Source organism: Hydra vulgaris, chromosome 02 (genome assembly GCF_038396675.1).
Source record: "Hydra vulgaris chromosome 02, alternate assembly HydraT2T_AEP".
Taxonomy (NCBI): Eukaryota; Metazoa; Cnidaria; class Hydrozoa; order Anthoathecata; family Hydridae; genus Hydra; species Hydra vulgaris.
Genome location: NC_088921.1, coordinates 28,530,036 through 28,674,214, shown reverse-complemented (window position 1 = coordinate 28,674,214; position 144,179 = coordinate 28,530,036). Strand labels below are relative to the sequence as shown.

At 27.5% G+C, this 144,179-nt stretch overlaps 2 protein-coding genes and 2 long non-coding RNA genes across 7 annotated transcripts in view; 2 read left to right on the top strand and 2 right to left on the bottom strand.

Moving 5' to 3' along the window:
• Nucleotides 1-17,042: 17,042 nt before the first annotated feature.
• On the bottom strand, nucleotides 17,043-17,513 carry LOC136076467 (uncharacterized). Its single transcript, XR_010636294.1, has 2 exons — nucleotides 17,482-17,513; nucleotides 17,043-17,249 (listed from the first exon to the last, which is right to left on the bottom strand). It is a non-coding gene; the product is annotated as an uncharacterized LOC136076467 (long non-coding RNA).
• A 22,826-nt stretch (nucleotides 17,514-40,339) lies between these two features.
• Nucleotides 40,340-115,465, top strand: LOC100214706 (NFX1-type zinc finger-containing protein 1). 4 transcript variants are annotated; one of them, XM_065790493.1, is made up of 11 exons: nucleotides 40,345-40,643; nucleotides 59,571-59,663; nucleotides 60,311-60,382; nucleotides 60,600-60,746; nucleotides 67,494-68,057; nucleotides 73,594-73,662; nucleotides 75,246-75,682; nucleotides 102,054-103,882; nucleotides 109,550-112,883; nucleotides 114,057-114,123; nucleotides 115,224-115,465. In XM_065790493.1, the coding sequence occupies exons 1-10, from the start codon at nucleotides 40,622-40,624 to the stop codon at nucleotides 114,072-114,074; spliced, it is 6,585 nt and encodes a 2,194-aa protein (XP_065646565.1). In that variant the 5' UTR covers nucleotides 40,345-40,621; the 3' UTR covers nucleotides 114,075-114,123; nucleotides 115,224-115,465. The 4 variants fall into 4 exon arrangements, with proteins under 4 accessions (XP_065646567.1, XP_065646565.1, XP_065646566.1 ...); XM_065790494.1 differs by having other exon boundaries at nucleotides 114,057-114,113; nucleotides 115,224-115,425; XM_065790496.1 differs by lacking the exon at nucleotides 40,345-40,643 and adding an exon at nucleotides 56,090-56,199.
• An 11,754-nt stretch (nucleotides 115,466-127,219) lies between these two features.
• The window catches only part of LOC136076863 (NFX1-type zinc finger-containing protein 1-like), a 58,417-nt gene continuing 41,457 nt past the window's right edge, over nucleotides 127,220-144,179 (top strand). Inside the window, exon 1 of the mRNA XM_065790490.1 lies at nucleotides 127,220-127,591. Within this exon, the coding sequence (XP_065646562.1) occupies nucleotides 127,570-127,591 (22 nt within the window). The 5' untranslated portion in view covers nucleotides 127,220-127,569. The remainder of the gene's footprint in view (nucleotides 127,592-144,179) is intronic.
• On the bottom strand, nucleotides 128,643-130,871 carry LOC136076862 (uncharacterized). The gene is made up of 3 exons (XR_010636634.1): nucleotides 130,115-130,871; nucleotides 129,505-129,644; nucleotides 128,643-129,283 (listed from the first exon to the last, which is right to left on the bottom strand). It is a non-coding gene; the product is annotated as an uncharacterized LOC136076862 (long non-coding RNA).

The following is a 144,179-nucleotide window of genomic DNA, read 5'->3' as shown; positions in this document are numbered from 1 at the left end:
TTAATCTCCGATGCTGGCAGTGAAGTCTTGACGATTAGGATAACCAAAAAAAATCAAAAAATATTGTAGTTTTGACCTTTTATAGATCTCCCGACAGAAAAATTAGCAAATTTTCAAATAATCTAAAATAAATTTTCTTAATAAAAAATAATGAGAGAAAAAAGATTTTCTGTATTGGGGACCAAAACATAAACTATCTAAATTATGATAAATACGCGAAATTATTTTTTGACAATAAGTTCCAGATATGTATTCTTCAAATCATCAATAAAAATATATTGACAAATTCTTTTCTAGAAACCTCCTTAAAAGCAGTAATCATGAAAACGGATACATTAGGTCATTTTCCTATATAATTTTTACTTAAATCTCAAGATACAAGTACAATAAGAAATTCTGAAACTGAAATTTATAAAAGAAAAATCAACTAATTTTCCATTCTAAATCTGAAAAGACTCACTGTCGGCAGTAGATTGGGGTAAAGTATACCAAGAATGCAACCTTGGAAACACGAACTCCATATATACTACTTTTATAGATATTTTTCTAAAACACTAACGTGAACATTTCCCTATTAAAGAAAAAAAAATAAAACTTAAATATTTGAATTGCCCTTGGATCACTAATGGAATCAGGATATCATCAAAAACAAAGCAAAAACTTTACATCAAGTATTTAAAAAATCGAAACGAAACAAACTTATCTATATACAAGGAATAAAAATTTTATTTGAAAAAATTAGAAAGAATTCAAAAAAAATCTACTACTCAAAACAATTTCAAAAAAATATTGAAAATATTACAGATTTGAAAAAGTAGATAAAAACTTAGATGGAAATGCAAATAATATAAATAAATTAATAAAAGAAATAGAATATATAAACGTAAGCCTTAATTTTAATAAAGGACTTATCGACGAAAAAATAATTACCAACAACAAATATCTAGATGAAAAAGTTGAACATACAAAAATTGATAATGTATTAAAAGAAAAACAAAGAAACCTAGAAGATCGACCACTCCGAAATAATCTTAGGATTGATGGAATTTACGAAAATGATAGAGAATCATGAGGGATACCGAAAAAAAAGTCCAAACATTTTTCTCCGAAAAAATTTGGACTAAAAGATGTCAAAATTGAGAGCCGCACCGCACTGGACAAAAAACCAATGGACGACTAAGGATTATAATACTAAATCTTTAAAATATAAATACAAAGTAAGAATATTGAAGCAATTGTATTGATTCAATATTCTTACTTTGTATTATACTTATTAGAACAAACAAAACACGTTTTTAATATAATTTGTTTAACGCCAACAGATAATAACCATTCAATCTTTTTCTACGCAGGCAAACATTAGGCACTAATTTAAAAAGTCATTTTTTGTCATTTTTAATTTCTTACGAATTGTTTTAACGTTACGCTTAAATGTACATCTTTTAGTCGTTTATTTTAAAAAGATAAACTCGTTCCAACCCATTCACTTGAACTTTTTTTTTCGGAGGCTTTTCTAATTGTTCATTTCATAGGGGTCTCCAGACCTTATTCACAAGTCGTGCACAACAGTGGCATATTCAGGGGAAGTAGGTTCCTGCATCCCCATCACCCCCTAAAAAAAAAATTAGTATTCGATTTAGGGATATGATTCCCAAATTTCTTAATAAGCTTTAGCAATACTATCTAATAATGATTGAATCAAATTTACTTTTTTTATTAGGAATAAAAAACAATACTCCTTTTATTAGATAAATAATTAACTCGGTAATATGAAATTGTGTTTAGTACTCTTAATTAAAAGGTGTTAAATAACACGGTGTTAAACTACACCGTTTTGGAGTATTTCGTGCTGCATACCTTTTTAGTGTAAATTTACACCATTTTGGTATTAATTTACACCGTTTTGGAATTAAATAACGCAGTTTTAGTGTATTTCACGATGCACAGCTTTTCAGTGTTAATTCTCACCGTCTTAGTGTTTATTTAGACTGTTTTGATTATTTCAGGCTAGTTTCAAACAAACAAAAAAAGAACATCTAAAAATTAATATATACACATATTTAATTATAAACTACAGAAAAATATGTTCTTGTTTATGTTCTACTCATTAAAAAAGTTCTTAAAAAATGTCTTTATAGTTCTTTTAAAGTTAATGATTTCAATAGTTGACTTGGCTTTATTGATAAAAGAAGATTTTTTTTCATATAAACTGCCAACAATAACCAAAATGATTTTGATCTAGAAAGATACTCTAGGTTAAATGTATTAAAAAAATCATAGTTTAGCATGTATAATATCAACAAGCTTTTTTATTTTATTTTTGGGGGTGGAGAAGGGGGTAGGGGTGGGGGGAACCAAAACAACAACAAGATACTCGTCTCCTCCATAGTAGTCTGCAAGCTGCATGTCAGTGACTTCTGGGTATTGCTTAATAACAGTTGAGCGAGGATTTAAATAATACCCAATAGCCATTAAAAGGGTGTCGCTATAGTAAATCCTAAAATAAACAAACAAAAGTTAAACATTATTTTTTTAACCTTATTATTGATATAGGAAAGTCTAACTAAAGAAGTTAAACTTTTAACTGAGCAGGAAAAAAATTATTATAATAGTCTATCATGACATACTTGTGGTTTCTTCATATATATGCATATATGTATATATATATATATATATATATATATATATATATATATATATATATATATATATATATATATATATATATATATATATATATATATATATATATATATATATATATATATATATATATATATATATATATATATATATATATATATATATATATATATATATATATATATATATATATATATATATATATATATATATATATATATATATATATATATATATATATATATAGGCTTGGTCGGGAAGAGGGAGCAATCGATCTCGATAACTCACAACGGGAATAATATTTAGTAGCGAAAAACTGGCCAGATATTTTAGTCGTTTTGAAAACATTTCACAAAACAAAATAAAAAGCTCAAAAAAGATTATTTGGACCGATGAGAGACAATTACAAAAAAAAAATTAAACTAGAAAAAGAAAATAACTTTTAGCGTGAAAAAACTTAAAGCATAATGAATTACGTTTAGAACAGATATGTTCAAAACATCGCTCCTTAAAATTTTTTTATAAAATTAAGCGACATTTTTTATATAAAGTAACATTTTTGGATTGCTTAATAAGGAAACAAATGTTCTTTTATTTATTAAAGAGTTTAATATAATTTTTATTTATATACTCGTGTCTTATTTCCAGTGCTAGATTAAGAAGGGTTAGGGTTAAAGGGGGCTATAGTCCCGGGCCCCGAAATAATCAAGAAGACTTTTTAACGTTTTTAAGAAGGGTTGGGGTTAATGGGGGCTATAGTCCCGGGCCCCGAAATAGTCAAGAAGACTTTTTAACGTATTTAGAAACTTAAAAAGGCCTCCAATATTTAAAAAGCCCTCGGCCTTAAAAAGTCTAACAAGATTCTAATAAAACTAACGCTAGCTTTAGTTTTATTTAAGCTAAATTATTTTATAAATAAAAAAGTTAATTTTTTTTAGATAGCAATTTTATGTTTTATGTGAAAATTTTAGCATATTTGAAACAATTCTTCCTAGTAAGATGAACAAATAAATAATTAAATCATCACTAATTAACACAAGGTAGAAATCAACTAAGAAGGTTAAAAATACTTTATGAAGAGGAAGCGGAGCTGATTCGCAATATCGCTGATGATGTTTAGTAAGTGAATTTTTTAATTTTAAATAGTATTTAAAACAGAAAAAAGTAACTTTAAGTTAAAGCAACTATATATATTACCGTGGTCAGTAATCAAGAGCGATCGCTCCCACTTCCCGACCAAGCCTATATATATATATATATATATATATATATATATATATATATATATATATATATATATATATATATATATATATATATATATATATTATATATATTTATGTATATATATATAAGTTTATTATGTAATATTGGATAATCTTTTGTAGGAATTACAGTTCTTTTTAGCGCCATAAAACAGATTTCTTCAGAAACCTTCAGCTTTTTTTGGAACTACCAAAAAATGACAGAGGAGGAAGTAATACACGAAGCAGCTAGTTTTGTAAAGAAATTTCACTGTTGGCTCGGTTAACTTATATATATATATATATATATATATATATATATATATATATATATATATATATATATATATATATATATATATATATATATATATATATATATATATATATATATATATATATATATATATATATATATATATATATACATATATACATATATATATAAAAATTAACTTTAGTTAATTTATTCTCACCCTATCTATTTCTATAATTTTATTTAACATAACCGCATTTATTAATGGACAAAAGAATATGATTTTTAAATTCACATATTTTTATTAATTTCTTATTTTGATTGGGAAAAAAAAAATTTTTAATCAATATTTTACCACTTACCACTATTATTGTATAAATTTTTAAGCTCTGATTTTAAAGCCCTAAAGCATTATGTTTAATTAACATATTAATCAGGCTTTCTTACGGATTTATATTTTTGAATTATTAAACTAATGTGGAGGGAAGAAAATACTTTGGCTGTATAAAATAGACTCTGTTTTTCCCATGAATCTCCAATATTATTTACATTTTGTAATCGTCTATTTGAGAAGTTATTGTGTTCAGAAGACATGATCTACTGAACGCAATACCTGTTCTGTTCTGTTATTATACAATAAATTCCATTAAAAATGTAAAGACTGTTATTTAAAAATTTAATTTGATTCATTTTTAACAAAAATATATATTTTTCAAAACCAAAAAAAAAATTTCAAAGCCAAAAAAAATAGTGAGATATTTTATTGAATTTTTGCCCTAAAGTTCGTAAACACAAATATAAAAATATACTGAGTATAATTTAAAGTAATATAAAATAAAATAAAAGAAAAAGTGAAATTATTTTACTAAAGTTAAAATGATTTCGCTACAATAAAAAGTAGTTAAAAATGTTATTGAAACTTTGAAAAAGAGACTTAATAGATTTTTACTAAAAGCATTAAATAGATGGCTTTCAATATATATATATACACACACACACACACACACACACACACACACACACACACACACACACACACACACACACACACACACACACTTATGTATACAGGGAGATATATAAATCAATACATATCTGCTTATATTGGATCCATAAGTGTTTAGTAGGAAATCACCTTCTTTAAGTTTATGCTCACTTTGCTTAACCAGCATAAAGTGATAACATATTAAAACTCACTGTATAACCAGCACAAAGTAATAAACATAGGCGGAAAAAATAAAGCACTTGCAAATACATTTTTGCTTGTGAAAACATGCCTTTTGAAAATATGCCTTGGAATGAGAAAATATACCTTGGAGAAAAACATGCCTTGGAGAAAATATGCATTGGAGGAAAATTATCAAGCAGAAGTTTGCAGAGATTAAAAATAACTATTTTATAACATTAAACCACGCTTAACTTAGAACTTATAACTTAAAGAGTTGGAACAAATGTACCGCTCTGCATCTAGTGTTGTTTTTTATACTTATTAACTAACCGGTTTTTAATAAAACCCACTACAATGAATTGATAATATACTATGTTACTACAGAGGTAGCCAGAATATTATTTCACTTCTAAAAAGTCTATTTATCGTAGAAATTTATAAGAAATAAAAAACTGGCTACCTCTGTATTAACATGGCCTAATCAATCAATCTTTACAGACACACAAAAACAATGATGAAAACATTTTTTTTTCTTTTCTTGGTTTTTAATTTACAAAATGTATCATTTATTTGATAATATGCAAAAAAATAGAGGAAATGCGGAAATTATTGTATGTTATATAAAGATTTAGTGAAAACCGTAGTTTTTTACGCCTGAAAATCCTGCACTTAAAAAGACAAATTAAAATAATTTGAAATAAATATTTTTCTATTAATTAATGTTAACTTGTTTTGGTTAAAAGATATTTAAAATATTAAAATTGAAACTTTTATTCAGAAAAGTAAAATTCTATTTTCGCTTCGCGATGCATTATGTAGTGTTTAGATGTTTTTAGAAATTTTAGCTTTTTTAAAATCTTTTCGTTTGTTAAAGTGTATAATGTGTTTGTTAAAGTGTATAATGTGTATAAAGTGTATAAAGTGTTACATATGTTTGTATGTAATCTCTATAAAACTTCAAAAGTATTTTGCATTCTAAAATAATCGAAAGAAATTAAAAAAAAAAGTTTTGGTGTAAACGGTGTATAATGGAATAAAGCTGTTATACACCTTTTTACAAAATTACAATTTCAGCTTTACACAGTTTTACAAAACGGTGCTTTTCATAAAACAGTGTAATCTCTGCTTATACTGTAACGCTGCTTTCAAAACGGTGTTTCACAAAACAGTGCAAAAGCAGTTTCAAACCTTTTTATTGAACTGCTTTATATAAAAGTGTGTCAACATTAGATGGTGTAGAATTGTTTTAAATATTTTTTCAAAAGTGGCCAACAGTTTTACACTAAAAACATGAGCTTATTAATAAAGTTTGTTATACGCATTTTAGTGTTTAACGTTTAACTTTTGCTTAAATAACTTTTAAAAAGCACGGTTTGAAGATATTTGAACGCCATAACGGGGTACTTTTACACTTCTTAACTAAGACTGTACACTCTGAAGATTGATTTTTAACAAAACTGTGTAAAAATAACACCTTTTATTATTTACTATACCGTTTCAAAAAGGTGTAAAAATCGAGTATTGTAAAGTTTTTCACCTTATAATTAAACGTTTTGAAACGGTGTAAAACAGCTTTACACCGTTTTACACCGTTTTTTAAAAAAGTGTAAAAAAAAACATCACAATATTCGACTTTTACACCTTTTTAAAACGGTGTAGTGATTAAAAAAAGGTGTTATTTTACACCGTTTTATTAAAGATTAACCTTAAGAGTGTATAATTACTCCAAAACGGTGCAAATTTACACTTTTTGCTTAAATAAGTTTCAAAAAACACCGTTTAAGGTAATATTAACACCAAAACTGTATAATTTTACACCTTTTAATTAAGAGTGTATTTTAAAATATAATTTTTAATTTTTTATTTGTAAATTGTTACAAATTTAATATTTTTCTAATTACAAATGGTCTAAATATATATTATAATTCAAAACGTCGTTTTGTTGGTATCATCACTTTAAATTCCTCGATGACTTCGTCATAATTAATTTTTGTTGTCATCTTTTGTTCTTTAAATAGAAACATTAAAGCGCCAAGTCTTTTTTGAGTCATAGTGCAACGGAGTTTTGTTTTTACAATTGTTAGCTTAGAAAATGCAGATTCGCATGAACAAGTTGTTACCGGAACAAGTTGTTATCGGAACAAGTTGTTACCGAAACAAGTTGTCACCGGAACAAGTTGTTACCGGAATAGTGGTAAAAAGTACTATGACTTGATAGAAGTGAAGAAAATTACAAGTTCTAAGATTTGAATTTAGAAAATCAATCCATTAAGTGTTTTAGAAGTGGTTCGAGATGGTATATTAGGTATATTTATAAGTAAAATAATTTCAATTTAGATTTGCTCACTTGAAATTCCAAATACATTATTCAAATACAAAAAATCTTTTTGAGATGGCCAAAGATTTAATATATTCGTAACAGCAAGTATAAGTTTTAATGTTTCCTGATAGAAACGATTATTCAAATCATTTAACATGTCATCTAAAACAACATTAAAACTCTTAACTTTATCTCTTCTTTCGTATATGAAAAATATTGATTTTCCGATGCTTGATCATTTTTTGAAAAACTTTCTTTTTTTTTTAATAGCGTATTATTATAAAGAGATCGTTACAGCAATTTATGATGTAAGTTAGATCAAATTTCTCAAGTCATGCCTGTGCATGACAGGCAAGACCCGTAGACATGCCTATGGTTCATTTTTTTCTTGTTTGTTTTCAACATTTTTGTTTGTTTCTAATACTAACGAAGAATTAAGAATAATAGAAGAGTAAGAATAACTTCCACTTTTTAAGAAAACTTTTTAAGCCTATCAGAAAAAAATGAACTTTTTTAGAAGACCTAAATAATTTTTGACTACCTCATTTAAAAAAAATTTCAATGAAGAGGAAAACAAATAAGCGCGGTGGTGGAGTTTTAATTTATATCAAAAAGTTTGAGCATTGTTTTAGGAATGAGTTGAGCGTTTTTGACGGCAATAAAGAAATTGTAACTATTGAAATTACTAAGAATCAAAAAAAAAGAAGATTTTTTAAGCTGTTTTTATCGGCCATCTAACGGCGTGAATGAAAACCTTAGCATGTTTTTACAACAACTGATTAAAAAAGGTACCGTTGAAAAAAAGCAAAACTTTATAATTGGAGATTTAAACATGAATTGTTTCCTTTATAATGATAACCTTAAAGTTAAAAATTTTTATGATGCAATTTTTGAAATGGGTTCAATGTTTTTAATAAACAAACCTACAAGAGTAACAATAAATGTCTTTAATAAACAAACCTACAAGAGTAACAATAAATGTCTTTAATAAACAAACCTACAAGAATAACAATAAATGTCTTTAATAAACAAACCTACAAGAGTAACAATAAATATCTTTAATAAACAAACCTACAAGAATAACAATAAATGTCTTTAATAAACAAACCTACAAGAATAACAATAAATGTCTTTAATAAACAAACCTACAAGAATAACAATAAATGTCTTTAATAAACAAACCTACAAGAATAACAATAAATGTCTTTAATAAACAAACCTGCAAGAGTAACAATAAATGTCTTTAATAAACAAACCTACAAGAATAACAATAAATGTCTTTAATAAACAAACCTACAAGAGTAACAATAAATGTCTTTAATAAACAAACCTACAAGAGTAACAATAAATGTCTTTAATAAACAAACCTACAAGAATAACAATAAATGTCTTTAATAAACAAACCTACAAGAGTAACAATAAATGTCTTTAATAAACAAACCTACAAGAATAACAATAAATGTCTTTAATAAACAAACCTACAAGAATAACAATAAATGTCTTTAATAAACAAACCTGCAAGAGTAACAATAAATGTCTTTAATAAACAAACCTACAAGAATAACAATAAATGTCTTTAATAAACAAACCTACAAGAATAACAATAAATGTCTTTAATAAACAAACCTACAAGAGTAACAATAAATGTCTTTAATAAACAAACCTACAAGAATAAAAATAAATGTCTTTAATAAACAAACCTACAAGAGTAACAATAAATGTCTTTAATAAACAAACCTACAAGAATAACAATAAATGTCTTTAATAAACAAACCTACAAGAGTAACAATAAATGTCTTTAATAAACAAACCTACAAGAATAACAATAAATGTCTTTAATAAACAAACCTGCAAGAGTAACAATAAATGTCTTTAATAAACAAACCTACAAGAGTAACAATAAATGTCTTTAATAAACAAACCTACAAGAGTAACAATAAATGTCTTTAATAAACAAACTTACAAGAGTAACAATAAACTCAACAACTCTAATAGATAATATAGTAGCTTCAGATATTTTCAACAATGATTTAAAAGCAGGTATTTTGCGAACCGATATATCAGATCATTTCCTTATATTCCTAAAATTAGATAAAAAAAAATCTGAAAAAACTATTACCACACAAAAAGTAATTTAAAAACACATTTATAATGAGGTCAATCTTAAATTATTCAAAACTCAACTATCATTACTGCACTCGAATAACATAAATTTTAATTTTAAGGTAGACCGGGGCTAGTTGGCTCGGTTTTTACTCTATGAGCTCTGTAGCCTTAACAGTATATTTTTTAAAATATTAAAGTGTAGTCTTAAAGAGAATGAATTTGGGTAACTTATAAAATTTGCATTCATTTACAAAAAAAAAGTTCTTGGGGCTTTTCCGGGCCCTCAAAAAAAACAAAAATTGCACTAACTTACCCCACTAAGTTTGCGCAAACTGTATAAATGATTATTTATGAACTATTAAGTGCAAAATTAATAGAAATTTTTTTACTATTAATTTTGGCAACAATTTTGTCCCAAAATTTAATATTACTTTTAGCTGGTACCAAATATTAGTCCGTTTAACAGCCAAAACAGTAGCCCACTTTTTATCTGTGAAAAAAAAACCTAAAAAAAATTTTTTTTAAATTTTTTTGTAAGAATAATGTTTTTCAACATGGTTAAAAATTAAAAAAAAAAAAAAATTGATTTTATAAAATATATATTTTGTTCATAGTAAATGCTATGAGCCAACTTACCCCGTGAAAATTTTGCCACTTACTCCGAAAAAAAAACGGCAACTTTGAAAAAAATGTCTGACTGGATATAGTAAACCAATTGTGACTGAAACTTTTGCAATAATTTTTTTTTTTTCATACGACTAACTATTTTTTTTGCAAAGTAAAAAGGAAGCGAAGTTCTAAAAGTTATGTTTTTGTCCAAAAAACGCATAAATCTTGATATCTCCCATGCGCATGCACGAATCCTGACAATGCTATAGTGAATGATGAAATGGTCAATTAGGAAGATTCTGTGTAATTTTTGTCACTTTCTGATGAAATGCTCTGAAGATAAACGCAGTTCGTCAACTTACCCCTGCGGCTAACTAGCCCCTTTTTTAAAATTTTAAAAATTTTTCACAGAATTTTTTTTTTCAATTTACTTATTTAATATTTTAGCTTAAAATAATAACAATATATATTCTAAAAAAGGTTGTCATTACATCAAAAACTAAAGAATATTAAGTGAACAAAAAAGTTCATAAAACCGGCTCCGACATATAAATAGCTTTAAACTTGAGTTTTTATATTATAAATCAAATCCGAATATTTGAAAATGGCATCAAAGCATACATATAAAAGCCAATGATATATAGATATTCCCTAGATATCGAACTTCGCCGTTTTTAGTGAAGCCAACTTATGTTACATAATCCGCTAGAAGCCATTATTATATCGAGCAAAAAACTTTCAGTGATTCTTGTCAAGTAAAAGAAGATTAACAACTTTAAAGTCTAAATCAAGGTTAAAATTGAAGATGATAAGTTCAGAGATAATAATTTGGTGGCCTTCAAGTAATATAAATTTGTTTCGGTCAAAGAAAAACTAAATCAAACGGCTGTTTTTATAGCCACAAATTTTGAAAAATTTTTTTTAAACATATTTGCATTTAGGACTTTAAACAAAAATATTGTAATATATTTTAATATTTTAAATAAAAAAAGTTACATTTATAAATGAATAATAGCAACTGATTCTTTTATTGTCTTGAACCTTTCTTAGCAATTTACTAAAGTCTTTAGTAGTATATTTCTGAGCATAATTAATCAGAATTCTGAAATAATATTCATTTATCTTTTTATCTTAATAACTTCATTTATTTTCAAATTGTATATTAATTTTGTGGCCAAAAAAATTTGATATGTTTCCTTGAAAGTTTGTTTGCAACTTCAAACCTTTAAACTTAAACAACGGTTTAAAATAACTCCATTAAATATAATGCTCATAAATTAACACAAGCCGTTTAAAGAATTTCTATCTAATTTAAGCATATAACATATAATTGAATGTCATAATGTTTGCAGATGATGCTAATTTATTTTATACGTCCAAATCTTTTACAAAACTAAAAAGTAGAAAATAATGAAATTAAGAGAGCCTAAGGAACAAATTTTCTTGGTATACTTATTAATGAGAACATTTCACGGAAAGTGCACATAAATAACAATATGTTAAAAAGCATCGGTATACTATAGAAAACTGGTCCCTTGCTTTTCCAAATAAATTTGAGATTCTTTATTTCTCTATATTTATACAAAGCTATTATATAGTCACGGTAAGGAAGGCTTAGGAAGGAGGCGTGAACTTCCTGGTTATATACACTTCCGCGGTGTTCTGTGACAAGACCGTAAGGACTTCTTGGGGCACCTAAAAAAAAATATATATATATATATATACGGTAACGTTGCATGGGTGAGTACTCATAAATCCAAATTAGTTACACTTTATCGATATAAAAAGGATACTGCAAAAATAATTTATAATAAGGATAAGTTCTCGCATGCTGAGCCACTTTTAAAACACATAAAATCAATAAATGTCAATAAAATTAACATATTTCAAAATTTGATGTTTATGATAAAATACAAACTTGGACTTCTTTCACGTAATTTCTTAAAAAATTTCTTTCATAATAGCAAAGTAGATATAATACAAGATGAGGAAACTTTAAATTATCATTTAAAAAAAAAGCCCTCTTGCTTCTATATTTTATATCGTGATTCTTTTCTGTGCAACAAAGTAATATCCAAAAATATTAAATTTACAAACTGAATGACTTGAATTCTCTTAAAAAATTATTAAAGTATCTCATCTTAAACTAGGGTTGTTCGTCATAAACAAAAACTTACGAAAATTTCGCATTTTTATCTTCCGTATTTCAAGTTGCTATTGCGGAAGTTGTACTTGCGCGTATTCACTTTCCGCAATGCATTATACGAAAAAAATAAATAATAATAGTTCCGTAAAAACCATTTGCGAAAAGAAACTTACGAAACAAATCATTTCGAAAGAATACTTGAGAAACAGTTCCTTACGGAAAGAGCGTTTCGAAATGTGCGCTTACGGAATAGACTTGAAAGCATTCATTAAACTGTTATACATAAAAGTGTTATTACTTATTATTTAAATAAAATAAAGTTGTTAAACGATTCTTCAATAGTTTATACATATATATCTGATTTATATATATATATATATATATATATATATATATATATATATATATATATATATATATATATATATATATATATATATATATATATATATATATATATATATAGATATATAATTAATTAGTAAAAAACACTTATCTAACTTTTATCTTCGACTTGAAGTTTCACCATTGCTGGATCATCAGTAAGACTCTTCCTTTTTTACTAATTAATTATTGCTCTGTTCTTTAAGAACATTGAGCACTCTATTTGTAAAATACACTAACATAATTTACATATATATATATATATATATATATATATATATATATATATATATATATATATATATATATATATATATCTGATATATATATATATATATATATATATATATATATATATATATATCTGATATATATACATATATATCTGATATATATATATATATATATATATATATATATATCTGATATATATACATATATATCTGATATATATATATATATATATATATATATATATATATATATCTGTATATATCTGATATATATATATATATATCTGATATATATATATATATATATATATATATATATATATATATCTGATATATATATATATATATATATATATATATATATATGATATATATATATATATATATATATATATATATCTGATATATATATATATATATATATATATCTGATATATATCTGATATATATATATATATATATATATATATATATATATATATATATATATATATATATATATATATATTATATATATATATATATATATATATTTAAGGCTGTTTTGTATTATAATAATAAAACAAAACTCATAGTCGTAAAAGAGTGCTCAATATTAAAAAGATACTTCAAATAGAGCGATATACATATATATTAACGAAGAAAAAACATTTTTTTCTATGCTACTTTAAGTTTCATGCCTATACGGCAATCATCAGCCATTGAATCCAAATTCAAAAACAAAAACCACCGCTAAAAATTACAAATTACTGTGTAGTGAAATCTTAACGTCGCTAAGACATACTTGATGGCAACGAAAAAACAAAATATTAGCTAATCACTGGTGTCAAAAAAAGATAAGAGGAATTTATTCTTGCGTCAGCATTTTGAAATCAACTCATTTCGTTTATTTAACAAGTTATCACCTTTATATGTCAAAATAAGGAATTTTTCGTATAAACAAAGATTGCAAATTTTTGACAAAGTGTTGTAAGGATTGCAACGTTTTTTGTCTTTTATGTCCCAAATTTCTTTAGACAATTCGGTATCATTTTTATATTTATTAATGTTAAAAGATTTTAGATGGTTAGCATACCGAAATTTAAATGGAGTTTCACATAAGCCAAAATATACTTTTTCTTTGTAGTCAGGTTCATTTGACGACACGGTCGCTTGATAAACGATGTTCTTCGACAAGCACTGATTGTCATGGGACAAATGGATTTATTGACACAGTTGCATGTTTTTCCCTCATCTTTACCTTGGCTATATAATATCCTGTGATTGTGCAAATTAATGATGGACTTGATGTTTGGCATACATGAGTAGCTTATTTTAATGGTATTTCGATTAGATATCTTACGAAGTTTGTGACCAACCGGAAAGTACAGGTCTACCATTGATTTTAAAATGCAGGCACAAGAATAAATTCCTCTTATCTTTTTTTGACACCAGTGATTAGCTAGTACTTTGTTTTTTCGTTGCCATCAAGTATGTCTTAGCGACGTTAAGATCCCACTATTCAGTATTTTGTAATTTTTTAGCGGTTTTTTTTGTTTTTGAATTTACATTTAATGGCTGATGATTGCCGTATAGGCATGAAACTTAAAGTACCATAGAAAAAGTTGTTTTTTCTTCGTTAATACATATGTATATATATATATATATATATATATATATATATATATATATATATATATATATATATATATATATATATATATATATATATATATATATATATACATATATATATATATATGTATATATATATATATATATATATATATATATATATATATAAATATATATATATATATATATATATATATATATATATATATATATATATATATATATATATATATATATATATATATATATATATATATATATATATATATATATATATATATATATATATATATATATTAGGCCGGCGTCTGTGGCATGAAATTCAATCACTATCGTTAGACACATTGAGTAACTAAGTTCTGAAAAGACCAACTTGCGCTTTAAGTATCATAGAATCTAAAATAAAAAGATCCCACTCTAAAAGTGTCCCAAGCGGCCAATATAGACCCCCAAAGTGGCCTATTATCGTGTCTATCGTGTGCTATCGATTTTATTCGGTTTCTTATAAAATATTTTGCAGTACGTTTTTTACAAAAGATTTTTCGATTTTTTGGTGTAGAAAATAGTTCTGTAAAATAAAAACCTCATAAATATTAGTGTACAAATTTTTTTCTAGTTGAACAAAATGAATGCATGTTCTATTCACTTTGATGGTTTTTCTGACGATTTGATTTTAATTATTGAAAAATGACTATTATCGATTAAACGTGCCAAAAAGTTATGGTTACTTTATCCTGGATATAAACAACACTTGCTTAGGTTATTTGGTAATGTTCAGCTTCTTCGTATGCCACATAATGTATGCCACATATATATACATTTTCTGTTTAAAGAGGAAGGTTATATGTATATGTATATGTATATATATATATATATATATATATATATATATATATATATATATATATATATATATATGTATATATATATATATATATATATATATATATATATATATATATTATTGCAGCGAAAAAACCACGTGATCATTGCGTAATTAAAAAATAAAAGTATCTACCACTATGATATGGGGGCAAACAAACGTGTTGATTTCAGTACAACACTACTTAAACGCTTTGATGAACACTACTTAAACGCTTAATGTCTTATAATTATCAAGAAAAACTATCAAGAGAAACTGCTGAACGTTATCAAAATAAGTTAGATTTAATAGATAAGCTTTTTATACAACTAATAAAGTTTATTACAGGAAATTTTATATTAGGTTACATATTAAACACGCGAATACTATTAGTGTGTTTACTTAATTAAGTAAACACACTAATGTAGTAAAAGTGTGTTTACTTAAACAAATTAATAGTTTTTTAAACACGTGTTTAATAACGTGTTTAATATGTAGCCTTTTTTTACCCTTTAAGTAGTCTGTTTTATTTCTAGTAGTTTCTAACCTTTAAGTCGTCTGTTTTATTTCTAGTAGTTTCTAACCTTTAAGTCGTCTGTTTTATTTCTAGTAGTTTCTAACCTTTAAGTCGTCTGTTTTATTTCTAGTAGTTTCTAACCTTTAAGTCGTCTGTTTTATTTCTAGTAGTTTCTAACCTATAAGTAGTCTGTTTTATTTCTAGTAGTTTCTAACCTTTAAGTAGTCTGTTTTATTTCTAGTAGTTTCTAACCTTTAAGTAGTCTGTTTAACTGCTATCCCTTTGAAAGATGTTAATTACTTTCATAGTAAATAAAAGAAAGAAAATTTTTTTTTGCGTAGTCATTAATGTGTACTTCAAGTGCTTGCTGAAATTGCCCCAGTGTCCACGCAACTGGTCTGAAGGAATAGATTAAATTACTTGTCTTACGTACTTTTGATCAAGTTACTATAATACGGGGATTGCACTTGAAAGTCCGAAAAAAGAACCTCAAGGAACAGGCGATGACTGTTTATTTGCTTAATGACAACAACTTCAAACGCAACAATTACTTTACATTTTAATACTGATTATAATATGTAACTAAATATGTAAAAAAGAAATTATAATATAAAATTTCTTTTTTAAATCTGTCGGGATTAGACAGAACAATCTATTTTACAGGCTGAAGAGATTTTACTTGACTTTTTAGAACGAATTTTAGCGTTAAATTACAATTAATCTGTGCAAATATGCATAAAGGAATCATGGAGTTCAATTAATTCATCATTATGAAATTATTGCACATTTTTCAGACTAGTCAATAAATAAAACAAAAATACTACATATTGATTTCTAATAATTTTTAAAAACTAAACATTTTGCTTTAAATTTTCCACAGTGTAATATCTATTCTGCATATTTTTAATATATGTGGAATAAATTTTATAAATAAAAAATATTTTTCACAGTATAATAATGAAATGATCAAAATTACTAATTATAACAATTTGAATAATAACATTGTAACAATATTTATAAAGTTTATAGTAAATGGTATGAGGATTAACGATATTCCGTCTTGGCTTTTAGAAAATGCTTAACATTAAGGACTTTTTAACTTTGTTCATGAAGGTACTCTCTAAAACCAGTGACAACAGCAGAAACTCTATTAAAGAAAATGAAACCAATTAATGTTGAAAACATTATTTACACATCAATGTCTTATGTATTATGTTAACGTGAAAAATAAAAAAGTGATTTAAAATGTGACCGAATATATAACAAAGAAAAAACCCAGTGGGCACAAGATGTAAAAAAGACGTCTTTTGAACGTTTTGGACGTCTTTTGAACGTTCAAAAGACATCTTATTTAGGTCCTGTGCCCACTGGGAACTTACTTTGTGAGATTGTTTTTGTGACCTAAGAACAAACCTAAAGATAAAAAATGCAACAATAAATATATGTTTTAGTTTAAAACATAATTCTTGCTTTTAGTGAATGATTAGAAGTAGTGATAATCAAATCTAATAATCATCGATGTTAATCTTGGGAACGTTACTTTCAAAACTGCAGTAATAGTGCTAAACAAGTGATTTCGTTTTTGCATTTTGATTAAGCAAATTAACTTTAAATACATAATATCTATCCACTTCCAAAAATAATTTATGGCTGTTTGTTTTGCAATGTTGCATATGAAAGCAATATTTTCAAAGGTGTAATTATGGTATGTATAATTTAATTATACATACCATGATTTGATTATACATTTCTCCCATCGCTAACTTTTGCAATCAAATATAGTAAAAGTTTTTCCAAAACATCAAACTCTAAACCTGTTAATGTTACACACTTTTCTTTATACATGTTAATGTTTGCATAACTAAATGGAGAATTTGTGTTTAATTTCAAATCTGATACTTCTAAACGAAGATTATATGTTTCTTTACATAAATTATTCATTTCTACGTATATTGCATCTCTTTCTGGATTCTCAATTGTTGTTTCTCAATTGTTGTTGTTGAATTTATTTGTGCACTGTTTTGGTGAATCTGTTATCAAATTAAAACCACTGTCTTTGCTAATCAAATTAAAAACAATGTCTTCACTAAATTCAGTTGTTGTTTCTTGTTTGTTCAAGACACTATCATCCTCCACTCCAGTCAATGCATTGTCAATATTTATTTGTTCACTGACTTCATCAACTTGTGATTCTTTTGAACATGATATTCTAAAAAAATATTTGTATGTTTCAGGTATATAATAAATACAAACACAGGCATTTAAAAAAAATATGGTCTGATTCAACTATTTTATTAGCAAGCAAAAGTTGTACAAATAAGTTTGATATTTCATATTAATAAAATTTGTGCTCTACAAGCTATTTAACATTATTTTATCTAAAAAAAAGCAACAAACGCATAATTTATAAATGCTTAGTTTTAATGCATAACAAAAATAAATTGCAACTATTACATAAACAGTTTTTACAAAAACATTTTAAACGACAAAATAAACTATATACCAAGAGAATTGTTCAATCTATTTATTCTCCTTTCATTTCGTGACAACAATCGGTTATGTCGTTGTGACAACAATCGGTTGTGTCACGACGACATGTCGTTATCGTTCACTATGTTCCATCAGTGAATATGTTAGGTGCTAAAAAAAATGTCGTTCCACTATATTTTTTTTAGCACCTAACATATTCACTGATGGAACATAGTCAATATACTTTTCAAAATTCTTTTTTTTTTCTGAAAGAAAAACATACTTACTATGAATAAATTTGTGTTCAAATATTTAGATGATTTAAGTACAAAACTTACCAGATACAAAATGTTTTGAGCATACATATATACGTTTAGCAAGGATATATAGATATATATATATATATATATATATATATATATATATATATATATATATATATATATATATATATATATATATATATGTATGTATATATATATATATATATATATATATATATATACATATATATATATATATATATATATATATATATATATATATATATATATTTGGTAATATATATATATATATATATTCTTGCAAGGATATACATATATATTTGGTAATGTTCAGCTTCTTCGTATACCATATAATGTATGGCATATGTCATACATTTTCTGTTTAAAGAGGAAGGTTATATGTATATATATATATATATATATATATATATATATATATATATATATATATATATATATATATATATATATATATATATATATATATATATAAATATATATATATATATATATATATATATATACATATATATATATACATATATATATATATATATATATATATATATATATATATATATATATATATATATATATATATATATATATATATATATATATATATATATATATATATATATATACCTGTGTGTGTTTATGTAAACTTTCTTTTTAAATAAAACAGAAAATGAATTTTTTTTTTAATTGTTTTGAATGAATTCTATCAAAAAAATTTTCATCACCTTTACTAAAGTCTCTTAAATCATTTTCAGTATGCTCATTTTTTATCAACAGGAAGCTTTATCTTTGGCATTACTCTTGACTATGAAGCAAATAAACATGAAATGGTGTTTTGCCACATTGCTGGCTATAAATTATTAACTAATAAAACAAAAATTGAGAGAGCTCATAAATTAGCAGAGAAAGCCAAGGTAAGTCACTTAAAAATCAAAAACAACCTTTAAATGTTTCAGTTTCTTCACCAAAGAAAATGCGATTGTCACAAGTTATAAAACAAAATAGCAGCAGACCAGCCGTTCTCCCAGATATATGTATCATTTGCAAGAAAAATTAAAAATTTGTATGTATTTATACATATTATAGTCTAGCAGTATTATTATTTTATAGTTTATTTTTTATATTTTTCAAAGGAGGTTTGCTGAAGTTAAATCAGTTACCAAGTTTATTTTATTAATATTACATTTATTGATTAGCCAGGCAGATAATTTATTGGTAACACACCCTCAGGTTTAATTCTCAATAATACTTTGAGTTGCTGTATAGTAGTAGTAGTAGTAGTAGTAGTAGTAGTAGTAGTAGTAGTAGTAGTAGTAGTAGTAGTAGTAGTAGTAGTAGTAGTAGTAGTAGTAGTAGTAGTAGTGGCAGTAGTAGGATATTCTTATTGAATCTGGTGTCGTAGCATCTGGCTCTTTAAATGGAGTGTTACGAGAAAAGCACTTTAATTGTTCAGTATATGCCGATAAAATCTTATACGAAGCCTTACAACGATTAAGGCTGCATTCATTCACTGAAACATTGAATTTAAATGAACTGGATTGCCTCAATACTCATATTGCAATGCTGAGAGAGAAATTTCCCAATCATTTTACTGATCATCTAGTAGAGGACGAATATTTGTCAATCTTTGCTAGGTATTTTTGTTTCCTTTCTTTTTTCTGAAGTACTTTTGAAACTGTGCTTTCTATTAACTGTCATTTTAAAACAGCGTGGATCCGCTAATTTTTTTTTCTGAAATTATTAAAAAACCCTGCAGTTTCCAATCATTTTGCTAAATTTTAATATTTTTTGACTATTATTTTGTTATAGGTATGATGATTTTATTCTCGAATTAAATCAACAGTCACCAACGTTTGCATTCTGGTCATCTTTTATTGAAATGATAGAATTGTTGTTATTATTTCATTAGCGCTACACGCTGTGGTGATAGGAACCTTCATTTGTCAACTACCAGATCAATTTTACCTTGGTGTTTTAGCTATGATCGAGTTAACTATTCAAGGTACCTCTCATCATACCGATTAGAAATGACATTGCTCAACGAAACACATCCTGATAAGTTTACTAACAGGGCTTTATGATTGTTTGTAATAGAAAAGTTAATTATAAAATCTAAACACAATTAAAATAAGTGGTTTCTCATAGGGGTCAAGCATGAGCTATCAAACCAATGAACAGTCCAACGGCAGACTGAATATGGCTTTTAATCAGTTGCATATGACCAAACCATTGAACAAACAGCTAACCGTGATTGCAAAACTATTGCTGGTACTGTTGGCTCTACCTTACACCAAGGAGTAGTTCATCGGTGGATTTTAGCTCAGAGTGATAGAGCTGCAATATCGAGTGAATGCGAAATGATGGCAGGCATCAAATTAAAAAAAAGGTTAGTAGCGTCATGTCTTCCTCCCTACCTGGAGCCAGCCCCTATCGTGATTTTTTTTAAATAAGGAAATTTAAATGTTTTTTTTCATTAATTTTTTTTGTATTGTTTTATGCAAAACTAATTTATTCCAGTAATTATATATTTTTGAAATGATTTGTTTTTAAAGTTTTTAGATTTTTTTTATTTACGAATGATTTTTATTGCTTTCTTGTAAAAAATGTATTTACTTTTTTTTATGGCAAAAAATTAATATATTTTTTTCGATAAAAGTAATTGTTGAAGCATATCAATTATAAAATAATTGTTCAAGCAAATCTTCTAAATTTTATCGCAAAAATTGTAGTTTTTTTTTTATGTAACGTTGTATAATTCTTGATATAATAGGTGATTACGAACATTATACGATCAGCACAGAAATATTATTGGATCGGTTTTATTTTATTTATTTTTTCTCTAAGAAACCAAATAGGTTACCCCAATAAACAATTAAAAGTTATTTAGCCCTATGGAATATTTATTTTATATGATTTTTATACTTTATTTAAGATGTGAAACGAATGCTTATAATAAGATTCAAGATTCGAAAAAGAAAAAAAATACTCAATTAACTATTCTTGATCTTACGAAAAATTAAAAATAGCATTAAAAAAAAAATTTAATTAATAATTTAGTATCATTATTCCGCGCTAAACCCAAAATTTATATCTGTTACCGTTTTGGAGTTTTTAAAGTTAAAAGTTTTCTTAAAATCACGGTATGGGAAGATAAATAATTAATTATTTATCTTCCCATACCCTAATCATATTTTCTGTATTCGCCAACGTTACAAAAGTAAATAGTAATAATTTAAGATAAGTAGTTGTCAATTTAATCAATTCTTAAGGTACAGAAAGCCTTGATCAGTCTAGAATACTAAAAGATAAGAATAATGTCCAAAATGTGATGAATACCATTGATGCAATAATAAATCCATTTACTATTTAAAGCAAAGAACTACTCAATATCTCAACAAGTTCTATTGCTCCCACTGATATTGAATCTGATCTTCGTAATGCCTATGTTATAGGTGATAAACAGCTTACCTCATTCGTAAAAGAGAAACTGTTGTATGAAGATCCTGATATATTTTCAACAATAAAGCGAAATAGTTTGAAAACATTTGCTAGCCTAAAGCAGGTAACAAAATCTTTAAATGGTAAACTAGTTACATTAAAGAATAACAGAGACTTATTTGTTAGGTTAGTGCTAATTGGTAAAGATAGAGAAGTCGATGTAAAGACAATTTAGCATATTCATTGAGAGTGTATCCAGCCTTTATCGACAATCACAGGGTCACTTGTAAAAACATGTAAAGCCAAGTTACTTAATGTTATTGAATTAAAATGTAATGATATTATTGTGACCACTATTCCTACAGACAACGCGCTACTCATTGATGCTATGGCAATTTTACAAAGCTTAAAAGCAATAGCGGACACATTTCCATTAGTTAGCACAAATAATGCTGAAAGAGAAAAACGTGCACAATCCGGTGTACAAGCATTTACCATCTATAGTGCTACTCAACAGGACCAAAGCAGTGGAAAAAATTTATGTCTCTCGGACGAAATAAAGAGGAGCTAATAAATTTTCTATACATGTCATGGTGTGAGTGTGATCCACAAATTCTTGGCAACATAACTATCTACGTAACACACACGAACTTGTGTAACAAAATTCAGTCAACCTTATTGTTGTAAGTGAAGTTTATGAGCTTGCCAGTGACCATGAAGAAGCTGATATAAGGTTGATTTTATATGCATCACATGCGTTACTGCACTATCAAACTGTTGTTATTAATAGTCCTGATACTAATGTATTTGTGTTTGCTCTGTCAACTTGCCTTCCGTCAACTATATACTTCGATTCTAGTGTTGGTAACAAACGCTGTATCATCAATATAAAAAAATATGAACCTGATCTTGGTAAAGATTTTTCAATTGCTTGGCTTTTCAATTTGACTGGCTTTCATTTGTTTACAGGTGACGATTTTTGTTTCTTTAGAAAATATTGTAATGCTTAGACGGGGTAAAACTGTGAATTCAGATTTAAAAATTTATTCAAGTTTATATTTATAGTTGTTATTTAGGATGCGGTTCAACAAGTGCATTTTATGGAAAAGAAAAAGCAATAGCTTTCAAAGTCCTACGGAAGAAAGCAAAATATTTAGAAGCTTTTAAAACTCTAGGTGATTCAGTACCACCATCTGATGAACTAATAAATATGCTGTAAAAATATGTCTATAATTTATACGGGGCTGAACAAGAAGAATCAGTTAATGTAGCTCATTACACATTATTTAAATCTGGTAAATTTAGCGAAAAAATGTTGCCACCGAATAAAGATTCGCTTGTGCAACACATAAAAATAGTTAATTATGAAGCTTTTATAAGAAAAAGATCACATGTAGCATTAATTAATACACCAAGTTTTTTGGAAAATGGTTGGTTTAATGATCAAGGTTCCATTGCCATATCTTGGATGGAATTGCCTGCTGCACCAGATTCGGTGATTGATTTTGGCCGTGGTGATCGTTCCACAAAAAGATGTTCATGCAATAAAGCTTATAATTTGCACAGATCTTTTCAAATGTAATGTCTGCAACAATAACCATCCCAAGGAGGAGGATGACGAATAGTCAGACAAACTATCCGAGTCTGAGTCCGATTGCGATAGTAATACGGAATAAATGTTTAATTTTTTTTATTATATTATTGCTATTTTTATATTTCCGGACATTTAACTGTGAGCATTAACAGTAGTAATGAAAATAAAAAATTCGGTTATAATAATATTTATATTTTAAATACAATACTCTTTTGAAGCGGAGCATAAATATGATAACTGATAATTATCCTAAGAAAACAGCGCACAAAAATACGAAGATGTAGAAGTCAGGTTACCCATATCATAAATTGTCCAAAATTTTATACAATATTGGCAATTTATTGAGGAATACACTAACAAAATTTGAAATCACAAATAGTATTTATTTGGGGGTAATTAAACAAAAAGTTAATTAAACAAACTTGAGTTTTTTTTTAGTAAGTAGAAACCGTCTATGTTAAAATCAAAGATGATTTTTATATACGGCAAATGTTTGACCTCAGTTATTCGGGTATTGTGAGTCTAAAAATCTGGGATCTTTTGGGAATTATATCATGTCATTTAGATCTTCAAAATAACGCTTTCAAAAATTAGTTACTAAATGATTTAATTTAGTTACTAACTTTTGAGAATTTAGAGAAATAACTATGTAACTGTTTAGAGACAAAGTTCTTCAAGTTTTATTCATCACAAAGTTCATTATTTGTACACGAAAATTAATAAATTAATCAAAAGTATTATAAAAAGTTGATTTCCTTCTGGACAAAACAAGTGCAACTCGACAAAATGTTGACCAAGCTGTATTTCGCTATCAATATTTCGTGGCGAATCCTTTGTTGTCGATCACAGCCTTGCATCTTCGAAGCATAGATTCGATCAGGTGATCAATGAAACTTTGTGGAATCGCAGCCCAGGCCTTTTGGATTTGTTCAAACAGTTGCTCCTTATTACGAACACCTTCACAATTAATTCTGCGGTTGACGATCTCCCACAGGTTCTCGATAGGGTTGAGATTCGGAGATTGAGGCGGCCAATCGATCACCGATAGGTGGTTGTCTTGAAACCACTGCTTCACTACTTTTGCAGTGTGTTTCGGATCGTTGTCTTGCTGAAAAACCCATTTTATTGGCATATTCCATTCAGCATGAGGTAACATAACATCTTTCAGGATATTTTTATACTTGAAACGGTCCATTATTTCATTGTTTCGATGTATCGGACCTAGACCGTTAGCAGAAAAACACCCCCAGACCATTACATTGCCTCCACCATGCTTCACAGTCTTATGGCAGTAACGTAAATTGAGGCGTTTTCCGGCCGGTCGACGTACACAGCAAATGCCATCGCTCCCAATGATGTTGAACTTTGATTCATCACTGAACAGGACAGTTGGCCATTTCTGCACATTCCAGTCAATATGAGATGTTGCAAACAGGAGTCTTTTCTTCTGGTTTTTTAGTGAAATCAGCGGTTTCTTTGCAGAGCGTCGAGAAAACAATCCGGCTTCATCAGCACGTCGTCTGATTGTTTGGTCCAATACAGGCAGCTCTAATTGCTTTTGTATCATGACTGATGATATCCAGGGATCCTTCTTGACGGATCTGACGATCATAGAATCCTCTCTAAAAGTGGTGAAACGCGGTCTTCCACCTTTGTTATCTGCTGCCAACTTCCCCGTAGAACAATATTTGGAACATAATCCATTTTTTCACGCGATATTTATCAAAAATACTTTTTTGTGACATTCCACTTACGTAATCGCTAATAATTTTCTTCCTTAGTTCCAATCCAAGACTGTCGGGAGCCATTTTTGCACTTGAAGTCATAAAAATAGTAAAAATAAATAATCACGTATCTCAAGGCTTACCGTGTTACATTTACCTTGTGATGATACAATAATGCTCTGTGGAACACAACATCTTGGTTGGATGTGGACTGTATTGATGTAATGAAGCACTTGTTGTATTTCACTTCTTGTATTGATGTTCTTCGACAAAATACTTTGATAAAACTCACTTTGATAAACTGTCTTGATAATACTGACTTATTGACTTCTATATACTGACTGAATTACATGTTGATTTACATGTCTCTATATAGTAAAATGAACCTGTGCGAACCTGTTCTGGAAGATTCTAGATGCTTCTTTTCGATGCTTCTGGAAGCTTCTGGATGCGTCTGGATTCTTTTGAATGTTTCTGGTTATTTCTGGATGCTACTGGATGCTTTCAGATGCTTCTTCTGGAAACTTCTGGAAGCTTCTGCATGCTTCTGGAAACTTCTGGAAGCTTCTGGATACTTTCTTTAATTATTAAAAACTTCCGTTACTTTGACACGGACCAGACTTAAGAAAATGAAACAAACCAAAAAAGTTGCACTTGTTTTGTCCGCTGCAAAATGGCATTGTCAATGAAATTCTGCCTGTGTGCTGTCACCTGTCAGCTGATTGCTCATGTCATGGCATGCTATGACTCCAGACTTCTGAACTGTTTGCTGTGGTAGTATAGTTCGTTTCGCTTTTAAGACATGTAAAATTAGGAACACTTTTTAGCATTTGTTCGATATTGGTTGCAAAAGTTTAGTCCAATACCGTATATATATATATATATATATATATATATATATATATATATATATATATATATATATATATATATATATATGTATATATATATACATATATATGTATATATAATATATAGATAATATATTTATATATATATATACATATATATATATATAATATATATACATATATATAATATATATATAAATATATATATATATATATATATATATATATATATATATATATATATATATATATATATATACAGTGACCTAGAAAGGTTAAGAAAGTTAGGATGCAAGGGAGGGGGGGCTAAAACAGAAATTAAGGGGGCCTAACGCAGCTAAAATTTAAACAGAAAAACTGAAGCTTTGAGTAGATTTTTAGGGAAAGGGCAACGCTCCCTCCACAACTCTATGCAAGTGTTTGTATATTTTTATATTTATCAAGTACGGACTTTGATTAACTATCTACTCAGTTGTTTATTGCCTTCGGCTTAGCAGAATTGGAGATTTATTATTTATATTCTCATATATAAATACCTAGTAAAATATTTGGTTCCATTACAAATTTTAATTGAACTTTAAGTGTTGTTTGACCGTTGTCAGTTCTTACTGAATCTTGCAATTAAATCATCACTACCTCTCAGACTAGCTACAGCTCTGAATCTTTTAGCACTTGTATAGTCCTGGTGAGCTTCTATATTAAAATTTTTTCCAGACGCAAAGACCCGGGGAAGAGTCGTATTGTACGTACCCGTTTTTTTGCTACAAAATCTCGCAACTAATTTTTTACTTCTCTCCGAAACAGCTAAAGCTTTAAAATTTCAGCAGTTGTATAGTCCCAATAACGTTGGGATGTTGAAAATTAAAGCATTTTTCAGGGCCAATGGTACAAGGGACAACAAATGCCCTTAATACCCTCCCACCCTTACTTTTTTATTTATTAAGGAAAACATTTAAGAAAAAATCATTGAAAAGGATGCGTTTAAATTTTTTTTTAAATTTACTTGTTGTTATTGAGGTAATAAAAGCAAAGGAGCATTTAACAGAGCATCTCAAAAATAAAAAAATTGAAACTGACAAAACATAAAGTTATATTATTTGAAAACAAGTAAGAATATTTTTAGGCATTTTATTATAAAATTAAGTTTTAGCATTCATCACTTAAATTAGGTCTTTTTTTGATTTCAACAAAGGAATTGTTTTCCGATTTTGCAATTGCATTCGTATGTTAACGTTGTTTAAGTTATCTTCATTATTTAATTCTTATTCATTAAATGACTTTCTAAAAAGTATATTTTATGAAAGTCTTGATTCCTTTATAGAAGTTTCAAACTGAAACTTATCAATATCACATAAAAATTAGTATTTTAATTACTTAGTTAATTATACGTATTTGATTCATAAAATGTAATGAAATTTATTTATTATGCCGCGTTTCGTAAGTTTTTTTCCGATAAGAAATGTTTCGCTAGTTGCGGTGTGAAAGAGTATCGTTTCGAAAGAAATTTGGTTTTTTATCATTATTTTAAAAAATAAAACCTTAAAATGTTCATGTGTTGCAATACTAAAAATAAATTTTATTATAAACATTTTGGTATATAAAAATTTTATTTTTCACAATTACATCCGTTTAACCAACAAAATTTTTTTATAGACTTTGAAACGTCGTTTAACGAAAGAGCTTGTTTCGCAAGTGCGACTTCCGTAAGCACTACTTTCGTATGTAGAAAAATAGTTTTACTTTGTATTTCAACATGCGAAAGGCTACATTTCGTAAGTAGCATTTGCGAAATGAACTTCGACGAGTTTTTCCGGAATTGTACGAAATATTCCAGTTAACAACTCTGACTTAAACTCAGATAATTTTAAACGTAAAACCAATAAAAACTATTAAGATTTTCAATAATATATACACATACAAAAAAGGAAGCACAGATAGAAAAATTCTGCCTACAATTATCAAGTTTATTTATACGCATTTGAACTTTATATCCAATATAGTAAATCATGTACCAAAATATTTATGTGTGTCCAAGTAAAATGTTTGTTTAAGATTAGCAATTTATTTTGCATTCTTTTTATTTTTCTTGAATTCTTTTAATTCTTATGCTATCCGAACTGAAAATTAACTAAGGACGTTATTTAGTTTATAAACATGATTTATAAACATGTCGGCAATAAAGTCGATGGTGATCAAAATGATAACAAAAAAAGTTTTTTATTTATTTAAAACTTTGTCGTCTTTACTGTTATGCTTATTTTTAAATATTTATACCACGTTATAACTTTTGTTTATTTACTCAGTTCAGTGTATTTTTATACTAAATAGTTAAACATTTGTTGTAATTTAATGACTTAGATATATTAGTTTTTAAAGGAAAAAACAAACTAAATAAAGAACGCATGAAAAAAATGCGAAAAGATTGGTCGCAAAGAAGGCAAAAAAAAGTACTAAGAAGGCAATTGCGACAAAGAAGAACAACCTGAAAAAGTAAAACCTTAAAAAAAAAGAAAATTAAATCCTATAAATACTTAAGTTACAATTTTGATGAGCGATTATGAACAAAATTGGAGGAAGACTATTACCTTATTAACATTATTTCTATATTGCGTAAAAACATTTGTTGTCAATGTTTGTTGAATATAAGTAAATATAAACTCCGTTTAGCTATTTTATTGTCTATTTTATTGTTTTATTTTAAGTCGCATGAAGTAAATGAAAACTAATTTTGGCATACTTTTATTTTTAGTTTCAGTTTTAAACGTAAATAATTTTACAATATTTGTAAAAATGATTAAATCACTGAATGAAACTTTGATTTAATAAATAGAAAACGGTTTTTCAAAGCCGTTGTAATGTACAAAATTGTCTTATAAAATCCCCGTGACAGGAAGCCCAAAGGTTCGTGTCATATTTAGATTTCTAGCTGTCAAGCGATTTTTAAATATTAAATTTAAAATCACAATTTTATATATAGCCCTTACCCAAACATTTTGAAGTATGACGTAATATTAAAGATAAGTTTTGTTGCAGAACTCTAAATACGCTATTAAGTTACTGTTAAAATACTAAAGAAACATTAGTGTTTTAAATATCCTGTACTAAAAAAAAATATCTTAAAATTATTTCAACAGAAAATTTAACATTAAATAAATCGATAACATTAAATACAAATAAAAATCTATTGTTGTTTGCTGTCTTTGTTTGACATCTGAAAATGGCATAGGTCCTGGATATCGCTAACTATCGAATGTTGAAATAAAGGGTGTTTCAGCTGTGAAAAGATAATGATTGCAGTTGTTTTATTATTAAGAAGACGAAGGAAAAAGTTTAATTTATTTTTTTGAATACTTTTTAAAATTTCCTGGATTTTAAATAGCGAATTTGTATAGTTCTTACTGTGTTTCAAAACATATAAAAGCGATTTTAGCGCACTCCTTCCAATACATCTGGTTTTTTCATCAAAACAGAATTATTTTCACATAACTCCATACCATAAGTTAAGATAGGGACTGCCAATAATTTATATATATAAGAAATAGAACTTGGGTGAACAAACCGGATTCCAGATTGAATAAGAGTTTGAACAACAGCTCTAAAGTTTGAGATTTTTTCATCAACATTTGTCTAACTGAGTGAAGCAAAAATTGAATGTTTAGTATGTGAATCCCAGAGGACTTATTCTGAAGATTTTTTTTATAACTGGAAATCGTTATCGTATTGGTTTGTAATTGTGCTTTACCTGAAATCAAGAACTCAGTTTTTTCGGCATTTATTTTAATACAATTTAAATTATTGTAAATATTGCATGTTTTTATCAGCTTTTTGAGACCAGAGAGGGTAGAGCTTAAAATTATGAAATCATCCGCATATGCTACCACACCAGTAAAGTTACCGTATATAGATGTAAAATTAATATCACATAAAGCCAAATTCTCGATGGAGCAACAGCAATTATAAGTGAAAGCCGCTGATAAAGCTTTAAAAAGTACTTATGCCACCACTGCATGGTAATGTAGGTCTAATCAAACATTTTGCTACTGCTCTTATCAATTAATTAAGGCTGAGATTATAGCTGCTATCTTCATTGGACCAGGGACAAAGATGATCATAAAATGTGATAATTTTGTCAAACCTTTGAACAGGACGAAGAGCCTTTAACTCTCGCTAAATGCAATGAATTAGTAAAGACTCACCAGAAGGGTTTTTCTGAGGAGTCTTCATTGATAAAACCCTCAGTAAAATGAAAAAAGTTTGATAAGTGATTTTCTACTAACTTAAATAATGCCCAAAAAGAAAAATAGAAGTAAAAAGAACATGGCTAAGACTTTGTATTGGTAAAGCTCATTATAATGGGCAGCATAATCTTTCCCTCATTGACTGTGGACCTACATGGTGAGCAATATGACTTCTTCTTAAAAATCAAACCAGTGTATGTGTAGTTCAAGGAAAAAATGCAATATTTTTTTAAACAAGGAGATCCAAACAAAAAACTGACGGACAATGATACAGCACTCCGAAGCATTTTGTTTTCACAATTTATAAATAACTGGAACGTTAAACTTTGATTGAGGTGTGTCATGATACCATCAGGAAACGGTATTGCGGTGCGTATGTAATAAATATTGTTCTGTAATACCGTTTTCTGATTATTTATTGGTTCCACACAAGTTTAAAAATCTCTTATTTATTCCATATATGGGATGCATAAGAGCTTTGTAAACTTGAAGATATATGGGGGCATACAGGATTTATTGGATTATATTGTATACAATATAACCAATTAAATCCTGTATGCCCCCATTTATCCCCCTGCAAAAATTTAAAATCTTTTTTCAAGTCTGCTTTTAAACCAAATAATAGTGCTTTTGTTTTCTTGCTTTTCCATACGGTTTTTTTTTGGTGGTCCCAGACCTATCCCACCAAAAAAGCCTTTATGTTTCGATTACCAGTTAATCGGACAAATCCCATGCAAAACCTATGTGTATTTGTTAATTTGGAGGCATTCACGCCTACAAACCACCCAATACACATAAATTCCTGGTTAAATGCCCCACCGAGATCACCTGTAATAAGAACAATAGGTCTTCTTGGAGCACCTTAATAGCTATAAAAAAAGTTTCATTCATGAGTATCCAATAGTATTAAAAAAAAAAGTATCCAATACCAAAAAACCGGTATTGAGCTTGAATTTTAAATCATGTGAATTGAAATTTAGAGTTGATTTGTGGCTTTGTGTATAGCACAAAGGCACAAATCAACTTTTTTTAGGAAAATATTACTTAGCACAAAAAGTGTGTAAAGGATGATTAAAATACTTCTAATGGATGATTTATCTAACTTTAATGCGGTATGTGATATATGTATCAGATGTTTGACTAGATGCGGACTGGCTCGGCAAGAAACTGGGAAATTTTCCGGTTGGTCCTAGGCTCAACTGAACATCGGGCTCGAAGAGTTAATTTTTTGTTATTACATTAAATTTTACGCGCGTAACATAGGTCAGAAATTGACCTTTTAGGTTTGATTTTCGAACACCCCAAATATTTTTATAGATTCTATTTAAGAAACCTTTAGGTTACACAAAACTGTAAAAATAAAACATTTGCAGAGTGGCACATTTTCAGAAAAGGTATTTAAAAGGGGTGGACCTATGAAATTTTTATTTTCAAGTAAAGAAACTTCCAGAAACGCTGCACTCCTTAAATTTTTACAAACCAATTCTAATATCAAATAATGATAAAAAAAAAGAAACGCTGCAAAAAAAAAAATTATAATTTTGGGACCATAGAAAATACAACGCTTTGTAAAACGTGGTCTAATAAAGCTGTTGTTTAAATTTGGAACAAAAACAAACTTGCCAGGTAAAGTTTCAAAACGTTATAGATCAACCAAAATTTTATCTCATACTGTTTTACAATAAAATAAAAATAAAATAAAAGCGGCTTCATAGTTTAGTCTTCAGATTAATAAGTTTTATCGCAAAAAATAGTTTTATTGTAAGAAGTCGTATATTTAGATCGCTATTAAACAGGGGATTTTTTTAACATATATTTTACTTGACGTGAAAATCTTCAAAATCAAAATCAACTCATGAAAATATATTTTCATTTTTGTCATATGTTAAATAAAATCAACAGAGTCATCAATAGAGTCAACAAACGTAAATCAATTTAAGAACCACATTGATAAATACTTTAATATTTAATCTCAAATCTCAGATCTTGTATATTGTTTTTACTACTTGTTAAACTTTTTGACTGTTATAGACTGAAATTCTACGTAATTTCTATTTCAACTTCTATAAGTAACAGTGTCATTTCTATAACTTCTAATACTATAAATAATCAATATAGGCAAATTAATTAAAATTTTTGAATTATTAGACTCAAAAATTTTTAAATTATATAACTTCAAGTAGATTACCACGAGATATAGTAATGGCTATTGAGATTGTGAATATAAAAGCATTGTCTGGCCCTCATAGGCTACAATCCATTAGACACCAAACGGTATTAGCCGTTGATGTTGTTAATATAGAAGCGTAGTCTACTTATCAAATCCTTCAATCCGTTAAATCTCAAGGAGGCAGACTGGAAATAGTATCACTTTATTACATTTGTCAGACTTCCTAACAGTGCTTCACTAATGTAATACAGCCCAATTTGAGCAGGTAAAGAATTAACGATTTGATCCCAATCGCGTTTATCGTCTTCCTGATAATAAATATATTAAACGGCAAGGGAAATTGCAATAATAGAAACTGGCGAGTTAAAAAGTTTTTATTGCAATATTTATTTGGCATTTGCAATAAATGATTCACTCTTTGAAACTGGCTTGGTAAAGTTTTCACATTAGTATTAAAGAATTGAAGGACATGATGTATCAAGTACTCATAGTACTGCAGTATTAGCACGTAAAACCAGAGTTTTAATTAATATTGGGTTGCTAATGAAAGGGAATGAAATGCTAAAACAAATACTGGCTGTTATAAAATTTTGTGGAAAAAAATCTTTGCCGTACAGAGGACATTGGAATGAGTGAAATTTAAGTTTAGAAGATAGGAAATATAGAAGACTACGGGCCATGGAAACTCTCTTGAAACTGTTTTATTTCTGTCTCAGTTTGATACATCGTTGGCTGTGCATAAAGATAACGTCGTAAAGGTAAAAAAAAAGATTATTGAAAAATCCTAAGCGCAAGGAAACCTGACAAGTATGTTGTCAAAAACAACAGGAAATACCATTCTTTTTGCAATTTAATCTGTTATGAAAAAAAAGTTGTCAGTAAGGTTGCAGCCAAGAAGCTTTTTTATTAAATGGATAGCACACGAGATACACCTGTTGGTGATAAAGAAAGTTGGTGATAAATTTTTTTGCGCTATGTTGAAGAGAATGTAAAAGAGCATCTTTTTGCGCTTGAATAAGTTCAGAATTCTCCAGGATTTGCACTGTGCAAACTATTGAAATCTGTTCTCGAAAGATATAGTTTGAAAATAGAAAATATTGTAGGAGAATCTTTTGATTTTTGGTAAAAAAACAAGCAGCTCTAGAAAGTATTTTTGGAACTTATGAAAATTCTCAACCTGAATTCCCTTCCCTTTTATGGTAATGCGCTCTTTGATAAATCGTGTAAATTCGACTCTCGTCGAATCAGCTTTCTGCTGCTTCGAAAATTCAGTACTCTACGATCTGTCTCAGAGTACTTGGAGACTAAAAACATTGATTACTTGAGTGCTTGGAAAATGGTACAGACAGCCAAAGAAATTATTGATAATACAAGACCTTCAAATTCATAAACACTTTTTTGAAATTAAAAATGTTTAGCAAAAACACTAGATAAACAGTTTGCTGAAAAAAACTATGAAGGTTATGTTGACAATAAAGGTTACAAAGTTATTTCAGTCTTCTCGATTGATACAGAAATTGAATGCACAAAGAAAGGAGCCTGTAAAAGTTGTTTGCTATGCTGTTTCAAAATTATTCACAGATATTTATTGCAGGCTTCAACATATTCTAAATTCTACCTTACTTACTATTACTTACTGATTTATTCGTTTACGCAAGTAACCTGTGAAAGGTCTTTTTGTAAACTCAAAACTAAAACAACTAGATCAACATTATTTAATGATCATCTTTAAACATTCATACTGATGAGTGTTGAAAAAGATATATTTGCTGATATCACGGTGAAAGACGTTACCCATTCCTTGTAAAATACTCTTCACTAAAATGAATGTCACTAAAATGCTATTGGTGTAACACATCTTACGGTCGTTTGTTTGCAGTTTTATTTACATTTTATTTATTTATTTGAGATGCAGTAACTACAGATTTTTGCATAAATATTTTATAGGCATGGAAATATATAGAGCAAAACCTCACTTTAAAATCATTTTCTGTATATAAATTTAATGTATTAAGAGCCCAAGAGCCCCTCTTTAAATATTTTCCCTATAGATTTTAAGGACCCAGTCCGCTAATGTGTTTGACATATCACACTTTTTGTGCTAAATAATACTTTCTACATAACAAACGGCATTTAGGTATGCTCCCCAGTGTTTACGGAATGTTCTCCTCAAACTAATTTTTTAATCTATTTGTTGCTCGTGTTACATATATAGTTGGAATGATTAATTTTAAAAGACTCAATAACAATAAGTTCTTTTTTAATTCTATGATACATTGGAAAGTGATCACTCCATAAAAGATTTCCGATTACTTATATATGGTAATTGAGTAGTTATAACTGAGTAACATAAAAAGTTGTTTAATAACCTAATAAATAAATTTTAATTTATACTACTTTTCTTTTATAAAGAGCTTTATAAATGTATAAATCCTATATAAATTTTAGCTAAGTTTTCGTTAAATTTCTTAACAACACACAATGCACAGTGGTGGACAAAATGGTGGACAAAATGGGAAAAATTTTAGTTGTCTAATCTTGAAAACTTATTTAATTTTAGTATCTACATATATTAGGAGAAATCTATTGATAATTTATTTATATTAAATACCTTAGTTACCAGGACTCTAAGCATTTGAATATTGAGATAAAATTAAAAAAAATAAAAATTATAAATAAGTAATTAACGGTGACATCAACGTTGTGTTATATTTCAATTACATCTACGTTTTTGAAACAAAAAATTAGTACATGTTATTCTAGAGTATTTAGAGATAAGAAAAACCAATGTGTGAAATAAATTTGTCATAGCATGTTATCTCAGTTATACTTTGAAAATCACAGATTAAAAAAAAAATTTCTTAAGAAACTTATTTTTTGCCGCACAATAACTAATAATTACCACAATTTGCCATGTGTTGTCTTACATTTATTTGAGCTATACGATGCTTCAATCGAGTTTTAATTGATTGCTCGTCCCCTTAAATCCCCGTTCAGATTTTATGTATGTTTTAACTTGGTTGCTATGGTACTAAATTTTGCATAGCAACAACTCATTTTTACATTAACGTTGTTTTAACAGTATTTTACTTGCGCTAAATACACAATATTGGGGGTATGTATTAAAATGAGATTCAGAATTCTTATGAGGTTAACTTTTTTTGGTTACTATGGATACCTTACTTTGCATAACATAGCAACAACATATTTTCGGTAGTTGTTAGTAATTTAATTACTAACGCTGACAGTAATTTAATTACTTTTAATTTTAATTACTAACACTTGTAGTAACTTAATTACTAACAAGTATTAGTAGTCCAGGCGGCATATATATTGTAACATTTTACTTTTAAATACAAAATACTTGTTACAATAATTATTTAGATATGGTTTTGTTAAACTTAGACATTCATAATTTTCTCCAAAAAAACAATCTTAGTATTTCAAAACAAAATATTACTGAAGATATATTAAAATTTATTCAGCCAAAATTTGCTGATTTTAAAGACGTTGATTTTAGACATGCTGTTCAACGATTTGTTTACTTGTATAAAAAAAAGTGGAAATCTGCAAACTATACTGTGAAAAATTTTGAAAAGAAGTTTGTGAACTGGCTTAATGAATATTTAATTGTCAGAAAAAAAGACAATGAACCAACTGCAAGTAGACGTGGTCGAAAACCAGTTGCATTTGATAATAGTTCCAATAAAACTAAAAAACGGCGTGTATCTTGTTTAATTGAATCTCATTCATCCAATGAATTATTTTTTGCTGCTAATAAAAAATTTAGAGATGAATCTGTTGTTATTGCTGCCAAGAATGTTTTAAATATATCAAATACAGATAAAGCAACTAAATATTCAGCAGACGAAGCACTGGCTTTAATAATTGATGCAAGTCTGACAAAAGCTTCCTATCAATTGATTAGAAGCGGAGCCTTGGAGAAAGAATATAACATCTACCCCGCTTACAATGATGTCAGAGATGCAAAATTGAAATGTTATCCTGCAAACATAACAGTGGAGGACTATTCAGTTCCTTTAAAAGATTTAATGACTCATACTTTGCAAAGAATCTGTGCAGTTCAGGAACCTGTGCTAAGGCACTTGATATTGAACGACAAAGCAATAAAAACAATGACACTAACGTGTAAGGCTGGTTTTGATGGTGCTACTGGCCAAAGCATTTATAAACAAGTTTTATCAGAACCCGACATTAACAGAGATTTAAAGCGTGAAGAATCATTATTTATTACTTGTCTTGTCCCATTGGATTTGACTGGATTTAACAACAGCAACGAAAAGGTGCCTATTTGGAGAAATCAAAAGTCGTCCTCCACAGCCTATTGTAGACCCATAAGATTTGCATACAAAATGGAATCCAAGGAATCTGTGATTGAAGAAGATCAGTACATTAAAAGTGAGATAGAAAGCTTGGGTATGATTTTATTAGAGGTTTGCGGATCTTCTATTGAAGTGAATTGTATTATTGAACTTACAATGATTGATGGGAAGGTTCAAACAATATTATCTGAAAAAAATATCTCATACCAATGCTGTTCAGTGTGTGGTGTCTCTCCAAAAAATATGAATAGTCTTGATATCCTTAATATAGATTATACTAACAGAGAGTTCAAATATGGTCTTTTCAGTCTTCATGCATGGATTCAATTTTTTGAGATGTTATTGCACATTGCATATAAAAAAGAAACAAGAAAGTGGCAAGCAAGATCTAAAGAACACAAAGAAAAGGCATCTGTAGCTAAACAAAAGATTCAGACTGATTTTATGAACAAAATGGGACTTGTTGTTGATTTCCCTAAAAGTGGTGGTTCTGGAACAAGTAATGATGGCAATACCTCAAGGCGTGCTTTTGCAGCATATGAACAAACAGCTGAAATTCTGGGTATTGACCAAAACCTTATATTCAGATTCTACATTATCTTGGTAACGCTCTCTTCAGGATATGAAATAGACTGCTTAAAGTTCAAGGATTATTGTTTTGACACTTTTAGACTATATGTGTCCCTTTATCCATGGTATTACATGGCTCAATCAGTTCACAAAGTATTGATACATGGACATGACATAATTAAAAGCCTTACATTACCCATCGGACTTATTTCAGAGGAAGCTCAAGAGGCTAGAAATAAAGACTTTAAATCTTATCGCGAAAATTTCAGCCGAAAAACATCCAGAAAAGCAACAAATACTGATCTTACCAATAGACTCCTAGTTTCCAGTGATCCTGTTATTTCATCATTGCGTAAATCAACATCACACCAAACAAATCATAAAGCATTTCCTTCAGATGTTTTACAATTACTTAAACAATCTTCAAACGATATTATTGTTTTATAATTTTTTGATGTAATTTAAAATTGATAACGTTTTCTTGCACTATTTTTTGCTTTTATTATTCCTAAAACATTATTTACCTAAATACTCAATTTTTATTCAATATAGGTGGGTCAAAAATCCGATAAGATATTCAAATATCAATTTACCACTTTGTAACTAAGGAAAGTATCCGGTAACTAAGCAATATAAGTATCCATAACAACTAAATTTAAAAAATTATCACTTTTGTAAGAAGTGTGATCTCATATTGGTACTCATGCCAAATTTAGTGAATATAGCACTTATAAAATATCTGCAGATAACAAAAGTAGGTTGTTGCTAAGCAAAATAAAGGTATCCATAGCAAAGAAATAAAAAAATATTACCTTCATAAAAAGCGCAGACATCATATTAGTACTCATACTAATTTTAGTAAATATAGCTCTAATATTAAATTAGTTATGAATTTTGTCCAGTAAAAGTGCATTCTGGCCCACTGTGCAATGGTCTGAAAAAACTTGATTTTTAGCCATAATTAAAATTTTGATGGTTTTATACTAAACCGATAATGCTGAATCCAAATCTGAAAACAGTTTTTGATTCAAAAGTTTTGTTGTTCAGTTATTGCATCAGCAGCCTAGTCAAGAATTTCAAAAAAAGTTTTCATTTTTTTGCTTGCGGTTTCATAACATATTGCATTTATTTATTTATTTATATATATATATATATATATATATATATATATATATATATATATATATATATATATATATATATATATATATATATATATATATATATATATATGTGCTATATATTTTAGTTAAAAATTGTAGGTGATGATTTCCGTTTATTTTTCAAAAGTTTTTCATCCATATTATTGAATAATAAATAATAAAAAATCAAAAACGAAAGTTCCTAAAATTAGTCATAAATTGGGTATTTATTTTTTCATGAAAAGCTACTATTCTAATTTTCTACTATTTTAATTTAATAATTAATCTAAAGATATACAAGTCAATACATTAAATTAAAAACAATAATATAAAAAGTATACATACGGAATAAAAAAGATATGATTAAAAATGTGGTTAAAAACAACACAAATATAGTGTCAATACGGTATAATTTGCAATAAATATTAGTTCCTTTATTTTGATTATCTGCTGCTGATTTTTTAGGAATTATTAGGTGATAATATATGTTCAAAATATACTATAAATATAATATTTTAATAGCGGAATTTGCATTTTACATAGATTTTAAATTTACCAAAATATGCATTTTTTTGAAGTATTTTTATCTAGTTAAATATAGGGAATATTTTATGAAAATAAAATAAATATTTAAACTATTTTTAATAATTTCGGTAGCAAGTACGATTGTATAAAGAGAAAAAAATGTTTTTGAACATGTGTTTATATAAATAAAACAAAAATACACAAGTATTTTTGATAACATAAAATAGGCATATTTTGGGAGCTTTAAAGTTGGTTTGAATAATTGTAGCTGCAGCTGATTTTTTTTTAAACAGTATATATATATATATTATATATATATATATATATATATATATATATATATATATATATATATATATATATATATATATATATATATATTAGGATTTAATAAAATCATATCGATTAAGTCCATGTATGCAGACTTTAGTTTAAGGAAAAAGCTGAAATTGAAGAACAAACTTTTATTTTATGCTAATTTCAAACATAAATAACTTATGCAAAAATACAATAAGAAAAATTATCATTATTTCAAATTAAATTCTATAATAAAATATTTTTCAAAAAAAAAAAAAAAATCTATACATATGTGCAAATAGTTACACATTTTTAGATAAATGAAAAAATGTTGTATTTTTGCTCGAAATTATTCATCGATTTTTAATCGCTCTTGGATACGGTTATTGACTTTTCTTTCAAGAAAAAATATGAAACCTATATATTTTTGAAAAGCCTGGATGATGTTTATAAATAATAATAATAATTAAAAATTACGGATTTTTTTTTTCTAAATTTTTGCCAAAAATCAAGTTTTTCAGACCACTGTGCAACAGCGCGTTTTGGTTTCTTTTAAAATCAGCGAATATAGCGCGTCTTATCTACTTCTCGGTTTCCAAATTTACCGCGTTTACATAAAGCGAAATTTTTATCATATTTATAGCCAAAATTCTGAGAATTTCTCAAGAGTTCTCTATAACAAATTAGAGAAGCAAACGTCCTCCGTCATCATTAATTCAATGTTGCCGCTTGAGAAATAAACTCAAAATTAAGTGTTTAATTTTAATTATTGATAAACCCTATAGTATCAAATCTTTTGCAAACCATAGTCTTTAAAGCTGTTACTTTGATTGTAGTTGTTTTTGAAGTGAATGTCATGGACAATAAAAAAGTTGCAAGTAAGAGTTAGAAAGTTATAGTGTTATATAATTAAAATCAGTTTGCTGTATATCTCAAACACTGTTTGAAACTTTGAAACAGTACTAAATTATTTCTCTGTCTCTTTTTAAATTTGAAAAATATTTCAAATTATAAGAACAAATGTTAATCCATTTCTTTAATTTCGTTAATCCAGTGTTTTTATTCTTTCATTTTTTTTTAAATTACATCATTTTTCTTTATTTTTCAAATTTCTACATTTTAATTTCTACTTATGTTTATTTCTACTTATGTTTATTTATCAGTTAGTTAATAAGTTTCTAAATAGTTAAATTATTTCCACCTAATATTCAAAATTGAGTAAAAAAATTGAAACAATTAAAAGTGTATATATACTTTTCACACACACACACAGACACACACACAGACACACACACAGACACACACACAGACACACACACAGACACACACACAGACACACACACAGACACACACACAGACACACACACAGACACACACACACATATATATATAATACATATATATATATATATATATATATATATATATATATATATATATATATATATATATATATATATATATATGTATATTATATATATATATTATACATATATTATATATATATATATATATATATATATATATATATATATATATATATATATATATATATATATATATATTATACATATATATATATATATATATATATATATATATATATATATATATATATATATATATATATATATATATATATATATATATATAACTTTGTTTCTCACTTGTCTTATATTTATTATTTAATACTGATATTACTTAAATTATGTTTTACTTTGCTTATTGTTCATGTTTAAGCTTTTCATGATTTTATAGTTATAGTTATAAGTTGGTAAAAAGCTTAAACCACAAACAAAGGTTACCACAGTCCTGGAATAAATTAGAATATATTTTTAATACTAAGGTGACTAACGTCCTTCCTTTTACGTAGAAGAGCGCCGTAAAAATCCAAGTTTTAATTACCTTTGGCGCTGCGCTCTCTTACATAAAAAGGAGGACGTTGGTCAGCTTATTAATACTATATAAAAAATTTTTAATGATAATTTTAATTTTATTTTTAAAAACAAGAGAAAATTTTCTATGATTTATTATTTATTAAAAAAAACTTTTATTTTTGTTATATTGTTGTATTTACTAATTTTTTAAATACTTTAATCTTTATAAGTAAACTTTATCATCTCTAGTAGTCTATTTTATAAAAATCAACTTCTAGAGATGTTAAAGTTAAATATAAAAATAGTTGTTTGGTTTGTTCGAAACATAAATTTGATAGACATTTAAGTGTTTCTTTTATGAAGTATACAGATATTTTTTTGCTGTTCACCTTGCATGAAAATTCATTGACAAGTTGTTACTGAAATAGCCATCATTGGGGGATTCAGTATTTACATTGACTGATATTTGTATTTTCCAGGTTCTATCTTAATATGTCAGACTTTTAATATAAAAAAACAAAAATCATTAATCTTTGTTTTTTTTAACCATTTTATAGATTAAAAATTTCAGCATTACAATGTTTTACCTGTGTACTATTTATAACATTTTTTTTAATTCATAATATAACTGTAATTCTTATACCAAAATAAACTTTTGGTCATGTATATTGGTTAATTTTGTTAATTTATTTATTTACTTGTAATTTAGAAATACTTTTATGTTGTTTTATTTTATTCAAAAGATACGATTTAAAAAAAATATAAAAAGTTTTTATGTTAATTAAAAATTTTATTTAATTGATTTTTACTTTTCTGTAAAAGTAGATTTAAAGATTTCAAAAATGTATTAGTTGATTTTGGTCAATTTAGTTAACAGTCAATTATTTCAATGTTTTAACAACACTAATATTAACATAATATTTTGTTATAAACAAGGAAAAAAAAAATTAAGTTTCCATAATGTTAATTGTTAGGATTTAAATGTCCTAGAAAAATTGACAAAAAATGTGATCACTGATTTCTTACAAAATTAATGCAACAATTCATTTGCTGCCTGCTGAAAAGTTTATGCTGAATTATGATGAAGTCATTGTATGTATTACTACTGATGGAGTTTCCGTAATGCAGAAAGTGGGTCATTTAAGTAATTATGATCAACAGTTGTGCATTGTGCATAGCATTCAACTTGGTGTTCAAGACGTTTTGTACAAAAAACTCTCAATTTCTGCACACAAAAAAATTGAAAGTAATCTGCAATCACAAAAAAAAGCAGTTTTCAATTTATAAAATCTATATAATAACCTTAGCAATTCTGTTGACAATGCTGTAAAATTTGTCATTGAAAGAAAAGCTTGACTTTGCATATTTGAAAAATAAGAAATGTAACAACAAGGGATGAATGAATGTTTCAAATAATTTATTAACAATTATGTGTAATGATATGGCAGTTTTTAAACATAAAAGGAAATTGTGGCTTATATTTGAAAAATTCGTAGGATGATACTCTGAACACCCTATGTTTCTTAAGGGCTCATGCAGACCGTTTTCTAAAAATTTTGTAAAATAATTTGAACTTTATATGGGGCAATCGGACTGAGTGCATAAAATATTTTTTAAATGAATTTTTCTGGCCCAGACTTTGATAATTTGACTGAATTCAATGCTGTTTTAACTACTATTAAGTTGCCATTTGTTGGAAACAGACCTCAATTTTATTTAGCTTTAATTTTACAAAATGTTTGAGCATGTATTAGTGGAAGGCCTTTACCATCATCATTAGCTTTGTTTATGTCATCTCCAGTATTTCTATCCTGGTCACTTTCACTACTTTTGTTGTAAATGGTTAAATGTTTAGAATATTGACTAACTAAAGTCATTAATGTAAATGTTAAGTAAATGTTTAATAAATGTTTAAAATAACCATAGTCATAGTATTTAAGTAGTCTGAAAATGCGGGCCGTTTTCTATAGATTTTGTAAAATAACTTGAACAGGGTGACCGGACTGAGAGTGCATAAAATTTTTTAAATAAACTTTTCTAGTGCAGACTTTGATAGTTTGAATGAATTTAATGCAAAAATTCACTCAAATTAATGAAACAGACTTCAATTTTAGTTCAAATATTAGGTTACCTAATTTAATTTATCCTAACCAAAGTGAAGAAAGTATATTTATATGTTTGTAAAGGAGCGATGTATGTTTCAATAGGCCTTGTATATTTCAATGCCAAACATAAGGACAAGATTAATGATAAATAGTTTAGTAAAGAATAGAAGAAAACAAATGTTATACTTCATTCTATTAGGTTTTAAGATTATTTAGTTCAGGTTGCAGAAAAGTTAGATACAGATAAATGGTACGCTGTTATAATCTGAATTTAAAAGTTTAAAATGAAGTATGAATATTTCAAGTATTTAAAGAAGTCATTATTACAACTTAATCTCTAGTAAAAATGCAACTAATTTATTTGATAGAAATGCTGGCATTTTTTACAGCAGATTCTATATTTTCTAGATTAAAATATTTTCTGAAACAACAAATTATATTGAAACCAAAAATGTACTTTTCTTTAAAGTTTTAAAGTTGCAAATCTTGTCTTTGTTTATCTGACTGGTACCCCTAAATTACTGGCACCTGACTGGTAACATGTCTAAATTTATCATGAGCAGTGGTTATCATATTTGCTTGTCGCTAAATGTGCATGACTGCTAAACCTGTATATACAAGTTTTTTGATTTTATTTTGGAAAAGATAAGCTTAGTAAAATGATAATTCAGGTAATAATTAAAGTATAATTTTCTACCTTAAAAGGTAGAAAATTAAACCTTACTAATGGTATATCACATATCCTACCCTAAGGTAGTAATAAATTTTTAATGTTTTTTTATAGAGTGCAATCTAGGAAAAAGCTTTTCAACCATTTAAAAATATAATAATGTACCTGAATTTTATTTTTTCCAGCAAGGATACCAATATAAGTAAAGAGTGGTATATGAATTATTAACTAATCAAGCTAAGTAAACTTTATATAAAATATAGAGTTTATTAAGCTCTATTAGCTAACATTTCAAATATATAAACTCTAAATTTTTAAAATACTTAAATGTACTCTAAATATATAATGCTAAGCATTTATACCCATAGATATCCATATAGTTATAAAGTTGATAAAATTTATGCATCTGTAACATATTTTTATAAAGCATATACAAACCATTACAAACTCTGTCACGTAACTACATTTATTAACTGTTGATACTATATTTAATGCTAAATTCATTATTTTTTATTCAGAATACAGAATGTAGGTGATCCATAAAAAAACTTCTTAAAACTGAATAACCAAAACTAACACAATTTGCTCCTGGCAGCAATTTGCTCCTGGCACAATTTGCTCCTGGCACAATTTGCTCTTGGCAAAATATTATGTTTACAATTTAATGCACTCTAAAGTAGGCTGAGCACCAGCATAGAGAGGAACTTAATTGTTTTTAGAAAATTGTCCACGTTTCCAGGCTAGTTAAATGCTATGACTATGAAATAGCGTGTTAAAATATTTATACATTACAAACTTAATAATATATATGTTTATTAAACATTGATTAAATGTTTAAAAAATTTACGTCAAAAAAAAGGCCCATAGCTAGAAATGCTTTAAAACTTTCTTTTGACAATTAAAAGTTTTTTTTGCTACATTTTTTTTTACTATAAATATATGCTGCAGCCGTTTTTTAAAACGCCTTAATATGCTTGTTAGGTATTTCAAGAAAAACGCAATTAAAAAAAATTATTAGGAGAAGCTCTTTGTAAAACGTTTTTTGAACTAATAACTTTTATGAACTTTTTCAGAACTCTTTGAAAATATGTATTCAATAACATTTGTAGACATCTAAACTAGCTTATTTTGTAAAAAAGTCAAAATTGATTTTTTTTACTTTAAGGCGTTTGGAAAAACGGCTGCAGTATGGATGGTACAAGGAATATGATGAAATGAGATATTTGACACAAAATTTAAAAGCTCTCAACAAAAGCTACTAAACCAAAAAAGTTAAAAGTAATTGCAGTTCAGTACACTTCAAAATTTTAAGTATAGTATATTGGTGTTTGCAAAGAAGCACTATATAAATCATTTTTTAATATAAAATATTTTTTTTAAAAAATTTGTTGTGCTTAACCATCCTTTATAAATAATATATATATAAACAAATATGTTATTTGTTTATATATATTGTTTATAAAATGTAAAACTGCGCCATGGCTGCTCAAATCTGCTTCTTAGACCATTAAAAATGATAGTAAGGCTTTTTCTTAAATTATTGAAGCCACAATGTCTTTGCGTATGTGATGTCACTTTGTAGCAAAAAACTAGAAAAACAAACTAAGAATAAGATTTTATTTAAATTTTAAAAAAAAACTCTTTCTATTAAAGATATATAGAATATATTTTTATGGGATATATTCTAATAAAGACAAAAACTATTTATTTATTACTATTGTATTAAATACAACCTCTCATCCTTGAAATGATATATCTGTACCATTTCTATATACTTTTATGCGATAGTATGCAACATAATTAAAATTAATCAAAAAATGTAAGATAAATGGAAAGGGAAAATTGACGCATAAAAGTTTATTTTGCCACAAATTGCCGTCAATACACAAAATTTGCTTAACCTTTAGATTAGCATTTAATAGTTGAGGCTATTATTCTTTAGTTTTTCATTATGATCATAAGAATGAACTTTTTTTTTATGGCTATGCTTTAGTGGTCTAAAATCTTCTTAGTTCTAAAATCTTCTTAGGTCTAAAATCTTCTTAGTAGTATAGAGTTACGTATGTGTAAACGTCCTTAGCATATTTTGAGTTTGGAGGCATTATATAGAGATAATTGTGTATAATATATCTGTAAAATGAGAAAACTTTAAAATTTTATTTTAAATTTTAGAAATTTTTTTTGCTATATTATTATTTTTTTGCTACAAATATATAAGCAAGATTGAAAAAATTTCAAAATTTATTACGCTGAGGGGAGGTCTTAAACCCCCCAAAACAGAACTAATTACAGCGCACTTAATCACTGAACTATTAATGAAACACATTTAGCAGAAAAACAAACCAAATTATAAGTCTCTTATAAGCTCTACATATGCGGAAAAGGTGCACAAGTTAAGTTTTTTGCTTGTGAATGTTTTTTTCAAAATAAGTTATTTTATTAAAAAATATTGAAGTAAATAAGGGATAGGTATATAAATAATCGGTGTGGAATAGATATGTATAGAAATGGTAGGTTTGGTAAAGACCCGTATTTTACGGATCTGGAAAGCTAGGATATATGAGGAGAAAGTACAGAAAAATTTGGTTTGGAATAGACTTACAAAGACCCGTATTTTTATGGGTTCGATCTCAGCTAGTATAGATTAATGATTAGCTAAAAAAAAGTTCTGTGGCAGAAGTGAGATTTTTTTCTATTTATTTAACCATAAAATATATGAAAATTTACAATAACATTTTATAAACTCACATAAATAAGGTTAGATGTCACTCATATAGTTAAAAACTAGTCAATGGAGTGACACCTGAAAAAAAACAAAAAAAAAAACAAACAAATAAAACACAGAAAGAATTATAAATAAGAAAAAAAACTTAAAAAGAAAAAAAACAACAACTTTTTTTTCAAGCTCAAATGCCTCCTCCAAGCAATCAGAGAGTGTTGGTTTTTTATTAAGACAATAATAAATGGTAAAATCATCAACAAATAATGCCACTTTAGATATGAAAACTTCTGGGAGATCGTTAATGTAAATTTAAAATCTATAGGGCCAAGGATAGAACCTTGAGTAGCCCCAGAAATTAATGGAAATGGAGAAGAGTGCTGTCGATAAAGGACAACTTTTATACTATGATTGGTAACAAAGAATTCAATAATCCTAAAGATGTTACCTGATACACTGTAAGAAGGGAGTGTATGAAGAAGACCAGCATGCAAAACTTTATCAAAGGTTTTTGAAATGTCAAAAGCAATAGCCTTCATCTCACCATATCAATCTAATGCACCATAAAACCTATTTGTAATTATTGTTAACAAAATCAGCAGTAGAACAAGAAGACCAAAATCCATATTGATGATCAGAAAGTAAGTTATTAGATTCAAAATGAGAGTTATTAGGTTCAAGATGAGAGAATGTTTGTTAATTATAAGCTGACCAACGTCCTCCGTTTTATGTAAGAGAGTGCAGCGCCAAAGCTAATTAAAACTAAGATTTTTACGGCGCTCTTCTAAGGAAAAAGGAGGACGTTGGTCACATTAATTAAAGACTCAAAAGCCTTGCTTATGATAGAAAGAAGACTAATCAGGTTTGGCAAACAAACCCAACCCAAAAAAATCACCATAAAAAAAAGTCCAAAAAGAACTAGAGATGTTTGTTTTGTTTTTTATATGTCTTTTTTTACAACAAATATATATTTTTTTAGCTTTTATAAATCCTACAATATTAATAATATAGGATTTATTATTCGTTTTTTATGAAATATATATGTATATTAAATTTTCTAGTTTAAACTCCTTCAAGAATAATCCATAATCTGATTATTCATATGTATAGCTGGTTGGGTTATAATTAGTTTAATGTTGTAGGGGAAATTAGTTTAATGTTTACAGAGAAAATAAAAATCAATAAAGATTACAAACTTAATTAAATTTAAAAAGGTTTACAAAATATCGGTTATTGTTGTTTACCAAACAAATTCTTCACCTCTCAAGTGTCTGTATATCCAAACAAGCTTTTATCTTTATGAGCTCTATCGTTTCCTAACCTAATCCTTAGTTTGCTCTGCCCAATATCAAAAGCAGAAAACACTCTTTTTATGGAGCCAGTGGTTGCAGGATAATTATGAGGAGATTGTAAAAATTTTGCATTCCCTTCTGGTAGTGGTAAAGATTTTTGATGCAGCCTTTGCTTCATATCTATTACTTCATATCTTATATCTATATACCCCACCATCTTTCACTTGAAATTGTAGAAATAAAGTTATTGTTAAACATGTGCTGTGGAAAAGTAGTTCTGACTATTAGCCTGAAATCATAGTACCCAGCCAAGTATTCATTATACCTATCACTTAGCCAAATTTCTGCAGTAGCTTCTTGTTCGATGCTTAGAGATTTTCCTAAAATTAAAAAAAATCGTATTCCTGTTTTATATTTCATAAATGAGAAATGTAAATCCCAAATGGATATTATTTGTTAGCCATATATCGTGTCAGTAGTCTAGAATCGAATAATGCATTAAGTAAGTTATGTAAGTTATATAAGTTAAAATAATGCAATTTTTGCTCTGTTCTTTCAATTTTTGTGTTAGATTTGAATATCTTAGGTTGCCACACCTTTTGATATTGGGCAGAGGTTGCCACACCTTAGGTTGCCACACCTTGATATTTAATATCAAAAATAAAAGGATTCTATTTTCTTCATCAAATTTGAACTTAATTTTCAATATAATTTTGCTTCAGGTCTTTATCCTTCAGGAGAGACAACCAAATTTCTTATGCATGTGACAATAATGTTGAACCACTTTGTAGCTATAAATAAAAATATTTTTAAAAATATTTATGCCATGTTTTAACAGTTTATTGAAGCCATAGTTTACAATATTTTAATGACTAACAATTTTACTTATATACTTTATCTAAAGCTTGCATCTCTTCAGTTGATTTTGAAGATTTTTAGCTTCTTGGAAAATTGCAGCATTATCTATAATTTTCTTAATGTTATGTTTAATATCACTTTCATGCTTTTCTATAATATCACAGTAGTGGTTATAATTTTTTAGTCTTTAAAAAGTCTACTTGAGTGTATCATTAGGAAGTTGCGGCGTAACACCATTCCTATCTACTAAAAGCCATCCCTGAAATTAAGAACTAGTTTAATTTGTTAATATATTTAACATAAGTTCAATGAATAGAAGGGTAATTAAAACTGTAAAATTGATATAATATATTATAAACAATATTTAATCACATGTGATTGGTGATGATTTCAAAAGTATTTGTTAACTACAATTAAATGTGCTAGAAATTTGGTATCACATGCCTCTCAACTAAATTTAAGTAATGAGCTGAGCATTCTTAGGTAAGTAACAGCGGATATTCCTTTTCAAGAACTTTCATATTCTTTATTTTATTCTTATTATCTGTACAAATAGCAACCTGTTAAACTAGTGTAGGGGAGACCGGGGCTAGTTGGCAGCAGGGGTAAGTTGACGAATTGCGTTTATCTGCAAAGCCTTTTATCAGAAAGTGCCAATAATCTCAGGAAACCTTCCTAGTTGACCATTTCATCTTTCACTGTAGTATTGTAAGGATTTGCGCATGTGCATAAAAGGTATTGTGATTTATGTGTTTTTTCCACATTTTTGTAACTTTTACAACTTCTTTATTTTTTTGATTTTTAAAAGCAATTGTATCAAGTGCATGTAAACTTGATTAAAGTTATATCTTGCATGGTTTAGTGAAATATGTCCAACCATCCATTTTTTACTATTTACCTTTTTCATTGATCGGTAGGGGAGTTTGTGACCAAATAGCTGTCGGGGTTAGTTGGCAAAATATTGGCTGGGCAAGTTGGCTGTATATTTCAACTAAATCCGATTGCAATCAGAGGTAAATTTTAAGAGTTTTCCATTTTTTAATTTTTTGAAATAATATATTAAAATTGATTAGATAGATAGATCGCATAGTTCACATGCGAAACTATAAACAAAAAATAGTGAGGGCTATAACTCCTCAAAACATTATAAAAAATGCTGTTGATGCTGTTTTATTTGAAGGAAAATCTATATGAAAAACAGCCAAAGACTTTAATATCTCTGAAAAAAGTTTGTCCTGATACTGCAAAAAGCAACAACACCATGATCAGCAAATATCAGGTTACATAAAATCTAGACAGGTCAGTCTATATATATATATATATATATATATATATATATATATATATATATATATATATATATATATATATATATATATATATATATATATATATATATACATACATACATATATATATATATATATATATATATATATATATATATATATATATATATATATATATATATATATATATATATATATATATATTAGGGCTTGCATGCAATTAAAATTTTTAATCGCAATTAATCGCATGATTAAATTTTTTGATCATAATTAATCGCGCGATTAATCGAACACTATAATTTAAATAAATAAAAGAAACAAACAGGAAAAGTTTTAAAAATCATTTGATCTATTTACATGCAAATGATAAAATATCATAAAAAGTTCTAATTTTAGTTTATACTGTTTCTAATACAACAAATAAAAATAAAATATTTGAAAAACTTGAAAGCCAGTCTTTTAAACATAATAACATGTTCAATGAATCTGGCAGCAGAGATGATCTGTGCTTGTCTGCAATGAATCCAGCGGTTGAAAACAGTCTTTCGCATGGAACTTTAGTTGCTGGAACTGACAAATATTTCTTCGCAATTATTGCTAATCGAGGATATGAACCTTGATGTAGCTTCCACCACTGAAGAGGATCTGAATCCATTTTGGCACAGGGTTCTTTTCGATATCGACTCACTTCATCTTCACTTGGGGAATCAACTTCATCCAGATCTGGTAGATTGAGTGCCATTTTAAGATTTTTTGCTGATGCCTGTTGCAAAATAATTATTCAAATATTACCATAAATAAAGCATATAGATATTATTTAACTATTTCAATTAATATTATAGCACTCATAGAATTTATCTATAAAAAAAGGTTATTTTAATAAATGCAATTTTGAATCCATTATTATGCCATTAGATTTATTCAATAAAAAAACAACATCAAATTTATTACTACAAAATGCTCGCCTCTTTTGGTTCTTGTTCTATTGATACTGGTCTGAGGTCTGGAACAGATTCAAGAAACTTCGATAATCTCTGCCAGACATTTGATCTTTCATTTGAAGCTATAAACGATAAATTTTTATATCTTGAATCTAATGCTGGCGAGATTTGCAACTGACTATCATTCGAAAAATCATTAAATCTGCGCTCCATTTCATTTACAAATTTTTCTTTAAATAGCGCGATGTAATAAGGATCATCATCTTGAATAACCATTTCACGTGATAAGTGGCATATAATTGGTAAAACCACTGAACAAGATACGTATTTATAACCACCTAACTACTCTGAAGCCACTTTGCATGGTTGCAAAACATCAGCAATTTTTTCCATTTTTTCCCACTCTCTTTCTGTCAAAGTCTGTAAGTGATGGTTTTGCTCATCAAGTGTTACTGTGATGGCTTTTTTATGTTTCAACATACGTCTCAGCATATCATACATGCTATTCCACCTTGTAACAACATGCTGAATTAGATTTTCTTGTGGCAGGTTGAGGTAAATCTGATTTTCATGTAATTCCATATTATTTGCTAGACTATGTTTAAAATGTCCAACAATTCTGTGACATTTAGCTAGTGTTATGTTAAATGCAGTCTCCTCAATGGCAGATTTTATAATTAGCTGAACGGTATGTGCGAAACATGGAAGATGTTTGAAGGGAAAACTTGATACAGCCTTTACAATGTTTCTACCATTATCAGTACCAATAGAAAATATTTTTTCAAATAATCCCCATTCATCTGCAATATTTCTGATGTGGGTTGAAACATTGTCACTGGTGTGTCGGTCCAATGTTTGATGAACACCTAAGACAAATGAGTTCAACATCCAGTTGTTATTTATTAAATGACATGTTAAACCAAGATAACTGACATTATCCATTGAAGACCAATGATCACAGGTAATTGCTATACTAGTAGCCATGTTTATGAGGTCTATTTTTTTCTTCTCATCTTCATAGAGTGTTTGCATTTTTATTTTAATTGTGTTTTGACAGGGAAGATTGTAACTGTAGTCGGATGTTGCTGTTCGAATGACATTCGTCAAACCTGGATCTGTAACAATGTTGAGTGGTCGACAGCTACTGGCAACCCAGCAAACAATGGCTTCCGTAATTTCCTTTGATTTATCTGCAGAAATTTGTTTATTTACGCCCTTTTGTGATTTAATACTGTTCTCAATTGTAAGTTGTTTTGACAAACTTGCGATATTGCTTTGATTTTTACAAGTAGTTGCGAAGAACACGTGTTTACTGTTCAAATGATACTGAAGCGTTGTAAGACTTTAATGATATGCGAATTCTTTGGAACAATATTTACAGAGAAACCAATTTTTTTGACTCGTCTTTAAAAATAAAGGCTCCATTGAGAATAGATTGATTGCTGTTTGAACCCATAATTTAAATTATTAACAAATAAAGTTCATCAGGATAAGATATTAAAAATTTGGAAATTTAATAAATTTATTGACAAAACAACAACGCGATCAAAACAATTTCAAAAACAAAAAGTATAAGGTAAGAGAGACAATTGAGACAAATAAAACAAAATGGCGCCATCACAGGAGTAAACATTGATTAGAAATAAAAAAATGGTATAGAAATTTCTTTATTGCTTAAAAATTATTTTTTGATGCTAACCAAAATTAGCATTGCCAAAAAAATTTATGAGTTAGAAAATTTGATCTGCGTTAATTTTTTTAACTTGCGTTAAATTTTTAAATTGTTGACTTTGCAAGCCCTAATATATATATATATATATATATATATATATATATATATATATATATATATATTATATATAAAAATTATGTTAGTATTTTTATTTACAAATAGAGTGCTCAATGGTCTTGAAGAACATATCAGTTATATTTTATAACTGTGTGTTAGTGTGTGTTAACCTATGTGTGTGTTAAAGAACATAGCAGTTATATTTTATAACTGTGTTTTGTGTGTGTGTGTATGTGTGTGCATATATATAGTGTTATTTATTTTAATATTGGTGTTGTTCATTTAGGTCTTTACTGATTTACAAGAAGATTTGTTGGAACAATATGTGACTAAAGCTTCTGATATTTATTATGGACTTTCTCTTAAGGAAGTGAGGAAACTAGCATATCAGTATGGCAAAGCAAATAGCATAAAAATGCCTCAAAATTGGAGTGCAAATGAAGCAGCTGGAGAGGACTGGTTCAGTGCTTACCTCAAAAGATACAAAAAATTGTCAGTAAGAAAACCTGAGGCAACAAGTCAAGCACATCTTTCCAGTTTTAATCCAACAAATGTTCTAAAGTTTTACAACAATTTACAAATTGTTCTTAATCGTTTAAAGTTAGAAAGTGGAGGTATTTAGAATATGGATGAAACTAGTATTACCACAGTTCTAATTCTAAATCTTATTGTAGCAAAAAAATGTTTTAAACAAATTAGACAGATTACTTCCGCTGAGAGAGACAATTTAGTAAAATTTGTGGCAGTTGCTGTTTCTGCAAGTGGAAATTCAATTCCTCCATTTTTCATATTTTTTCGTGTGAAATTTAAAAGCTATTTTTTAAATGGTGCTCCTAATGGAAGTGCAGGCCCTGCAAACCCATCTGGTTGGATGACCAAAGTTCAATTTTTGCAGTTTTCCCATCATTTTGTCAAATATGCCAGAAGTATGAAAGAACGACCTGTTTTGTTGCTATTAGACAATTATGACTCATCTTTCAGTAGAGGTTTAAGATTACTTTAAAGAAAATGGGGTATCGGTTTGTTTATTTCCTCCTCATAGCAGCCACAAACTTCAACCTCGAGATCGAAGTGTATTTGGACCTTTTAAAAAATACATTAGCACAGCTTGCAATGCATGGATGACAATGCACTCTGGTTCCACAATGTCTATTTAGATTATACCAGGTATTGTGGGTAACTCTTTTCCATTAGCATGTACTTCTAATAATATCAAGGCTGGTTTTGCAAAAACAGGAATTTTCCCACTAAGTTAACATTTTTAGTGAACACGATTTTTATGCCAGCCTATACCACAGATAGACCATCTCCAAAACAAGACTGTGCTGTGGAAAGTACAGCGCTAAATATAAGTAATGTAACTGATGTTGACTTTACAATATCAGAGAATGACATGTTAGAAGCTGGTTGCTTAAAAGATACAGAACCACATCATGATATTCAAAGAATAATGATGTACAATGCATCAACAGAGTCAATTGTAGTTCTATCGCCTGAAGATTTGAGACCATTTAAAAAAGCAAAACCAAGAAAAAGAGTTATGGTTAACAAAAGAAATAGAACCACATCAATTCTTACAGATTCACCAAATGTTAATGTTTTAAAAATAAAAATAGAATCAGCTAAAAAGAAAAAAGTTAGCAATTGAAGAGAGAAAACAAACAAAAAAGTTAAATAAAGATAATGATAAGATGAGTAAAAGATCAACTACATGAAGTATACACTTAATGGAAAAAAAGTTTGAATTGTCCAAATAGCTCTGTAGAAAAGGAGTGTTTTTGTTTGATTTGTGCTGGAATGTTCTAAAAGTAAACCAGAAGAAGTCTGGGTTCAATGCACCCAATGTCACCCATGGGCTCACGAGTCATGCATAATCAGAAACTCTTTGTTTTTCATTTGCAATAATTGCTGCTAGCCAATTTGAAACTCAATTAGTTGAAAATATTCATATTATAAAACGATATATGTTTTAATTCTTATTGTATTACCATAAATTGGGAACACTGTTTTGATTTCACTTTTTTTCACTTTTTAATTATAATTACTCTTGCTTATGATTACTTTAAAAAAAAAGGGGTGGGGGGTTAAAATATTATCAACATACATATAAATAGGACCTTAAACTTTAATTTTTATTATTGTGAGTCAACTTACCCCTTGAGCATAAGCAACTTACCCCATGGTGGGGTAAGTTAACTCAATTTTTTTTTCTGAGGGCCCAGGAAGGCCCCAAGAATTTTTAATTTTTGTAAATAAATGCAACCTTTAAAAGTTACCCAAATTCATACTCTTTGGGACTACACTTAAATATTTTTAAAAAAAATGTAAAAGAGTAAAAACAGAGTCAACTTGCCCCGGTCTCCCCTACAATCTTTTAAAACTCAGAAGTATGGTAAACATTCTTATGAGTAGTATGGTAAACAGTCTCCCCTACCATCTTTTAAAAATCAGAAGTATGGTAAACATTCTGTTGTCTATCAGTGCATTTGTGAATGGAACAAGAGTCTTGTATGCATAGTGAATGAGTTCAAGAAACTACAAATTCCTTTATTGTCTTTTCTTAGTCTTGAACAAAATCAATTTAAAAAAGTTCTGAGAACAATTTTGTTCTAACTTATTGACATGATTTTCACTTAATATTTAAAATATACTCTTTTTTTTATTTTATTATGATTACAACAACTATTATCATTTACTTCTTGTTTGTTTATTTTTTATTATTATCATCAATTTATGATTTAAAAATTTTTTTTTTTTCAATTCACCTCCCTGAGGCCCAGAAGGCCACTACAGACGAGGAGGCTACTTAATTGTGGTTATAACCCTCTCTCAACTCTATAACTCCGAAACACAAATCTTGACGAACAAGGCCGCTGTGCAGCAAAACAAGTTGAGTGCGTTATTTTTATTATTATTATATTTATTATTATTATTATATTATTGTGTGATTTAAAAAGGAGAATAAATATCTTGTTGTAGTTGTTGTTTCTTATTGTTAGAAGTAAAGAAATATTCTTATATTTCAGTTAACTTGAGTTAAAGTAAATACTGTGATACAGTATCATTATATTTAAATCTTGCTCATAAACCTTCTTGATGTATTTTATTGCTTGAATGGCTAATTGAGCACAATATTTCAAAGTTTTTTTTTTCACTTCCTGCATCTATAGCAGAGATTAAATATGGGGTCTTTTCATTAAGTACACTGTGAATAATAATTCGATCATTTCTGACACTGCTCCAGCCATCTTGTACCAATGTAATATTACTCCTATTGTTTGCAAATTCACTTTTCATAGATACAATTACTTCATTGTTTACTTTATCTAGTAACTCAGTTGAAAGTTTCTTCCAGTTCGGAGGATCAAACCAGGACTCAAAAAATTAACCAATTTTTTTAAATTCTTTTTTTTCTACGGCATTAAATGGCATATTGTACGCAAAAAATTATTTTTGGAACTTGCAAGTCAAAGACATCTTTTTTATCTTTTAGTTCTTGATATATAGTTTTATGTTAACTTTTGTTTTTTATATGGTGTCAATGTTGAATCAGAGTAACAACTCCCTAAGACACCCAAAATGCTAGATGCTTCAAAAGACTGGGCTAACAAAATCACACAATAAGTTTACAAATGCCTGAGATGATCCTTGGACATTTTTAAAAATAATACTTTTGTTTCTTTCCGCAACATCAGTAGATGGTGTTTTTTTTTACATTTATTTAAATGAATTCTAATTCTTTCTATTCTTTCCTTTTTTTTTTATAATTTCATTGTAATAATTGCACTGGCACTGAAGTACTACTTTTCCAGAAACAGTTTTTGAAAACTTAGTCACATCATTCCATTCACCTGCTAGCTTTCTTCCTGATCTAGAACCATAATATAATAATATTTTATTAAATTTTTTTTTTTAAATAATTTCTATAATGATTAAACTATTTTTTTACAATTTGAATAATGTTAACTAATTTTAATCAGGAAATCCAAAAAACACTGCAGTTTTAAAAGTCATAACATTACTACATATTCCTAGACTTGAGTATCCAGCAGCTCCAGAAATGGTCAGGGTGCTTTTGTCTAAAAATGGTTAGGATACTTTAGCAATAAAAATAGTTACATTTAAAGTAAAGGAACTATAAATTTTGAATTTGAACTTTCCATCCTTGTTTATAACACTTTTAAATTTAAATTTTTTTTTTTTTTAAATTTTCTTGTTTAAATTTTTAATTAAAAAATTTTAATTTTATAACACATAGTATTTTTAATAAAAAAAACTTTGCAAGAGATAAGATTCAACAGAAGAAGAGTTACTCCAAAGACCACAAATATTAGTGAATGATAGTATTAGAGAGCTTGGTGATGATTATGTTTTTTTGCGTTTTATAGTTTTTGGTACTTGAGTCAATTTTAGATCTTTTAAAGAACTTGACTCAAAGCACAGATAGTACTTAGTACACTATTTAATAGTCTAAGCAATTGCCTCATTACTATTAATAAATCCAAAGGTGTAACAAAGGGCTCCAAATGCGATCTTGACAATGCACACCAAAAGTATGAACAGGGATACCATCCATGCACAACATGGCACTGTTAGTACTCTACTAGATACTTTACAGCTATTGATGGTATCAGCCTCTCTGAGAGCTACCACAGAGTTCAGGAAACCGGACTACCAGTGCCTAATAACCATAAAACTGAGTTTTAGAGCTGTACTGCCATTAGGTAATAATAGGATGAGTTGCCTATTCATAAAACCAGAGACACAAGCAAAACCCATGCAATAAGTCAAGAAGTTTCAGCATCCAACATCCTAAAATATATGAAGTTATTTTACAGTGTCCTAGCTAGTATTTCCTTCTTTACCTTTTAAAAAAATAAAATTTGCTATTAGGTGCCTAAAGTTTATTTCCTTTCTAAAAAGGTGCATAGGGCTTAATGCAATACAATTAAGGCTTGAGATTTTTACAATTGAGGTTTAAATTTTTTATGAAGATTTTTTCATTGAAATTTTTTTAGAAAAATCACTTTCTCCTTGGACATTGTTGATACATTGGTTAAAAATAGAATCTTTTTTAAACTCCTAATTTTCTTATTAAATTTAAACATTTAATTCAAGTTATGGTATTCTTTTAAATTTGTAAATCTTTTGATTTATTACTAAACAATTATTAAAAATAATTGATAATAATCAATATATTATTGTTAATAATTTATTTATTAACAATAATATATTGAATAATTAATAAGAGATTTTCTTTAAATACTGTGTGCATTATGCATTTACAGTAATAGAAGAAATGGTTTGTGATGTGTTTTCATGCTTGCAAACTTGCTGGCTATGTCTTAATAACTTAATTTCCTTTGTAAATTAGGATAAAAGCTCATCAAAGATTTGTTGACCTATTTAAAAATACAAAGAAATTTAGGAAAACCATCTTTTTTTTTTTTCTTTTTTTGTTTTTTTTTTTCTTTTTCTTTAATTTTACAACAGTTGTCTATTATCTGCTTGAATCAGTAATGTATCAATTTATAATGTACATAGACTTATGAAAAAATTTAATCTGAATATTAATAATCATATCACAACAAATATTAATTCATGTATACACCTGAAACCTTTACCTTGCATTATCTAGGACTTTATCCTACATAATGTGGCGTCCTATGATTCAACCGAATTGTAAACTTCAATTTAGAACCGAATATGAGAAATTTATTACACAACCGAAAATATTCACGAAAAAAATTAGAACCAAAATAATTTCAATCGAATTTTCAATCGAAAGTAGTAATTGTATTTAGAACCAAAAAAATTTCGATCAAATTATCAATCGAAATGTCGTAAATAATTTTAGAACCGTAAAAATTTCGATCGAATTTTCGATCGAAAAACGTGAAATAAAGTTTTTAAATTAAATTAAAATTAAAAAAAAAAGGATTTTGTAATTCGATCCAAATTTTTTCGGTTGTTAAATTCGGTTCTAAAACTTTCGGCGCAAGAAAGGATTTTGTAATTCGATCCTGCAATGAAAGTATACTTTTCGGTTCAAAATTTTTTGGTTATATTTTTGAGGATAAATATTTTCGGCTCAATCATGTGACACGCATTATGTAAGTTTTATGTTTATTTATTTTCTTCTGATTGTTAAAGTTTTTTTGCAGTAGATTTATATAGGAAATTTTAATTAAAAGTTATATTATTAAATTTAAAACATTATTGCAAGTTTTTGTGCAACAGTTAAATTAAAGCAATTTATTTTTAGATTCAACTGAGGCATCTAGACGTAGAACAAAAAAAAGAAAGGAACAGAAAATGCGACAAAAAGAAAGAGAAGAGAAAATGCGATTGTTAAATGGTGAGAAAAAAAAAACGAATCACCTACAAAGTGATGACACTTGTTATCACTATTCTAAATATAATATTACTAATTAAATAATGCAAAAGCTTTTTAAAAACCTTTTATAAATAATTTTTGTAGATATTTTTGTATATAAATGTTGTAAATAAATTTTGTAGATTTTTTGTAGATAAATAATTTTTGTAGATAACTTTTGCTTATAACTGCAACTTAATCTATAAAATCATATTGATAATATAGGTTGTGGAACTAATAAATGCACAAATACAACAGGAATGATGATATAAGTTTCATAATATTGAAACACTTGTACTAAGAATGACAACAATTATTATTCTTATAAGTATTTCTAATCTAAATCAACAAAAAATAATCAAATCAAAACAAATATTAATTCATGCATACACTTAAAACCTTTACATTACATTTTGTAAGAGAAAAGTTTTAGATTTTAGGTCAAATTTATTTTTCTAATTTTAAATAATGCTAGAGTTTTTTGCATTCTTGCCAATCATCTTGAAAAATTTTAAATTCTTTTAACTTTTAAAAAAACTTAAATCTTAAAACTTAAAACTTCTTTTATAAAATTAAAAATATTAATGAGTTTCTTGTGCAATTGGTAAACTAAAGCAATTTGTTTTTAGAGTCACCTGAGGCATCTAGAGCTAGAACAAAAAGAAGAAAAGAAAGAGGAGAGAAAATCCAATTGCTAAATGGTAAGAAAAAAAACAAATCTTCTACAAAGTGATAACACATGTTATTAGCATTCTAAAAGTAATATTGTTAATTAAATTATGCAAATTTTTTTTAATAACTTTTTATAAATAATTTTTGTAGATAAATTTTGCTTATAACTACAACTTAATCTATAAGTAGTTTTAAAATAACATACTACGCCATTATTACAATTTATTACATTATTACACATTTTAGAAAGTCAAAAGACAAAAGAACAAAATCAACAAGGAAAGTTAAATAACTCTTTTGAGAAGCGAAAATTCTTAGATAAAATTGTAGTGAAACAAGGTGTCAGTGAGGCTTCTGGAAAGCGAGTTACAATCAACCCTTCTAAGAAGCAAGGTGAGATTAATACTTTTGTAAAAAAATCTGTAAATAACACTTCTGTTAAGCAAGCTTTGAATAACAGTTCTGAAACTTAATCTATAATTAGCTTCAAAATAATATATTGCATTCATATAGAAAAAGCGTAAATACTATCTTCATATATAGCCATGGAGCTCAAGGATTGACACAAAAAAGTCTAGAGTGATCATGAATTTATTACATCGTCAAAAAGAATTAAATCTTTTACTTCTAGCTGTCAGGAGTCTTCAACACATTGAAGACTGCCAAAAAAATTAGATTTTTAAGTTATTTATAACAGTAACCAACAAATAAAAAAAAGTGATCTTAATACACAAACAAGATCATTTTTTAATGATCTTGTTTATGGAAGTCATTGTCTGACACAAATCAAACGACAATATCAAAATCTTGATAATTTAAGTCAGTATTTTAAAATACTGACTTAAATCATCAAGGTTTTGATAGCTTAAATTCACTAAAGAAATATATATATATATATATATATATATATATATATATATATATATATATATATACATATATATATTATATTATATATATATATATATATATATATATATATATATATATATATATATATATATATATATATATATATATATATACAGGGTGCGGAAAAAGTTCCCGTACAAAAATATGAACAGCAAAAACAGCAAAAGTTCCTGTGCAATAATTTTTTTAAATTATACTTTTGTAATGGAACTTTTTCCGCACCCTATATATATATATATATATATATATATATATATATATATATATATATATATATATATATATATATATATATATATATATATATATATATATATATATATATATATATGTATGTATGTATATATATATATATAAGGGTGTTCCAAAAAAATGACTTTTTAATACTTCAATTAACATTGCTAACTAAAAAAAATTCACATTTGGACCATGCAATGGACCCAAAGTTCATTTTTAGGTCATTTTTGACCCTTTTTGCAGGGACCCATCCCATGAATCAATTTTGAAAAGTTAAATTCTTTTAGGCAATTTTATGCATAAGAATTAAATTAAAGTCCAATTTTAAGCTTCATTTGTTTAAATAATGGGTCAATGAAACAACTACATTTTCTGAAAATGTTGATTTTTGGCCTTTTTTTTGTTCTTTGATAAGATCTTTTTCTGAGTCTTCAGTGTTTACAGCCGAACTTTAATGTTTAAAGCAGCTACAGAATAGTCTAAAAAAAATGAGTTAGGATTATCACTTTTAATGTGACCATATTAGGTTGTCTATCTCAATATTTGACATTTAGTAGTATTTGTTATCTTTCAATAATGCCAGAACATAAAATATAAACTTTCAGCACAAATTTTCAAAGAGAAGCATTTTCGAAATCAGTTTTCTTCTTTCTCTTTCTTCCACTCTTAAACTTGTTAGCTACAAGGCTGTCCTGTCTCTTCTTCTCCTTGTGGGATGTGTTGATCAGCTCTTAGTTAAAAGTAAGTTATGCTTGTTGAAATTATCTTTATAATTTCTACAATAAGTTTAAATTTGATAATTTTTTTTAAATTGTACCTGAACAAGTTACACAGTTCTCTCAATGTAATCATTAACTACTTCTAGATTTCCAGAAAAATGTTTAAACTCCAGAGAATAATCATTCAGGTTCAATGTCTCTACTGGGGTCTTTAACCACTGTAAATCTGTCTTCCCATGGTTTAAGAGATAAAATCAAGCTAGGAGGATTATCCTGACAAAAATCCAGATTGTTCAGCAATTTAAAATCTTGCTGCTTGTGTACAACATAATTCTCAGGCCTTGGCATAGAATACAGTTTCTTGGCAATATCGTCACAGTATGGACCTCTTCATCAGCTAAAGCCATAACAACAGCAGTAGGATAATGTACCAGGTGTGTCTCTTCAGTAAATCAATAACAGGTTTTGTCTGCTCAGGTTTGACATCAGAGTACCTTATCATCTGCCACAGAGCTTTCATATCCTATAAAATAGTCTTTAGATAGCAAAATACTAAAAAAAATAATTTTTATTTAAACTTTATTACGTTTTGAATAATGAGGAAATAAAAATTACAATAAAAAACCCTGAGAGGTAGCAATTGCTGGAATTTCTGCGACTTACAGGTCCAGTTTTTTGGAGTATATACTGCATATCTCCAGATAGCACCATTACTGTGAGTTTGGCTAACTCAAGATAATCACACATGCATCCATTCTAAATATAAATACATAGTTTTATAATAAGCAATTAATCAAATTGAATTTTTACATTGCATTTTCATTTTTTGCAACATTTGAAAATACCATAAAAAATTAAAATTCATTCTTTACATTTTCAGTTTGATATCTGATACTAATCATTTGTTTATTATGCAAAGCGTCAGGAGCTATGCATATTGAATAAGTTATTATTATTCTAAGCTGTGATTTACCAGGTAATGGACTTTTATTTATTTAACGGCTGTTTAAACTACTTTAAATGACATTGAAATTAATTTATAATTTAAAGTATTGATCTGCTTCATCTTTTCCATCTTTATAATGTCTTCAGAGAACTCCAAAGCTTTCTTGAATTGATCCTGCAACCAGTTGTCAGTAATATCCTCAATCTTGATTCTGTTTAGTACAGTAAAAAAAGGTCCCCGATGTCCATCAACAATAAGTGACCGTTATAGGAAAAGGTTGTTGAGAAAAGCTTCAAATTCTTCATTAACTGCATGTCAAATTAATGCAGAAGCAGGTGTGATTGCTTATTTATGTACAGTTCAGCAAGTTATTCATAATGCTTTTCACCTTTTGCGCAAAATACTTCAGCCTAAACCACCTTTGACAACAAATCACATAAACAATTGAATAACTTTTGCAAAGGACCACGTAACATGGAAAGAAGAGTGGCAACAAGTAGTATTTTTTGACAAAAAACGATTTTGTCTTGATTGGCTGGATAGATGGAATTATTATTTTCATGATTTGTGTAAAGAACCAGTAACACAGTAAAGTAAAGGACAATTTCAACAGCAGTAAAATTGAAACATTGAAGTGGCCAGCTAGATCTCCAGACATGGACATTATTGAAAATGCTTGGGCACAGCTGTCACATATAGTGTTCAAAGGTGGTAAACACTATAGTTCACTAGCTGACTTGAAATCATCCATTGCATCTGAATGGGATGCTATTGACATTTTGTACATAAAAAGTTGTATGATTCTTTACCTTCTAGAATGATTTAACTGATTCAAAAAAATGATTAAAGTACCCACTATTGGTTGTTTAAAATTGAAATGTCTTTTTATGTAAATGACAATTTATATAAATTTTTACCAAAAGTGTTTTACAATTTTGTCGCACTAAAAAAACAGTTTTTTTTTAATAAAATGCGATTTAGGTTTAAAATAAATTTTTTTAAATGTTGTTTAGACTTGTAATCCTTTTGCTCTCAATTATTATAAAAATTAGTTTTTAAATATAAATGTATAGTAATGTTTTATAAATATTTTTGGGGTGTCTTATCATTATGTCGCGCAGTGTATGAATTCTTCTTTTGTAAAAAAAGTTGTAAATTATATATATATATATATATATATATATATATATATATATATATATATATATATATATATATATATATATATATATATATATATATATATATATATATATTAGTGCGAAATTCAAAACTTTGATTGCGAATTCGAAACTGACTTTTAGTTTTGTTTCGAATCGAACTTTTTTTTTAGTTTCAAACAATTCGAATTTTTGAAGTATAGTATCTTTGTTTCGAAGCGAACCCAAAATTAATCGAATTTTATCGTTTAAAAGTGAAAGAAAAAAGTTATACAGTTCCACAATGGCGGATAGTAATGATGGTAATTGTCGAAGTATTGTCTGGGAATTTTTTAGTAGACAAAAAACGAATGGCAATAGAATTATAGGCATTTGCAAAATAGGAACATGCATGTTACCTGTTCAGTGTCCAACTGGAGCAACAACAGGTCTTTATGCGCACTTACGTGCTGCTCATCCGAAAGCGCATAAAGAGTGTGTAGCAAGAAATGAAAAGAATCGTAAAAGAAAACTTGCAGAACAAGAACTAAAAAATGAAAATAAGAAGCAAAGTAAAGTTGATGACCTTTTTAATAAGAAAGCACATTGGTTGTCAAGTCATCCAAATGCCATCGCTATAACGAATTCGGTTGGTCGCATGCTTGCTCTAGATATGTTGCCATACGACTTTGTAGAAGGCAGAGGATTCAAAGAACTGATGAAATTAATGGAACCACAATATCTGGTGCCAAGCAGAACTACGTTTTCAAGATCAGTTGTACCTGAGTTATATTGTAGTGTAAAACAGAAAACCGCTAATAAAATATATCGAGATTTTGAAGATATTCCTTCATATTCATTCACGACTGACCTGTGGACTTTGAGGGCGCAAGATCCATTTATTTATTTCTGTCTGTCATATGTAAGCCCTGAATTTGAGCTAAAGACATTAGAAAACAAGCCGTTTCCAGGAGAACATACCGGCGAAAGCATTCTTGAATCTTTAGACAAGACTATTGATAATTGGGAGCTTCCTCGGACTGTTCCAATTTACGCGTTGCATGATAATGGCAGTAATATGAAAAGCGCCGTAAATCTCTCACAATCATTTTATGATCTTTCTTGTTTTGATCACACTTTACAATTAACCATCAATGATGCCGTGAGTGAAATTGATGGAATGCAGACTGTCTTTTCCAAAAGCCGTCGTATTGTGTCACATTATCACCATAGCTGCCAGGCTACACAGAATTTGCACAGAGAGCAGAAGCGATTAAAGGTAGAACGAGAACTGATAATCAATGTTGCTACTAGGTGGAACTCGGATTACTTTATGCTGAAGAGATTATGCGAAGAAAAAGATGCTATATCTGCAGAGCTAGCAATAAGTGAAAAAATTGATAACTTGACTAATGCAGACTGGAAGCTTGCTGAAGGCTATCACACAATTCTTGCTCCATTTTAACAAGCAAGTAGAGAATTATGTGGCAAGAACTACCCAACGTTGTCTATGAAAATTCCGGCTTTGCATGGCTTAAATCAGCAATTGCAGCGATTCATCAATGATCCTTCACATAAGGGTTGTGGTGTACTAATTGCTCGAAAATTAAAGTTAAAACTAGACCGACGATTTCCGCAATTCATATCAGCTTTGCCTGATGCAGCATGTACATTTCTTGATCCACGCTACAAATCCATCTTCTTCTCTGTACAACAGCAAGCTACTGTTGTAGACAATCTTCATCAGTACTCTAAGGAATTCCGATCTTGTGGCGGTACTGGTGTTGGTGGAGGTGGACATTGTGCCTTGAGCAATCATGACACAAACTTAATTCAAGGTACAATTCCAAAACTATTACGTTTTATGTTACGTGATTAACACAGATTAAGACTTGATGGTAATGGTAATGGTCTGCAGTTCAGATTTAACTTTCAGATTTACTGCATTGTGGTTTAATTTAATTACAGATGAATAATAAAACAATAATGCATAGTTTTCATTTCTGTTTGCTATTTTAGTTTTACATCTATTTATATTATATAATACTTTGTAGGAACATCTGCTAGTGCTGGTGCTCCCGCTCCTGCTTTTGGAAGTGCTGGTCTTGGTTCAGGTCCTGGTTGGACATTAGCTGCAGCCTCCAAGCCAAGTAGTTTATGGGATGACTTCAACAGCATGCTTACAACAGCAACTGCGAATAGGATGCTGCCAGTTGATGATGCAGCTTCTGTGCAAGAGGAAGTCAGAATGTATATGATTGAACCTCCTATTGGAAGGAACGCCAATGTACTTGATTGGTGGAAAGTTAATCATCACCATCTACCGAAACTCTCAAGAATAGCGAGGGCACTATTGGCTATTCCAGCAACTTCTGTAAATTTGGAGAGATTGAACTCGACGTCTGGTAACATTGTTACAAGAAGGCGATGTAATCTACTCTCTGAGCATGTGGCTGAACTAACTTTTATTCACGAAAATTTGTAGTATAGCACATAGCAGTAGCGTACCGAAGCCAGACTGCCCTGCCAGCCGCAGTCAGTACAGTACACTGTAGATTAAGGTCTCGGACTTTCTGGAACAATTGCCTATGCATGTACTACTACTTTACATAACTGTGTAGCATTTGCATTCATTATAGCATTGTACTTTTACTTGTATTGTATTATCTGTTAAACTATAACTGTAAATATAATACTAGTCCTAGTCTTTATTCTATGCACTGCATTGCAAGTACTTGACTTGATTTTTTTTTACTTGAATTATTACACATTGTAATTGTATTGTATGATACTAGTCTCATTTGATTTCATTCACTTTTATTTGACTCTAGAGTCTAGTCTGTGTTGCTTAGTATTTTGTTTACATTATAAAACTGCAATATGATTGGTTATTAAATATAAAATGTATAATGTTTCATTTCTGTTCTGTGTTCTGTCACACACTATAAATTATTACTATTTAAGTATCAAATTTCAATATCAGTGCAGCGTACTTTCGAATTGAATCGAATTCGAACGAAAGTGGCTTAGTTTTGTTTCAAATTGTAGCACATCATTAATATATATATATATATATATATATATATATATATATATATATATATATATATATATATATATATATATATATATATATATATATATTAAGTTGACTGTTGTTGTTTTTTAAAGTTTGATAACTTTTTAGGTAGTCAAAAGACAAAAGAACAAAATCAACAAGGACATCTAAATAACTATTTTGAGAAGCAAGAAGTTTTAAATAAAACTGTAGTGAAACAAGGTGCCATTGACTCTTCTGGAAAGCAAGTTACAATCAAACCTTCTGAGAAGGGTGTAATCAAACCTTCTGAGAAGGGTGTAATTAATACTTCTGCAAAGAACTCTGTAAATAACACTTCTGTGAAGCAATGTTTAAAAAAAAGTTCTGAAACAAAAAGTTTAAATAAAAATTCTGTGAAACTAGGCACAGCTAATGTACCTATTAAACAAGGTGCAAACAACACTTCTGTCAAGCAAGATGTAAAAAACTCTTCTTTGAAAAAAACTGTAAATAGCACTTCTCTGAAGCAAAGAGTAAGTGCCACTACTGTTAAGCAAAATGGAGTTGACACTTCGAAGAACAGCATAAGCAAGCTTTCTATGAAAACAAATGTGATGAGTAACTCATCAAGTCAAAATGATAAAGATAGCAGTCAGAATAAAAATGATGTCAAAGTAAAACTAGATGGGTACAAAGATAAAACTGTTCAAGGTAAAACTGGTTATTTAGATTATTAAAAGATTAAAATGTAAATTAAAATAATTTAAGATTTTTCACACACACACATATATATAAACACATGAAAACATATTTACTAATTTATAACTATACAGTTACTTCTATAGAAATAAAGTTTTATTTTTGTTTTATATTAATTACTAATATGACAGTATATAAACAGTTTGAAATAATTAATTTAGTCGAAAATGTAAGATAACCTTTTAAAACTTTTAGATTTTTTAAATTCTAAAAATTTCAAATATTAAACTTTTTAGTTAAAAAGTTTAATATTTGAACTTATTAGAATTTTTTCTGATCCGAAAATCAATTTACAATTTGATATGGTATGATTTTAAATATATTAGGAAATCAATGTATAATTTTATGATTTTTAATAGAGTTAAATTAGTTTTTTTCTTTTTTCAATACTTGTGTCAAGCACATCACTGCATTGCTTATTTACTTTTACTTTCTAACTCTATTAATTAAAATGAAGATATTTGAGTTTAAAATGAACTTTCCCAATTAAAGATTTTCTGATTTTTTAAAAAACATTTCAAATATTTTTATACTTTATTTTAATACTTTCATAAATTTTTTTAAAGTCTTCTTAATAAGAAGTCATTATGCAAAGCGTTTAAATTCACACTGAAGAAATTCCTTAAGTATAAAATTTGTTGAACCCATTTAAGTAAGTAAAAATAATTGAAAATGAAAGAATTTCTTTTTTAAAAATTATTTTAAATGCTCAAGAACTTAGTTTTTTAAAATGAGACTGGTTTGAACAATCATAACATTGATCATGGTAAATGTATCTCAGATCAAAATCAAAATTTACTTATGAATCAGAAAGATATTGAAAATAGTAATCAAACAAAGAAAAATCTTATTGCCACTGAACAATCTAAAAATCCAGCAGTTATTGTTTATCTTCATTGTTTGAAAATTTGAGTGCTTGTTTTTATAGTTTAAGAGTTCTGTTTTTTATTATTTTTCAAGTTTTTTTTCATTTTTTTTTTTCACACATAACAATATTAATCTGGTTTTAAGATGATTTTTGATAACTATTTTAGGGATTGCCCATAAATTATGTAACACAAACTTTCACAATAAACAAAACAAAAAAGTTTTCCCTCCCAGAATTCTAATTTAAATAATAAAGAATTAAGTTTAATGAAAATTGTCGCGTAAAAGAGCTTATTATCTCCTACTTCTTCTTTTTAAATATATTTTGTGTTGCGTAATTTAAGGACGATCTGCTAGCTTATCTTTAATTCTATGGTGCTTTTTTTTATTTTTTATATTGTTATTATTTTGTTTTATTTATAGTTTCTATTAATTTCAAATAGGTTTGGTCTTAAGTTCTTTTCTTTAGTTGTATTATTGCTTATGTTATGTCAGTTTTATTTAAAGCTGGTTGTTTGTTTTAGGTTAAGTTTTCCAGTTAATTTTTAAGTTAATATGTATTGGTATTTTTCATATATAAACCAAACAGACTTCAAAAAAATTTCGAAGTTTTTTTCGGCAAAAGATCCCTTACCCTTAAAAGATCCCTATAGGCTTTAAATCATTTGTTGTCTATAAATTTAAATGTGAAGACTGTAAATCCTGTTATATTGGTGAAACTACTTGCCATAATAATTGAACCATGTAAAAATGACACTTTTAATCTAGTTCCTTTTAACATTACTGGTTCTTTTATCGTTTTTTTAACATTTGTTACATTTTTTAATTGCGTTTTTATTGTATTATTTATCATAAGGTCAATTGTATAACAAAAATTAAAAAAATGACAAAAATTAAAAAAGTTGTCTTACATACAATAAAAAAATAAGAGCATGCAGGGATAGATACAATAAAAGAATAAGACTTTTCTGAATGACGAGTCAATCGAGAATAAGTTTTAGTTGATGTCCATGATGACAAAAGGCCCAAGCTTAGCAAATAGAGTGGATCCAACTATGTTTACAATGTGTTATTGGACCTTGTCTAGAAGAAAAAGAGCATCTTTAGAAGAATCAGCCCAAATATGACAACAGTATCCCATACAAGAACAAATAAGAAATTTGTAGAGTTAGAGAATGAAATCAAGAGTAAGAAAATGGCTAGCACGATTAAGAGAAGCAATCTTAGAAGTTGCTGATTTAGCAATCCATTGTATTTATAGTTTCCATGAAAGGTTAGTAATAAGCAATAATTCAAGAAAACATAAAGTAGAGGACCCAGTGAGATGTTGTGTCAGTTGGAGGTGTATCAGTTACTGTATTAGCTTACCTATAATTTACTATATATGTATGTTTGTATTTTGTCTAAACCACTGTTGTGGTGTTCACTCACCCATAAATTGGTATTTATTTCTGTTATGTCTGATACTCTGGCGCGTAGTTCACTCACTTGTAAGTAACTATATTTATGTTTGTGTTCTGATACAGTGTAAGTCCAATTACCAACTACCAACTCCAACCTTAAAACTTATGCTGACCTTAATTTCTAGTGTTCTGTTATATGTATTTTTCTTGATGCATTTCTAAAATATCATGTATATCAAAGTTTTGTATTGGTGCTTACAGGAAGTAACTTCTCTTAACAACTTATAAATCCCCTGCCTTTGGGGCTCTTGGTTGAGTAAAGGCTATAGATGGTGTCTCAATAAAAATACTTATCTTGGGCAGATGTTAACTGCATCCAGCTACTCTCTAGTAGAAGGCCTCATAGTCAAAGACTTTAGGGGTAGGCAGAATAATTCTGTTGACCAGCCTTGAATCCCTTCTTCATCTATTAGGCTGACATTGATGTAAACCTGTATTATATTGATAATAAATGCTGGATCTAATTGACTCTACTCATAGATTTTTGCATGTGCCTCCTTGATATTGGCCTTGCAACTCTTCCTGTTATCCCCTAATGAGGGTACAGCTCTAAAACTAAACTTAATGGTTCTGAGGCCAGCTGGTAGTAAGGTTTGAGAGCTACCACAGAGTTCTCAAACTCTGTGGTAGCTCTCAGAGAGGCTGATTTCATCAACAGCTGTAAAATACTAGAGTATAAACAGTGCCATGTTGCACATGGATGTGTTTCCCTGGTAATGCTTTTGGTGTGCATTGTCAAGGCCACATAAGGAGCCTTAAGTTACAACTTTGGGTTAATTAGTAGGACTAAGACAACTGCACAGGACTCAGATAACTGCATAGTTCATTGCTTAGAGTATCATGCTCTCTCTATGAATAGTTCAAGTTATTGTTAATTTAAACCATGTCCAAAGTAACCCAAAATTTTAAACATAAAAAACCATCTCCACCACCTAACTGTTCCTATATATTATATACTATTATTATATATGTTTCACCACACTTTCACAAATAATCTTGGTCTTCGAAGTAACTTACCATCAATTAAATCTTATCTTTTGCAAAGTTCATTAGTTTTGTTTACTCTTTGTAAGACTAATTTAAATTTGGCTGTTTCTTCTTCAGATCTCAGTATTGATGGATACTATCCTTTGATTCGCAAATTTCTATTATTTCATCTTAATTCAAATAACTTACTGTCAGACAATTAATATGGTTTTTGATTTTCTAGTTCTACGGCTGACTTGCTAACTGCTGATCTGAAAGATTTTATCGTGCATTAGATGGAGGCTGTGAGGCAAGGGCTATTGTTCTTGACATATCTAAAGCTTTCAACAAAGTTTGGCATGCTGGTCTTCTCCATAAGCTTGTTTCATATAGTGTAACTGGGAAAGTTTTTGAGATTACCAAATCATTTCTTTCTAAACACTTTATTAAAGTCATCTTGAAAGACCAACACTCTTCATTGATTCCCGTAACTTCTGGGGTAAGTCAAGGTTCTACCCTTGACCCTGTGTTGTTTCTTATCTACATTAATGATCTTCCTGACAATCTTACACATAAAGCTCTATATGCTGACAACTTAACTTTATACTCCTGTCTTGACAAAAATTCTTCTCCTTTTTATTGCTACGAACAGGCAGCTGATTTTGAATCTAATTTCACTTTTGTAAAAGATTGAGGCTTGAAGTGGATTATGAACTTTAACTCCAACAAAACTCAGTTATTTACTGCAAACAACTATCACAATACTGTTGACATATGTTAATATGAATCCTATATTAATGAATGGCTATCTTCTCACTGGGTCATCCTAATGTCTTCTTGGTATATCCTTCACTACTGACCTCTCATGGAAACTGTATATAAAATTAATTGTAAAATTAGCATTTGCTAAGGTTGCTTCCACATTTTGTGCTCGCCAATATCTTACTCCTGATTCTATTTTCTACTATACAAATCTGTTATTTGTCCCTGTATGGAATACTATTGTCATATTTGGCTGATTCTTCTATTGATGGTCTTTCTCTTTTTGTTTTATTTTAAGGTCACAAAAGACATTGTAAACAAAGGTGGGTCTGCTTTATCTGCCAAGCTTGATGATCTCTCTCATTATTGTTAAGTTGCATCTCTTTCTCCTTTCTACAAATCATGATCGCTGTTCAAAGGAGCTATCATCTATAATTCCATCAACCAAAACTACATTCTCAATTTTATTACCAAATAATAACGACGTCATTGTGTTGCTAAACATAATGAATTTTGTCAATGTTTTAAAAATTTTTTTGTTTTTATAACATTTTAATTATCTTTTGAGTGTACTGTGTGAATACATTACGTAACTTCTTTTACTAAAATATTTTTCGCTTTTTAGTTAGTATTTTAGTGTATATTTAATGTTTATACTTTAGAAAAATCACAAACTAATATACCATATCAGCAAGTTTGACTTAATGGGAATTTCTTTTAGTCAAACATTCGTAAATAACTTGAACCATAGATGTTCAGGGTCAGGGTTTAGCTGTTTTAGTAGTTTAGCAGGGTTTAGTTTAATTTATGTTGCATTTTATTAGAAATACAACTCTTGTCTGCTTAAGAGCAATCTATATATATATTTTTAATATATATTTTTTACAAAATAGATCAAATTATAATTGAATTAAAAAATTTAATTTTTTTTATTTAAGCTGACATACTGAAATTCTGTCAAATTGAAATTTTTTTTATTTAAACAATTTAATTATAATTTGATTATAATTTAAATTCTTAAATTTTCTTAAACTTAGTTGACATTATGTCATAAGCAATTACATTATTAGCAATAACATAATGTCACAAGATTTTAAATACAAATGCAATAAAAATTAGTTTTAGCTGTATTATTAAATATTTGATCAATTAATAATTCACATAACCAACAAATTTTGCTCAGCAAACTTATTGCTAGTGTTACAAGCTGCAACTGCATTAAGAAAACAACATGCTTTTTAAATAACCAATGTCTCTCAAAAAAATGTAGTATATAAAGCCACTATAACATTAGCATAATCCCAGTCTTAGAAAAAAATTAAAAGTGAGAAGCATCTACCTCCTGCTTAGTGTTCCAGTAAACCTAGATGGAATGTTGTTATGAGCCACAGGCTAACAAACACTTGTTAGTCTTACTATGTTTTGTTTAGATATTCAGCTCACTGAAGTCATGCAAAAGTCAAGCAGAAGATCAAGAAGCAGAAAAAAATCTAAGCAGAGTATCAAATATTTTTTATTGTTTTTAAATTAAAAATAAATTGCAACTGTATAAATATTTAAATATATAGTAATAAGGTGTAGTAGCTTTATTGTATGTGGTTTAGTAGGTTATTTAGTGTTTTATTGTATGTGATGTAGTAGGTTATTTAGTGTTTTATTGTATGTGATGTAGTAGGTTATTTAGTGTTTTATTGTATATGATGTAGTAGGTTATTTAGTGTTTTATTGTATGTGATGTAGTAGGTTATTTAGTGTTTTATTGTATGTGATGTTGTAGGTTATTTAGTGTTTTATTGTATGTGATTTAGTAGGTTATTTAGTGTTTTATTGTATGTGATGTAGTAGGTTATTTAGTGTTTTATTGTATGTGATGTAGTAGGTTATTTAGTGTTTTATTGTATGTGATGTAGTAGGTTATTTAGTGTTTTATTGTATGTGATGTAGTAGGTTATTTAGTGTTTTATTGTATGTAATGTAGTAGGTTATTTAGTGTTTTATTGTATGTGATGTAGTAGGTTATTTAGTGTTTTATTGTATGTGATGTAGTAGGTTATTTAGTGTTTTATTGTATGTGATGTAGTAGGTTATTTAGTGTTTTATTGTATGTGATGTAGTAGGTTATTTAGTGTTTTATTGTATGTGATGTAGTAGGTTATTTAGTGTTTTATTGTATGTGATGTAGTAGGTTATTTAGTGTTTTATTGTATGTGATGTAGTAGGTTATTTAGTGTTTTATTGTATGTGATGTAGTAGGTTATTTAGTGTTTTATTGTATGTGATGTAGTAGGTTATTTAGTGTTTTATTGTATGTGATGTAGTAGGTTATTTAGTATTTTATTGTATGTGATGTAGTAGGTTATTTAGTGTTTTATTGTATGTGATGTAGTAGGTTATTTAGTGTTTTATTGTATGTGATGTAGTAGGTTATTTAGTGTTTTATTGTATGTGATGTAGTAGGTTATTTAGTGTTTTATTGTATGTAATGTAGTAGGTTATTTAGTGTTTTATTGTATGTGATGTAGTAGGTTATTTAGTGATTTATTTGTCACTATTATTGTTTTTATTTTGCCACACTTTCTATAAATTTCTTGTAGCATGACTAGATTATTTATTATTTTTTAAGTTAACACCTTTACATGGTATTAACTGAAAAGAAGTTTAATTTTTAACTGAAAAGAAATTTATTTTTTAACTGAAAAGAAAATTTAATTTTTAACTGAAAAGAAAATTTTTATGTAAAAAGAATTAAAATAGATTTTGATTTCATGTTTTAATGTTATATAAAATATTTAGTAGAACATTTTTGTAAGTTTTTCAAGCGATACATACAATGAAATTTTTCCCAACATAAACATTGGAAAGTTTTATCAATTTAAATAAATGTTATTCTTCTTCTTAATATTCATAAACAAGTGTAAAAAGTTTTGTTTTAGATCCAGAAGTAGAACACAATAAAATAAAAAATAAAATGTATAAAAATACAAAAAATTGCAATATACATATAAATAGATATAAATATAAATATATGTAAATATTTTTTTTTTGAAAGTTTGTTTAAACAGCCAAAATTGTTTTGTTTTAGATCCGGAATTAGATCACAGTAAAATGAGGTCAAAACTTTCAAATTATTACAAATTGAGTTTAAAAAATTTTAATGAGTTTGTAGATGATATTCTTTTGGTTAAAGAAGAACTTAAGAAATATATTGATGCAGAAAATATTCCTCATGATAATATGTACCTTCTGTTTTTGTTATTTGAGAAGTCAATCACTAATCAATCACTATTTGAAATGACTGTAGAATATTTAAAAATAATTTTAGACAAGAAATATTTTCATCATTACTTACTGATATGGTCATCAAAAATGGATGTATCAAAATGTAAAATGGTAGCAAGTGCTTACTTGAATATTGTAACATTGTGTTTGTATCATAAAATAAAGTTTTTAACACATACATGTTTAAATGGACTGCAGAAGTTTGTGGACTTTTTGGATGATAAAAATCTCAGTAAACGTGTAAGTTAATAAATTAATAATAATGTGGTATATATAGTATATTAAAATTACTGTATATATATATGCAGGGTGTTAGCCAGCCTGATGGCGCCGTGTATAACGTGGTTTCCTAATTGGTTTAAAATTCCCAAAGGTTTTTAAGATTTTGGTAAAAAAAAAATTTAATCAGTCTCAGATTTAAATTGTTGCGCTAGACTAGTAAAAAACGCAATTTGTACGCGTGACAAGGAAATTAATTAAGTTAATCAATTAAGAATTAAGATCGATTTTTTAATGTGAAAAAAAAAGTGTCGTCATTAACAAGCAAGATCATTCATTCAAAAGTTGAAAAAAAAATGTTTTTAATTTTTAATTGATGTCAGTTATTCTCCAGTTAAAATTTTTCAATGCGTTTAATAAATTATTTTATTAATTTATTTTTGTTATTCAAAAACTATTTATTTACATTCTTGCTTTTTATCTTAAGTTAGGAAAGTTACAAATAAAATTTGCATATTAATAAATATTATAATATAAAATAAGTTAATAACGTTTTTATATTAAAAAATTTATTAATAATTTCGGTAAAATTAGTAAAGTAAACCGAAAATAACAACAACAAAAAATCAAAAATAAAACTTGCAATGAAGCGTATTGTATATGTTATATTTGCGTAAAACATAAAAGAAGATAATTAAATAATATTATTAATTATTAAACAATGTTTACAATAATTAATTTTTTTTTAATTTACAAATTCAAAATTTACATAGATATTTAATGTATATTTGGAAATTGAAAAAAATTGATCTGCCCCTTAAATGTCTTTGTTACTTACTCGGTGCAGTAATGGCAATTTTAAAATACTATGGCGTCTGTATGATATTTTGTTGACTACTACATATTTCCGTTAAATGATCAGGTCTGTGAATCATGAAAAGACGGAAAAAAAAAATGATAAATTTTGCAGTATCATAAAATATAAATGTTTGAAGCAAAAAAACCCAGACCGTAGATTTTTTTTTTTTTTTTTAATTTTTTTAAAATCCTAATTCGCTTGTCCAAATTCGTATAAGATTTTAAATAAATACGATTTTTAGGTAAAATGAACATCATAGATTAAAAACTTTTAACGTTTATTGGCGCTTTTTCTTGATTGCAAGTTCTTTTTTGGTCAGAATTCTTGTATTTTTTGTAAAAATTGATAGAAATATTGTATTTTGACAACTATATAAAGCTAATAGGTCAGAAACGATTAGAACTAGGATCTATAGTAAATTAAGGCACTTTTTCAACTATTTTAACTGTTTTTAACTAAAGTCTGATTTTAACTAAAGTCTGTCAGGGTAAAAACTGATTTTAACTAAAGTCATGTTAACGCCGATGAGCGAAAGTGATCTAAAGGCTCCATAATGGTATTTTTTGTATTCACAATTAGGGGTAGTAAAAAGGATCAGAAAATTATATAAAAAAGAGAAAAGTTTCTTCTAATATTAAAAAAACTTGAAGCGAAAAAAAATATAACATCTAAAGCTTTTGTTCGGACATAATACGCTTATAAAATCATGCCAATTTCAAATAAATAAATTCGAATAATTTGTAAATCGCCTTAATTACACCGAGTATTTAAAAAAAAGTAGCATTATATTTGATGGAAATTAGCAAGCCAACAAATTTTCAATAAAAGGTTATTAAAATTTCGGAAATTTTAATTTAACTTTCATTTAAAAGCTATCGATTTCAATAAGTTTTTTATTATTTGAATTTATCTAATGATAAAAATTGTAATATAAAATATGACGAACAATAATACCTATGTAAGAAAGTTAAAAAAAATTTTAACTATTTTAAAATTTTTAGTTTTAAAATACTAAGTATTTTAAATCTGAAATATTCGAAATCTTTCCATATAATTAGGGTTGTCAAACGTCTGGATTTTACAAAAATTACAATTTTACGGATTTTACAAACTTGTAATAATTTTTTTTAGTGTTTTCCTTCGTAAAAGCCGTAAAATTCTGGCATTCTTAAGTATAATGTATAGTTTTTTTATCGACTGTCATTAAAAAGTTGTTTTAGCAAGTTAAAAAGTTACAAGAGGATCTTGGAAATCATCAAAAATGTTTTGTTAAAAATTAAATACTATTTAGCATTTTTTTTACATTTATAACTTAAAAATGAAAATAAAAATAAAAGAAGACAATATATGTAACTAATCGTTTAAACCTTTTAAAACTGTATTTAAAAGCGATTTACGCAATTAAAATAGATCAAAGTTTCAATAAATAAATTTATTTATTCATTCATTAAAACTGCAAACAATTGTCTTTTGTTCTAGTTTTCTCTCAACAATATTAAACAAAGGAGAGAAACAATTTAAAAATGAAAACTGACGAAAACTGCTCAAAATGAAACAAGTTGAATAATTATAATTAAACATTTATAAAATATAAAAATATTCCTGAAAAATAAAAAAGAAAAATATTCCTATGATTAACCCAGCAAAAATAGAAATTTTTTATTGAAACATGATTGTATTTAAAAAATTATATCTACTTTTTTAAATGTCAGAATGTAATGACCTTTTTTTTTTTTTTAGCCGCACCTAAATTCCCAATTTCGCTAAAACGCTGTATGAATTTTTTTTCTGGCTAACACCCTGATATATATATATATATCAGGGTGTATATATATATATATATATATATATATCAGGGTGTATATATATATATATCAGGGTGTATATATATATATATCAGGGTGTATATATATATATATATATATATATGTATGTATATATATATATGTATATATATATATATATATTGTGTGTATGTATATATAGAGTATCTATATATATATGTATATATATATATATAAATATATCTATCCATGTCTATATATATATATATATATATATATATATATATATATATATATATATATATACATATATATATATATATATATATATATATATATATAAATATATATATATATATATATATATATATATATATACATATATATATTATATATTAGTAGAAAATCACTTGACAAAAATTTTTTCCATTTAACACTGTGTTTCATTAACAAAGATTCATCAGAAATGGATGATCAAATTAATAAAACTTCAATTTATACCAAAATTAAATTACTGTAAATTTTCACACATTTGTGGAATTTGCTGACACTATTATAAAAAGAATTCTTTAGAAATGATTATTTATGCTATTTTTTTAAATATTTTTTTAAAAAGGGTAGTTAATGTAAATATTATTTGAACTCATTTATTTTTATAGTTTTTTAGGAGAAACTTATTTTCGTGCCTACATTTAGAAATTAATTCCGATCTTTTGTTTAATAAGCATTCTTGATTTGCATGTGTAATTATTTCAAATTTTTCTTGTAGGCATAGTATGCATTTTTTGGAAATATTGTTATATGCAGGCGCTGTTTTAAGGATAGACCAATTCAGTATAAAATCATCAATATTTTTTTCTTTTAATTCCCATATATATTTTGACAGCATGGTGTCTTTTGAATACTTTTTATTCTTGAAAGATTGCTTATGATTGCCAAAACGTTTTTTCCATTCACCCTCTGTTATGCCAATATATTGTTTATCAGGTACATTCTTAGAGGAAACAACACATTTATATACCACATTTTTTGATAAACAACTTCCACTTATTGGACAATTGATTTTTTGTTTACAATTACAATTTCCTGTAGTTTTTTCATTTAGGATTTCTTTTTTGTTTAACAAAGCCTTATTGTGGCCTTTTATAATTCTTTCGATATTTTTTGTGCAACTGTAGCTAACTTTAATTGTATTTCGATTAAAAATTTTATGTAATTTATTAGATCGTGGGAAATGCTTATCGACCAATTTTAAAAACACTTTTCCTATGTTAGTAGAAACATTTTTGCTATATGGGGAGTTGAACCAAATTATATTTCTAGTTCTATTTCGTTTTTTTGTATTCTTTTTTTCAGGGTCAAATTTTAGTTCAAAATTTTCAAAACCATTTTTTTTAGGGCATCTTCAAATATTCATTTAGAGGAATTGAATACATTTTCATTTGAGGAGTTTTGGTTTAGTCTGTTATTAATTGAAATCGGGATTTGTTTTAGAACTTGGGGTGGATGGTTAGAGTTAATGTTAATATATAATAGTTCATCGTTTGGTTTTTTGAAAGGCTTATATGAATTTTCAGAGAGGTCAAATGTGACATCAAGAAAATTCACAATTTTTAAATTTATGTTTATTTCGATTTGAAAGATTTACAGTAGTTAAGACATTTGCAACTTCCTGTAATTTAATTTTTGGTACAAATTGAAGTTTTATTAATTTGATCATCCATTTCTGATGAATCTTTGTTGATGAAACACAGTGTTAAATGGAAAAAATTTTTGTTAAGTGATTTTCTACTAATATATAATTGCTCTGTTCTTTTAAGAACATTGAGCACTATTGTGTAGAATACTTTTTAAAGTTGTTTAAGTATATATACATATATATATATATATATATATAATATATATATATATATATATATATATATATATATATATATAGATATATATACATATATATATACATATATATATAAATATATATATATATATATATAAATATATATATATATAAATATATATAAATATATATATATATATATATATATATATATATATATATATATTGGGTGTTCAAAAATTCGTTCATGGAAAAATTTTCACTAACAAATAGGCAATTTTTTGCGGACTATAATAAAGAAATGAAAAACTGTTTATAGTTGTTTTTTTTTAATTATTTTTTTTACCTTGCGCTGGCCTCATAAAATTAAAAAAAAACTGTTATTTATATAAATTGCAAAATATACCCGAAAAAAAAAAAAAAAAATTAGATACTGTTTTAACAAATGAATGTTTATGTTATTTAAAAGACATATTCCAAAAATTATCATTGTAGGTTCCTTTTCATGCTTTGCGCCAGACCTGTAACCATTGTTTAGCACTTTTTACCAGTTGCAACCAATCAATTAATGAAATCCAGGTTTTTCTGGCGGTGGGTCTACTAATGAAAATAAAACTCTGATTTTTTTTATGTATGTTTAAATAGTTTATAGAAACAAAATAATCAGCAGTGTATTTTGATTAACCGCCTTTAAAAAAAAAATAGGGGGGGGGGAGCACCACCCCAGTCAATCTTTTTAAATAATAAACTAGCAATAGTAAAAATGTATTAAATAAAAATTACAAAAATCAACCAAAAAATAATTAACTAGCTGTGATTAGCAGCCTCATGGTCACCAAGCAGTTGTTCTACAGCATTAACATCAGGAAATAAATCAGTGCTGCTATCTGATTCAGTGTCCATTTCACAGAAGCTGAATAGATTTACATCTTCTATGAAAGAAAACTCTTTCAAAAGTTGAGCTGGTGTTTTCTGCTCAGCTTATTTGCAGTAGGCAGCTTTGGTCTTGGAGGAAAGCCTATAGATCAAAAGCAATATAGATCCAGATCTATATGCTTTTGCACAGATACTTAATGAAGAAGTATTTTCAGGTAATAAGTACCTTTGGCCATGAATCTGGCATGGTGCATAGCACCAGGTTTCTTAAATTTGCAGATATAGCTTGGGTCCAGGTACATAAGACATAATTCTGCCAGTCTTTCTTTATAATTCTGCCAGTCTTTCTTGCCTTTCTTACCAGTCTAAAATTTTATTATGTTTTTATTGAATGTTTCCTAAATCTAGGTACTATAACGCAATGAAAAAAATGCTACTAAAAATGATTATTTAGAGTTTTAATAAATGTCTGCTTATAATAATTTTAAACTAAGCTCTGAGTTTTTAAAAGCTTTGGTTTTTACTATCTACACAAGTTGGTTCTTTGCTTCAATGGCTTGAGCTTCTAGCCAAGTTCCACAAACAAACTTTCATTCAAAACTATACAGCTGGCAACTTTTAGTATTAATGGAATGCCATTGTTTATGAAGCAATTTAAAAAAAGATTTTCAGGACCAACAGTGGCCTTGCAACCAATAGTTTTTTCGAAATGATTGATATGGACCCCTTCTACGTGGTGACAGCAGGCCAACATCAGTAAGGGCTTGCCAAAGTCAGATCATAGCATACAAATACATAGTGTTCTTTCATTTTATACTTAACACAATTAAATCATGATCAATATTTCTATAGCCTTACATTATTGCTATAGTACTTTAAAAATTCAAACAACAAAGTTAGTAATAAGATTTTAAAAATATATTTTTATTTTTATTCACCTGTATATAGTTCTATGCAGCTTGCCAGTATTGAAGCTGGTAGAATCAAAGCAGATTGAGTGTACATTGTCGACTATGTCTATCTCCTTCAAATGGTCACTGATTGCATTAAACTGGTTTAGGCCAGTGCCAGAGTCAACGCCTGGTGCACCTAGCAGACAATTTTTGCCATCAAAACTTACAAGTACACAAATTCTCTCCTTCGCTTTGTCACAGTGCTCAGGGATTAAATCCTTTAATATTTTGCCATCAAAATGTAATTCAAGCTTGCCATCCTCGTGGTTGATGTGATACTGCAATAATTTTTTTAACTTTTCAAAATCTTCATCAAATATCTTATTTTTCATTCTATATACACTTGAATATGAAATAGGCAGCTTATCTGGATTACCTCCTCCTATAATAACCAACTTTGTTAGAGTAGCGGTAATTTTATTGGCAGGTATGTTGGCTCCCAGAGCTGTTGGTTGAAATTTGAATAATTTTAAATTTGAGTTTTCTCAAAAACCGCTTAATCAATTGTAATGATTTTTTTTATAATGATGCTTACATAATTACATAATTAGTTACATAGTTACATAATTGTTTTTTTTTGTGAGTAGGTGTTGGGTGGGTTTTTGTGAGTGGGTGTAGTTTTGTTTACTTTTCATTTTACAAAATTTTATATAGTGTGATTTCAAAAGCATGTGAATAAAGTTCCAAAATCAACTGTTGGAATTGTTATAAAACGTTATAAGAAAAAGAAAATAGTAAAAGAAAATCAGGAAGTGTTGAAAAATCTAGATTTATTTCCAAAAAGAAGGTAAAATCAATAGTTGGCTTAATTCATTAAAATCCAACTCATGCAATAAATATTGAAAGAGATTATAAGTAAAAAATAACAAAAAGGATGAAATGATGAAGGAATCAAGTAAATTAGACAAGCTAAAAATTTGCTTAAATTAATTACAAAACAAAATTAATGCATTTTAAAAGATAATGAAACTTTCTTTAAAAAAGATCACTTGATGCTTTCAGGTAATCAATACTATTATTATTTAAAAAGTTATAAAGCTGACAAATTTAAGTACATACAAGTTGAAAAATTCTTCTTTGACATCAGATCTATATGTGACTGAATTATTGAAAAAACGGCTACTTCCTCTAATTAAAAAGCACAAACAACCAGCCTTATTTTAGCCAGATTTGCAAATGATCCATTATTGTAAAAAAGTAATGCAGTGGTTTAAGAAAAATAGAATCAATTTTATTCTAAAGGATGCTAATCCACCAAACTTTTAAAACTAAATTACTTGCATGTCATAAAGTTAAGGCTCAACTTATTTTTGTTAAAATAAAAACCAATTATATAAGCATCATTAAAAAAAATCATTACAATTGATTATGTTGTTTTTGAGAAAACTCAATTTATAATTGTTTTAACCAATAATAAAAGTTTTTACCAATCATAGTGATAGTAATAATGAAGCTAAACTTTGTGAACAATTGCTTTTTTTTTTTTAAAATAAGCAGTAGCCAATAGACACTAGATAAGTGTCTCCAGTCTTGATTTATTGTCTGGTATTGGTGCGATGCCATACAGTATTGGTATCAAAATCACGCAATACTGGTATTGAAAGTATCATTATTGTTGGTATCGTTTGGTATCATTGCAATACCTTACAGTATCAATAACAAGATCACTCAATACTGTTATTGAAAGCATCGGTTATGTTGGGATTGTTTGGTCTCGGTGCAATACCTTACAGTATCGATATTGAGATCATGCAATACTAGTTTCAAAAGTTATTGCTTATGTTGGTATTGTTTTGTACCAATAGTATCATTTGATATTGCAACTTGGGTCATCATGAGAACTTGCATTTTATTTTTATAAACAATTAGTAATTTGAAATAGTAAATTTGTATAATAAATGAGATGTATATAACTGACTCATTTATTATAATAGAAATTCTCAAAGATGGTTGTACGACATTATGTTTATCATTTAATTTCTCATCTGGTATATTTGTTATAATTTAAATAGTTGTGTGGTATCACTTCTGTATTTTAATTTCTTATCTGTTATCTTTATTACAATTTTTTCTATCGTGATTAAAAGGAAAGAAAAGACTATTGAATTTGTATTCTATTCAGGCAAAACTTTTCTGTGCGGAATTATTATACAAGGAAATCGTTATGCAATAATTAAAGAGAGTTTTTCATATAATTCTCTGAAGGGAATTGCTTCTGAAGTAATCGTTAACGATTATTCTAAACAAGTATTAGAAATGATTGTTCAAAGGGAATTAATTTCATAACAGTCATTACTGGGAATTGATTTTGTAACAGTTATTTAAATTTAACTAATTGTGTGATATCGCATCCATATTTTAATTTCTCATCTGGTATCGTTGCTTTAATTAAATCTCTTGTGGTATCATAATTCCTGCCTGGTCTTTGGTTCTGTGTGAACACAGAACCAAAGACCAGACAGGAATTACGACTTACAACTAAACTTTAGTTTTAAACAGTTAAACATAAGTATACTTTAGTTATTAAAGAAAACTAATCTTCACTCATTATGCCTTTTACAACATCTTTAACCTAGGGTTATTTTAAGAAAAGTATAAGTAAGCACTACTTAATAAGTATTGTTTATACTTAATCTCAAAAGGTATTTCTCGGCAATGTCTGGAAATAATCCTGAGATTGATTACCGGTAGAATTTTTTTTATATATAATAACTTAACTCTAACATAGTAGTTTGTGTGGCCAGGCAGATAAAGTTATAGCCAATTAGTCCAGAGATCTAGGTTCAAGTCTTTCCGAAGGATTTAATTTTTTAAAATTAAAAATGCAGTTTATTTTTTTACGTTTTTACGTTATAACTATTATTGTTTATAAAGATTTAAAAAAATCTAATTTATTTGGTAGAGTAATAATTCATAAATTGACTGATTTTTAGGGAGAACAATCAAAGCATAGTGTGCTAAATTGACCGCCAGGTTGTATGTCTGCCCAATTTACGCCTATCAATGGGTCTTTTTTTGGTAATAATATTTCTGAAGTTATTTAACTCATTTGACATTGTTAAGATTTTAAAATTTAGAGTAAATGCCCCCAAAATTATTAAAGTATTAATAGAAGAAAATCCTAAAATGCCAGCAAAAGTACAGCAAAGGAAAAAACAACAAATGGATGATAGCCAAAGTGTTGTAGATTGTTAAAAAACAATAACTAAATCTCTAAAAAGAAACTGTTAATAAAAAATTTATTAAGTCACATTTTAATTTTATTTTTGTTTTATTGAGAATCTCGATTCGAGATCATGTGATACTATACGATTCTTTTTATTGTTGGTATCATTTGGTATCAAAGCGATACTGATAGTATTGACATTGGTACATAAACGATACCACACAATACGAGACCATCCTTCTCGGTATCAAGTGGTATCGAACCGATACTGATAGTATCGACATTAGTATATAAGCAATACCACACGATACGAGATCATTCTTCTAAATAAAATGTCTCTTGTCCAAGTTGAAATACTGTTGTATAAAAATTCCTCTTCATTGACAGCAACAAGCTCATCATGTTTAATTCATCATAAACAGCTTTAGAAATCAAACATCAGTTTTGTTTTCTAAATTTATTTATTATTTATTATTTATCTATTATTTATTTTCTAAATTAGCATTAAAAGAACTCATCGCTAAAATAATGTTTACTTTAAAAAACTTTATTTGGTTTGTTTAGATTTTAATATTTACACCCACCACAATACATTGGGTGTTTGACATTTTTTGTTAAAATTCTATTAAATAAAAACATCAAAATGAATGTTTTATTTAATTTCTAAATAAAATAATTTATGCATATGTGGTCAAAAACAACCATAAAAAGTATAATTTTTTCTTTTAAAAAAAGTGAAATAAATTAATGTTTACAAGCTGTAAGGACCTGGATAACAAGTCATGTTAAGTCCATGTCTATATTTATTCATTATATGGTCACTTTCAATAACTTTAAGTAAACAGTAGAAAATAATTGATTCAAAAATCTTAGCAATGAAATATTATTTTTTACCTACTTTCAAGAGAAAAAATCTTTTAATTATAAAATGTTTTTATAACTATTTGTATAAGTATATATTTATATATTTTATTAAGTATATATTATATATATTTATTGATAAAATAAATATTATACGTTTACAAATTAAAAAAGTATAACAATTGTCAATTTTGTTCACCTAGGTCTTTATAAATATGTCATCCAATCAATCTATAAAAAAGTAATTCAAAAAAGCAGTGACCAAAAATATGGGTCATGGTAGGTCTTTTCCAAACCTACTATTTATATACTTGTTATTTAGAGTCTATTTTGATTTTAGTAAATGGTAAAAAAGATTAATACTACAGCTTTGCTTTAATGAATAAAAATTATATATATAAATAATAACATACACAATAAATAATATATATAAATATATATAATATATGTATAGCATAATTAACTTACTCTTAGATGCTTAATAACATGGGAGGGGGATGTTTATTAGTTTTTGGAAATTTTTCTGACCCACCCCAAGCTTAATAAAATCCCCTTTTTTTTCTCCTCGGTTTATTAATTTTTACTTGTTAATAACTAAAATACAACATCACAAAGCTAAAAAAAAAATGATTAAAAAATATATATCAGTCGCTGATAAAAATAAAAACTTTCAGTGAAATCAGGCTTTTAAAATTAATTGTAATCTTTAAAAATTGTCAACATTTTAAAAAATTTATAAATCTCTATTTGACAAAAAAATAATAATTTTAAGGTTTTTGATTTAATTTTCACCATATTATAAAACTTATTCTATAAGTTAGACTTATACTATATACATATTAAATCCTATTGAAATTATGATGAAACAGCTGTTAAAAGAAGTCTTCTCGTAAAAGACGTACATATAACATTTTTGTTTTGACATTTGGCCATGGCACTTTACGTATTTTAATAATTTATGTGCTTTAAAAGTTCGCTGAAAAAACCAAACTAAGCTGAAAAGAAAATTAAAAATAAACAAACCATAAACTGAAAAGAGAAACAAAATCTTAATGAATAATAAATAAATAAAAGAAAATCAGTAAAAATAAAAGCTCAAGTTAATAATTTTTTTAAATTAAAAACCTCTCAATTAATCTAATAATTTAATTTAAAATCATCTCAATTAACAGTCTAAAGTTTTTAAAATTTTAAAAAGTTTTTTCACATAATATTTTATATATTTTTATTTTGTGTATTTAAAGCACAACTTGATTGGGTATTAAATGCGTGTTCAAATCTTTTTTGCTGGTTGTTTTTTTATGTTTTATTAGCAGTAGAAATTAGTAAAAATAAAAGTTTCAAATTTTTAAAGTTAAGTTTTGATGTAGATAAGCTTGGTTTTAATAATTTTAAATCTTCTATCTTTTCTAAATTTTTTGAAGTGAAACACTTTTAAATTAAAAAACAATTTTAATTTTACACTTTTATTTTTCTATTTTATCTTTTATTTGTTTTATCATTGGTAAAAATTTTGTTTTTTTTTTCAAATAATAGTTTTTTATTTTTGTAATTTTCTCTTCAATTTAGTTTGGTTTTTTCCTCACATTTTTAAAATACATAAATTTTCTTAAAAATTGCAAAGAGTTTTTAATAAAACTTTTGTTTGGACTAAAAATGTTTAATAGGGTCATTTCATGCCAATTGGACCAAGATCTAACACAGACCCCCTCAAATTTTGATGAAACTTAGTGGGTTTGTTAATACCAATGAGAAAAGCAATTCCTGAAAATTTCAGCATAAAATCTTTTGTGGTTCATGAGATAGGATCATTTGAAATTTCTGATTTTTCCAAAAATAAAAACTTCAGTAGCAAAAACATAATTTGTTCATACTTTGAAGCTCTATATTTTAAAAACAAATTTTCAGAAAACCTTCTAGTATTTTTTATTGTATACATTGAATTCTTGAATGTCACATTTTTTCCATAATGGTTACCTAAAAAAACGGAAAAATTGTTTGCAAGTATAAAAAGTTGATTTTTGATGAGTCAATATACAAAACCTGCAGTTTAAGAAGTGAAAAGAAATATTTTTTTAGTTTCTATATATAGTAGGCTTCCACCCTTCCTCATTAATTTAGTCTATTATTATATTATTTAGTTTATTTATTTCATAGTTTGAAATATCTGGTAATGCTAAAAGTTTTGCATTTTGGCGGTACTCACAAACACATACTTAATGGAGACCTGAAGCACCTCTAATAGGAATAAACCACTTTGGTCTAAGTTTTTTAGCGTTTATTAACTTGGTATAAGTTGTAATCTAAATTTGAAAATGATAATCAAATAAGTCAAATTAATGAGGAAGGGTGGAATCGTGAATTTATTTAAAAAATATTATAAAATTTATAGTCATGATATTAAATATCAGGTAAATTAGACTAGAAGTTTTTCATTTCAGTTTTACTTAATAGGCTACTAATAAGTTTTATATGAAAACATTAAAAACTAAATTTCAGTTTTTATATTTGTATGTTTAGTAGTGTGTTTGGGCATAAAGGCATTTCATATATCAGACATAAAACCAGATGCATCATGTAAGGAGAAGTGTTCAATTACAATTTCTTTTTAAGTTCTGGGAAAAAATGTGAATGTTAAAAAGTAAATGGATAGGGGAGGGGGCAGGAAAGAGCTAGGGCTATTTAAAAATTGAGTTTAATTCAGGCTTAACTAAAGACTTATTTCTAGTACTGATTATGAATTACTTTTAAATTCATACATACTTTGTATTACAATATATAATACAAACAAAAGTACAACAATAACTTTATTTTTTATTGTTTTTAATGCATTTTGGGCAATCTTCATTGTTCTGATTTTGTAACTTCCCTATGAGTACCCACTATTTTTTTTCTGAAATCACTGTAATAAAGTCTACTAAATTAGAAGAAAAAAAAATCTTATTAAAATCAGTGTTGATCCTAGGTTATCGGTGGTTTGAAGTGGAGGCACATTTTCCTAAGCTTTTGCTGCAGCCATTTTAGAGGTCTATAATTTTTTACGGAATTGTATCTTATCAGTAAATTTCTAAAAATTTAGAAGCCTACTATATATAGAAACTAAAAGAATATTTCTTTTCACTTCTTAAACTGCAGGTTTTGTATATTGACTCATCAAAAATCAACTTTTTATACTTGCAAACAATTTTTTCGTTTTTTTAGGTAACCATTATGGAAAAAATGTGACATTCAAGAATTCAATGTATACAATAAAAAATACTAGAAGGTTTTCTGAAAATTTGTTTTTAAAATATAGAGCTTCAAAGTATGAACAAATTATGTTTTTGCTACTGAAGTTTTTATTTTTGGAAAAATCAGAAATTTCAAATGAGATTATCTCATGAACCACAAAAGATTTTATGCTGAAATTTTCAGGAATTGCTTTTCTCATTGGTATTAACAAACCCACTAAGTTTCATCAAAATCTGAGAGGGTCTGTGTTGAAATCCTAAAATTTTTGTCCATTTGGCATGGAATGACCCAATATTTAAAATTGAACTAAGTTTATTTATGTAATAATACAAGGGGAAAAAAAAAAATTATATATAAAAAAAGGTGCTGGAACGCCATTCCATTCTAAGAGAAAATGTATATATATATATATATAAGTAAATATATATATATATAAATATATATGGTGATTTTTTTTTATATTATTACATATATATATATATATATATATATATATATATATATATATATATATATATATATATATATATATATATATATATATATATATATATATATATATATATATATATATAAATATATCCTGCTTAGACTCTTCTACAGCATGTCCAGACAACATACCTGTTATAGTCTTGCAGAAGTGTTCTCCGGAGCTGTTGTCTATACTTTCAAAACTATTTAACAAGTGCTTATCAGAGTCTTGTTTTCCAGCATGCCGGAAAGCACCATCTGTTATCCCTATTTTTGAACATTCTGGAGAACAATCTGACTCGTCTAACTACAGTCCCATTAGTCTTCTTCCTATCATAACAAGTTTTTTGAATCTTTATTAACAAATACTTAATCTTGAATCTTGAATCTAATAACTTACTTTCTGATCATCAATATGGATTTCGATCTCCTCGTTCTACAGCTGATTTACTAACAGTAATAACTGATAGGTTTTATCAGGCATTAGATAAAGGTGGAGAGATTAAAGCCATCGCTCTTGACATTTCTAAAGCTTTTGATAAAGTTTGGCATACTGGTCTTTTTCAAAAGTTCTCATGGTGTATCAGGTAACATCTTTAAGTTTATTGAATTTTTTTTTTCCAATTGTAGTATAAAAGTTGCCCTCGATGGACAGCACTCTCCTATACATCCTGTAACTTAAGGGGTTCCTCAAAGTTATATTCTTGGCCCTATACTCTTTTTAATTTACATTAACTATCCTCCAGATATTCTAATATCTAAGGTGGCAACGTTCGCTGATGATACCACCATTTATTCTTGTCTTGATAAGAAGCCAACACTCTCTGGTTTCTTGAAGGGGGCATTTGAGCTTTAAAAGGATCTCACTTCTGCTACAGCATTGGGCTCACAGTGAATGGTGAACTTTAATTCAGATATAACCCAAATTTCTACAGCTAATTGTTGATGCAATAGTTTAGATCTTCCTATATTAATGAATGGTAATGTACTTGAGGAGTCATATACCCTTCATCTTCTAGGATTAACTCTTACTTTTGATCTTTCTTGTTAATCATAAATTAAATCTATTGCAAGATTACCATCTGCTAAGGTTGCATCTCTTTATAGTGCTCTCTATAAATCTCAAATCCATCATTGGGGTGAATCTTCAAATGATGCCCTTTCTTTTTTAGACAAAGTGCAAAATCATATTGTAAATATAATTGGATCTGCTCTTGCAGCGAACATCCTACTATTATCACATATTTGCAATATTGCTTCTCTTTTCTCTTTTCTACAAATACTATAATTGGCAATGCTCTAAAAAGGTAGCGTCTCTTCTGCCATCTACTAAAATTCATTCTCGTGTTACTCGTCATTCAATTAAATCTCTTTTTTTTTCTGTGACTATTCCTAAGTGCTCTAAAAACTCTTATTCGTCTAGTTTTTTTTCCTTAAACATTAGTTCTTTGGAATTCGCTTCCTTGATCTTGCTTTCCTGATTCATATAATTTGCAATCTTTTAAGTCATCTGTCAATTGATATCTTGATCTCTAGACTTCAGAGGTGTATACTGGATTTTTAGATGTTTGAGTTTTGATACTTACAGGCATTGTGCAAACTTCAAACTTTTGTATGTTCATGCTTATGTCAAATGAGAATGATTTGCAAAGAATTGCAGTGATTTGAGCTTGGGAACAAAAAAACCCTAATTTTTAGGCTCACCCAGCCTTTAATGTTAGAGCAATGATTATATAAAATATTTTCTCTACTATTTTTATCTAAATTTATATTCATCAACAAATTTCAAACAGTGATCAAAAAAGTTGAAAATCATTAGTGTCTAATGTACCATACTGTAACTTACTCTGTGTTACACTAATTAGGATTGAGCTGTCCGGTTAAAATAAAGCAATAACACTTTTAGTGCAACAAAGATTGAATGCGGGATCCCACTTTTTGGGATTGCACAGCACAGATTGAGTGTGGAATCCTTTGCAAAAGTCATAAGATTCTAGAATTTCTATTAAGATGTACCAAAACAGCATATTACTATACATTCCCAAATCAGTGTAATATTTTGAATAACTTTTTGCCAACATAAGATTAAAACTGACAAATTTCATAAACTTACAATGCTACTCCCTAATATTATTACAAATATACCTTGGAAACAAAGGAACCACTAATTCTGCACAAAGTTATTTACCACTCAAATGATCATTCTTAATGATGGTTACCTGAGCAACCTTGGCAATTTATGTGAGGAAAGCCTAGAAGTACACAACAAAGATATTCCAAACTATTTGAAGCTTTATCTCACATAAGACAACACATCCAGAACAATTTGCAGATGTGATGAGTTGTCTCTAAGAGAAATTTGATCCTGGTGTAACAGAATTATTTATTTGCATTGTCCAAAGTTCTCAGCACAAAAGCACATCTCATATGCTATATTTTTATATATGCGGTGTCCTTTAGGTGTAACTTTTTTAGAGACATTTTTTTGAAACGCGTTTTTGTTCTATGTTTTTGAAATGCATTTTTGTTCTATGTTTTTGAAATGCATTTTTGTTCTATATTTTTGAAACGCGTTTTTGTTCTATGTTTTTGAAACACGTTTTTGTTCTATGTTTTTGAAACACGTTTTTGTTCTATGTTTTTGAAACACGTTTTTGTTCTATGTTTTTGAAACACGTTTTTGTTCTATGTTTTTGAAACGCGTTTTTGTTCTGTTTTTGAAACACGTTTTTGTTCTGTGACTTTAATGAGAGTAGTTGGTAGTTTTTAAAAATTTATTTAAACAAATTGAAAGTTTAACATTTTTTTTTAAATTTAGTTTTGATGTTATTTAATATTTATGAGTCCTCGGATATTTAATATCATGAATTGGTATGCAAAAAACTGTTTTTCAAAATTTGTTCCTGTTAACTTTTTTTTAATTATACAATTGCAAGATTAATGAAAAGACTTTTAAAAGCCTTTTTTTTTAAAATCAATTGCAAGAATAATGATCACTAACGATTTTCAAAAAAGTTGAAAATCGTTAGTGATCATTAGTAATCATTAAAGCAGAAGTACCTTTATTAGACTATAAAAATAAAATGTGCAAAATTTATTTTTTTGATTCTATCCTATTTTAATTCAATTTTTTTACATATAATTCTTTATGAAACATAAACTATAGTGAGTTCTAATAAATTAATTTTTAAAACGAGTTGTTGATGAAATGTAAATAATTTATATTTTAACTTTTGTAATGTTTAGACATGCTTGGGTCCTGTAAAAATGGGTAGTTAAACATAAACTTAACTAGATGAACTTATGTAAATAAGACATTATAAAAAGGTTTTAAATGTTGAAACTTATTTGCATTTAGATAAAAATTTCAGTTGTTTTTGTTTTTAAGTAACAAAAAAAAAAATTCATCTTTTTAACTTGAAACTTACGCTTGAAAACTTAACCTTTCTTTGACACATTTCAATTCTACAAAAAATGGCGTCTTTAAAGCATTTTGAATTTTCAAACTTATTTTTCAAATAAAATAGCTAATAGTTAATTTAAGATTTTTTTATTTTTAAGTTAACTCTTATTTTCTTATTAACTACCTACTCCATCTTGAAGCAACTTAATACCAAAAATTGCTGGTACCTAATGGTACATCAATGTTTTTCATACATTTACTTTGTTTTTACCATGAAAGCTCAATCCTAATTTGGAACTTGTATTGATTTACAAATGAGTTAGTTTAGTTTTATTTAGAACACATTATTCAATTTTTTTTTGAATTATCAAAAAAAAATTGAATAATGTGTTCATAAAAAGTGTGTAGAATTGCAAATGAAGAAAATATACAACTTGTTGTAGATGATGTTCTTTGTTTTTTTAAATCCAAAGTCTACAATCAATACCAATACAGTAGTTTTAAAAAACATTAATCCATTATTTTTTTTAAATTGTCAATTTTTGAGCTTATTTATTATGAAATACTTGAAAGGTTAGTACAACTGTCACTTTGTGTACAAATGTGTATAAGAAATCAAATTTTACCAATCCCACACAGGATCCCACAGGAATTAAAAAATTAAAGCGTGTACACAAAATAAGTGTGAAAGTAGAAAAATAGCTAAAAAAAGGTACTCATTGATTTTTATTGGAAACTAAATATTGATTTTAATAAATTGATATAAGAAAATAAAATAATTCAAAGAAACTAATTTATTTCTGTGGGTATCTAAAAAAATTTCAAACTTTTGTTTTGGTGGTACACATAGGCCTGTAATAACTTGATGATAAATCAGGCCAGAGCACATGCCTACTATTATGTGATTTAGTAGTAAAAGACGTTTTTGTTAACACACTTTAGCATATATATTACCAAAAAGTGTGGAGTCAGAGGTATAGGGTGCTGGTTTTTTGTCATACTTGCAAATAAATTGCCAAATCAAAGCTTTTTAAGCAAATTTATTTTTTGTGTATTAAAATTTCTTATCTGCTTTTCCTCTATATTTGGAATTATAATAAACAGCACCAGGAATTTACTGGTGATCATACTTCATATAAGTTTCATCATCTTCAATAATTCCAAAATTTTCAGAAACATATTTGTCTTACAACTTTCTTCAGTGGGTTCTTGCTTTTTTTGAATTTCAGAACATTTTGGCTTGAAAAACATGTTTATATCAAACTTTTACAACAAAGCAAAATCCTCATATTTTGTGCGTTCTCTTAGTGAGAGGCTTGGATTATTCATAAAACCTGTTTTTTAACTAGTTTTATATCTTAAAAAGCCTCCTTTCCATCAATACCATATTTGCTTTTGATTGATTTTGTTTAGGAAAAACATTAAACAACATGACTAATGATGTAGAAATTCATTTGCTACTGAATTGTAGCTATATTCAGATCATCCATAAAATTTGTGCAAAATATTTTTTTTAACATCTTCTTTTGTCATTTTTAAAACTTTAAAACTTATTTTAAGTTAAATTGTAAAACTAAAATTTTTTTTGAAATCATTACATGTTGCCAACAAAATACATTGTTAAACATCCAGATCACTTCGGCTAAAGTCGTTTCTCAATTATAACTTTTCTACAGTTTGTGGTTCAGACAACATTTCCATAATAGACTTAAGTGTGTTCTTCAGAATTCTCCTTAATTCTCAATAAACTTTTATTATGTGCTAAGTTATTAACAGCAAAAAGGTTCCAATATTTAAAAGCTCTATAAAACACTCTGACCTCTCTAACTATCCAATGATTAATCTTCTCTAATTTGTTTCATCATATAAAAGTTTTAAGGTTATCAAATCATTTCTTTCTAACTGCAGTATTAAAGTCATTCTTGAAGGCCTACACCCTTCTTCATTTCCAGAAATGAAGAAGGGTCTATCTATTTGCTGATGACTCAACTTTATACTCATGTCTCAAAAAAAGTCATATTTTTAAACACTTAGAATAAGAAGCCAATCTTTAATCTGATCTCTTCTCTGTAACTCAGTTATTTACTGCAAGCAGTTATCGCAATACTGTTGAGATTCCTATATTAACAAATAGCAATCCTCTAACTCTTAGAAAAGGTCCAAAAGCACATTGTAAATGCAGTTGGAACTGTATTATCTGCCAAGATTGACTCACTCTCTCATTGTTGTCAAATACTGTCATGGTTGGTGCTCAAACAAGCTATTATCTATAGTTCAATCGACCAAAACTCATTCTTACTTGGCTTGTCATTAAGCAAAGTTTCATCCTTTTACTGTACCCATTTCTCCATGCTATAAAATTTTTTGTTCATCTTGCTTATTTCCTCGCACATTGACAAAATCTTAAAACTCTTTCCCATCTTCATGTTTCTTGACAGACTACAACTTTTCAAGTCTTCAGTTAATCATTTCCTTGCTCTTGTAAATGTATGCATAAATTTAAAATACATAAAGTATTTTATATTTATTTCTAGCTCCAGCTATTAACCCCTGCTAAATCCTATAATTTTCCCGGGGCCAGGTTTGTATAAAGTCTTATTTTTAGTTAAGGCTGGGACCCCAGTCACTTACTAGTGGGCTTGCCATATTTAAGATGAGGCCTCACTAACATTTTATAAAGTATTTTACACTTTGAAAACATATATTAAATTTGTGAACATTTGAGTGCTATTACAAACACAGCAGACTGAGAAGTATCATTACTTGATGAACTATTCAGTTGTGTTGAGGCTAGCACTCTTTAACTCTACTTGTATTAGCCTTATTTTAGGCTGTTCTTTCATTCTTTCTTAGCTTGTTCTTTGCCATTTCCCCCATTATCAGCTGTCTTTATATTCTTTGGTCCAAAAAGAATCTTTTCTTTTTTGACAATGAGAAATAATTTATTATGAGATATTTTTGATATAATTTATAATCAATTACTCCAATATCTCCTTTACTTGATGTTCTAGTTTACCAAATTAAAAAACCCTAAAAATTGCCCCCCTCTCCGTTCCCCATCTTATTAGATTGTCTGTAAAATCTTATAGTCAGAAACTAAGAATCTTATAGTCAATTTATGCTTTGTTAATTTATACCTTATTTTATATTTAATTTATGGTTTGTTAATTTATGTTACCTTATTTAAGAAATGCATCTGATTTACCTAAAAAATGATTAAATTAAAAATTTATTGTAATGAGGTATTGTTGTTCAGCAACCATTAAATTAGCCAGTTAAATTACTTCACAACAAATTTTGAAATTTTTTTTTTTTAAAGATCCATTTAATATTAAAAGAGCATTTATATCACAATGAAGTATAAATGTTGATGTGACAATATCAGACAATATTAAAAAGTAAAGTATTACTTATAAACAAAAATTCCAAACACAATTAACAATATAAGCTCACTATATATAACTAGAAAATTCATGGGCGCTTATGGTGCCTGTTTTTAGTAATCTTTTACACTTGTAAATGATAATTATTTTGAAAAGTGAAGTGAAGCCGGTGAAAGCAAATAAATCTTATATATATTATGCATACCTAATGAGTGTTTATAAGTGAAAAAGAATAAAAATTAAAAATTTAAATGACTTGAAACAAAGGTTAAAGATGAAAAATTGTAAGTTAAAAAATTTCATTAAAGAATTTCTTTATAAACTATATTACTCTCGAGTCCCTAATAAAAGGGGAAGGACGGGGACGTTTATTAATTTTTGGAAAATTTTCCAAATGTTAATAAATGTTCCCCCCCTCCTCCTCATCATTTATTAATTTTTATTGTTGTCAGCAAAAAATTAATATCTTGAAACGAAAAAAAAAAAAAATCAGTGAAAATCGACCTTAAAATTTAGATAATAATTCTTTCAGTCATTGATAAAAATAAAAACATTCCGTGTAAACAGGCTTTAAAAATTAACGACCTTGTAAATCTCAATTCAGCATAATAAATCCTATTAAAGTTATGCTAAAACAGCTGTTTGAAAATGCGCATTTGACCGCAAGACACATTAGAATAAAATCGTTTTAAGCATGTTTTGTAAAAAATATTAGTTCGGATTTATAACCTAACTTTTTTATAAAAAATACTTATGTTGTATCATTAAAAAATTCCCACTCCCCCTTTTATAAACCCCCCTCCCTTCCCCCCGTTTGTTAGATCTAGACTAAAATTCCCAACCCTCACCCCCTTTTGTATTAAGGACTCAAGAGTAAAAGCATTAAAGATAACATTTTTCTTTAAAAGCAAGACATGTTACGCGCATTTATGTTATTTATTAACTGAATTACTAATTATTTATTAACTGCCATGTCTTTCATTATATTAATATTTATTATTATATATATATTAGCATCAATTAGTTTATTAATAAAAGAATATTCTAAAAAAACGGAAATAGACTCCAATAGGAATTGAACCCAGAATTTATTAACCACTACACCACACAATATTGTAACTCAATAAGTTTATAAAGTTTAAATAAAATGAATTTGTTTTGATGCATGATGTTCTTTAAGTTATTAATGCGCTTTAAAATAAAATAACTTCCACATGATTAATACGTAAGCTTTATGTCAGCGTTACGCTATCAGGGAATCAGTGACCTGGGTAAATATATATTTGATTTCTAACAGTCGAGTTTCTTATATATTTGACAACATCTTGTTTTGTTTTGTTTTTAAACAGAATGGAAATCCATTTTTGAATAATCTATTTTCACAACCTCCATGTCATTATTTTTAAAATTGTCAACCTGATCTTCATCATTGGAGTCCAAATTTAACTAATTGGAACTAATTTAGCATTTTTCTTACACCAAGTGTCAGTTACTCCTAAGTATATCCCATGATTAATACAATACTGGTCAATAATCTTGATAATTTTCATATATTTCTTGTTGATTTGGTAGATCAAAACAAGATTCACACAAGTCTTGCGTTGATTTTATTTTGTGTAAATTTTAATCCTATTATATGTTTTAAATGACTTGTTTAATTTAACTCAAAAACTTAAACCTAACTAAAGTTTGTATAAATTTTTAAGGATATTGTGTGCCAGCATATAAATTGCAAACAAATAGGTTTATATCTATATATATCTATATTAAATGCCAGTATTTGATAAATCATAAATATGAGCATAAATTTATAATATACAAATTATTATGAATTTTTCCTAGCTTTGGCTATCAACCCCTGCTAAATTTTACGATTTTCCCAGGGCAGGGTTTGTAAAAAGCTCCACATTTAGCAGGGCCAGGTCACAGTCACAAAGAATTAGGTCAGTCTAATCAGTGGCACATTCATTGAGAACATCAAGACTTATGCCATCTGGGCCAATGACTTTGTGATTTTTTAATTGACTTAATTTGCCAAAACTGCAGTTTTGGCAACTGGATTGATCAATCTTACATAACTGATCAATCCTGCTTGAAAATGATTTACAGATGTTATAAAATCTGTAATAAAGATAACTGAATGTCAAATTTTTAATTGACTTTACAAAGGTTTCCATAGTTTCCAAAAAATTTTAACAATTAATTTAAAACAATTCCATGTTGACAAGCAGATAAAAGATTATATATTATATATAGATGTGATAAATACTCCATGAATTTAACTTTGACTGTTTTCTAAAATTTTAAATAATAAGACCAGTGGGGATTGAGATTGGGTGATAACATGTTGGATCTGCTTTACAGCCTTTTTTATATAATAGAGCTACATTGGTTTTAATTAATTGAATGACAAGTAACACAAGAATAAATTAGATTTAGAGACATTAGCTCTTCAGCACAGATAGCATCTATAGAAAAGGGAAAGAGAAGCAACATTATGATGATGTGACAATTGTAGAAGGTTGATTGCAAGAGCAGGACCAACTATGTTTAAAATGTTTTTGCACCTTGTCTAAAAAAGAAATGACATCACCAGAAGATCTGCCCCAGATATGGCAACAGTATTCCATACAAAGATGGAATAGAGATTTATAGAGATAAAGAATAGAATCTGGAGTATGAAAGTGGTGAGCATAATAAAGAAATGCAACCTTAGCAGATGCTAATTTTGCAATGGATTTGATATATGGTTTTCAAGAAAGATTGGAAGTAAGAGTTAATCCTAGAAGACAGAGGGTAGTTGACTCATTACTGTTCATAAATATAGGAAGATCTAGATTATTGGAATAAGCTAAAAAAAGTTGAGGTTTATCTGAGTTAAAGTTCACCTACCACTGAGAGCCCCATGTTGTAGCAAAAGTGAGATCCTTTTCAAGCTCAATTGCCCCCTTTAAGCAATCAGGGAAAAGTAAATTTTTTTTTTTAAATTAAAAGTAAGATTGTTTTTCACTTTTAGATTTTTAGAGTGAACTGAGTTTTGTCTCATAACTTTTTAGTCCAGCTAGGATATTTTTTATTCTAGGATTATTTTAACTGCTTGTAGGTTGCTTTTTAGATTGGATATATAGGTAGGTGAGCAATGTGAAGTAGTTGTGGTCAAATTTTGTTGTTGTTGTAATTAATAACATTTTGGTTTTGAGATATAGATTGATTTGATCTTTTGAGTTGGTGCAAGTTTAGCTTTACCTTTCTTGTTACAAAACTCGTTAAGTTGGTTTATTATAAAACACTGAGACAATTTTAAATGTTTTGCATTAGATGAGGAGTCTTCCAAATCTGATATTAATTATTTTTCTGTTGCAGACATGTTTTATTCATATTCTGACAAAAATAAACCTTTTAAAATTGGAGCTGGAATTTTCAGAATGTTGATTTAGTCTGATAGCAGAAGGGATGTTGGAATAAGCTATTTTTTTGCTTCTTTGTTTTTACAATATCAGAAGAATTGACAAGAAAAATAGCAGTTGTCAATATGCTCTTTGGATAACACTCTTCGCATGTGGCACACAGTATGTGGAGCTCACTTTTTGTCTTCGTTACCAAGTTTAATATTAAAACACATTTTATTAGCTACTTTTATAAAATTAGTTTCTTCTTAGTTTGAGAAGTGTAAAGCAGCCACATATATATAGGAGTATGTTTACATTTAACATAGGATTATGTCAACACTTATGTCAATTTGAAGAAGCCATCATATTATATAATTGATCTAAATAAAACATTACTTTTTTTCAAGGCTGTTGGCTTGAAAAAAAGTAATGTTTGAATAAAAATACATATTTATGATTTTTTTTGAAAAGTTTAAAAATTAGTTCTTGCAAAAAACTAGAGTTTGTTGACAACAATCGAGCTTAGATTCGAAATCAGTCTTGCAAAATACATAAAAATCAATTAAAATATTTCATGCAACAACAAAAAAAGATTTTATTTGTAGACCTGTGTTCTTTAAAATATTTTTAATTTTTATACTTATGCCACAAAAAAATTGAAATAAAAATGTATAAACCTAAATCAGTTTTAAACAATGAATTTTAATTTTTAATTTTAATCAGTTGTCTAAAATAACATGCTTTAGTAAATTGTTTAATGGCTAATTTTATTTAATATATGATGTTGGAAGAAAGAAAGTTATAACAGAAGTAGGGTTGAAAATTGCCTGGAAATTTTTAATTCAGGAAAATTTCCGGAAATTTCGGAAATTGCTTAGTATGTTAATGTTCATTGCTGTTGCAAGCTTTGTTTAAAGCTAAACATTATTTGCACCCCCATCCCTAATAGAGAGTTTCAGAAATTGCTTAGGATGTTAATATTCATTGCTGTTGCAAGCTTTGTTTAAAGCTAAACATTGTTTGCACCCCCATCCCTAATAGAGAATAAGGCATTTTTCAATATCTATTAAAAATTTGACTTAAAAAATCAATAAATTAAAAAATGAGGGGGAGGAAGGGCTGAATCTGTAAAAAGTACCAACTAGTTTCTTAAAAAAAAAAAGGTCTTTAAAAACTACAATTCACCCAACTGAATTGTGTCAAATACCTGAGTAACTGAGTAAATTCATTAAAAAACTGACTATAACATAAAAATCACCTTCTTTGTGGGGGTAGAATACCCCCTTCCCCCACACACCCTTCCCCTAAAATTCTATTGGTATACAGTTTTAACACATAAAAAAATCTGTTTCTTTAAAACGCTGTACAAAAATAATACACAATAAAATTTGTTAATCTAAATAAGATTTTAATCTTTGTATTTTGTAAATATTTTACATCGTAGTTTGAGAGACACAATCTTTGTATTTTGTGAATATTTTATATATTGTAGTTGCTATACACAACCTCAAAAGACAAGCTAACTCTGAAAGCATGTATTTTTTGTTGTTACACAAAAGTAATGTAAGTAAAAGTAACATATAATAACTTGAGCATTTTAATGCTTGTTTAATAAAATGCGCGATTCTTAAATTAACTATAAAAATTTGACAAAAAGATGTGCATTTTTTGCTTGTGGGTCTTTTTTATTTTTTTTTGTTGTTGAAATATTTAAAGAACACCCAAACACTACAATGATAAAACACATATTTTTGAAACAAAGAAAAAATTTTATAAAATTATGTAATAACTATAAGTTTATTGCAATAAAAAGTTTTTGAAAATTTCTGGAAATTTTCAACCCTAAACAGAAGTATTGACTGAAATATTAGATGTATTAATAAAAATAGTTGAAATTTTACTATCAGATGAGTTAACTGTTATTACATGGAATCACAAGATAATGCCCATTCTTTGCTAATAAGCCTCTCCATTTATATCTGATTTATAAGTAGGTTGTTTGTTCTTTAATGTAACACTAACATTTATTAGTTTGTTTTACATATTTATGTAAAATAACTTTTTATTTTTACATAAATATTTTACATATTTATGTAAAATGACTTTTTATTATCATAAGTTATAACTTATTGATTTTGATAATTTTTAATTAATCAAATTTACTATTTTTTATTTTAAGGTTAAAGATCTGTCCCAATACTTTTATAATCAACATATAATGTATCAGAAGTCTGGTGCCTCTTCTTTGCATTTAAAGTTTGTAGACTATACCGATCTTGTTACTTGTGATGATTTTCGAAGACTTCCTACTTTTCCAACAATGGATGACTTTGATACTAAAACTAAACCTTCGCTGAGACCAATAAAAGAGAAAGGATGCTACAAAAATGGAGAAGAATACTTAGACATACATTACCGCCTTATTCGTGAGGATTTACTTTTTACATTGAGGGAGGGTGTTAATGAGTTGCGTGAAAATATCACAGATAAAAAAATTAACCTCACTGTTTATCAAGATTTGCAAGTTTTATATCCAATATGTACTCACAGAGGAGTTACTTTTAAAGTTTGTTTTGGTTCTCCAAAAATGCATTATTTAGCATGGGAGCAGTCAAGAAACTTAATTTTCGGAAGTCTTTTATGTTTTTCAAATGACAATTTTAAAACAATGATTTTTGGTACTGTTTCTGACAGAAATTCATATGAATTGCAAAGAGGATTTTTTGATGTTTGTTTTCAAAACAGTTCAGACATGTACAACTACTGTAGAAAAAATTCATCTCTTCAAATGGTTGAGTGCCCAACATTTTTTGAAGCCTACAGGCATGTTATGGATTGTTTTAAAGAAATTAATCCATATGCTATGCCTATGAAAAAATATTTAATAGATAATAAAACATCTGGACAACTCCCAGCATATCTTAAAGTTGCTCCTGATACTGCCTATGACATGTCCAGCACTTTAGAAGATCAACAATGCCAAAATATTTTAATTTCTCAAACAACACTGCCTAGTTCAATAAAACTTAATTCTTCACAGTTAGAAGCATTGCATCATTCATTAACTAATGAGTTTTCTGTTATTCAAGGCCCTCCAGGTACTGGTAAGACTTATTGTGGTCTACGAATCGTTCACTGTCTTTTATCAAACCAGCATGTTTGGAACAAAAAAAAAGATAATCCAATGTTGATTGTATGCTTTACAAATCATGCACTTGATCAGTTTTTGAAAGGACTTTTAAAATTTGGCCACAAAAAAATCATCCGAGTCGGTGGAAGAGCATGTGAAGATTTAGAACCATATTTGCTCAAAAATCATATTTCAAAATTTCGATTCAAAGCATTAAAAAGTGATATGTATAAAGATTTGCACTCCCGACGAAAAATGTCTGCCAATAACTTAAAAGATTTTGCACAACAGTTAGAGCCTTACTTGTACTCTGTCAAAAAGTTTCAAGAAGCTATAAAAAAAGGAAAACTTGTAAAGTTTAGTGAAGTTAAACATTGTATTCTTCAGAGGCATGCAAAAGCATTTGAAGAACAAGATCAACATTGTAATAGTCTAAAAATATCCATTTTTGATATTTACCTTGACTTATGCAAAATCCCATTACCCATTTTACGTAACGTATCAAGGCTGGACAAAGATTACTTTTGTGAGACTATTCCATGCGAAACTGAAAATGTTATTTCAGAGCCAATCTATGAAACAACTGATTTAATTGAAGTTATTGGTGAAGGAAAAGCTTTAACTGAGCGATGGGTAGTAGATGAAGATGAGTTTAAACCTTTGTTATTCAACCATATTTACACTGCAGATTGTGAAAAAGACATTGAAAATGAAAATTCCATGTTTGTTGATGAAGAAGGTTTCAAATTGGTTACTATGTCTAAAACTAAAAAAGCTTTACAAGTGAGAACGAAACTTGAAAAATGTGTTGCTATGAATAAGACCGAAGTTGATGCAATAGAAAATCCTTGGTTGGTACCAGTTGATGATAGATGGAGGTTGTTTTATTTTTTTCATTTTATAGAATGTTTTAGGTTGTTTATGTTGTGTGTTGTGATTATTTATTTATATATTATATATATATATATATATATATATATATATATATATATATATATATATATATATATATATATATATATATATATATATATATATATATAGATATATATATATATATATAGATATAGATATAGATATATATAGATATATATAGATATATATAGATATATATATATACATATATATATATAGATATAGATATATATATATACATATATACATACATACATAAATATATACATAAATAAATATATATGTATACATATATGTGTATATACATATATTTATATATGCATATGTATATATACATAAATATATGCATATATGTATATATATATATATATATATATATATATATATATATATATATATATATATACTAATGTATATTTGTGTAAGCATTTGCTCACTTTTTTTCTCAATATGCCTTTTTTTTTAAAAAAGAAGAAAAAAAGGAAGAATAATTAGTGAAAAGATTGCTGCCCCATGCCAAGCCCTCAGTTGATGTTGCAGCACTCTGCTGCGAGTCAGGGTATTTGTCAGTTGATGTATGTACTGATGCCCCTGGCAGCAGGCTATTTCAGTATGATGTCAAACTGCTCACCTAAATAGCAGTATAAAATATATACATATGCATATAGGGGTGTTAGCCTGGAATATATTTTTTACTGCATTTTTGCAATATTGGGAATATTTATTGTTAATATTTTACTAAATATTGGAAAATTTTATCTAAATTGTCCTAATACTTTATTAAAAAAAAAAATTTAGTTGAATTTTGGGAATTTTAAACCCATTGGAAGTTCTGCGATATATGCACATTTCTTAGAGTTTATACATCGAGACAAGTCTTGAGCAACTTTTATTGCTCTTTCAGCACATATATTACTGCACTGGATGTTTGCAATAATTGATGGTTCTTTAGTCCAATGCATTTTTAAACAAGTAAGAGCTTTCTGGCAATTACTCACTTTCTTGATTTTCTCTACTTCAAGATCACTAAAATCATTTTCATTAAAAGTATGTTTCCCAAACCATATTTTGTGCCAGTAACCACTAACAAAATTACAAACTACTTCAAGTTGTTCTCTAGATGAGTTAACAAGAAAATAACTTGAAAAAAACATAAATTGCTCTTGAATTCCATCTTGCACAGTGAAGAGATGGTAATGTATTAGGAAAATTTATTTTAGGAAAATATCCATTTTCTTTAAAAAGATTTCTTAAAAGATATGCTTTGCATAGATTGTTGAGCAATTTCATATCATCTCTTCATCCTAAAATTTTGCAGTTAAAAGAAAGACCACTGTTGTCAAATGCTTTGACAAGATTTTTGTAATTTTCAAGAATGAATTTAATAAAATAATTGTGTAAGTCAGGTGAGGTAGGCTTTTCAGGACATACAGAATCAATGACCAACTTCAAAACTCTGTCCAGAACTTGATGTTGACATAAAACATACTGTGGATACCAATTACATAATCATATATATATATATATATATATATATATATATATATATATATATATATATATATATATATATATATATACATACATACATTTGTTTATATATATGTGTGTGTGTGTGTGTGTATATATATATATATATATATATATACATATTTTGCTCCTGCAAAACCCTATATATATAGGCTTTTGCAGGAGCAATGAATAGCCCATCTAAAATGGACTTGGCAGGTTTTGCGTAGGCTTTTCCAAGAAATTTAAATTATGTTTTGAGGATAATTTTTGATATTTTCACTGAAATTTTATTTTGTTCCTTTTAGATTCCAGGGATAGTATTTGTTTTTTTTTAGCAATAAAAAAGAAAACAGGCATTTAAAAAATATTTTTATTTAACTTTTTTTTTAAATAATTTTTATATTATTATTTTTATATTTATTTAATAATTTAGTTATTAAAAAAATATGTAATGATATAACAATTTTAAAACATAATCAATCATATTAATAAAACATGAATATAAAAGTTCTGTTATACAATATAACGTCGTTTTATAAAAAAGATTAATACTTCTACATTTTATATATAAAAGTTAATTCCTTTCTCTTCTTTGTGAATAAAAATGCCATCAAATATAATTTTTTATTTTAAATTATTTTAAGGTTTTCAATCATTTACAGTTGTATATATAACAATAAATGCGTGTTTTTTTAAGCCCTGTGTCATCAGCTGAGGGTTTGGCATGGTGCAGCAAACTTTTCTTTCATTTTTTTTTTTTTTTTTTCTGAAAAAGCTGTATATTTTAAAAAAGAAAATATTTATCAACCCTTTTAATTGAATTTGCATAAACAAGGAAAACATCCAGGCGTAATCAATTCGTTAAGAAAAATAAATACTTTTTCTTTTCTAAAAAATATCAAGTAAATATTTCTGTATATTGTAAATAGGTAAATCAACTTTTTTGCATTTTCTCACTCTGACTCTTAGCTTTGGTTCTGATCCCTGTATAATAAGGTTATTAAATTAATCAAAGAACTTTTTGTTTATTTACCAAATTTTTTAGCTTCAAATGGTCATTGAGTTTTTCAAAGGAAAAGTCAATGTGGCTATGTTTAGTTTATCAGGCACTTCAAACACATATTCAAATTAGGTCAATTTTTTCCCTTAAATCGAATCAAAAGACAATGTAATGCTAAGAAGTAACAGGCATAGAACTAGCATAAGTAAGAATAAGCCTTTGGTTATTCTAATGGTTTTAAACTTCTATTTGGTTTCAACTTCTGTAATGGTACACTTAAGGCTTTAGAAACTGTAAATTTAAAAAACTTTCTACGTGATGTTTATAATGTTGAATGGCTGCAGCTTTTTCTAATAGGTTAGGAGAATGATTCTCTAATCTTTAAGTGTTTCTGCAGAAAACTTTTGATCCACAATGGATATGTTTCTATTGATTTTATCAATTGCCTCAGACCCCTTCTTGCCTACTGTTTCGTAGAAATAAAAATATACCTTTTGAATAGAGATTATGCAAATGTTGAAAAAAAAAGGGCAGTTGTCTAGAGAAGTATACATATTTAATTGAAATATTTAGGAATTTTAGAGCTTTTTGGAAATCAAAAAAAGGCTCATTTCCTCTAATCAACCCTTGAGCTTTTCTTTAAGCTCTAGTTGTGTATTCAATTTATTCTTACCTTGTAACAAGTAAGATCAGAAACATTAGGTACTTGACAATCAATATCATGGAATGACCAAGTAATTTTTCTATGTGCTATATCATAGAATAAGCAAGTATCCTTTCTAGGAAATTCAAAAGAAATGTTAAATTTTACATAAAAAAATAAAAAATAAATAAAAAGTTTTATAAAAATTTTACCCTATCATGCTGACACTTTTCTGAGAGATAATTTTTTTTAAACACACAGTACATTTTAAAAATATCTTTTTGAAAGATAAATTCTGGTTCTTTAATTTTGAAAAATATTATCTGGTTTTTTATCTTTGAAAGATAAATCCAGGTTCTTTATCTTTGAAATATAAAGCAGAACAGTATCAAAATCTAACTGCTTGAAAAAATAATGTCTAATCAACGCATTTTAGTTTTAATTGACACATCAAGAGTGTTGCTACATCGACTGACAAATAGATAGAACACGCAAGGAGTGCTGATACATTGACTGAGGATCTAGTTAGGCAGGCAGTCTATCAATTAAAAAAAATTTATTCATAACCATTTTCTTAATTTTCTACATTATTCTATTATTCATTATTTTGATATTTTCTATTATTAGTCATTTTTTCTGCTAATTTTAATCCAAATCTGCTTTTGGGATTTTCAAAACTTTGTTCACAATTTCGGTTTTATTCTCTATTTTGATATTAATCTGGAAAGTTCCCTTTTTGAATTAATTCAGTTTGGCTGTTTTCGATACTGTTAGTGCTATCTGTGGTGATTAAAAAAAAACTATTAAAATAATGTGAAGCATTATTTTAATGGAAAACTATAATCAAAAGTGTTTTATGATATATATTTTATTATTATTATTATTATTTTTATTGTTATTATTATTGTTATTATTATTATTGTTATTATTATTATTATTATTATTGTTATTATTATTATTATTATTATTGTTATTATTGTTATTATTATTATTATTATTATTATTATTATTATTATTATTATTATTATTATTATTATTATTATTATTATTATTATTATTATTATGAAGATATTTCAGGCAGTGGTCTGAAATAACAATATATGAATATAATATATTTATATACTATATATTCATTTATTTATATAATGGAGATGAGGGCAGTATATAACATTAATCCAAACATTACACCCGTAATGTTTGAATTAATGTTATATGAGAATAAAAAAGGTCTGTGTTTTTTGAATTGCTACAATTAGGAAAAAAAAGAAATGTTTTTTGAAAAGGTTATTAAATAAAATTGTCTAATTTTCAAAGTATTAGCATTTTCACAATATTAGCAAAAAAATAGGTGTGCCTCTATACTGAAGCACAATGGCCCTCTCAAATAAATTGTTGGGAGTACACTCAGTGTGGTACATTTTCTTTAGTGAGTGTCTCAGCTCTGTGTATTTTCTAATTTTGTTGCATGTTTGCATAGTGTGCAGGCATGCTTTGTTTCTATAGTCTTATCTTTCTTTGCATCACTATTTCAGTTTTTTTCTTTTTTAGTTTTTAGAGCATGTGCTTTTCCAGATCAGCTTTAAATGGTTAACTGGTGAGTGTTGGTGGTTTTCCTTTTCAGCATGATTTTTCAGCTACTGTACCATAAACTCCAAAATATTTGATGGATGTTTCTTTGAAATTTTCACTATTTTGAATATTTTGTAGTTGCTAAATGTTTCCTTTTCTGACAATCCAATTATTTTCCATCTTATTTCTTGAGAAATACTTTTTTAGTATAAAAAAATTTTAAATGTTTAAAAATTTTTTATAAATTTATTTTTTTTCTTTTGGTAATTCACCTCCCCAAGGCCAAGAAGGCCACTACAGGCAAGGAGGCTACTTAATTGTGCTTATCATCCTCTCTCAACTCTATAACTCCAAAACACGAACCTTGATGAACGAGGCCGCTGCGTGGAGAAACATATTGAGTGCAGTACTACCAGGGATGTGGTCGGGATCGAACTCGGAACCAATTGCCTATGAAACGAGCGCTCAACCACTACACCACTATTGCATTAAAAATGACCCAGAAATTTTTGAAAATGTCGCCCTATATCTCAGATTTTGCCAATCCCTACACAGTTGTGAGTACTTAGTAAAACAAGAATCCCCCAAAAATAATAAGATTATAAAGTTCATAACTTTTTGTTTTTACATATTTAATAGACTGATGATTACTTAAATATATCAACAAAAAAAAAGGTTTTTTGATATAAATAATTGATTGATTATGAAGCAATTAATAAGCAAATCTGCTGATTAAGTATAAATTAATTATATTTAGATAAATAGATGATTTTTTTTTTTTTTCTTATTATGTCTTGTTTTTAAACAAGAATTTGAATAATATAAAAACTTTTTTTTCTAGTATTTTTTTTATTATTATTATTTTATTTATTTTATCTTTTTTTATAAAGTATTTTATTATTTAAGGTTGTACAAATATTGGTTGGAACTTTTTATGATGGACTATGACGATAAAATCGCAAAGCAAATGCAACAATATGAAGAATCTTGCCGATTCGCTGCTCAGGTAAGAGAAGAAGAGCAAGACGTTGTTTTACGTCAAGCTGATGTAATTGCTATGACTACCACATGTGCCAGTCGCATGCGTTTTGTACTGCAGTCAATAAAACCAAAAATTGTTGTTATAGAAGAAGCTGCAGAAGTCTTAGAAGCACATATAGTTGCTTCACTTTTAAAAGAAACTGAACATTGCATACTTATTGGAGATCACAAGCAGCTAAGACCAAACCCAAATGTGCACATGTTAGCCAAAGATTATAATTTGGACTTGTCGTTGTTTGAGCGCATGGTAAACAATGGCATGAAATGTCCATCATTGAATGTACAACACAGAATGAGACCACTAATTTCTTCCAACTTAAAATATATTTATCCAAATTTGATTGATCATGCAAGTGTAAGAGCTTATCCACATGTCCTTGGAGTAGAAAAAAATATGTTTTTTATTAATCACTCAGAACCCGAAAGTTTTAGAAAACTTGGATCAAAAGCCAATTTGCATGAAGCAAAATTTATCAAATCTTTTTGCTTTTATCTCTTGCAGCAAGGTTATCAACCAAATCAAATCACTATTTTAACAGGGTACTCTGAACAGCTGTTAGAACTGCAGAAGCGCATGCCAAAAGATAGGTTTGGAGGTGTTAAAGTTACCACAGTTGATAATTTCCAAGGTGAAGAAAACGATATAATATTATTGTCTTTGGTTAGAAGTAACGAACGAGGATCCATTGGGTTTCTTAACATAGAGAATCGAGTTTGTGTGGCTCTTTCAAGAGCCAAACATGGATTGTATGTCATTGGCAATTTTCAGTTACTTTCTGAAAATAATTTACTGTGGCAAAAGATAATTAATGATGTTAAAAACAGTGGTTGTTATGGAGATTTTTTATTACTTTGTTGTCAGAATCATCCAGAAACAAAAATAGCTGTGAGAAACGAAATTGATTTTGAAAATGCACCAGAAGGAGGGTGTCAACTAATGTGTGGTTTTATTTTGCAATGTGGACATGTTTGTGATACATTTTGTCATCCTTACGATAAGTTTCATGAAGAATATGACTGCCGAGAAAGATGCTTGAAGCAAATGTGTAAAAATAAGAAACATCTTTGTCTTCATAAATGTCATTTCGGAAATGAATGTAATCCATGTGATAACTTAGTAGAAAAAAAGTTTGAGTTGTGTGGTCATATATCTCAAGTTCCATGTTCCGTAAGCACAAGTGAAGCAGTATGTCAGGAAACTTGTTATAAATTAATAAGCTGTGGTCATCAATGCTCTAATAAATGTGGAGAGAAATGTCTGGACAAAGTAAATTGTACTGTATTGGTTTCCAAAGTTTTAAAATGTGGTCACGTGCAAAGTGTATTTTGTAATCAAGATCCTGATGTTGCTCAGTGTAACAAAACATGTGAAGTTGAATTGGCATGTGGCCATACTTGTTCTGGAACTTGTTTTCAATGTTTTGAAGGAACTTACCATATGAAGTGTACTATGAGCTGTAAAAAATTTCATACTTGCCCTCATGAATGCAAAGTACGATGTGGTCAAACTTGCCTTCCATGTGAACAACCCTGTTTGTTTCAATGCTCTCACAGGATTTGTCCAAACAAATGTTTTGAAACATGTAAGAAATGTCTAGAACCTTGTAAGAATCGTTGTTTACATAAAAAATGCACTAAGTTGTGCTATGAAGAATGTAACATTGATCCTTGCAATAAAAGGTGTTCTTTGTTGCAAAAATGTAGACACCAATGTTATGGCTTATGTGGAGAGACTTGTCCTTCTTATTGTTTAAGATGCTTCTCAAGTTCAAACTTAAGTTCTTTTCCACTTATTGTACTAAATGATTGTGGTCATGTGTTTTCAGTATCTGAAATCGATGCACTCTTCGAAAAAAAGCATGTTTCATCTGTTGCATATATTATGTGTCCTTCTTGTAATGAACCTATTTTAAATACAAAGCGTTATAGAAAGCAAATTAAAAATATCAGAGATGCATTTTCACATATTTACTGTTATAACCTTAAAAAGGAACTTTCTTTTGCTGTGATGATATTAAACAAATCCTATGATGTTTGTCGAGATTTGTCGAATTTCATGATGAAAACTCCAATGCTTACTTCACAAGAAAAACAAGATTACACATTCATAATTAATAACAAGAATCTTGTTGAGTTTCAAACAAATCTTGATTTGCGTTATTTAGCCAGAAGCTCAACTAAGTCTGAGACATTATTAATAGCTGAGCGGTTAATTCAGAGCAAAAGTGTTTTAGAAGCCCAGCGATTGTATAACCAGTTACAGATTTTAGTGTGTGTTAACTATATACAGAATGATCTAAAACAGAAAAACTCTAATGAAGAGGTTCAATGTATTTTGAATGACCTACATGATATTCTTTATAACACAATGGACAATGCCTTGACCTACCAAGAGTCATTAGATCTTAGCCAAGGTGTTCAAAAGCTTCAGTTTCTTCTTCAATTGATGCTTTGCAAACAATCTATTGAATTGATGCTGGAAAAAAAAAATCAAAATGCATCCTTGGCTGAAGTATATGTTTCATTAAAAGAATCAATATCTAAATTACACTCAGTAGGACTCAGTGACACCTTAAAACAGAGAAAAAAAATATTTCAAATGCTTAATGGTTATGTGAGCATTCCTCTAACACATATCACTAAACCTACTTTAATTTTAATAAAAGAAGAGAATTGGAATATGTGCAATGAAGGTCATATTTTTACTGAATTTAAAGAAATAAATTGTCCAAAGTGCTATTTTCCCTCATTTGAGATCACTAAAAATATGCTTAATAATTTTGAAGCTTTAGATAGTAGTAAAGCGACTTCTCATGCACCCATGTCAGAATCTTTATTTAAACACAATAACATACCTTTAAATAATATGTTGACAAAAGCAGATAAGCATTTCAAATCTCAGTCATACATAGGTTCAGATTCATTTTCCTTCCTGAAGAAGAGTTATTCATCTGAAAAGTCAGACTTTGACGAGCTTGATTCCAATGATTTGGATAGATCAAGTCCTATATGTGAAGATAATTTAGACTATAGAGATACGATATTGTCTGGTAATAGTAATGAAGTTGGTATTTCCTTGGTTAGCCATTTAAATATTTCAAAAGATAACTCTGATATTAATTCTAACAGTATTTGTCAACAACAGCATGCTAGTAATGTGAGCACCTTAATTATGGGAATAAAAAATTTTTTCTTAAGCGTAAGTATTATATTTAGTTACATTTTTTTATCATATGCATGCAGTAATTTAAGTAAAATCTTACTACTATATTGTTTTTACTATATCATTACTTTATTGTTTGACTAATTATTTGTTATTTATATATAAAGGGTGGGCTGAAAAAAAATTTGTTTTGACATTTGAATTGCTATATTACTGAAAACTTGCTTGTAAAGTATTGTTTATGTATAGAGCTAGTGCATGGCACTTGAATATTTTAATATTTGAATTTATTATTTTTTTATTAAATGGTATTAAATAAAATAAATTCTATAAAATCTACAAAGTTTTAAAATGGTAAAATAAACAAAAAAGAATCATTTGCAGTTTTTTCAAAAAAAGTAGAGTCCTTTATTTTTTTTTACTTTCTATTAGCAGCTTAAAAAAAGTTTTTAAAAACTAAGCATAAAGGAGCTGGAGGTAAGTTTTAAGATGCTACCTTTGATATAGATGCCACCTTATTGTGAATGTTTGTTGCTATTTGATGCCACCTTATTGTGAAATGTTTGTTGCTAGTTTTTTTTTCTATTGCTTAAGCGTGACACGCTGTTTCACCTGAATAACGCTTCAATCAAATATCTTTATTGGAGTTTCTTTTGCAGCAAAGTTGATTACAATAATTATGATGATGATGATGATGTTGATGATGATGATGATGATGATGATGATGATGATGATGATGATGATGATGATGATGATGATGATGATGATGATGATGATGATGATGATGATGATGATGATTTTTATCCATTTACTCAACCAAAAATTGAAAAATTACAAGTTTTTTATAATTTAACAAAATTAGGTTAGGTGTCACTCATATAGTTAAAAACTAGTCATTGGAGTGACACCTAAATAAAATAAACAATAAATTAAATAAAAAATAATAAATTAATTATAAAATAATAATAATAACGATAAAGCTATAATAAGGTAAATAATAAGACAAAAAATATGAAAACACTCAATAACAACAGCAAACAAAAATAAAAATAATTAGAAAAACAGCACAAATAAAAACAAACTTTACACAAACAAAAAGGCAAAACACAAAACTACAAAATGAAAGCAAAAACTACAAAGCGAAAATGCAAACACAAAAACTTCTACAAAATTAAATTAAAAAATAATAACAACTTTTGTTATTTTTAGCGAAGAAAAAAAAGGTGAAAAAAAGAAAGGTGTAGAAAATGAGAAACTAGACAACAAGTATTTTAAAGTATTAGATTATATTATTAACAAGTGTATGTTGAAAATATAAAAATATGTGTTGTCCTTTGTCATTATGTGGTTTGTTTTGATTTTATTGAATTTAAAAGTGTTAAAAGTAAATAAAAAAATTCTTATAACAATAAGCTTTAAAAGTTTAAATGTTGAACAAATTTCAGATAAATATAAAACAACTGAGAAGAACACCAGTTTTAAGTGTTGATTATAATCACATTCAATTTCGTCCAGTATATGACACTCCTCTTCAAAAATTTCAGTGGCCATTTTACATTATTAGTCTGATGGTTTAAAATTTTTATTCCGTACCGTATGTACCAAATGTGCATCATACATTTTTCTACTTAAATAGGCTTTAGTACTTGATATAAATTTATTTAATTTTATAAAGATAAATATTTATTTGAAAAATAATTAAAAGCTAATATTAAGATATTTAAGTGTGATGAATAAATAATGCTGATATTATCTGTAAAAGTTTTAATAAATATTTGCAAATATTAGTATTGTTTTTGAGCGGGTGTGTATGTAGAATATTAAAACTGTTTATCAAAGCAGTTTATAATTGGCAACAAGTTTTTTTTTACAGAAATTGTGAAAAAAATATTAGTAAAGATTCTTTTGAATTTAACAATAAAATTGTTTTATATTAACATTATTTGATATCAAAATACTTAAAAGAGTACTTTATAAAAATATTTTCTAAAGTATTTACTAATTAATTACGTTAATTGAAATAATGTATATTTTAATATTTTCTTTAAAAAAAACATGAAAATTGAAAAAAGTTTGATGTAATCCTGTTACGCATAATAGTCGATTTCCATGTAATCCACATGACCTTATGAGCTAAATCTTTAAAAATCATCAGCTTGATATAAATGACTTCCAAGTATAGTGTCCTTGTATTTCAAAATGACACAGCCTAGTGTGTGTGTGTGTATATATATATATATATATATATATATATATATATATATATATATATATATATATATATATATATATATATATATATATATATATATATATGCTTTATAATAGTTTGTGTTTATATTTGAATATAATCTATAACTTTATTTTGAAAATTAGGCTCCTTAGATTACAACTCGAAATCGTTTGCTTCACTTAGTTTAAATTGAGAAACAATACAGTGCTTCACAGCCTCTTAAAAATGCTAATATCTTGTATCGAAATATTACGTCATAAAGATGATCACAAAGTCTAGTTGAACCGTGTTTATTTTTATTAATAGCATATTGATATTTATTTAATTTATTTCTAACTATATAAATATGTAGTATTTTTTATTAGGAAATGAATGCATTTTTTTACTATTGTTTGATAAATTATTCCCTCCCCTGAAAAACAATACTTTGCTTCACAACCTCTTTAAAATGCTAATATTTTGTATCAAAGTATTTCATCATTAAGATGATCACAAAGTCTAGTTGAACAGTGTAAATTTTTATTAATAGCATATTGATATTTTTTTAAATTATTTCTAGCTATAAATATGTGGTATTTTTATTAGGAAACGAATAAATTATTTTGTCAGAAAACAAATAAATTGTTTGATAAATTAATCCCTACCCTACCAAGCATTTGTCTTTATTTTATTAATCACACAATAAAATCAGGGACCCAGGCCATATGGCCTGGGCCTCTAAATTTTTTTGGGACCTCACATTTTCAAGAAACATTTTTTAAACATCAAAGTAATAATTCTAAATTTTTAATTACACTTAATAAGTAAGTCGGAGTTCGCAATTTTTATTTTTATTTTTTAAGTTCATTATTTTAGCACCAAAATTTCGCGCCACAGATTTATTCATGCATGATGATATTATTTTAAAAACGCAAAAAATTTAACAGCGTTTTAATTAGATGATACCCGCTAATTACTGCACATAGATTTACGCTAATTTTACTGATTCCTGTAATCACCACATAAGTCGATTCAAATAATACATAGCAACTTTAACTTCACTGCTTACATCTAAGAAATCTTTAAGTATGCTCACATTACGAAGGTACTCATATTACCCTATTCTACCCTCTATATATATATATATATATCGGTAGGCGACATAAAATTTTTAAATTAATTATATACAAAATTGTTACATATCATTAGATAGGGGTTTTAATACAAGGGGTTTAATATTTTGAAGGTAAAAATGTTATAAAAATCTTACAATTTAAAAAAAAGCTATAAGGTTTTAAGTGACTAGATATATTAGATATATGGGTTTGTTGAATAACCTTGTGGACTATAGTTTAGTTTTAAGTTTAAATTTAAGACTTTTATATTGTATTTTTTGTTTTAGAATTCATTTTCTCCTTTTATAACGATATGGGCACTTAATGATTCCTTAATTGAATTTTTATTTTATTCTGATTCACTCCAAACAAGGTTGCAAGCAACCACTATTAAGTTGGGAGTTACTAGAAAAAAAGAATAGAATTATAGAGCAAGGAAACGGTTGACAGAACATTTGAAAAGTTAGAGGTTGTATGAATCAGGAAAACATGAAGATGTGAGTGAGTTTTAAAGAGTTGCAGTGCAAAGAAAAAACTGGACAAATTAAACTTTTTTGAGCATGCAGGGACAAATACAGTAAACGAATGAGACTTTGCTGAATAAAAGAGTCAAACTTTAATTATTCTAATTATTAGAGATTTGAGTCAATTATAAGAGAGATTATAATTATGAGAGAGATTATAGAGTCAAAAAGTCAAATTTAGTTATTATTATTTGAATGTGAAAATATGCATAATTAATTATGCATAATTCGGCGTTGAAAAAGTATTCTAAAATCTAGACATTTTTTTTGATTTGGCGAAAAGTAGATTTAGGTCAAACCAGGCTGCTCCGCTAATTGTGAACTAAATAAATAAGTAATACCTAATGTTTAATGCAATGCATCTGATATATTTAATAAATATTCAAATGTATTTTTTTGTTCAAATATTTATTTTATATATATATATATATATATATATATATTATATATATATATATATATATATATATATATATATATATAAAGTAGATATAATAGTACAAGATATAATAATATTTATGACTATGTCAGTAAATGTACTAAAAACATCATCAAAATGGTCCAGAGCTCTGTAGATCAGACACTAGATAATCGTTATCGTATAAGTCGATGTCGAGAAGAACGGTCTCGTATTGCGTGGTATAGCTTATATACTAATGTTAATACTATCACTATCGGTTCGATACCACACAATATCGTATGATATTGCTTATGTAATAATGTCGATACTATCAGTATAGTTTCGATTTCGGAACAATACCGAAAAAGATCTCGTGTGGTATCGCTTATGTACTATTTTCGATACCACCGGTATCTGTTCAATACTAAACAATACCGTAATAAAAAGAATCGTATAGTATCGCATGGTCTCGAATCGAGACTCTCAATAAGACAAAAAAAAAAAGGGACTTAATGAATTTTTTATTAACAAAATACAAATACAATTGCTTTTTAGAAATTTAGTCATTGTTTTTTTAACCATCTACAATACTTAGGCTATCGTTGTTTCGTTGTTTTTTCCTTTCCTATACTTTCGTTGGTATTTTAGGATTTTTTCCATTAATATTGGCAAATATAAGTCTGATTCGTGTCCTATATCACTTTCATTTTCTTGTTCGATGGGCCATTTTTTGATGTAATTCTCAAGAGCGGATTAGTTCGTCCTGATAAATACGAGCTTATCTGCCTTGTCACTATTGAGATTGTATCTACAATCAGTGATGACAAACCCAGAAGCAGAAAATCCTCTTTCAGATGATGCAGAGGTTGGTGGAGTTGCCAACCAGGACCTTGCAACATCTAAAAAGATAGTAAGTTTAGTTGCATACTGCTTCTACTATGCTAAGGTGTCAGTTTTACCTGCATTTTTGGATCTTATTGTTTTTTGGTATTTTTCGATTTCTAGTTTAATAGGAGGGTTATCGTGTGCATGGTGTGAGGTATTATCTTCCTTATCCTTTTCTAAAATAACATATTCATTTTCAGAGGCGTAGAAAGAATTTTTTGGTGTTCGAGATAGGTAACTTCCAGACATGGAGCAAACTCCAAACATTTATACGTTTATACTTATGTCAAATAATGAGGGCTTGCAAAAAATTGCGATGATTGGAGGCTGGGAACAAAAAAGCCCCAAAATTTTTGCCCCCCCCCTACCCCAAACGTGAGAGCAACAAGTTGATGAAATATTTTTTGTACTATTCTTAACTAGACTTATATTCATCGATAAATTTTAAGTTTCATAGTATTATCTATTAGCGTTTAAAAATTATTAACATATAAAATTTGCAACCCCCTCAAATTGAGGGGGGTTTAAACTTTATATGGTCATAATTTTTAAACGCTAAAATATTTTAAAATGAAATCTAAAATTTATCGATGAATATAAGCCTAGTTAAGAATAGTACAAAAAATATTTCATCAACTTGTTGCTCTCACGTTTGGGGCAGGGGGGCGAAAACTTTGGGGCTTTTTTGTTCCCAGCCTCCAATCATCGCAATTTTTTGTAAATCCTCATTATTTGATATAGGTATAAACATATAAATGTTTGAAGTTTGCTCCATGTCTGGAAGTTACCTATCTTGAACACCAAAAAATTCTTTCTACGCCTCTGTTCATTTTCCTCTCAACCTTGAGCATTATCAGCACCGGAATCGTTACTAGCGTTATTACTACTGGAGCTTGAGACAATGAGGAATTCTCAAAGTATTCTTTGGTTGTGGGATGGTTTTCAACCAGTTTTTGAATATTTTTATCGTCAACATCAAGATGGTGTCCACGGAAAAATGAATGAAGGTAATATCCTAATGCAAATGCGGGTAAATTACGGCCTTTGTCTAGGAATATCTTATTTGGTTCTGATAATAACTTTTCTAAGAATTTTGAAATAAGTAATAAGTAAGGTGATTATTTTTTTCTTTCTGGATGAAGTTGATGAGTGCTGTTACTTTCCACAGTGACATGTCAATTCGGATCTCTGTGTCAAAAGATAAAAGAAAGAACAATAGCATCAAAGAGTGGGAACTGTTCATCTTTAGGTACGGTTTTCTTCCAATCATCACTTTCTGTCTCACGTAAGTATATAAGTAGAAGCTTCAGTCAAAGCATGGTATGAAGCACATCATAATGACTTTTCTATCTCGTGGTTATTGTGGAAGGTATTTTAAAGTAATTCACATCTAACCTGGAACAAGCATCCTTTAACGAAGCACTAAAGGCTGTGGACTTACAAAGCCTGGTAGTGAGTGAGCTGGCTTTACGAAAAGCATTTTTCAGTTCAAGTACCCTCAAATGTCCTTTGCAGTGCAGTGTTGAGTTTGTAATCACTGCATGTAACAGAGCCTTCTTCATACTCAAAATATACTGTTGTTTAGACCACATGCCATATTTGATGCATGACCAATAACACACAGTTTATTGGGTATTTTTTTTTAATGATTCAGTGTATGAGAGTGTGTTATCAAGTGCTTTTGCAATCTTGATACCAGTGCGTTGCACTTTAAATAGGCACATAAATAGGCACAATGTAAATTTCTTATGGGCAAAATCTGGCGAGATGTAATATAATGTTACGGACATGTATGACTCATTTGCCCTTGATGCCCAGTGGTCGATGGTTGAAGCAACCTGATTAAGATCTGTGAGCTCTTTTTCTATAACTTCACCTACTACTTCCTTTAGTGTAATGCTGAGTGAGTTTGTTTTTTGAGAAAGTCGATGAGTGTTTTATTGTGGCATAATACTTTGCTTATAAGTCTTTTAAAATTTTCAGAATCAGCAAAACTGAATGGCAATCACTCAGTAGCAATCAAAGTAATAATGTCATGATCAACTACAAATTGATGTCGATCTTGAAATAGCCACTTTTTTTAACCGTCTTCGGGAGAGTGAGAGTTTTAAAGGCTACATCTTTTGCGGATCCAGAAAGACCTGCCTCAATTACGTTTAGTTCTTCATATACTTATGATCTCCGCTCGTCTTCTTTCTTTTGAAGTTCGATCATTTTTCAATTCAACTTTCGATGTTGTGTTTGAATATGCTTTCGCAAGCCGCAAAGCAAGCAAGTGTTTGCTTGCTTTGCGGCAAGCTTATTTCCACAAGTTTTAAACAGAGTAGGTTCTCCTGAAAATGTATAATACAGTTTAATAAGAAATAAAATGCTTTTATTTGTTTGTTATGATTTTTATTTTATTTTTATTAAAAGCAACAAAGAGATGGGACGCTTCAAACTAAATCGGGGTCTGGGGAAAAAAAAATTTTGGTGGCAGTTACATCTAAAAAATGTCAAAGGAGATGAATAATTTCAGAAATATTATTACCAAAAAAAGACCCCTTGATAGGCATGAATATAAAACTATTTTTTTACAATTAGTTGATAGGTATGTATATATGAAATAAATAAAAAATTCAGAGTGGGCAGACATAAAACCTAGCGATCAATTTAGCACACTGTGCCTTGCATGTTTTCCCTAAAAGTCAGTCAATTTATGTCTTATTCCTCCACTAATTATATTAAATTTTTTTAAATCTTTATAAACAATAATAGTTATAACGTAAAAAAAAAAAGTGCATTTTTAATTACAAGAAGTTAAAAAAAGTTTAGTTCTTCAGAAAGACTTGATCCTAGAGCTCAGGATACCGAAACTATTACTTTATTCGCTTGGCCACACAAACTTCTGCGCTTGTGAGTAAAGTATTATATATAAAAACAAACCTGATTAATCTCAGGATTATTTCCCGGCACTGCCGGCAATTACCTTTTGAGATAAAGTATAAACAATACTTAGTAAGTAGTGCTTATTTATATTTTCCTTGAAATAATCCCAGATTAAAGATGTTGTAAGAAGCATAATGAATGAAGGCTAGTTTACTTTAGCAACAAAAGTATACTTATGTTAATTGTTTACAACTAAATTTTAGCTGTTGAACATCGAACGAAAGACCAGGCGAGAATTACAATACGAGAGATTTAATGAGATTTAAGTAACAATACCAGATGAGAAATTAAAATATGAATGCAATATCGCACAATTAATTAAATTAAAATAACTGTAATGGCTGTTACGATATCAATTCCTTTCGAACAATCATTTCCAATACTCGTTTAGAACAATCATTAACGGTTGCATCACACTCCCTTCGGAGAATCATATGAGAAACTTTCTCTAATGGTTGCAAAACTATTCCCCTGAAGATTTATTCCGCATAGAAAATTCTCGCCTGAATAGAATAAAAACTCGATAGGGTTGGAATAACGATATGAGAAACAACACACAGCATGGGCGGATCAAGGTCATTGTTCTAGGAGGGTAGTCCAACCAAATAAATATAGAAAATAAAGCCTGCGTTTTTTTAAAATAAAGCAACTCTTTCATTTGATCATTTAGAATGATTTTAGGTTATAAAATAGTGATAAAGATAATTTGCTAATAAATATATTGAATAAAATAAATATTGAGTGGTTACATAAATATTGAATGGTTATATAAATACTGAATGGTTATATAAACACTTTTTTTTTATAGAAAAATAATAAAATGTTGCAGTTCAGTTTTTTGTATTTTTCTTTATTTTTTTTATTATAATAATGATATTTTGAAGTTTGACATTTCTTAGATAGGGAGAGGGAGGGGGTATTTACCCTGAATACCACCCCCTTTTTCTTTTTGTCCGCCTTTTACACACTTGTTAACATAATTAATTATTTGTAATAATTTGATATAGAAATTGATGTTAAACAAAATTCTCTCTTTCCGATAGGAAGAAGGAAAACGATAGAAAAAATTGTAATAACGATAACAGATGAGAAATTAAAATACAGACGCTATACCACACAATTATTTAAATTAAAACAAAAATACTAGATGAGAAATTAAATGATAACTATGATGTCATACAACCCTCATTGAGAATTTCTCTTATACTAAATTAATCAATAATGTACATCTCATTTATTATATGAAATTATTTCAAATTACTAATCGTTCATGAAAACAAAATGCAAGTTCTCATGATGACACGAGTTACAATACCAAATAATACTATAGGTACCAAACAATACCAACATAACCGATAACTTTTGATACCCGTATTGCATATCAAAAGTTATCTTTTGATACGCAATACGGGTATCAAAATTATCTTTTAACTGTATCTCGGTATTGATACTTTTAGGTATCGCACCAATACCAAACGATACCAGCATAACTGGCTCATTCGATAACAGTATCGCGTGAGTTCAATACCGATTCTGTAAGGCATCGCACCGATACCAGACAATTAATCAAGACTCGAGACCGATTATATAGTGTGGATGCAAGGAAAAAAAGTTTATGAAGAAGTAGTTCAAATGGATTTATGAACCACAAAAAAACGTTTTTTGCCTAGTTAAAATTAATGCCAGTCGTGCAGAGAAAGAAGAAATGGATCCTGGCTCTCAATGGAAAGTTTTTGAACTGATTAAAGTAAAGATTTGTCATGGTATGTTGATTCTCTAGTTTTTTTAATATGATTTATATAAAAGTAAATTAAAGAATTTGATTTCACTTTATTACATTTTTTGCAGATTGTTTAAACAATTTTTTGCACATATGTAATTAAATTATCATGCTTATTACTTAAAAGTTTAGATGATGTGAAAGTTTGTAAAGGATATAATCTGACATCGGCTTTAGATCATAACACGGAAAAGAGTAAAAAAAAAAATACACTTTTTTAACAGAAAAAAAAAAGGTATTTTTTCATTTTAAGATTTGACACAATTAAGATTGGTAGAGCCATTAAAACTATTCTGTAGCCTACTAAAAATGATATTTGAGCAGCCGTGGAGCAGTGGTAGCGCACTTGACTCATATACGAAGGATCCGTGGTTCAAATCCCACCTCTGGGTACTTTTGCGCCATCGGTTAGGAAGGAAGCGTGAACTTCCGATTAAATGCTCACCTGCGGTCCTCTGTGATAAGACCGTAAGGACTTCTTGGGGCACCTAAATAAAAATTTAAAAAAAAAATACTAAATTTATATGCTAAATTTATAAGGCCTTTCTTCTGTATCTAAAAAAACTAGACAATTTAAATCAAGTTCAATGACATAGACGATTGTGAGTTGAACAGTTCCCATTCTAGTCAAAACTGTAATAATAAGTCTATATTTGTTTTTTCTCTCTCTGTTTTCATGAATATCTTTACTCAATATATATACATTTGCAAATACCCCTGAGGGTATAATAAACATTATAAACTTTATATACAATATAATATATGACACACCAACAACGTTCCTTCTGACGCAACACAATAATAGTTTATATATAATACAATTATTTTCACGCAATCTTCTTGCGTGAAAATAATTGTTTTTGCAATCCATTTAACGTAACATTACATATTACGTTAAATGGATTGCAAAAATGATTTAATGAAGAAGGGTATTTTTAATAGAAAAGTACTGATAAGTGATTTTTTTTTACGGAAAAGATTAAATGAACTCAACTCGTTTCTCTGCACAGCAGTCTTGTTAGTCAATATTTGTGTTTCAGAGTAAGGAGTTGAGAGAAGCCTGTAACACCACTAAAATAGTCTCATTGACTGTTGTAGCCCTCTCGGCCTTAAGAAGGTGAAACAAAATTAAAAAATATATATATATCTAATAGTCTATAAAACTTATAATAGAAATGTAAAATATATTTTACAATTACTTTTTTGTTTAATTCTTATAATCATTGAATTATTGCAAGCAGGTAGAAAATGAGCAATAAATGTAAGAATTTTACTTAGGAATTTTAAAGATGTTCATCAAAATATTGAAGTGTTATTATTCGATTTTTATTTTATTTTTTCTTAAAGAGTTCCAAAAAGGAGTAATAAAATTTACGGGAGAAGTGAAACTTTTCGAGAATGACATGAACAAATTTATGGGAAAGGAATTAATTAGTCGTATTAAAAATAATCGCAAAGAATTAAAACAACTTTATGATATTGATGGACTTTTACAGTTTGAAGAAAAACTTGTTTTACCCGTATTCCGGGCTAAACTTGTATGGTACAGATTTTACCTTATTATTGTTATTGTTGTTATTATTATTAGTATTGTTATTTTTATGTTATAATGTTTATTATTGTTATAATATATATATTGTGAAAATTAGCATTATAGTTATTTTAATTAGGTATTAACATTAGTAGGTGTTTGCTTTTTGTTAGCAATTTTAATATTTGTAAACATCCTTGAATGTAAAATGTTAATTCAGAAATAAAAAATTATATATATATATATATATATATATATATATATATATATATATATATATATATATAATATATATATATATATATATCTATATATATATATATATATATATATATATATATATATATATATATATATATATATATATATATATATATATATATATATATATATATATATATATATATATATATATATATATATATATATATATACATATCGTCACACCATTTCACAATCGCCAATCATTTTTTCATGTTATGAGAAATTAAAAAAAATGACGAAAAAAATCGCCATTTTTTTCTTATAAATCAAATTTAAAAAAACCAAGAGCCCCGATGTTCAACGCTGGCTCTAGCCAAATATGTGATATTGGTAAGGAGAGAGGCGTAAACTTCCTTAGTAAATTCTCCTCCACAGTTTAGCCAAAAATCTGAGAATTTCATCAGAGTTCTCTTTAACAAATTGGAAAAGCTATCTGCCTCGGTCATCATATAGTATATAAGATAGTGTTATTATATAATTATATATCTATATATAACTATATATCTCAAACAATCCTTAATTATTTCTCTGCCTCTTATAAAATATTTAAAAAAATTAAAATTAAAAGGATGAATATTAATCCATTTTTTATTTCTAATCCAATGTTTTTGTTCTTTCACTTTTTTTTTAAACTAAATAATTTTTCCTTATTTTTCAAAGTGCTACACTTTAATTTTTACTAATATTCATTTATTACTTAGTTAAAATTTTGAAATTAATTATTTAAAATTATTTCCACCTAAATAATATAATTAGGAATTGTTCCCGAGAAAAATGATAAACTGAAAATCCGAAATCCCGGGATTTTTTTTTTCGGTACCTATAGACTTTAATAACATAAATAAAGGTTTTTAGATAATCCAGTCTTTTCAAAGTGAAATGTATAATAACTTATTTTGCATAGCAACTAAAACAGAGATGATAAGTATTGCTATTGAGTTAATTTCAATAAACTAACTATGCTTCAAAATTCAATCTGTTTAAAGCAACAAACAGAAGATCACATAATTTAGATACGCTTTATAATGAACTTTTAACTATTCGAACATCCAGTGTTGAAGCTGAAAGAGTGTTTAGTTCAACAGGTTTATTTAATACAACGTTTTGAACTAGATTATCAGATAGTCGTCTGGATGCACTGGTTTTTCTAAAAGGTCACTTTAAATCACAAAAATAGTTTTAAGAATAAAGTAAAAAATAAAAATAAAGTTATATTTAATTGCATTTTATTTAAATGTACGTTCCCGAGATTTTCCCGGGATCCCGAGAACACAATAAATAATTCCCGCTAACCGGGAATTCGCAATCCCTATTTATAATACTTGCATAATGTCAATATGACTTTTAGGATATCAATTACACAATCTCTCTCTCTCTCTCTCTCTTTCTCTCTCTCTCTCTCTCTCTCTCTCTCTCTCTCTCTCTCTCTCTCTCTCTCTCTCTCTCTCTCTCTCTCTATATATATATATATATATATATATATATATATATATATATATATATATATATATATATATATATATATATATATATGTATATATATGTATATATATATATATATGTATATATATATATATATGTATATATATGTATATATATATATATATATATATATATATGTATGTATGTATATATATATATATATATATATATATATATATATATATATATATATATATATATATATATATATATGTATATATGTATATATATGTATATATATATATATATATGTATATATATGTATGTATATATATATATATATATATATATATATATATATATATATATATATATATATATATATATATATATATATATATATATATATATATTATAGGTCAGCAAAATAATAATATATATAATCGGTCAGCCAAATATCGTTAATATGTAAATATATCAAAATATATTTAAAAATAGTTATACGCTGCCTTTTTATTGAAATCAACTTAGATATTATAAACATATTGCATAACAAGAATATGACTTTTAAAGATCATATTCTTGTTATGCTATATATATATATATATATATATATATATATATATATATATATAGCAATATTGGTAAGGAGAGAGGCGTAAACTCCCTAAACAAATGCTACTCCGCAGTGCTGTAATGTGACCGCAAAGCATCTAAATATTCTTAATAATATAAAAAATATTATTGATAACAAATTTACAAGAGATTTAAAAATTTGATTAATGAGAACATTCTATGAAAATAGAAAAAACATTTTTTTTTTTTGTAGAAAGTATTATTTAGCACAAAAAACGATATGTGAAATGTGTTACATGTTTGACATATCGCACTTTTTGTGTATTTTCTACATAAAAACAGCTGTTAGGTATGTTCCTAAGTGTTTACAGAATGTTCTCCTCAAACTAATCGAACTGAATCTCTTTGTTGCTCGTGTTACATATTTAGTTGGAATGACTAATCTAAAATGGCTCAGTAACAAAAACTTTGTTTTATTCTATGATACATTGGAAAACAATTACTACACAAAAGATTTCCAATTATTTATACGTGGTAATTGAGTTATTTTGACTGAGTAACATAAAGAGTTGTTTAATAACCTAATGAATAAATTTTAATTTGTATTACTTTTTTTATAAAAAGCATTTTCTATAAATATGTAAATCTTACATAAATTTTGACTTAAGTTTTCATTAAATTTCCTCAACAACTGCGCTATTTCCTCTTTTAAAATCAGCGAATCAGAGTCCGTCTATTTTATTTTCAAATAAGATAGACGCACTCTCCATAACAAATTTGTAAAGATAGCAAAGTCTTTACAAATTTGTTATGGAGAACTCTAATGAAGTTCTCAGAATTTTTATAATATTTTTAGCCAAAGTTCTGAGAATTTCACCAGAGTTCTCCATAGGAAAGTTGAAAAGCTATCTGCCTCCGTCATCATTATTTCAATGTTGCCGATTGAGAAATAAACTCTAAATTAAGTGTTTAATTTTAATATTTGAAAAACCTTATAGTATCAAAAGTGTATTGTTCTGTGCGTTTTGCAAACCATAGTTTTTAAAGCTATAACTTCGATTGTAGTTGCTTCTGAAGTGAATGCCATGGACAATAAAAATGTTGCAAGTAAGAGTTAAAAAATTAACGATAGTGTTATTATATAATTAAAATCGGTTTGCTATATATCTCAAACAATACTTAATTATTAATTTGCCTCTTATAAAATATAAAAAATATATATATATACATAAAAAAAACTTTTTCTTTTAAGTCCATTATTAAAATGTTATTTTTTAAAAATAAATTTATTTATATATTTTTTATTATTTAACAGCGATTCTATTTATTTACGCTAAACTAAAGTCTGTTTTGCGTTGTTTCTTTTAACTACTTTTTTCATAGACGATAATTCGTCTGACTTTTTTTCCCGTGAACTTCGGGAAGTCAGACGAGAAAACTTTGGTTATTTAAAAAAAATTAATAATGACGAAAAATATTTACGCTTAGCAGGTTTAAAGACGGGGGTAATAAACTTTTTAAAAACCAACTATCAACTATTTTCAACAAATTATCAACAATTTTATCAAATTCAAGATACGTCAAATATATCTTGTTAACCCGTATTTTTAACTTTCAAACTAAAAAAAGACACATTAAAGTTTTTTCTGATTGCAGATTTATAAAAATAATAACAAATTCATTTTTTTTTTCTTACTCATAAGTAGTGGCCAAATTAAGTTGGATTAACTTCAAATTTAATTTATTCAATTCAAACATTTTGTTTCGCTTTTTATATACTCATAAGTTTCGGTGAACTCTTTTATTGCAATATGGTATCCAATTTTTAATAAATGGATGATAAGTTGTTTGATTTTCAATGCAATGATCACGATGTTATATTGCTTAAAAAAAACAACAACATAGCATTAACAAAAATAAGGTCACAACCTTCTGAGGTTTTCTTACCTCCTAGTTCATTAAACGTGTGGATTTTATATCTTCATGATATCACACAAAAGTATTCATCCTATGATGATGATTCTATGAAAATTAATCTATGGGATAATAAGGGAAAAATAACAGAGGCTGACCTAAATATAGAAAAAATCATAAATGAAAAGCTAACTTATTCAAATAACTATCATTGTATTTGTAAAACATGCTATACAAATGTAAAAAGAATATTGGCAAAAATACAAAAAAATATAAATGCCATATCAAGAGGTTGTGAAATTCCTAAAGAAAACTCACAAAGAATATTGATATCTATACCAAAAGCAGAAGAAATGGATTGTAGAATATTTTCGAACAAACAAATGAAGCTTGATCAAAAAATATTTTTGAACAAACAAATTGAAGCTTGATCTTTGTATTATTATATTTTTCATCATTAAAATCATCATCTGTTTTGGAATGAAATTGACCATATAGTCTATCAAGGTAGCTTTTATATTTTTCTCCTAGTTCTTTGTGAAAATACCAATAAATTGATCTCACATTAGTCATAGTTGTAGAAAAGACTAAAGTTCTTTTAGCTGAATAAGTATTCAAAAGAATATGTTGAACAACTGGGTAGAAAAATTTCTCTGGATCTCTAGAGTCAATATGTATTAGGCTGTATTTAATATTTCTTCTTTCTGGTGTAGATGATATAATAACCAAATTATGCATACAAAGATTATCAATAATAAAGTCAGCAGTACTTTTAGCTGCAGTTGCTGTTGATGCCAATACTGGAATTCTTTTAGGGACAAGTGATAGCAATTCGAGAGTCTATTATAATGAGACCGAAATGCATCTGATAGTGTACTTGAACGTCTATAACAATCACAGACAAATAAGGTATAAATAAAATCATGTAAATCACAAGATTTTACTTATATAATGCTTTAGGTAATGTATTTATCTTTTCTTTCAATGAGTAAATTTTTTTTAATTTTAATTTAATTTAATGTATTACAAGAAGTTCTGACATTAAAGTTGTAAATACCAATGTTTAATTGACGTAGAAAATTCATCTATATAACAAAGTCACTTACCACTTTTTTGCACAATGACTTTCATCATTTGCAACTGCAACAAGTTTCTGATTAAAGGCAGAGTCATTGACAATTGATCTATAAGTTGTTAGAATGGCTTCAGGTGAACAAAATATTACATTTGCTTCATTGTAATTTATCTAAAAAAAAAACAGTATACTTTTAAACAATAAACAACACTCCATAATTCAAAAAAAAAATTTACTTGAAGCATGTGTTCAAATAAAATTCAATTCAATATCAAATTCAATTCAACATCATATATCTAAATTCAATATCAGAATAATATAATATTTCATAATAAATGCTTAACACATTTAGAATTAATGAAATATAATAATGCATTTCTAATCTTCAATGCAATTTCAATCTAAATGCATTTAGCATTAAAAATTTCTCAATTAATCATTAATTATTTTCATTCACTAAAAAATATTTTACATGTTTTCTACAGAAAAATGAAAACAAAATTCCAAAATTTATGAACAATAATTCAGAAAAAAATGTACAATTTCTCAGGGTAATTACCAAGCAATAACTAGACCTTCTCTAGAGAAATGAAAAACTTTATTTGGTAACTAAAATAATGTATAATAATGATAGTTATTACCTCTGTTTGATCATCTTCAATATTTTTTCTTTGTTGATTATGCTTTATAGAAGCTATTTTGTTTACCTTTTTACTAAGTGTGTATATATAACCTTAAATTATCTAGCCAAAATCATTCTTCAGTTAAGTACGGTCATAAATCAATCACAAACCAGTGCATAAAATCTTGGAATAAATTACCTCTTCACCTTAAATCACTAAACTCTATTACACAATTTAAAACCCGTCTTCATGCTTTTTTTTTGGAGAGATACTGTTTGTAAAATGTTGGAATTATTGTGGGTCATTATCATTATTGCTTTTGTATTGTTATATATGATATAAATATTATTATAACATTATTCTATATGTGTGTGTATATGTGTATGTATGTATATGTGCGCCTATATGTGTGTGTACATATGTATGTAGGTATGTGTCTATTTGTTTATATGTATGTGAGTGTGTGTATGTGTGTATATGTATGTATGTATATATGTGTGTATGTGTATGTATTTATGTATGTGTATATGGGTATGTATGTTGTATGTATATGTGTGTGTATATGTATATGTGTGTATATGTATATATGTATATGTGTATATATGTATATGTATACATTTGTATATGTATGTGTGTGTATGTATGTGTGTATATGTATATGTTTGTGTGTATGCACACACACACACACACACACACACACACACACACACACACACACACACACACACACACACACACACACACACACATATATATATAAATATATAAATATATAAATATATATGCATGTGTATATATATGTGTATGTATGTATGTATATATATATATATATATATATATATATATATATATATATATATATATATATATATATATATGTATGTATGTGTGTATATATGTATATATATATATATATATATATATATATATATATATATATAAATATGTGAGTGTATGTGTGTATATGTGTATGTGTTTATGTATATGTGTGTATGTATTTATATATGTATGTATGTGTTCATGTGTGCGTATACATATTTATATTTATATATGTTATACATTTTTTGTAACAATGACTTTTATTATTATTATTACTCTTATTGTTAAATTTTGATAAATACTAGTGCTGTTCCTTATTATTATTGTTTTATATCATTATATAAATATATTCCTAATAATTACTATCATTCATATTTTATTATTATTAATATCAATTTAATTTGTATTTACTTTATATTATTATAACATTAGTTATTACTAATATTATTTTTATATTATTACTAATATTATTATTAACCTGTTATTATTACTGAAATTATTTTTATTTATAGTAATTATTTATATTATTGTTGTTGGTATTATTTTTGTGGTTACCATTGTTATATAACTTTTACAGTTACTATTATTTCTTCCTTTTCTTACAATTATCACCTTTTATCTGACTTTACTTTTCTTTTTATTATCACTATTTATTATAATTAAATTTGATAGGTGTTTACTTGAGATTAGTATCCATACTATTTTTAAATATCCTTGATGTAAGATCTTTTATTCAGAATAAATTTGATTTGATTTGAATTAATTTGTTTTCTTAATCTTTCATTCAACTCAAAAGCGGAGAAACAACTAAAACTTTATTATTGCACATCTTAATACATATTCATATCGAATACTATCAGGTGCTTGTCTTTCTCTTAACAAGTTTAAAGTGAAGGTAAAAAAGGGTAGACATTGAAACACAATTGATTTTTCATCGCCTGTTGGTTGGCAAACGAAACAATCTACGCAATTGCTGAGAGCTATTTAAGATTATTTTTGGTAATCCTTCAAAGATTTAATACAAAATAACTCACAAACTATTTAAAAGCATACTCTAAGTTATCTTTTTCGCTTGTCATATAGCTTCTGAATAGCACTAATAATTTAATAAAATAAATTTTAGCGCATTTTTCAAATAAAACCCCCCGAAACATTACGATATTTCATAAAGATCAAAGCAAAGCCGCAGGAACATATTTGTTCCGGTAGATGATAAATTGCATTAGCGCAAAAACCAAAGTTTTCTCGTCTGTCTTCCAAAAGTTCACGGGAAAAAATAAGTCAGACGAAACATCGTCTACTTTTTTCAACGATTTCTTTTATTATTACTGCTGACCTCGTGTGATTTTGCGCGGACGCCAAAATAAATAAACAAACAAACGAACCGACAAGAAAGCAAGTTAAATAAAATATTGTAAAAAAGAGTTTAAAATTAAAAGGATGAATATTAATCCATTTTTTATTTTTAATATAGCGTTTTTGTTCTTTCACTTTTTTTTTAAACTACATCATTTTCCCTCATTTTTCAAAGTTCTAAATTTTAATTTCTGCTAATTTTTATTTGTCAATTAGTTAATAAATTTTAAATTAATTATTTAAAACTATTTCCAGCTAATATTTAAACCAACTTACAATTTTTACCAACTAACAACTTTAACTATAAAATCATAAAAAAAAAAATATGTTTATATACAATATATATATATATATATATATATGCATATACAATATATATATATATATATATATATATATATATATATATATATATATATATATATATATATATATATATATATATATATGTATATATATATATATATATATATATATATATATATATATATATATATATATATATATATATATATATATAGTATATATATATATATGTATATATATATATATATATATATATATATATATATATATATATATATATATATATATATATATATATATATATATATATATATATAAATATATATATATGTATATATATATATATATATATATATATATATATGTATATATATATATATGTATATATATATATATATATATATATATATATATATATATATATATATATATATATATATATATATATATATATATATATATATATATATATATATATATATATATATTAAATAGTAATCAACATGGTTTTCGAAAGAACAAAAGCTTTACTACTAATCTACTAGAAACACAAGATATTTTATTTGATGCTATTGAGAATGGCTGGTGTGTTGATATGTTGTATACAGATTTCTCAAAAGCTTTTGATAAAGTACCTCATATGCGATTGATGTTAAAGTTAAAATCATATGGTATTTATGGAGTAGTTCTAAATTGGATAGAAGCCTATTTACATAATAGAAAGCAACGAGTAATTTTAGGGGATTGTGTATCAAAATGGCTAACAGTCGAGAGTGGAGTTCCACAAGGTTCTGTCCTCGGGCCTAAACGATCTGCCAGACACATTAAAAAATAATATCAAATTATATGCAGATGATAGCAAAATTATAAATATTTTTAAATCAGATGAAGATATTCGCATAAACAAATTACAACTAGATATTGATAATATTATGAAATGGTCGTCATTATGGTTAATGAAATTTAACTATGAAAAGTGCAAAATTATGCACATTGGCTTTAAAAATCCATGTATAACTTATTCAATGTTCGACGCTGAAACTCAACAGAATAATATCTTAGCAACATCAAAAGTAGAACGAGATTTAGGAGTAATGATGCAATCTAGTTTAAAATAGACCAGTCATATTGATAAAGCTGTCGGAAAATCAAATCAAATGCTTGCTCTTATTAAACAAACTTTTTAATATTTTGACTCGAATATGGCAAAAAAATTATATACGACTTTTGTAAGACCCCATCTTGAGTTTGCAATCCAAGTATGGTGTCCTTATCTGAAGCAAGATATCTTAAAGTTAGAAAAAGTACAGAAAAGGGCAACAAAACTCGTACCAGCTTTTAAAAAAATGCCATACGAAAAAAGACTACAGTTATTGAAATTAACAACTCTAGAAGAACGTCATTTAAGAGGAGATCTTATTTTTCAATATAAAATATAGAACGGTTATGAGGAAATAAATTGGATAAATGACTCAATATCTAAAGTTCAATTAAAACCTTACAATTTTCGTAGTCATAACCAAAAGTTAACAAAGGCATACTGTAAGAGTAATGCTAGATATAATTTCTTTTCGTGTAGAGTCGTAAATGCTTGGAATGGTTTACCACCACATATTGTCGAATCAATAACAATTGACCAATTCAAGAATAAACTTGATAAATCAGATTATTGCAAAAATTATTTATTAAATACTAAATAATATTTATATACATTGAAAAGTAAACAATGCCATTTTTAAAACATTTATAGCTGTTATAGCACAACATCTTCTGTTATTGTGCTCCACAATTGATTTCATCAATTGTCACAGTGTACATTATTATTATTATTATTATTATATATATATATATATATATATATATATATATATATATATATATATATATATATATATATATATGTATTGTATATACATAGGGTTCCCATTCTCCTCTTTTTTGCGTAGGAGAGCGCGGCACTAAACTAATTAAAATTGAAGTTTTCACAGGGTTCTCCTACGGAAAAAAGAGGAGAATGGGAACCCTATATATACATATATTTTTTTGTTTATGATTTTATAGTTAAAGTTGTAAGTGGATAAAAAGCTTAAACTGTAAACATGGGTGTCACTACCCTGGAATGAAATATAGAAATGATTGCCACATGTCTTGTAAAATTACATCTTTTTTAATGTTCTAAAATGAAGTTAAAAAATTGCTTTGTTAAATGAACTTTTTTTAATACTATATAAAAAAATTCATAGTAATAATCTTAATTTAATTTTTAACAAGAAAAAATTATCTATGCTTTCTAATCTATTAAAATATTTTTTTATTTTTATTATATGTTGTATTTACTTAAGTTTTTTTTAACTCTTTAATAAGTAGTTTAGTTTATAAAGATCAACTACTAGAGATGATAAAGTTAAACATAAAAATAGTTGTTTGGTTTGTTCAAAGCATAAATATGATTGATATTTAAGTATTTCTTTAACAAAGTATACAAATACTTTTTTGCTATTTACCTTGCATGAAAAGTCGTTGACAAGATTTTTTTTTTAATCATAATTCACCTCCCCAAGACTATAAAGGCTACTAAAAATAGCCCCTTGACTACAGTCAAGGTGCTATTTTTTAATTGTGGTAACAACCCTCTCTCAACTTGTAACTCCAAAGCACAAACCTTTACAAACAAGGCCGCTGTATAGAGAAACAAATTAAGTGCAGTACTACCAGGGACATGGTAGGGGATCCAAATCAGAACTTCTCGTTTATGAGGCGATCACTTTACCACTACACTAATACTGCTTATGTTACTTTGCTTGTAATTTATAAATACTTTTATATTGATTTGTTCCATTCAAAAGATACAATTTAAAAAAATATAAATAAAATCTTTTTTTAAAAACTTAGAAAATAAAACTGCTTAAATATTTTTATTTAAATCAAATTTTTTAATAATTTAAAACTTTTTATTCAAAATTTGACTAAATTGGTTTTAACTTTGCTGTAAAAGTTATTTTAAAGATTCAAAAATGTATTAGTTGATTTTGGTCAACTTTAGAAAGTATTTTAGTTAATTTAGTTGACAGTCAATTATTTCAAAGTTGCAACAACAATATTAACATAATATTTTGTTTTTCAATAAACAGTAAAAAAAAAATTTAAGTTTTGATAATATGGTTTAAATTTCCCAGAAATGCTCCAGAAATATCCTGGAATTAATTTGTGAATTAGGAATGGAAAGTATTAAGAAATATCATAATGTAAAAAATTTTTATTTTATTAAAACAAAAATATGGAATTATTCTATTTTGTAAAACAAAAAAGGGTAATTCCATGTCCATTGACCCAGGCCATGTCACCATACATCTCAGATTTTGCTGATTTTTATACAGTTGAGGGTACTTAGTATAATACGAATTCCTTAAAAATTTTTGCCTCTAACTCCAGGAAGATCCTAAAATATGACTCGTACTTTTACCAAATATTGGCCTGGGCCCACTTGTCCCCTCAGAATTGCAATGTTTATTTAGAAGTTTCAAGTCACACAACTTTGAAAATATTTGATTTTTTTATTTAAAAATTTGTACCTGGCTATTTTTAGGGGTGACAAATCCAATAAAATGATCAGAAATATAAAAAGTTATTACCAAGTAACTGTATTTATCAATTTAAATATATTTAGGCTATTTTTTATATACCTGTTTTCAATGCCCAAGAAACTCATGTAGCCTCGATGATATCAAAAAAATAATTTTACACATTCTATATTCATTGATCTTTCAGAAAACATAAGCATTTTTCTCCACTTTTGTAGTGGAATATTACAATTATTTTTTCACTTCTTTTCAGGCTAGCTGGAGCTTTGAAACTTTTGGCATTTCTGTAGTGCCAATGAACGTGCATGTTAAAGTTGTTTTCAGGGCTAAGACACCATCGATGAGAGGGTAAGATCATGTGCCCTACTTTTTTGTAGTGGAATCTTGCAATAGATTTTTCACTACTTTCAGACAAACTGAAGCTCTGAAAATTTCAGCATTTGTGTAATCCTGATTAAGTTGTGTTAAAATTGTTTCCGGGGCAGACATCCAGATGGTTCATGAGGCCAGGGCAGCAGAGGCCATGCCCCAATTTAAAAAAAAATTTTTGTTCTGACTAACAAAGTAAAGATAACTTTAAAAATATTGTCTTCAAATAATTTTTTGGTTGATACTTGTTCTATTTGGTTTTTGATATTCTATATTCAATGATCTTTTTAAAAATATTTTTTTGTTTTGTTATTTAGGTGCTTCAAGAAGACCTAACGGTCTTGTCACAGAGCACCCTGGAAGTGCATTTAACCAGGAAGTTCACGCCTCCTTCCTTACCGTGATGCGAAAAATATTTCCATCCAGGTTCTCCTGCTTATTTAGCAAGCGTTATAACCACTGCTCCACGGCCGCACCGTATTTCACCAAACTTTATATGTTTATAAGAATATTTATAAGAAAAGCCGCATCATATTTCATATGCTTATAAGAATTTTGATTTGCAAGTATACAGATTATAAGCAGTCATCCATCTAAAATAATAATTTTAACAAAATTTTACTTAAAATTTAAATGTAAAATATTAAACTTTTTGAATTGAAAAAAGTTGATACTTTTTAATGCTAAAATGTTAACGCCAAGTTGTTTAATTAACTAAAATCCAACAGTAACAAATAAAACAAAAACACCTTTTAAAATCATTATTTTAACTGATATTTAATTCTAAAATGTTAACTTCGAGTTGTTTTATTAATAAGAACTATTTGCAGCAACAAAAAAACATTTCATTACACTAGAATAGAAGAAATTTATTACCTATTATATTCATTGTTAACATTTTTAACATTAACAAATTTATTACAATTAAAAAACCTTGTTAAAGAGACAAAAAATTAGCTTTCACATTCAAAAAAAAGATAAAAGAAATCACTCACTGTTAAATTTTCCATTACCATGGTTACCATGGTGTTTAAGTTGTTTTAATTATATTGTTGTTTTCTCATTTTTAATTTAATCTAAAACGCAATTTAGAAGTTAGTTTTACAGTAAAAATAGATTCATGTCATTTTGGAGAACTGTGAAATTATACTTATTATAAACTAATTTATTGTAGAATGACTGATTTAAAGAGATTGTTATAGAAAATATGCAAGAGAAGAAATAACTTGGATACCTGGAATAACAGATGACGACATTTTAATAATCTGCAATCATCATAAAAAGATTTAAAAAGTAGAACAATTCTTGGAATTAGGAGCTATCACCAATTTAACCCAGAATCTATAGATACTATTAGCTTTAAATGAACAAGTTTTGTTAAAAAAATGCACCTTAGAATGATTTTGTTTGAATACCAATACCACGACTAAACCTACATTAATACTAAAAAATTGTAAAATCAATCAAGTCTAAAATTTTTATTGCTGCTTCGTTGTATTTATTTCAAAAAAATCAAATATTCTTAAAGTTATTTGACTTAAAACCTCTAAATAAACATTGCAATTCTGAGGGGACAAGAGGGGCCCGGCCAATACCTGGTAAAAGTAAAAGAGTCATATTTTAGAATCTTCTTGGAGCCAGAGACTAAAATATTCAAGCAGTTCTTATTATACTAAGTACTCTCAACAGTATAAAAATCAGCAAAATCTGAGATATAAAGTGACATTTTTAAAAATTTCTGGCTCATTTGACATGGAATTACCCTAAAGTTATTTAACAAGTAATCTTTTTGCATTTTTTGCTGAATGCAATTTGTAGGTAAAGTATTGAAAAAAATCTTTAATATGCTTTAAACTAATATATATATATATATATATATATATATATATATATATATATATATATATATATATATATATATATATATATATATATATATATATATATATATATATATATATATATATATATATATATATATATATATAATAATAATAATAATAATAATATTATAATAATCTTTAATAACAATCATAAGTGTATTTATAATAATCATAAGCGTATAACTTATAATAGTGTGTTAATATTAAGCATGCCGTTAGGCGGTCCGTAAAAAACCGTTAATTTCCGTTGCGTTAAAAAAATTAACGAAATTTTCGCTAAAATCCGTTACGTTAAATTTTATTAACGGCAATTTTCCATAAACGGCCGTTAACTTATTTTAACGGACGTTAAACTCCGTTAACGGCCGTAAATTAAAAGATACAACAAAACACATATGTATATTTTAATTACCAATTGTCTTACTGTGTCAGAGCAAAGGTTTTTTCTGCTAAAAGTTACGATATTTCCTGACGAACTGAAAACCCTTTCAGACGGGGAACTTGATGTAGGAATGCAAAATATGGATCTGGAAATTTCAGCCAAGATGGGAAGAACCTTCGAATTGTCTTGCCACCAGGTTAAAACGTTTGTGTTGCTTCTGGTGACAGGCTTTGGCATTAAAAAAAAGAGGATATTTCCTCTTCACTTAATGACATATCACCCATTGCAATATCTTTAACACTAGCAACACAAAAGTCAATTGGCTCCATGAACTGAAAATCTTCTGTGCTTGCGACAGAAATAACTTTTCCAGGGTTGGGATTGTAGATGACCACTATTTGCTTTTTGGTTGATTCAAAACACTAAAATAATAGTGTTTTGAATCAACCAAACCTTTATTTTCAATTTCAGTAAGCAAGGATTCAATAAAAGCTTTTATACTCGGTAATAAAGTAACATCTTCATTTTTTTTATTTGTAAGGTGCACGGTAATGTTATAAAAAGCTGCTATAACATTTTAAATCGTCGGAACGTTATCAGCTGAAAGCATATCACTTATTTTTTTAAATTCTGTCAAGATCAGTAAAAGTTGATTCAATATAACACAGTGTCTAGCATCAGAAATTATTTTTTGTAACTCTGAGACAACTTCTGAGTCTCTAAAAGACTTTAGAGCTGGTCTTAATTTCAATATCGATTATACCATCATGCTGTGGCTGTTCCATTGCGTTTTAACGGAAGCTATTACTTTAACATAAGGCACTATAAAAGAAGCAAATATCATGTTATATTACAATTAATTGAATATTATGAATAGAAATTTAGACACAAAGTAAGTTAAAAAACCAACCATCAAGTTTATTGCAATTTTTTTAAATTTCTTTACAGGTTAAGTATGATTGATGAGTTTTAGAAGAAAGTTTTTTGCAGATGTCAAGAGCATCTTGAATTTCATTAACCTCTTCAAATAAATTTTGTTTCATTGTTTTTAATGCTCTACCTAAACATCATAGGATTAATACTAAGAAGTATTAATCCTATGATCGTAACACAAATTAGCATAAGTTACATGCTTTGAAAGCGTCATTGCTTTTATCATGTTGCTTGCAGCATCAGTTATCATCACTTTTTGTTTTGCTTTCAAGCCGACCACTAACTCAATAATTTTGTCTATTCTATTAGCAATATGCTGAACAGTATGGCGTTCTGAAAACTATTCACAGCTAATAACAAACTTTCTCAAAGTGTAATCATCAGCAATGTAACGCAGAGTTAAAATAATAAATGAATCTACTACTCTAGAGGTCCAGTAGTCAGTGGTAAATCGTACCCTATCTACATTTTTTAGTTCAATTGTCAACTTTTTATCTAATGTTGCCTTCATATTCCGATACATCATAGGTAACTTGTACTTAGAAAATGTTGTCCTACTTTTTATATTAGCACGGGGATTAAAACTATGAACAAAATCTTTAAAACCTTGAGATTCAACTATACTGAAGGGTAGAGATTCGCAAACCAAAAACTTTGTGATATTAAGATCAATAACCAGCTGTTTTTGTTCCTGACTTTTATATTTTGAAAGTAGAGAAACTATATTGTTTTGTGGCTTAAATACTGTTGTATTGTTTTGTTTGCCAATATTTTTTGAACAACTAGAGCGAGCTAAATCTTCTTGTATAACTCTTTTTTTTTGCTGCTGGACCTTGTATCGATCTTTCGATATACTCATCTGAAATTAAAAAACAACTTTTCAATTAAACTGTTTAGTTAAAATAAAACCAGTTAAAAAGTTTTTATTGTAAGTTACCTTGTGTCTCTGTATAGTTATTTTCCTCGCCATCATTTTGATCAACTAAATTTTTTAATTCTTTTTCAACTAATAATTTATAAAAAGATGAATGAGTTATTTTCCAGTGGTATCTCATACTAGATGTTGAACCCTTAGCAAGTTTGTAAACTTTTCGACATTTTTTGCAAATTGCGTTGGCTACTACTTCTCCATCTTTATTAGTTAGTTCTTTTTCAAAATAATCCCAAATAACGGAACATGGCATTTTACAATAAAGAAACTAATATATTTTACAATAAAGAAACTAATATATAAAAAATGATATTAAACTTTTACAATACCGATAATATGCTTTATTTATTTTAATAAAAAATGACATTTAGAAGATGAAATAAGTTTAATAAAGTCAACTAACTGAAATTTATTAGCTAAAAACAGGGCCGTACCAAGGGCGGGGTCGGCCGGGCCGCGGCCTGAGGCGCCAAAATTGGGAGGGCGCAAATTTTAATAAATTAAAAAAACAATAATCAGTTTATGAAACAAATTTTCACGGTGTTGCTGCTGTTGATAAGAAAATTAATTAAAATTCCACCTCTTGACACAAACTCCTAAATATTAAAGCTCATTTACTGAACAAAAGAGCGTCCTTTAACACTAACATACCTTTGATAACTTTTGAACATTATGATTCTATTATGAATCGAACCAAAAAATTATCTGGTGCTGAATTTAAGAAGAAAAAAAAACAGCGCCAAGAAAGTGACGAGAAACTACAAAACTGTTTCAAAAAGTGGTTGGTAACAAACTCAGTGGAAAAACAAATTATTTCAGAGGATATTTGTATTGAAGTTAATGACAATTCAACAGATCCTATAATTGACTTAAGTTCAGATCATCATTTGGAATTAATTGAAGAGGAGATTTTCATCAGCCAAAGTTAAGAAGAATTTTGCACAACTGATTCAGAACCAACAAGGGAAAATGGAAATGCCCAGCTTTCAGGCCCAGCTGAAATGGACGAGGATGAACTTCATTCAGAAATCTCAAAAATTTCAGTGGCCTCGGAAGAAAATTTTCAATACAGGGATCCAGCAGCATAGCGTAAAATAACGGACAAAACAAGATGCTTTTTGATTGAGTATGGGCCAGAGCAAGACAGAAGAGAATTTTGAACACGCTGTGTAATTTTGAAAACAGAATGCGACACTTCAGCTCAAAATGGTATGAAAAAATTTATTCCAATGGTGAAAAATTTGTTCGCACTTGGCTGCAGTACAGCAACAAAAAAGATTTTTTATTTTGTTTTTGCTGTTTGTTATTTTCAACAACAAAAACCAACAATTTTTCAGAAATTTACAAAGGGTTTTGTGACTGGAAAAAACTAAACCCAAGAATTCCTGACCATGAAAACCAAAGATGCTATTCTGATTGGAAAACTCTTGAAAAAAACCTCAAGAAAGGAAAGACCCTGGATTCTGATCTGCAGAGAGTTATCAGTGGAGAGATGAAAAAGTGGAGAGACATCTTGAAAGTGATTGTTGATGCAATTTTGTTCTGTGCCAAGAACAATCTTGCCCTTTGGGGAACAACAGAAGACATCGGTCAACAAAACAGTGGCATTTTTCTGAGCTTAATTGAGTTGATTAGCCATTATTATCCATTAGTGGCTGAACACATTGTGTCCGTTAAAGCAAAAAAAAACCACAACATCCTACTTTTCTCCTTGAATTCAAAATGAGCTGATTGAGTTACTTGGGCAGAAAGTCAGGAACGAAATTTTGTCAAACATCAAGGAAGCTAAATACTACTCTATTCTGTTTGACTGCACTCCAGATTCCTCCCATAAAGAGCAGATGACTCAGATCATCAGGTATGTCCACATCAGTGATGAAACCTGCACAACTAAGGAAAGCTTTGTGGACTTTATTGAATCTCACCAAAAAACCGGAAAAGGTCTTGCAACAGAGATAACTGAAAAATTGGAGAAGGATGGTCTAACCATTTCCGATTGCCGGGGCCAAAGCTATGACAATGGAGCTAATATTTCTGGAAAATACAATAGCGTAAAGGTTCGTATCCATTCTCTTAATTAATCAGCAAGATTTTTTCAAAAAAGAAGCAATCACACCATTGCACAGACAAATCAAAGACGTTCTTCAAGTTTTGGAATCCATTATCCACAATCCCATGACAAATGGTGTCACAGTTAGCAGTGCAAAAGAACTTTTCATTCAATTTGATTTCAGTTTTTTGTGTTTGTTGGATTTCTGGTGTCAAATTCTTTCTCTAATTGACCGGGATAACAAACTGCTTCAGTCAAAAACCATTTCCATTGACATTGCCGCAAAAAAAAAAATGAAAGGATTGAAGGCTTCCATTCAAAATCTTCGAGATGTTGAGGTGGACAACATTATCAAAGATGCCACAGAAAAAGCTAACCAGAGTGAAATTGATGGTTGCTTTCCAATCAAGAGGAAGTGCAAAGTGAAGCGGATGGCACTTTATGAAGCTGAAGATGACTCTCACCTTCTCACAGCAAAAACAGAATTCGGATCTTAGTGCAACCTTGTGTTTGACAGCATTGTTACACAAATTGAGTGGCAGTTTGATGTCTGCTGTATCCTCTGATTTTGACTTCCTCAGTGGGTATTCACTCTCTAAAAGTTCAGTGGAAGAACTCAAGAAAAAAGCTGCAAATTTATTTCAAATTTACAAGGCAGATTTAGATTCTCCGATTTCCAGTCAGAAATGGCAAGCTTTAAATATCAAGCTGCCGCAATGATGGACAACTTTGAAAAATCTATCCCGATCGACATTTTGCAGCTCATTTATAAATATTCTTTGACTGATGCTTATCCCAACATGGCAATTGCTATTCGTATCTTCCTCACCATACCAGTCACAGTTGCTACGTATGAGAGAAGTTTCAGTAAACTTAAGCTCATAAAAAACTATATGAGGTCAACAATGGGCCAAGAACGTTTGTCTAGTTTGGCTATAATTTCAATTGAAAATGAAGTGGCAAACAACATTGATTTTGATGTTGTCATTAGTGAATTTGCCTCAAGAAAAGCCAGAAAAGTGACATTGAACTAAAGTTTGTGTAACCTTAATGACAAATTTTACTTATAACTTGATATGATAAATTTTGTGATCAATAAATCGTTTTTTTCGTTTAATTTTCTTTTTTTTTTTTTTGTGGGGAAGGGGGGGCGCAATTTTTTTTTCTTGCCCGAAGCGATAAATTGGCTCGGTACGGCCCTGGCTAAAAACTTTTTTTTTTTTTTTTAATTATTTAAACTTTTAATTATATATTTAAACTCGAGTTATAAGTTTAACAAATGTACAAAAATGTTTTAAATTTTTCATTAAAGCTGTAAAATAATATTTTTATAAATTTTTATTAACATATTTATAAAATTTTATTTTGAAAAAAAAATTTATAAAATTTTCTGTTATATAAAATTTTTGCTAAAAATTTCAAAACCTTTAGTTCGATAATCGAACTGTATATTTCGAAATTTATTTTGCTCCT

What these genes read in the sequence shown, in the direction of transcription:
- LOC100214706 (XM_065790493.1), top strand. Translation starts at nt 40,622, where the DNA reads ATGGACAATAAAAAAGTTGCAA. An exon ending in GAAAATGCGATTGTTAAATG is followed by an intron (nt 59,664 to 60,310) that starts GTGAGAAAAAAA and finishes ATTTGTTTTTAG; the next exon opens with AGTCACCTGAGGCATCTAGA. An exon ending in CAAAGATAAAACTGTTCAAG is followed by an intron (nt 68,058 to 73,593) that starts GTAAAACTGGTT and finishes TGTTTTGTTTAG; the next exon opens with ATATTCAGCTCACTGAAGTC.